This window comes from Bufo gargarizans, unplaced genomic scaffold, assembly GCF_014858855.1.
Source record: "Bufo gargarizans isolate SCDJY-AF-19 unplaced genomic scaffold, ASM1485885v1 original_scaffold_878_pilon, whole genome shotgun sequence".
In the NCBI taxonomy this organism is placed as follows: domain Eukaryota; kingdom Metazoa; phylum Chordata; class Amphibia; order Anura; family Bufonidae; genus Bufo; species Bufo gargarizans.
In genome coordinates, this window is record NW_025334738.1 from 39,419 (window position 1) to 183,597 (window position 144,179).

The 144,179-nt window shown below is 44.6% G+C and overlaps 1 protein-coding gene across 1 annotated transcript; it reads right to left on the reverse strand.

Moving 5' to 3' along the window:
- Window positions 1–12,619: 12,619 nt before the first annotated feature.
- LOC122924160 (calpain-8-like) lies at window positions 12,620–106,550 on the reverse strand. Its single transcript, XM_044275097.1, has 22 exons — window positions 106,426–106,550; window positions 104,442–104,703; window positions 100,084–100,153; window positions 99,076–99,194; window positions 95,007–95,140; window positions 90,562–90,727; window positions 81,084–81,164; window positions 80,905–80,990; window positions 80,562–80,636; window positions 70,369–70,526; window positions 70,066–70,241; window positions 69,508–69,519; window positions 63,713–63,918; window positions 33,280–33,316; window positions 32,149–32,211; window positions 30,044–30,101; window positions 20,436–20,500; window positions 19,593–19,661; window positions 19,132–19,210; window positions 15,494–15,610; window positions 14,271–14,329; window positions 12,620–13,118 (listed from the first exon to the last, which is right to left on the reverse strand). The coding sequence occupies exons 2-22, from the start codon at window positions 104,676–104,678 to the stop codon at window positions 13,095–13,097; spliced, it is 2,091 nt and encodes a 696-aa protein (XP_044131032.1). The 5' UTR covers window positions 104,679–104,703; window positions 106,426–106,550; the 3' UTR covers window positions 12,620–13,094.
- Between the last annotated feature and the right edge of the window lie 37,629 nt (window positions 106,551–144,179).

The window sequence follows — 144,179 nt, forward strand, 5'->3', positions numbered from 1 at the left end:
GATGAAAAAGTAGTTGTCATACTCTGCAGAGACAAGAGATGGCTGAAAGAAATCATCATGGCGGTCTGGTCTGAATGGAGAAGATAAAGAAAGAGAATGTCTACATCAGAGGACACGTCACTGGATGTAGGAGGCATGTGCGCCATATTACCCTGTATGTTCGGTAGCTCTGTATGTAATGTTTTCCAAGTATGTCTTTAACAGTAGGGCTGGAGGGAAGGGATTAGGTTAAGAAATTGGAATTGAGGGGGGGCACCATTTCAATTTTCGACTCAGGCAGCAGAAAGGCTAGGTGCACCCCTGGGTTCCACTATTCTCAGAATTGCAGCTCTCTGTACATCAGCCCCACTCCTACCACACATTGGCTCCTGGCTGCTTCCCACACACCAGGATAACTCAGATATCTCTCAGCCTAAGTTTAGGAGTTCCTTAAGTCTCTCTCTACCAGGTCCAAGACTCTTTTACTAATTATGACTATGATTCTATAGTCAAATTAACCATTGAACCCAAACTTCTTACACCATTCTTTTCTAAATATTGTATTTTATCAGATCCTAATGATTCATATATTTAGCCTCTCCGGTTACTTGTCATTCAAGTTCTTTCTGACAACATACATCCACATCCTGACAACTAACCTGCAGAATTCCGCATACCCGGTTAGTCTTATATTATCCTAGAAGAGGGGTGTCCTTTTCTGATATTCCAAACAACTTTAACCCCTTAGCGACCAGCCTGTTTTAAGCCTTAATGACCAAGCGTTTTTCTTCCTTTTTTCATCTTCCCCTTCCAAGAGCTATAACTTTTTTATTTTTCCATCTATATAGCTGTATAAGGGCTTGTTTTTTACTGGACAAGTTGTAGTTTTAATGGTGTCATTCTGGAGAACTCATAACTTTCTCATTAACTTTTATTAACTCTTTCTGGTAGGAAGATGGGAAAAACTGCAATACTGCCACTGAGTTTTTATGTTATAAATTTTATGGCATTCATTTTTCAGTATAAATAACATATAACATAACATAACAATATCTTTATTCTCTGGGTCAGTACAATTACAGTGATACCAAATACATATATTTATTTTCTGTTTTACTACTTTTGTTTAATAAAACCTAATTTTTTAAAAGGCAGAAAATCTTTTTGCATTCCCGCTTCCCCAGAAGCATAACTTTTTTATATTTCTTTTTATGGAGTTGTGTGGGGGGGGGGCTTGATTTTTGCGGAATGACTTGTAGTTTTCATTGGTATCATATTGGAGTAAATCAATCACTTGTTATTAAGTTTTTTCAGTGGCAAATAAGTATAAATTAACAATTCTGCCATAAAAAAAAAAAAATGTTTACAGTGTTCACCGTAGGGGATAATTTACATGATACTTATGTAGTGAGAGTTATTACAGATACGGCGATACCAAACATATGGGGGGATTTTTATTGCAATTTTTTTTCCATTGAAAAGTGTATTTTCTATGAAAAAAAGTGTATTTTTTTTACTGGAATTTTTTTACTTAATAAATGTGTTTGTTTGTTTTTTACTTTTTTTTACCACTTAATAGTCCCACAAGGAGGCTATAATAGACAACATATAGATTGATTTTAAAATACAATGCACTATCCCTATAGTGCATTGCATTTTAATGTCAGTGCTTTACTGACATTGACCAGCAGGCTGCACTAGAGAGGTGCAGCCTGCTGGAAAATACTCAAGGCTGGTTTGGGGTCTATATCAGACCCCAGCCAGCCTTCATACACATCGGCACCCCATGATTGCATTTGCGGGGTGCTGATGGGAGACAGAGGGAGTTCGCTCCCTCTATCAGCGCTTTACATGCGGTTAAACAGCCCGGATCAGCACTCCTGCCTGTCCGGGCGGTGAGAGCAAGAGCACGGCTCTCATGTGAGAGCCGGGCCCCCGCTCCCTGATGCATAGGGGACCCATGCAGCGCTTACACTGGGACGCCGTAAAAAAGCGGCAGCCCAGCCTAAGGCCCCTTAGTGACAACCATAAAAGGGCATAGGGGTGTTCACTAAGGGGTTGAAACATATAGGAAACAATGTGATGAGACACAAGACTGAGACAAAGCCTTCAGCACAGTGGATGTCAGAAAAATAAATAAAGTAAAGTCTCTGTTAGATATACTTGTCTTCTCTAGCGCTGCAAATCCGGAGACAATGTGGGAAAAGTCAAATAAGTAAATTTTTGGAAAAGGATTGCGCTGCAGGAGAAAATTCTTTTGTATAAAAATAAAAATATATAATAAAAAGTTCCTTTGGTAGATCTTCAATCAACGTGGTCACAAGCCAACCTCACAACTTAACACTGGTATGGAAATCTGTTCTGAAATGAAAAAGCGCACTATGGTGTAGCAAGTTCCACAAACTTAGCGCCCCTGCGAATAGATTATACTCACAGGGTATCTTGCGAGTAAATGCGTATATGAATGGATGGTGTCTTCAATAGTACTCTGTTGAAAAGAGAGGACTATAGTGTAGCATGTAATTACACTTAAAACGCTTGCTGTAAGGTTATACTCACAGGATGTCCCTTATGAGAGGCTGGAAGGAATCTGTGCAATATTCACAGGCAGCTGGGCGGATGGAGCAGGCAAGGATCAAGATACTCAAGTAGGAATTTCCAAATATCGATCCGACGGATGGAATGCTTCTGCACCTAGATGGTACTAGACCTCAGCTTCTCAGAAGGACTGGTTAGTGGAACGGATGCGCACCAAAGAGTCGGATAAAAATTATTTAATGAGAAATAAAATTACAGCTAAAACCACAAGACTAAAGTCTCTGAAATGCCCGACCCGGGTTTCGCCGTGATGCTTCGTCTGGGACAGTGGATGTCAATAGAGTCACAGACACCAGGGAGGGTGCAGCTCACGTGGACATGTGCCTGTTTTTGTGTTTTACTTTTTCTTGCCTCATGGATTTTGTCTTCTGTCCATCCGACAGAAACCCTCACCTACTGGGATCTCTTATACACTCAGGATTTTATAGATGTAATCCTCATACATTCACACAGTGAATGGAGCCATTTAGAGATCCTCATATGCTTACAAAGAACAGATATTTTGTGGGTCCGTTCGTGAGTAACCATGCTCGCTGCACCGTGCTTTTGGACTGAACCAAGGCCACGCAACAAAACGTTACTCTCCCAGGACTGTAATGCTGACTGCACCCTGGACGCCCAGAGCCGGGTACCAAAACACAGCCCTCAGACAGTTGTGTTGTTCACCCGAGGTGACAATGATTGGGTGTGTAAGAGACTTTTTAATTCTTACTTTTACAACATTAAAAAGAAAGGAAAGACATACACAAAGAGACAAGACAACAATGACAACCAAGTATCAACCGATAGACGTCTCTATCAACCAGTACTATTTTTAACGTGTAGCACGGAGCTATTTATTCCAGTAGTCTTCTCACACAGACTATGGACTGCAATTCCCAGAGTCCCTGACTCTGCTCACAATATTCACTAACATTACAAAACTTATCCAATAATCCTTATCTTTTACCTCAATTCAGATGAAACTTATCCCGTTTTCCAATGACTATATCTACGAATCCGTCACCTCGTCTCAGTCCAGGTGGACCGGCCTCTGTTTAACGGGAATTCAGCCGATGGTCTTTTGACTTTAGAAGTCCGAGACTTCCCCGTGCACGGTTTTCAGCCCATATCTGGATGAAGACAGAAGATGTTGGATTCCGGCTTGAAGGACCAAGTTGTTACAGAAGTTTTTTTTTTTATCAAGTCATCTGAATTTGGAAGCAAACAAACTTGTTTATTTTGCTTGCCGGCAAGGAGACAGCTCAGACAACAGTGTTATCAAAAAGGTGTCTGACATGTAGATAAAATATATACTTTTTATACCTTCTAGTTGGCAGTGACAGTTATTACCACATTACCATATCAGGCATAAAGCATCGGTTACAAATAGAGAGTTGAGCAAATCGAAGTTGACGAAGTGGAATTCGATCCGAATTTCAGGACAAATTAGATTTCCTCGCGCTTCATGGTAATGAATTGTATTTTTTTTTTAAATAGCTGCTGCACATGTTAGAAAGAGGAAGTAAGCCTGGGAATCAGGGAGCAACGACAATGCCATGCAGATAGCTAATCAGCAGATCAGCCAGCCCTTGTGATGTCACAGCCCTAAAAAAGTCTCCTCCTGCCCGGTCTCTGCCATTTTACAGTGAACTTAGTGCAGGGAGAAACGTTACAGGGAATAGGGACAGTGACTAGGAAAGACTATATTCACAAAAGATTACTATTGAGCAGAGGAAGGCCGTAAACTATTTATTGATGATGCAGGTGGACAGGAGCACTCCCCTGTGTAACTGCGACATTAGCCAGTGGCAGCTCATGCGTGACACCTGCCATTTGCTTAGGCCATTTGAGGAGGCCACTTTATTTGTCAGTCGCCAGGACTACAGGGTGAACAACGTAATTCCATTCCTTCACTTCCTGGAGCAGATGCTGATAATCTGTCTGGCCAGGTGCCTGCATCTCACTGCCACCTGAGCCTTGTGGGGACTGAACTGGAGGAGGACATTCACGCACAAGCAATGTATACAGAAATGGGTGGTTTTTCTGCACAAGTGACAGGAGAGGAGCAAGAGGAACTAGAGGGCGATAAGGATGACCAGGCAGATGACACCAACACACCGTGGAAGTAAGCAGTGGAGCTGCTTGCGCAATTGGCCAGATGCATGCTGAGTTGCTTGCGTAGTGACAGCCGTATTATCACCATTTAGCAGAGGGATGACAACTGGCTCTCCACCATGTTAGGCCCCAGCTACCGCTTCAAAATGTGGGACTCTTTTCCACCCGCTGAGAAGGAGGATAAACTCAACTACTATCGAGACATCCTATGTAGTCAGTTGGCCGCTGCCTGTGCACGCCATCACCCATCATCACAAAGATCTGACTGGCGAGCCCTCTGAGCTCACATTCCACTGCCATGGCTACTGAAGGGGGGTGGGGGGCAGGAGCAGCACCAGCTCCATCAGAAGCAACTTAAGTCTGGAGTCTCTAATGAGCACTTTTCTTCACCCGCATACTGAAGAAACCACCCACCGGCAGCAGCAGCAAGACATGGAGCAGAATCTGAACACAGATCCATTGAAATGAATGGGTCAGGATTAAGTGCGGGTGCTATGTGTTCACATCACGCATTGCACCCGCGCGGAAAACTCGCTCGTGTGAAAGGGGCTTTACTGTAACTGGGACACTGTGTTGACTCCTCATGCAGTTGCCACTTCACCACTATGTAACTGGACCACTATGTTGACTCCTCATGCGGTTGCACCCTCCCCACTCTATGACGGGGCCACTATTGTCCCTGTTTGGCCTCGTTGACATCACCATTTAATTTACCCTTCTTCTGATCTCTCAGAAGGACAGAAACATGAGAAACAGAACGGATCCTGTCTTGAAGCATCTTGGAGCATCCGTAAGGCCTGTGTCACACTGTCCCTATTTTGCATCAGGATTAGTGTTGAGCTTGAATATTCGAATTGCGAATTTTTTTCTCGAATATCATAACTTCGAGATTTCGCGAATATTTCGAATATAGTTTTATATATTCGCGAAATCGAATATTCGTTTGTTTTTTTTCATCTGAAAATATGATTTCTCCCTGCTTCTTGCTTGTGGGTCAATAAGCCATTGACCCACAAACAACTTAAGCAGGGGGGAATCATGTTTTCATATGGAAAATAAAATGACCAATATTCTAAAAAACGAATACATAGCAATATAGTTAATATATTCGTTATTTAGAATTTTGGCATTATTTTTTTCCTATCTGTACAGTTGTTCGTATACTTCTCCCCGACAAGCGTCCCCGTCACCATGGGAAACGCTTGTGGGTTAGAAAATACCATCGGATCTGAGTTTTCCCTGAGATCGTGAAAGCTCAGATCCGATGGTATATTCTAACGCACAGGCGTTCCCATGGTTACGGGGACGCTTGTCGGGGAGCAGTATGCCAAAGTGGAATAACATTACACATAAATTAGTCTATATGTGTATTTTACGAATATTCGTAATATTGCTCTAATTTCGTCTTTTAGAATATTCGTAATATTCTAAAAGATGAAGTTAAAGCAATATTACGAAAATTCGTAAAATACACATATTAGCTTAGCCGTAGTCATAGGAACGTTGCCTTATACAGAAAAAAATAAAAAAATTTAAAATTGCACGATTAATTTAATCGCATATTATTCGCGATAAATGAAATAATTACAAATATTCGATTTCGACGAATATAATCCGAATATTCAATCGAATATTCACGAAATATCGCAAAATCGAATATGGCACCTCCCGCTCATCACTAATCAGGATATGCTGATGATCTGGAAGCCAAAATCAAGAGTGGGTACAAAACGCAGAATACATGTGTCATCTCTGTTTTGGCTCCACTGCTGTTTTTTTTGCCTCAGCAATATTGATGGAATACTGCCCAAATGCTGACCATGTGAAGGCAGATGCTCAAAAGACAGGATCCGTTTTTTTGGGGTTGTTCTTATGATGGATCTGAAGAAGAGCAAAATAAACAGTGACGTCAACACACACTTACTGCTGACACCCTTTCCACTCTCTCATGGGGGCACTACTTGTATCAGCGCGTAATAGAACAGGTTCTGTAGAAGTCTATGTGGTATCAGCTGACGACGGTGTTAAAGGAGTGCGCTCCTGCAGGGTTCTTTAGACCTGATGCTAACCTTGACCTAAGTCACACTTAAACGTAACTGACCAAATAAGTGAAGTGTGAAGTGATTCTAAGGTTGACGCCTGTCAACTGCCTTTCATACAGACACAAAGTAACTGTTTCACTACCACAGTGGACTACCTATGCATGTTTCTGCAATGCACAGTGTTCTGGACCAATATACAGGCTCTCTGCATATAAATTCGGATCAAAACTAATCTTTTTGGAAAATTTGACGAACTGTCCGAATCGAATTTTTTAAAGATTTGCTCATCTCTAGTTACAATATCACAGTAATTACAATAACAAACAGTTTGCAGTCAGGCTATCTAAGGGTCACTGAGGAACCATCTGGGGGACTTCCTTTATTTGCTAACTTCAGTGCCTGCACGCAAAAGAAAATGTAACTCTTTATAACACAATTTAAACATAATTTTTCCAACAGATCCTGATCATTTGATCTCGTCTGACTACCAGCCCATGGATGCAAGGGGTTTGTTCTCTGATGTTTCTCATCTGAGACGCCAACGTCCATCCGTTTGATGAAGCAGAAAACGTGACTCATTGAAGAAGACAACTCTTTGCAAATCAACAAAGGTTCAATTCCGATACTGCCACGGAAATTGAAGTCTTTTCTGGCGATGCAACTTCTTTAACTGACGTGTAGTGACCACTTGTCTGCTTTGAAGCCCCATATGCAGTATGGTTCTCTGAACACACGTCTGGTAGCCCCCTGGTTAATTTTGGCAGTGAGTTTCTCACTGTAGTGTGTTGGTCCACCAAAAGGCATAACGTTGAAGGGAACCTGTCACCAGGATTTTGTCCATAGAGCTGGGGACATGGGCTGCTAGATGGCCGCTAGCACATCTGCAATACCCAGTCCCATAGCTCTGTGCGCTTTTATTGTGTTAAAAAACCGTTTTTAACCATATGCAAATGAACCTCATATGTGTCCTGTATCCGGAGATGAGTCCAGCAGAAAGGAGCCCAGCACCGCCCCGCGTCCTTCGAATCTCCTCCTTGCTGGCTGACGTCACAGAGCTGGAGCGCCGAAATCTCGCGATACGCGAGCTAGTGTCGGCATCATGTTCATTCCCTGTGCTGGCATCAGCACAGGGAACGAACTACGCATGCGCTAGCTCGCGCATCGCGAGATTTCGGCGCTCCAGCTCTGTGACGTCAGCCAGCAAGGAGGAGTTTCGGAGGACGCGGGGCGGTGCTGGGCTCCTTTCTGCTGGACTCATCTCCGGATACAGGACACATATGAGGTTCATTTGCATATGGATCAAAACGTTTTTTTAACACAATAAAAGCACAGAGAGCTATGGGGATTGGGTATTGCAGATGTGCTAGCGGCCATCTAGCAGCCCATGTCCCCAGCTCTATGGACAAAATTCTGGTGGCAGGTTCCCTTTAAAGATGACACATTCCCTTTTAATTTTAAGCAAAAACTTTTTTTTTTTTCCTCTTTTACATTTTCAAAATAACAAAAAAGGACAAGGGTCCAAAACAAAATTTTGGGAACCCTGCATGGTTAGTACCTAGTAGTACCCTTTTTGGCAAGTATCACAGCTTGTAAAAGCTTTTTGTAGCCAGGCAAGAGTCTTTCAATTCTTGTTTGATGGATTTTCATCCATTCTCCCTTGTAGACATCTTTCAGTTCTGTGAGATTCTTGGGCCATCTTGCATACACTCCTCTTTTGAGGTCTATCCACAAATTTTCAATGATGTTCAGATTAGGGGCCTGTGAGGGCCATGGTAAAACATTGATTGCACCTTTTTAAGTAGTCTATTGTGGATTTTGACGTGTGTTTAAAATTATTATCCATTTGTAGAAGCCATCCACTTTTCAACTTAAGCTTTTTTACAGGTTGTTTTATGTTTGCTTCCTGAATATGCTGGAATTTCATTGAATCCTTTCATCCCTCTAGAGCCTTTGGCTGTAACATAATCCTGCATGATTGATCCACCCTATGCTAAATGGTTGGAGAGGTGTTCTTATCAAGAAATTCTGTGTCATTTTTTCTCCAAACATACTGTACCTTTGCTCATTGTGGCCAAAGAGTTCTATTTTAACCTCAGGACTTATTTCCAAAATGCATCAGGCTTGTTTAGATGTTCTTTTGTAGACTTGTGATGCAGAATTTTGTGGTGAGGACACAGGTGAAGGTTTTCTTCTGATGACTCTTCAATGAAGACCATATTTGTGCAGGTGTCAGTAGAGCAATGTACCACAACTCCAGAGCCTGCTAAATCTTCCTGAAGGTCTTTTGCAGTCAAGCAGGAGTTCTTATTTGACTTTCTAGCTATCCTACGAGCAGCTATCTCTGACCTTATCTTGAGTTCTGGTGTACTTATAATATATTGTATCAATTTTAATATTTTTTGGGGGGGGCTGGTAAAAACAGCACATCGTCTTGTTTTTTTTTTTTTTTGCTTTGTTTTTTGCTTTCAGCACACATAATAAAGAGCACTGGAAAATAGAGTCTCTAAGCCAATATCATTGTGGTGATAGCAAATTTATACAGGTGTCTTGTTTTACTACTTTTGCACAATAAAAATCCATTTTGTCGCCACATTCCAAGAGCCGTAAAATTTTTACTTTACAGTCATGAGGGCTTATTATCCATGGGTCAAGTTTTAATTTTTTTGTTGACAGCATTTTAGGATACATAACCTTTTTTGACAGCTTCGTTTTCCATTTTTTGAAAGGCGAAAGAATAAAGAAAGCGATTTTAGCGTTGTTGTTTTTTAATGCCATTTAACAACTGGGATAAATAATGTGATAATTTCATCATTCACAGTGGTGATACCAATTATGGCAGATTTTTATTTATTTAGTGGAAAATGTTAATTTATTTTTTGGGGGGACTTTTTTGTTTTTGTTTTTTTTATAAAAATGTTATTGAAATTTTATTTTGTCCTAGAAGAAGATTTGAACATGCGATAATTTGATTGCTAACATGATATACTGCACTGCTTCTGTAGTGCAGTATATTATAGCTGTCACTTTACGGCCTAATAGGCTACTACATTTGGCAGATGCAGGGACCATTATTAGGACTCCACCTGCCATGCAAACCATCAGAACCCCGTGATCGTGTTGTGGGGGGTGAAAGAGAGCCCTCTGCCTCTGAAACCATTTAGATGCAGCAGTTGTTATTGACCGCAGCATCTAAATGGTTCAATTGCTGGGAATGAATGTTTCCCTTGATCCCATCCATTAGAGTAGGAGCCTGGCACCAAGCACAGAACACCATTGACAGACTAAAACAAGAAGTCAGTAAAAGGTTAGAACGGTGATCACTAAGGGGTTTTAAAGAGCCAGCATGCTAATCGAAAGCCATGAAGTGTTACTGATCATGTGGTGGAAAGAGCTGATTATTTCCTGGCAATGCAATGTTTCTTTTAAGAATTAACCTTTTTATTTTCACAGTGGCTAGAGGATGAAGCCACAGATATAATCATAAGAAAACAGGGAAGACGCTTGGGCTCACCCTCCAATCAGCACTCTCAGCAGATTCCTAATACATCTGTTACAGGCATAAATGTTGACTATTTCAATAAGCTGAATTTGATGTGAAATGCAGAATCTTATCTTGCGTGAATTGATCCTATTGTCATAATTTGGGGACCTACATGTTTTACGCACTCATATAATGACCATCTTAAAAACCTAATTTCATACACCCTATTAGGAAATTCTGAGGGGTTGGCACATAATGGGCTCCTCCATTAAAATCAATAATGTTATAATATGTAAGATTGAGATGGAAGAGGGAAACGCTAATTGTTGGGCAAAGTACTTCGTGAAATACCAAGGCTCTGTGAAACTGTAGTGTAACCATAAAGACTTGGGGCCTTTGTTCTGCAGATGTGTAACCACTAAACACTTGTTAAATTGCCCCAGGATTTATTGGACTGCCACAGTAATTACTATACCAAGAAGGCAGTATTACTGCACCGTGTTAAATAGTGTGACATGAGCAGGAAGCCCAGAACAACATCTGACTACAACAAAGTAATCAGTCCTAACTGGTAAAACGAAATTCCGTTAGTCTAGGATTGAAAAGGTCTCAGCAATCAGCAAGTGATGGAGTATCCTAGTGATATACCTTTTCAAATTAGAAAATTCTTGCACCAGATGGAGCTACCTACTTTTCATAGAGAAATGTTCAGCACCTAGACCACTGTAGATCGATAGAACAAAAGAGCAGAATTACTCAGCTTAGTGCTGTGTCCCTTTTGCGCATATAAGTTTAGAACAGTGGTGGCGGACCTATGGCATGGCTGCCAGAGGCGGCACTTAGAGCCCTCTCTATGGGCATCCGCCACCTGGAAATAGTCTATGGTGTACCAATATGCCTTAGACTTTTCCTGTCATTTATCAGTGCAGGGCGCACTATGAACAGCACGGGCAGCTCACTGAATGCAGGCAGGCTATAATAGCTTTATGATAAAGTACATGGAAGATATACTATATTGGACTGTAGTATTATACAGGGTGGGCTATTTATATGGATACACCTTAATAAAATGGGAATGGTTGGTGATATTAACTTCCTGTTTGTGGCACATTAGTATATGTGAGGGGGGAAACTTTTCAAGATGGGTGGTGACCATAGCGGCCATTTTGAAGTCGGCCATTTTGAATCCAACTTTTGTTTTTTCAATAGGAAGAGGGTCATGTGACACATCAAACTTATTGGGAATTTCACAAGAAAAACAATGGTGTGCTTGGTTTTAACGTAACTTTATTATTTCATGAGTTATTTATGAGTTTCTGACCACTTATAAAATGTGTTCAATGTGCTGCCCATTGTGTTGGATTGTCAATGCAACCCTCTTCTCCCACTCTTCACACACTGATAGCAACACCGCAGGAGAAATGCTAGCACAGGCTTCCAGTATCCGTAGTTTCAGGTGCTGCACATCTGGTCATCTGAAGGCAATTGTCTATGCTGTGAAGATACGAGATGTGCAGCACCTGAAACTACAGATACTGGAACCCTGTGCTAGCATTTCTCCTGCGGTGTTGCTATCAGTGTGTGAAGAGTGGGAGAAGAGGGTTGCATTGACAATCCAACACAATGGGCAGCACATTGAACACATTTTATAACTGGTCAGAAACTTGTAAATAACTCATGAAATAATAAAGTTACGTTACAACCAAGCACACCATTGTTTTTCTTGTGAAATTCCCAATAAGTTTGATGTGTCACATGACCCTCTTTCTATTGAAAAAACAAAAGTTGGATTCAAAATGGCCGACTTCAAAATGGCCGCCATGGTCACCACCCATCTTGAAAAGTTTCACATATACTAATGTGCCACAAACAGGAAGTTAATATCACCAACCATTCCCATTTTATTAAGGTGTATCCATATAAATGGCCCACCCTGTAGTATGTAGTATTGCCATGTTGGCACTTTGCAATAAATAAGTGGGTTTTGGGTAGCAGTTTGGACACTCGGTCTCTAAAAGCCATCACTGGTTTAGAAGCTGTCAACTGTTTTTTGGAGAACCGAAATATGTTGGTGACAATCATTCTCTTGATTGGTAGGTATCTTAGCACCCAAGCCCTCACTCTAAATGAATATGTCTCTATGACACATTTACAGTATTTAAGCAATAGGTACCACTTCCAATCCAAAATAAGAAATAAATCAACTTAAAAAGAAAAAAAATCTACCAGTTAGTGTCTACAGCAGTCCTACATGTCTCCATAGTAACAGACTACACACAAACACTCAGTAGTCGGCTTCCGCGGTCGTACTCTCTTTCGTCTGTTTCTCATTACATTCACAGCTTCCCTTTAAGAAATGTCAAAAATGATATTTGCTTGTTGCAAAAATTAATTCATCTTTATTACAGATGTAGTTACATAGAATCATATTTTTATTAAAATGTGTTAATTGAAATATTAGGACTGCTTTATAAGATACCATGGTAGTCCACTGAATGACCACTTGGAGAATGCGAATCACTTAGCCCCTGCCCTGGGGTGTAGGTATAGAGGGTGCAGAGGAAACAGTGGTGCACCCTGGTCCTGGTGCCTGAGGAGACCCTAAGGCCATGTCTGCCACAGAAGAAGACACCAGGATATAAATGGCACATGGTAGGTGGGGGGCTTATAAATTTTACATTGGGTGTCAGAAGCTTCATGTTTTGCCTTTGGATAAAGGATAAAATCTGCAGCTAAATCTGCATATAATATGTATATACAGCAATATTCCACCACATGTGAATTCTTCTTAAGGGCATTATATATATATATGTGTGTTTGAGACTGAATTTGTCCTCTGCTGTCACAGGGGCCCCCATTCCAGCTATGGTTTCCAATTACTTGTTCTTTCTTCTTCTTTAAATCAATCCGGTACAGATCCACTATGAAGAGAGCAGAGATGATCAGGTTAAATGGTTGGGGAAAGACCAGCAGTGATTTCTTCAGAAAGGGCATTATCTATACTATATACATATATATATATATATATATATATATATGTACCGTATTTTTCACATCATAAGACTCACCTAATGATAAGACAAAGCCCAGGTTTTAGAGGAGGAAAATAAGAAAAAAACATTTTTTTCATCAGACCTCATATGAGATCCTCAGATCAGACCTCAAATCAGACCTCCATGTCAGACCTCAGAGCAGACCCCCATCAGACCTCCATGTCAGACCCACATCAGACCTCAGATCCGACCCCCATCAGACCTCCATGTCAGACCTCAGAGCAGACCCCCATCAGACCTCCATGTCAGACCCACATCAGACCTCAGATCCGACCCCCATCAGACCTCCATGTCAGACCTCAGAGCAGACCCCCATCAGACCTCCATGTCAGACCCACATCAGACCTCAGATCCGACCCCCATCAGACCTCCATGTCAGACCCCCATCAGACCTCAGATCAGACCCCCGACAGACCTCCATGCCACACCCCCCATTAAATAAATTCACTTACTTCCCCTGCTCCGCTGCTACTCTTCAGATCCGGCGGTCTCCCCTGCAGCCGCGCTCCATTGTCTTCCACGCCCCGTGCTGCACTGTCACCTGATTATGTGCGTCATCGGGTCATATTCCGCACACTATGTTCTGACGCTGTACGCAGTCAGGACATTGCAGCGCGGCCCCAGGGAGGTAGACCAGGGAGGGTAAGTACTGGCAACACCCGCTCCCCGCACCCACTACATACTACTGAGCGCTTTCTTAATGGAAGTGCTCACTAGTATTCGCTTTATAAGATGTACTGTCATTTTCCCCCACTTTTTGCGTCTTATAAAGTGAAAAATTCGGTATATCTCAAGTTAAGTGTAAACAGTGCCACCCTTGTCCATAGACCATGTCCATTATTGCAGATCAGCCCCATTCACTTGAATGTCAGACTGTACAAGGACAACAATGGCTCTGTTTCTGGAAGAAAAAAAAAAGTTTAGAAAACCAGTTCACTACAATAGAATAAATAACTGCAGAGGTCAATACATGGGGGAAAAAACGGCATTTGTGAAAATGCCCTAAAGGTAGAAGATTACCTCAGATAATGATAGATTGATCATTCCATCTTTATCTGTATCCAGAATGTGAAACATTTCTGAACAAAAACAAAAAGAAAATTATTACAGCAAAGCAAAGAAGTCATTTGATATACCGTATACTCAATGTCAGTCTGCATTACATTGATGTAAAGGAGTCATAAACATTCGATACAAATTTTTTACTTTCTTGTGAAATCTGGATTTAAATAAATAAATAAAAATCTACCGGGAGTTCTGAAGTGACTACCAACGTGTGCTGCAAAAAAAAATGTTTAATACTGACCTCAGCAAATGGTAAGCAAGAAGTCAGCATAAAGTTGAAGGGGGTTTCCGGTAATAATGATGGTTTATCAAGGTCCCACAGCCTGGGCCCTGAGACAGAAAATGCACACTTACCCACAAAACGCTGTTCATGTCCTCAATGCTGCCTCTACTGTCTCCATCTTCCAGTCCCCACATTGCTTACATCTGGCTGGTCAATAAAATGGTCACATGCACCACTCCAGCCAATCACTCACTTCAACGGCAATATGCTGCTTGTGGCTACGTCACAGCTGAAGCCAGTCATTGGCTGCAGCGGTGCACGTGACCATGCCCATGGCCAGCCAAATGTAAACATTGCTGGGACCAGAAGATGAAGACAGCAGAGGCAGTGCAGAGGACCAGAGCAGTGTGGATCAGGTCAGTGTGAATCTTCTGTTTCAGGGAGCAGGCTGTGGGTACTTGACAAGCCATCATTATTGCTGAAAGTCCTCTTTAAAGGCTATGGATACCTTTGGGTGTATTTTTTCACTATTGCATTGTACTCATTTTAAGCTAAAAATCATTTTTTTGATTGTTTTTTTTTAAAATGTTTAGCTCCTTTCTCTGTACAGCCTTGAGATTCTCTAGTAGCAGGATCTGTATTTTTACTGTTTCCCATTAGGCAGCTCAATGAATGTGGCTTAAGAAAATGTTTATGACCTTTTAGTAATTTAGAGATAAGGTTTATTAGATGACCAGCGCAAAGTGAAAGTAAAATTCACACTTCTAGACGGTTAACCCTTTGTGACAGAACTCAATATTTTTAATAAAGGAGATTGAAAAAACAATTTTATCCCAAAATTACTAAAATACAATCACAAAAAAAAAATTGTTCCTGTAGGTGTACATAGCCTTTAAGGTTAGAAAATATAAAGCGTCTAGTGCAGAATGATACATGACATGGTCTCACTACTTACTAAACAGGGTCTCTAAACGTATCATACATGCAATGAAGTCTTCAAATTTAATAGACAGTTCAGCGGAGACGTAGCGCTGGACGATGACTTCTTGAATCCTGTTATTGAGGCTAAAACCTGACAAGAAAAGAAGGTTTACATCATCAATGTATCTGGAACATTTCTCCTTTTTGACAATTCAAATTTATCTTCCAGAATATATGGACCTCATCTATGTGGTGGCTAAGACCATTAATGATGTCCTGAGCTGATGGCTTCTGGTTCTACTTTCAAATTAGATATTTGCATAACTCCCATAGTATTAGTGGAGCTTTGTCACCTCGTCTACAAGAACAGGAACAAGGAACTGCTTATTCACATCATATCATATCTAGATGGAGTTCCCAGGTCATGCATCCAAACACATGGGATCTTCTGTCATGTTTGAAGATCAGATTGTGTGCCTGCCCCTTTAAGAGATCCCCTTTTCTACATACAGTACAGACCAAAAGTTTGGACACACCTTCTCATTCGAAGAGTTTTCTTTATTTTTATGACTATGAAAATTGTAGATTCACACTGAAGGCATCAAAACTATGAATTAACACATGTGGAATTATATACATAACAAAAAAGTGTGAAACAACTGAAAATATGTCATATTCTAGGTTCTTTAAAGTAACCACCTTTTGCTTTTATTACTGCTTTGCACACTCTTGGCATTCTCTTGATGAGCTTCAAGAGGTAGTCACATGAAATGGTCTTCCAACAGTCTTGAAGGAGTTCCCAGATGCTTAGCACTTGTTGGCCCTTTTGCCTTCACTCTGCGGTCCAGCTCACCCCAAACCATCTCGATTGGGTTCAGGTCCGGTGACTGTGGAGGCCAGGTCATCTGGCGCAGCACCCCATCACTCTCCTTCATGGTCAAATAGCCCTTACACAGCCTGGAGGTGTGTTTGGTGTCATTGTCCTGTTGAAAAATAAATGATGGTCCAACTAAATGCAAACCGGATGGAATAGCATGTTGCTGCAAGTGGTAGCCATGCTGGTTCAGTATGCCTTCAATTGTGAATAAATCCCCAACAGTGTCATCAGCAAAGCACCCCCACACCATCACACCTCCTCCTCCATGCTTCACGGTGGGAACCAGGCATGTAGAGTCCATCCGTTCACCTTTTCTGCCTCGCACAAAGAAACGGTGGTTGGAACCAAAGATCTCAAATTTGGACTCATCAGACCAAAGCACAGATTTCCACTGGTCTAATGTCCATTCCTTGTGTTCTTTAGCCCAAACAAGTCTCTTCTGCTTGTTGCCTGTCCTTAGCAGTGGTTTCCTAGCAGATATTCTACCATGAAGGCCTGATTCACACAGTCTCCTCTTAACAGTTGTTCTAGAGATGTGTCTGCTGCTAGAACTCTGTGTGGCATTGACCTGGTCTCTAATCTGAGCTGCTGTTAACCTGCGATTTCTGAGGCTGGTGACTCGGATGAACTTATCCTCCGCAGCAGAGGTGACTCTTTGTCTTCCTTTCCTGGGGCGGTCCGCAAGTGAGCCAGTTTCTTTGTAGCGCTTGATGGTTTTTGTGACTGCACTTGGGGACACTTTCAAAGTTTTCCCAATTTTTCGGACTGACTGACCTTCATTTCTTAAAGTAATGATGGCCACTCGTTTTTCTTTACTTAGCTGCTTTTTTCTTGCCATAATACAAATTCTAACAGTCTATTCAGTAGGACTATCAGCTGTGTATCCACCTGACTTCTCCTCAACGCAACTGATGGTCCCAACCCCATTTATAAGGCAAGAAATCCCACTTATTAAACCTGACAGGGCACACCTGTGAAGTGAAAACCATTTCAGGTGACTACCTCTTGAAGCTCATCAAGAGAATGCCAAGAGTGTGCAAAGCAGTAATCAAAGCAAAAGGTGGCTACTTTGAAGAACCTAGAATATGACATATTTTCAGTTGTTTCACACTTTTTTGTTATGTATATAATTCCACATGTGTTAATTCATAGTTTTGATGCCTTCAGTGTGAATCTACAATTTTCAAAGTCATGAAAATAAAGAATACTCTTTGAATGAGAAGGTGTGTCCAAACTTTTGGTCTGTACTGTATATTAGAGCAAAATTATATTTAAACACATCTGTGTTGGTCCCATTTTCATATGTGCCTGCATTGCTAAGAATGCGAATGAAAAAATGATGTTTTAATAAATGCAAACGAGCCTCTAGGAGCAATGGGGGAGATGCCATTACAGCTAGAAGATCAGCTCTCTCTGCAACTGCCGAGCCCTCTGTACATTGATTGACAGGACCAGACAGTGAAAACATTAACACACCTAGCCCTGTCAATCAAAGTGCAGAGTGCTCGGCAGTTGCAGAGAGAGCTGAGCCCCTAGGTGTAATGGCAAAGTCCCTGTCACTACTAGAGGTTCGTTTGCATATATCAAAACAGGCATATTAAAACGGGCAGCTGAAGGCATATGACTAAGGCCGTGTAATCGTCTGAGTTGCTGTTTCCACACCACAATGTTTTGAATGTTATAATAAAGAATATTTGGATTTTACACCTGTTGCTGGATTCTTCTACAAAGTTTGATACCGGTTTTGATCCAGACCATCCGACCCCGGTGTGTGTCCTCATCACAGGTGAGCTGGAATTTTTCTTCAGTTTCATATTAAAACAGATGTGTTCAGCTGCCAAGCGCACATGCAACAGGCCAGACAGTTTCATAGGTACAAAGTTCTGAAACTTTCTGATATACAGTATTTTTTGGACAATAAGCCATACTTTCTCCCCCCAAAAGTGATGGGACTTGCAATGCGTCTTATAGTCTGCATGCTAATGCATTACGAAATTGGTCATCAGCATGCACGAGTTGCGGGAAGCTGTGAGGGCAGCGCTGTGCCAGCTGCACTCACCCTCCTTGGTCTTCTTTCAGGACCCCCTCTGCACTGTGTCCTTACTGCATACAGCATCAAGATGCAGTGCACATAGGCGCTCACTATGACCTGATGCTGTGTGACATCAGGTCATAGTGCAGTGTGGGCCAGAAGAAGACCAGGGTGTAGTGAGTCCTGGATCTGGTGGCAGTGCTGTCTGGGGCATGTGAGGTAATTTTTTTTTTTTTGTATGTCCTATCTGTGGCTGATGGGTGTCTGATCTGAGGCTGATGGAGCCTGGGGGGGTCTGATCCGAAGCTGATGGAGGTTAAGGATCTTGTGTGAAGCTGATCGAGCTTGGGGGTTTGATCTGATATCTGATGGCGCTTCTGGGTCTGATTTGGGGGCTGATCTGACATCTGATGAAGAATGGGGGTCTGATGAAGATTGGGGTTTTGATCTGAGGTCTGATGAGGATTGGGGGGTCTGATCTGAGGTCTAAAGGAAAATATTTTTTTCCTTATTTTCCTCCTCTAAATCCTAGGTGCATCCAATAGTCCGGAGCGTGTTATAGTCCGAAATTTATGGTACTTTGTGGCTTAATTCTTCATCATATTCAAGATCCGTGCCTGCCATCAGTGAATGGGAACATTCTTGTTTAGGCTTCCAATGATCGTATGTATCTGCAAAACGCGGATCCGCAAAATCTAGATTATGTGTTCAAATTTAAAGTTGCATGCTGTCTGTATTTTTTAACCATGATGAGTTTAGTCACCTGCTTTCTGTAGGGCGTTCCGCATTTCATGGGCATCAATAGATCCAGAGAAGTTCGTGTCGGCTTCCAAAAATATTTTCTGTGGTACAAATTACAAAGTAACCATATTTATGAAAACAATGACTAAGTAATTCAAATGTAACTAATTTTATTTATGACCCTGTCCATATGTACTGTTCAAGGACATAGTTGCCATAGAGGGGGTCTCTGGGTCAGGACCACCTTCATAAGCTAGAACGGTCAGTTTCTAAGTAGGAGATCCCACACAGGTAGACTCTGCCCACCAATGACATGTTTGCCAACATTTAATACTTTCTTGCAGGTTCTTTAGAAGCTGGATCCACACTGATCATTGCAGGGGTGGGTGTTTTGTAGTTATGGGGTTGTCAAGATGACCCAAACCCTTGCAGTTTTCAGTCAAGTCTATGATTACTCAAATTATTAAAAAGTATAGTTAATACCATGTAGTGTTTCAGCTTTTTCTGGAGAATGCTGACTTCTTCATTGCTCAGGGTCCCCGTAATGTCCACCTGTAGTTCTGTAGATAAGGTTCTTGTAGCATTATCAAGTCACCCCATAGTACATGAACAGGGGTCTCAAACTGTAGACCTTCTCATTGGCTCTGAATGATCACATCTCTACATTTTAGTTACTTTTGTACAATTCATTTAACAGAATACAGCTCTCTGTGACTTTTCCCGCTCACAATGGGTCTAAAAAAGTGGGCATGGCATGGGCGGGGAAGAGAAGGGGCCGGCAGGCCCGTCTCATTCCTTATTTTCTACGTCTGTTTTAGGCGTAGAAAATGGTCTAAATGTAAGATAGCAAGGAAGCTGGCTTACATTTAGACTGGTGCGGGATACACCAGAGTTATGTAGAGGCCTGTGCTTCTTCATAACTTCGGCAGATCCTCTGCCAGCCATAGGGGTTATTAAGACTGGCGTCTAAAACGTGCCCCTATGTCTTTAAAAAAGCTAGTGCGACTGCAACGTTCCACTCTGATTAATTTCATAACCTATCTGCATAAAGGACCTCTGTTTACTAACTTGATAAATGAAACAATTCTGGATGCCTGAAGCCACCACTAGGGGGGGCTCACTGCTTATGGATTTATACAGACAGTACTGAATTCAATGGGAGCTGTATAAATGTATATGCAGTGAGATCCCCCCAGTGCCTCTATGTTATGTGCAGCACATGTGAGCAGAGCAGCAACCAAGAGACTGTTATTCTACCCAAATCTGGAATAGAGGTTAGAAACCGAGTAGTTTACTGAACATCAAGGACATTTATGGAAAGGATACATCCAGAAGATTAATAATTTCTTTACAAGTTTTCAGACTGAATCCATCTGACTTGAATTCATCACCTGTAACAATAGACAGAAACACTAGATGATAGATATAGAAACAAAATAAGAGCAGTTCAAGTCAAAGATGATCAGATAGGGAGCAATCCCTCCAGGCTGTGGGTTCTGAGCCAATATGTACTAAAACAACAGATGAGGCAGCACTCCAAATAAGGTGAAGAAGTTGTGGACCACTTTATTCACCCCAATTGCACCTTTCAGCCCAACAAAATAAGGCCTTTCTCAAGCAATGAGACGTGAACAAGTGAATTACATATAGGGAGTATATGATCAATCAATTCATCAATCAATAAAGTGCAATACATAATTTAAGATTATATAAACATATCCAATATTCCAAAATTCATTCCTCTCCTTATTCACCATAATCCTACTTTGATAAGTGATTTGTGAATAGATCATATTAATTCATATATAATTGAGCATAAACCGGTTAACGAACCAATCAGTGTTTGTCATGAAAACAATATATAACACCTGTGAAGGTGTATGATGCACTTACAGGATCATCTAAACATGGCTGTGTGAACAATGTGGACTCCTTGCATGGCGTTGTCAGCTCCGTATAGCGCAGGCGCCGAATCGCAGGTCCACAGACTTGCACCACACCACTTCATCATTGTCCATACTGGACACGACCACCGTGGCCCAGCGTGCACACGCCGGCCTACATCACAGCACCCAGTCTGAAACATTGCGGTTGAGGTGAATAAAACGGTGCACAACGTCTTCACCTTGTTTGGAGTGCTGCCTCTTCCGTTGTTTTGATAGACAGATAGATAGATAGCAAGAGGGAAACATACATACACACATAGACACAGATAGATGCATACAGTGGCATGCAAAAGTTTGGGCACTTCTGGTCAAAATGTCTGTTACTGTGAACAGTTAAGTTGAAGAAGAAATGATCTCCAAAAGGAATAAAGTTAAAGATGAAACATTTTAAGCAAGATCAGTGTATTATTTTGGTTTTGTACAATTTTAGAGTAAAAAAAGGAAAGGAGTACCTTTCAAAACTATGGGAACTTAGAGATTTGAGCAGTAAGATTACTTTGACCGAGGTCTCAGACCTTTATTAGCCTATGAGGTTTAAGACTTGTTCACAATCATCATTATAAAGGCCAGTTGATGCAAATTTCAGAGATTTGTGAATACCCAGATTTTTCTAACGTTGTCCCAATAAACAGCAGCTGCCTAACACTCTGAAAAGTCCCACAAAGCAGGGGAAGGCTATAAGAAGATAGCAAAACATTTTCAGTTTGCCATTTTCTCAGTTCAAAATGTAATTAAGAAATGGCAGTTAACAGGAACAGTGGAGGTCAAGAGAAGGTCTGGAAGACCAAGAAAAATTTCGGAGGCAGCTGCTCATAGGATTGCTTGAAAGGCAAATAAAAACCCCTGCTTGGCTGCAAAAGACCTTCAGGAAGAATTAGTAGACTCTGGAGTTGTGGTACATTGTTCTACTGTTTGGCAACACCTGCATAAATATGGCCTTCATGTTAGAGTCATCAGAAGAAAACCTCTCTGACTTCCTCACCACTACATTCAGCATCAGAAGAAAATGGAACAGAATTTCATGAAAAGAACACCTCTCCAACTATTAAGCATGGGGGTGGATTAATCATGCTTTGTAATCATGCTTTGGGGTTGTGTTGCATCCAATTGCACAGGGAACATTTCACGGGTAGAGAGAAGAACACTAACTGTACAAAAGCTGAAGTTGAACAGAGGATGGCATCTAAATAGATAATGATCCTAAACACACCTCAAAATCCAGAACAGACTACCTGTAACGGTCGCGTACACACACACACAGGGGGGAGGGAAGTGACCACTGCGCTCCACCCTTACCCCTGGCCCTGCCTACTTGCCTCGCAAGTCCAAATGACAGGGGACAACTGGACGGCAATCCCTAGCTTAGAATAAGTGCAGGGATGACAGACAGACAAACAACAGAACGTGAACGGACCGAGTCAATACCAGGAAAGCTACAAAGTACAAATGGAGCAAGCAGAGAATAGTCAGGAGAAGCCGGGGTCGTAAATACCAGTTGAGACGTGAAGTACCAAAGGAGTCAGCAGAGGATCGTCAGGAGGAAACCAGGGTCAGAATACCAGGAGAGCAGCAAAGTACACAAGGAGCAGGCAGAGGATGGTCAGGAATTCAGCAGGAGGTAAGTACGCCAGGAAGACAAAATCACAGGTGGAACCTAAATTAACAGGCAACCTGTGGCCAGCAGGCTGCCTGTATTTATAGTGGGGAGTGAGGGTCATGTGACGTGGCCAGCGTCACATGACCGACAGACCAACCAGTCGAGCACCGAGTGATCAGCTCGGCGCTCAAGGCAGACTTAGGAGCAGGGAGCCACCCAGCTAGTAAAACCGCCCTGGGAACGAGGTCAAACACAGATCCTCGCTCCCGAAGCTAAGCAGCAGGTCTGCGGCTAATGGGGGACCGAGTGCACCTTCAGAACCCCGTTACAGTACACACAGTACGGTGGCCCCTTTTACGAGGGGCCACCGGACCCAAGACCTCAGGCGATGGTCTTTCAGGGTGTTCTAAATGAAATTTTCGAACAAGTCTAGGAGCATGAACCTCCCTGGCAGGTACCCAAGATCTCTCTTCAGGTCCATACTCCTTCCAGTGAATCAGGTACTGCAAGGAATTACGCACCTTCCTGACATCCACTATTTTAGACACCACATACTCGACAGCATCATTAACAAGAACCGGCTGGAGGCGAGGCTTTCGATGGTACTACCGGTTCAAAATATTTTTTAAGTAGAGATTTATGGAACACATTATGAATGTGGAATGACTCGGGCAGCTCCAACCTAAATGATACCGGGTTAATCACCTCCGTGATCTTATATGGTCCAATAAAACGAGGAGCAAACTTTTTAGAATCTACCTTAAGAGAGAGATTCTTGGAGGACAACCATACCTTATCCCCAACCTGAAAATTCACCCCCCTTGAACGTCTCCTATCGGCCTTGAGTTTCTGAGAACTTTGAGCCTTTTCTAAGTTCGATTGAACCCGGGCCCAAACTGTGCACAGTTCAGAGGAGAGCCTATCCGCCTCAGGGTTAGAGGAGGAGACGGATGACCCAGAATGAAAACAGGGATGGAAACCATGGTTACAAAAGAAAGGTGAAACCCCAGCAGAAGAATTGACACGGTTATTCAAAGCAAATTCAGCCAATGGAAGAAATTTCACCCATAATTGCTGGTCATCAGCAACATACGACCTCAAGAATTGTTCCACAGACTGATTAAGGCGTTCAGTCTGCCCATTACTCTCAGGGTGGTAGGCAGAGGAAAAAGACAATGAAATTTTACATTTTTGACAGAAGGCCCTCCAGAATTTGGACACAAACTGCACACCCCTGTCAGAAACAATATTTTCCGGGATACCATGCAATCGAACAATTTCTTTCACAAAAATAGACGCCAGGGTTTTGGCATTCGGGAGTTTAGACAGGGGAATGAAATGGACCATCTTGCTAAACCTATCGACCACTACCCAAACTACAGTCTTACCCTCCGCCGGCGGTAGGTCAGTTATAAAGTCCATCGAGATATGGGACCAGGGTCTACTGGGAATGGGTAGGGGTCGTAGGTTACCAGCAGGGCGAGTCCTAGGTGTCTTGGACCTGGCACAAACCTCACAGGCTGACACGTAGGACTTGACATCCCTAGTTAGAGTGGGCCACCAATAAGATCTAGAAACCAGATCCTTAGTGCCCTCAACACCCGGATGTCAACAAAAGGCAGAATCGTGACACTCACCCAACAGCTGGAGACGAAATTGTACAGGGACAAACAACTTATCTGTTGGGGTGGATACCGGTGCCAGATGTTGTTCAGACCTAATGCGAGCCGAGATATCCTGGGTAAGAGCTGCAATGAAGATTTTTGCTGGTAGGATGGATTCAGGTGGTACCTCAGTAGGTTGAAAAGCATGGAAGCTCCGAGATAATGCGTCCTGCCTTCACATTTTTACTTCCCGGCCTGAACGTAATGGAAAAATCAAAACGAGTAAAAAACAGAGCCCATCTGGCTTGACGGGGATTCAACCTCTTAGCAGACTCGAGAAACATAAGATTTTTATGGTCAGTGACAACAGTTACACAATGCCTTGCCCCCTCCAGAAAATGCCTCCACTCCTCAAATGCCCATTTAATGGCCAGCAGCTCCCTATTCCCTATGTCGTAGTTTCTCTCCGTGGGAGAGAATTTCCTGGAGAAGAAGGCACATGGTCTCAGGTTAGTGAGGCTAGCAGGACCTTGTGAAAGGACTGCTCCTGCGCCGTCCTCGGACGCATCCACCTCCACAATAAAAGGTTTCTCCTGATCAGGCTGGATCAGAATGGGAGCGCTGCTGAATGCCTTTTTTAATTTTTCAAATGAAGAAATGGCCTCAGTAGACCAATTCTCCAAATCCGCCCCTTTCTTAGTAAGGTCGGTCAACGGTTTAGCAATTACGGAAAAATTCATAATAAATTTGCGATAGTAATTGGCGAAACCTAGGAACCGTTGTAAGGCCTTTAAGGATGAAGGTCTTACCCATTCCTTAATTGCTAGTACCTTACCAGGATCCATCTTGAAGGCGTGAGGAGTCAGAACATGCCCTAGAAACAGAATCTCCTGTACTCCAAAGGCATATTTCTCTTGCTTAGCGGATAGCTGATTCTCCCTCAACACCTCTAATACCTGTTTAACATGAGACACATGGGATTCGAAGTCAGGAGAGAATATCAAAATGTCATCAAGATAGACAATAACAAATCTACCTAGGAACTCCCTAAGAATGTCATTCATGAAGTTTTGGAACACAGCTGGGGCATTGCTGAGTCCAAAAGGCATCACCAGATATTCAAAGTGTCCTACCGGAGTATTGAACGCCGTCTTCCATTCGTCTCCCTCCTTGATTCGGATAAGATTGTATGCCCCTTTCAGGTCAATTTTGGAAAACCAGGTTGCCCCCAGAACCTGGTTAAATAAATCCGGAATCAATGGGAGGGAGTATCCATTCTGGACAGTGATTTTATTTAATCTCCGGTAATCGATACATGGCCTAAGACCACCATCTTTTTTCTTAACAAAGAAAAACCCCGCCCCCATAGGAGAGACAGAAGGTCTAATATGCCCTTTACCAAGGCTCTCCTTAATATAATCTTCCATGGCCTTGCGTTCGGGCTTAGAAAGATTATAAATTCGCCCCTTAGGAAACTTGGCCCCCTCTACTAGCTCTATGATACAATCAAAAGGTCTATGGGGGGGTAGAACCTCCGGGGTTGGTGATGAGAATACATCAGAATATTCCCTAACAACAGTGAGTAAAGTATCAGACTTTACTGAGACCCCAGCCTGTACCACGGACAAACAAGAATCACACTTAGGCCCCCATCTCACCAACTCCCCATTGGACCAATCTATAGTGGGGTTATGTAGTCGGAGCCAAGGCAACCCTAGTACCACCTCAGCCGGTAGGTTCTCCAGGACTAAAAGGGAACATCTCCCTGAGTGGCATACACCCACGTTAGAGAAATCTCCGAGGTACATGAGCTCACCGTACCTGTCACGGACGGTGTACAGGAAACAAGGCAAAGCAACATGTATAAATGACTCGCTGGATCCAAAAGCTAAGGAACCAAGGGAGACCCCTGCAGAAGACCTGGCACTTTCCCTGGCTGCTCAGCCTATGCAAAGATCCTAATGGTGGAGGTTTGCATATCCAGGAACCTTGACTATAAAGCCCTGAGCACCCTACAATAGTGAGGGGACACGACCACCGGCTCCCTACACAAGATACGGAGGGAGTCAGGGTCACCTGGGATCCAGCAAACAGAAAATAACAGATAAAGGTACAACACTTAGCTTTGTAGCAAACAGGAGAACAAAGTCAGCATGCACACACACTCCAGGAAGTAGTATAAGCCGCCCAGAAAAGCATTTTGGGGAGGAATTTAAAGGGAAGCAATTAGTCCAACACATGACAGCTGAGAGAGGCTAACGAGAGGAGGAACTGAATACCACAACACAGAAACTCAAGGAGGAGGTTCTGAAAGGCCTCTGTCAGAGCTTCTCAGCTGTCTGGTTGTGACAGTACCACCAATAAGAGGAGTAGCATCTATAGCCATGACATGGATAGGAGTTGGTAAGGCAAACATAGGAATACCCAATCTTACAGCATACTCTGAGTCAATAAAGCTAGCCGCTGAGCCAGAATCAATAAAGGCCTTACCCGGCCATTTGTCTACTCCCAGAGAAATCGTAATGGGTACAAAAAGCTTACATTTAGAAAATTCAGGGTGTACCTGGTCTTTAGGTTGCCTTGCCTTAGGAGACTTGAGAGAGAGGGCCTTCTTAGGACACTGGTTAATCCAATGCTCAGGATCTCCACAGTAAAAGCATTCTCCAAGTCTGCGGCGAAGATTCCCTCGGGTCATACCAACCTGCATGGGTTCCTCGGTGGAGACCTCAGCATTGTCTCTGGGATAGGCCTCTGGCTGGACCACCATCTGAGAAGAGAACTGTTGTTCCTGTCGTCTCTCTCTAACCCGTCGGTCAAGTCGGACAACAAGGGTCATCATCTCCTCTAAGGTCTCTGGAAGTTGATAACTGACCAGAAGATCCTGTAAATTATCAGACAGACCTGACCTGAACTGTCTCTTCAGGGCTGGTTCGTTCCATCCTGAGGGGACACACCACCTTCTGAATTGGGTGCAATAATCCTCTGCAGGTAGATTGCCCTGAACTAGTGCCTTTAGAACCGTCTCGGCTACTAGAGCCCTGTCTGGTTCATCATAGAGGGTACCCAGGGCCTGAAAGAACCCCTCCACAGAAGATAAACAACTGTCGCCAGCAGGTAAAGAGAACGCCCAGTACTGGGGATCACCCTGTAGCCGGGAAATGATAATGCCCACGCTTTGACTCTCGGGGCCAGAGGACACGGGATGTAAACGGAAGTAAAGTTTGCAATTCTCCTTAAAAGAGAGAAACTTCTTCCGGTCTCCAGAAAAGGGTTCTGGGAGCTGAATCTGGGGCTCAAAATGCGGACTGGAGGCCTGAGGAGTGGAAGAACCTTGCCCTAACTCAAAAGAACTGAGTCTTTCCCCTAACTCCTGCACCATCTGCGTCAGATGAGAGACATGGTCAGTCAGGGTGACCAGAGGATTCATTATACAGTGGTTATTGGGCCTGTTAATCTGTAACGGTCGCGTACACACACACACAGGGGGAGGGAAGTGCCCACTGCGCTCCACCATTACCCCTGGCCCTGCCTACTTGCCTCGCAAGTCCTAATGACAGGGGACAACTGGACGGCAATCCCTAGCTTAGAATAAGTGCAGGGATGACCTACAGACAAACAACAGAACGTGAACGGACCGAGTCAATACCAGGAAAGCTACAAAGTACAAATGGAGCAAGCAGAGAATAGTCAGGAGAAGCCGGGGTCGTAAATACCAGGAGAGACGTGAAGTACCAAAGGAGTCAGCAGATGATCGTCAGGAGGAAGCCAAGGTCAGAATACCAGGAGAGCAGCAAAGTACAAAAGAGCAGGCAGAGGATGGTCAGGAATTCAGCAGGAGGTAAGTACGCCAGGAAGACAAAATCACATGTGGAACCTAAATTAACAGGCAACCTGTGGCCAGCAGGCTGCCTGTATTTATAGTGGGGAGTGAGGGTCATGTGACGTGGCCGACAGACCAACCAGTCGAGCACCGAGTGATCAGCTCGGCGCTCAAGGCAGACTTAGGAGCAGGGAGCCACCCAGCTAGTAAAACCGCCCTGGGAACGAGGTCAAACACAGATCCTCGCTCCCGAAGCTAAGCAGCAGGTCTGCGGCTAATGGGGGACCAAGTGCACCTTCGGAACCCCGTTACACTACCTCAAAAGGTGCAAGCTGAAGGTTTTACTATGGCCATCACACTCCCCTGATCTGAACATCAGACTGACAGATCTCCTGAGGACGCCAGGTAGATGGCGAAACATGTCGGGGGGCAGTGCATAAGATTTTAAGCATCAGGAGACCCTAACCTAGTGCAATATTAAGAAGGCACCAATGAATACCAGGCAATAACTGGAGCGAGCGCGCAGCTACCAGAATAGTGACCAAAGAAAACAATATAGTACAGCACTAAGGGAACACCTGTTGATAGTTTTAAGTCAGTAGGTTAGATAAGAATAAGGCCTCTTTCACACGGGCGTCATGTTTTTTGCCCGGATAAGAGGCGGGTGCGTTGCGGGAAAATGCGCGATTTTTCCGCGCGAGTGCAAAACATTGTCATGCGTTTTGCACTCGCGTGAGAAAAATCGCGCATGTTTGGTACCCAAACCCGAACTTCTTCACAGAAGTTCGGGCTTGGGATTGATGTTCTGAAGATTGTATTATTTTCCCTTATAACATGGTTATAAGGGAAAATAATAGCATTCTGAATACAGAATGCATAGTACAATAGCGCTGGAGGGGTTAAAAATAATAAAAAAGTTAACTCACCTTCTCCTCTTGTTCGCGTAGATGCCGGTCTGTTCTTTAGCTGTGGACTGAATGACCTGAGGTGATGTCAGATCACATGCTCCAATCACATGCTCCATCACCATGGTGATGGAGCATGTGATCTGACATCACCACAGGTCCTTCAGCCCACAGCTAAAGAACAGACCGGCATCTACGCTAACAAGAGGAGAAGGTGAGTTAACTTTTTTATTATTTTTAACCCCTCCAGCACTATTATACTATGTATTCTGTAGTCAGAATGCTATTATTTTCCCTTATAACCATGTTATAAGGGAAAATAATACAGTGAATAGACTGTCACCTAGAACCCATGCGTGAAAATCGCACCGCATCCGCACTTGCTTGCGGATGCTTGCGATTTTCACGCAACCCTATTCATTTCTATAGGGCCTGCGTTACGTGAAAAACGCACAAAGAGGAGCATGCTGCGATTTTCACGCAACGCACAAGTGATGCGTGAAAATCACCGCTCGTGTGCACTGTCCCATAGAAATGAATGGGTCAGGATTCAGTGCGGGTGCAATGCGTTCACCGCACGCATTGCACCCGCACGGAAAACTCGCCCGTGTGAAAGGGGCCTAAGATAATAAAAGGACAATAAAAGTTAAGTTTTAGTAAAAAAAAAAAAGGCAAACATACACATGTCAAGATGTAGCAATCAGTAGTCTAGGACTAAATGTAAAAAAGTGTATTTAAGCCTCTACATGTGTAGGGTACATATGTAAAGTGTTATTACAAATATTGAACCATTTTTTCTGTACAGAGCTGAGATGCTCTAGTAGCAGGATCTGAATTTTCTCTCTGCTCCGTCAGGCAGCTCAGCTGACCACTCCTTATATCTGATCTCTGACATTATAGACACTCATTATAGCTCAGTTCTCATCTTACTGTAAGAATGTGGCTTAAATAGGTGTTTATGACCTCTTGGTAAATTAGAGATAAGGGTAATTAGATGTATGAGTTACACAGCTAGACAGTTAACCCTTTGTGATGGATAGAGATACATAGTAAATAACTTACGTTTCGATAATAACTTATTTAAGATACTTTTTAGATCCTCAGCTTTGAATTCAGCTTTCTGGGAAAATGTAGAGAAAATAGCCTCAATATTGGAACCATTAAAGGGGTTGTGCAGGGGTTTTATATTGTGACCTATCCTCAGGATACGTCATCAATATCCGATCAGAGGGGATGTCGGGTGTCAGACCCTGCCGATCTGATATTGGTGACCCATCCTGAGGATAGGTCATAGATATAAAACCCATGCACAACCCTTTTAACAGTGTAATTTCTGTAGTGGATTATGCTCATAATATAAGTATATACAAAGGTAAGTTTAAGCAGTTTGACAGTCCAACATTGTGTTTTTAAGATCTATTATTCTGCATTGATTAATTTCATTATATACTGTATCTTTATAGGACATGATTTGTTTTTCTGATATGACACATGATAAAATTCTGACTGCAGAACACTACCACTAGTGGGAGCTTACTGCATATGGATTTATTCAACTAATATTGAGTTTAATGGGAGCTGTATAGATCTGTACACATGAGCTACCCCTACTGGCAGCTGCCGATCAGTATAAGGCCTCATGCACACGACCGTTGTGTGCATCCGTGGCCGTTGTGCCGTTTTCCTTTTTTTTTTTTTCGCGGACCCATTGACTTTCAATGGGTCCGTGGGAAAAACGGAAAATGCACCGTTTGGCAGCCGCATCCGTGATCCGTGTTTCCTGGCCGTGAAAAAAATATGACCTGTCCTATTTTTTTCACGGCCAACGGTTTACGGACCCATTCAAGTCAATGGGTCCGTGAAAAATCACGGATGCACACAAGATTGTCATCCGCGTCCGTGATCCGTGTCCGTTTTTTCCTATCATTTCAATGGCAAACTTGACTTAGATTTTTTTTTCTTTTTTCATGTCCGTGGATCCACCAAAAATCAAGGAAGACCCACGGACGAAAAAACGGTCACGGATCACGGACCTACGGACCCCGTTTTTGCGGACCTTAAAAAAAAACGATCGTGTGCATGAGGCCTAATACTAACAACTCAAACTGAAGTGAATTAGTTAAAAGAGCGTATTGCTATAATTGTATTATGACTGAAATTCTGGAACTCCTGCTTTTCTACTAAACTGGCCTTAGGCTCATCTGGTGATTCATAGGCTATGTACACCTTCAGGGACATTTTATTTATGATTGCATTTTGCTTATTTTGGGCTAAAAATCTTTTTTTTTAGTTAGTCTTGATAAAAAAAAATGTTCAGACATCTTTGAAATACAGAAGTTAAAAAATCAGTCTGTTTGCAAGCTGTGACTTTGTGTTTTCTTTGAATCCTGTCATCTGTCGGCTCATGTGTAGCTCTTTTCTCTGATCTCCTGACTTCATAAACACTCCTTTAAGCCATATTCTTATCGGTTGGATAAGAATTGAGCTATAATGTGTGTTTGAGCTCAGGAGATCAGAGATAAAAGCTACACATGAGCTACACATGAGCCGTCAGATTATTTTTAGCCCAAAAGGAGTAAAATTCAATTCTAAAAATAAATGCCCCTCAAGGTGTACATAGCCTTTAAAGAGCAGCTGCAGTTTTAAATAAATTTTCATCTGTACAGAAAGTTTAGTATGATATTACTTGCTCCACATCTATCTGTTTTCCCAGAGCTAGTGGATGGAGACTAGCTGCTGTGATATCTCCTATCCTCTTCACACAGAGAAGAGGAGATCCTGCTCACCCTATCTTTCTGTAGCTCACCCTCAGAAATAGTAGCAGCAAGGAGGACATTATGGAGCAGTACCAAGCAGTGTAAATGTGAATCCAGCACTGGGGTGAGATAGAAGATACTAGATTACACAGCGGAATCTCTATGTGTGTGTCTCTCTCTCACTCTCTCTCTTATTCCAACTATTCCCTCTTCTTCCCCTCTCCATAGACTTGTTCGGACGACAGCTGTTATCTGATCCCTCAGTGAGTTGATAATAGTCTCCTCTGTGCCTCACTGAAGACAACCTTTACCAGTACAACTACAGGATGCTTGAAGATTTACACAGTATTATGGATTCTACTACTACACCAATATGAAGCAGTCTATTACAGTAGATATCATCCACGTTACCTCTTCATGCTTCTTCTCTGCTCTATTCTGGTCCTCTGTAGCTGGGCTTGAGCTCACTAAATGCTTCAAGGGGCAAAAGAGAAAAAAATAGCACAAAATTAATTATTAAGATAAGATAAGATGCCTTTATTGTCACTGTACAGTACAATGTAATACAATGTACAATACAATGAAATGTTGTACAATACAATGAAATATTAGACAAATAGACTGCAATATTTAAAAGACTTGAGGGGTGTAGCTATATGGGACATGGACATGCTGTAATTAAAGGGAACCTGTCATCGGGATTTTGGGTATAGAGCTGAGGACATGGGTTGCTAGATGGCCGCTAGCACATCCGCAATACCCAGTCCCCATAGCTCTGTGTGCTTTTATTGTGTAAATAAAACTATTTGATACATATGCAAATTAACCTGAGTCGAGTCCTGTACGTGAGATGAGTCAGGGACAGGACTCATCTCAGGTTAATTTGCATATGTATCAAATAGTTTTATTTACACAAGAAAAGCACACAGAGCTATGGGGACTGGGTATTGCGGATGTGCTAGCGGCCATCTAGCAACCCATGTCCTCAGCTCTATACACAAAATCCCGGTGACAGGTTCCCTTTAAGACCTCTAGGTTAAAACGTGCAAGCTCTTTCTTATGTGCGCCAATGTATCAATAAAGGATTAAAGAATTTTATAGCCACTAAAACTGTTGGAATTTTCTCTTTCTTCTGCAACTGTTATTGTGCACTTCAGAAGCTTTGGCATCATGCTTTTACAAATTACTAGTCATCCGGGTGGTGCAATTCCATGAAACAGTCGAACAGTCTGAGCTGGGCCTACGACTCCCAGGCATGCGCAGTGAAGTGAGATGTACTCTGGCTTCCTCTCTACACTGCGCATGCAGCGGGGGAGAGAATCTGCACATAAACTGTGCACAAATGAAGCTGAGACTTTACAGCACATACCCTCAGGCAGTGCTTCTTTTTCACCCTCTTCTCCTCTGTATAGGCTTCTATGGCCTGCATCTGTAACCTGATCCCTCAGTGGGCTGACTGTCTCAAAATAATGTGGTATCGATGGCTACCGTGAAAGACAGTTATATTAACAATATAAAATAATCATGATGTTCATGTCTTACCTCATATACTTTAGCACCCACCATGTTGCCAATTTCTCTAAAGTAAAAACAACTATCATTAATGAAAAATTATGAATTAAAAAATAATTATAACAAAGCTATATAAATTCTATTTCCTAGGTATGGGTTTTGCTGGCACATTAAAAAGGTTGTACAAGATTAGTAAAAAGCCTTAATTCCAAAGCAGCACCACACCTGTTGATAGTTTGTGTGTGATATTGCAGGCCGGTCATAATCACTTACCTGTAAATGGGGCTGAGCTACAGGATCAGGCATAACCCATGCACAAGAGTGGTGCTATTTCTGCAATAATGCGTGCATGGACAGCCTAGCAAAATAATAATATCCCTGCTGGTCAAGTGGGTGAATAATTATTGGGTGCTTCAGTGGCTACTTATGTGTCTAGATAAGTCATTATGTCAGAAGTTCTATCTAGATGAATCATTATCTCAGAAGCTCTGTTTACATAAGTCAACATCTCAGAAGCTCTGCCAAGATAAGTCATTATCTCAGAAGCTCTGTCTAGATGATTAAATATCTCAGAAGCTCTGTCTAGTGTAGTAAATATCTCAGGAGCTCTGTCTAGTTCAGTAAATATCTCAGGAGCTCTGTCTAGTGTAGTAAATATCTCAGGAGCTCTGTCTAGTGTAGTAAATATCTCAGGAGCTCTGTCTAGTGTAGTAAATATCTCAGGAGCTCTGTCTAGTGTAGTAAATATCTCAGGAGCTCTGTCTAGTGTAGTAAATATCTCAGGAGCTCTGTCTAGTGTAGTAAATATCTCAGAAGCTCTGTCTAGTGTAGTAAATATCTCAGGAGCTCTGTCTAGTTCAGTAAATATCTCAGGAGCTCTGTCTAGTGTAGTAAATATCTCAGGAGCTCTGTCTAGTGTAGTAAATATCTCAGGAGCTCTGTCTAGTGTAGTAAATATCTCAGGAGCTCTGTCTAGTGTAGTAAATATCTCAGGAGCTCTGTCTAGTGTAGTAAATATCTCAGGAGCTCTGTCTAGTGTAGTAAATATCTCAGAAGCTCTGTCTAGTGTAGTAAATATCTCAGGAGCTCTGTCTAGTTCAGTAAATATCTCAGGAGCTCTGTCTAGTGTAGTAAATATCTCAGGAGCTCTGTCTAGTGTAGTAAATATCTCAGAAGCTCTGTCTAGTTCAGTAAATATCTCAGGAGCTCTGTCTAGTGTAGTAAATATCTCAGAAGCTCTGTCTAGTGTAGTAAATATCTCAGGAGCTCTGTCTAGATGATTAAATATCTCAGAAGCTCTGTCTAGATGAGTAAATATCTCAGGAGCTCTGTCTAGTGTAGTAAATATCTCAGAAGCTCTGTCTAGTGTAGTAAATATCTCAGGAGCTCTGTCTAGTGTAGTAAATATCTCAGGAGCTCTGTCTAGTGTAGTAAATATCTCAGGAGCTCTGTCTAGTGTAGTAAATATCTCAGGAGCTCTGTCTAGTGTAGTAAATATCTCAGGAGCTCTGTCTAGTGTAGTAAATATCTCAGAAGCTCTGTCTAGTGTAGTAAATATCTCAGGAGCTCTGTCTAGTTCAGTAAATATCTCAGGAGCTCTGTCTAGTGTAGTAAATATCTCAGGAGCTCTGTCTAGTGTAGTAAATATCTCAGGAGCTCTGTCTAGTGTAGTAAATATCTCAGGAGCTCTGTCTAGTGTAGTAAATATCTCAGGAGCTCTGTCTAGTGTAGTAAATATCTCAGAAGCTCTGTCTAGTGTAGTAAATATCTCAGGAGCTCTGTCTAGTTCAGTAAATATCTCAGGAGCTCTGTCTAGTGTAGTAAATATCTCAGGAGCTCTGTCTAGTGTAGTAAATATCTCAGAAGCTCTGTCTAGTGTAGTAAATATCTCAGAAGTAGAGTTGAGCGAACACCTGGATGTTCGGGTTCGAGAAGTTCGGCCGAACATCCCGGAAATGTTCGGGTTCGGGATCCGAACCCGATCCGAACTTCGTCCCGAACCCGAACCCCATTGAAGTCAATGGGGACCCGAACTTTTCGGCACTAAAAAGGCTGTAAAACAGCCCAGGAAAGAGCTAGAGGGCTGCAAAAGGCAGCAACATGTAGGTAAATCCCCTGCAAACAAATGTGGATAGGGAAATGAATTAAAATAAAAATTAAATAAATAAAAATTAACCAAAATCAATTGGAGAGAGGTTCCATAGCAGAGAATCTGGCTTCCCGTCACCCACCACTGGAACAGTCCATTCTCAGATATTTAGGCCCCGGCACCCAGGCAGAGGAGAGAGGTCCCGTAACAGAGAATCTGTCTTCATGTCAGCAGAGAATTAGTCTGCATGTCATAGCAGAGAATGAGGCTTCACGTCAGCCACCACTGCAACAGTCCATTGGCATATATTTAGGCCCAGCACCCAGGCAGAGGAGGGAGGTCCCGTAACAGAGAATCTGTCTTCATGTCAGCAGAGAATTAGTCTGCATGTCATAGCAGAGAATGAGGCTTCACGTCAGCCACCACTGCAACAGTCCATTGGCATATATTTAGGCCCAGCACACACACAGGCAGAGGAGAGAGGTCCCGTAACAGAGAATCTGGCTTCATGTCAGCAGAGAATCAGTCTGCATGTCATAGCAGAGAATGAGGCTTCACGTCAGCCACCACTGCAACAGTCCATTGGCATATATTTAGGCCCAGCACACACACAGGCAGAGGAGAGAGGTCCCGTAACAGAGAATCTGGCTTCATGTCAGCAGAGAATCAGTCTGCATGTCATAGCAGAGAATGAGGCTTCACGTCAGCCACCACTGCAACAGTCCATTGGCATATATTTAGGCCCAGCACCCAGGCAGAGGAGGGAGGTCCCGTAACAGAGAATCTGTCTTCATGTCAGCAGAGAATTAGTCTGCATGTCATAGCAGAGAATGAGGCTTCACGTCAGCCACCACTGCAACAGTCCATTGGCATATATTTAGGCCCAGCACACACACAGGCAGAGGAGAGAGGTCCCGTAACAGAGAATCTGGCTTCATGTCAGCAGAGAATCAGTCTGCATGTCATAGCAGAGAATGAGGCTTCACGTCACCCACCACTGCAACAGTCCATTGGCATATATTTAGGCCTAGCACACAGGCAGAGCAGAGAGGTCCCGTAACAGACAATCTGGCTTCATGTCAGCAGAGAATCAGTCTGCATGTCATAGCAGAGAATGAGGCTTCACGTCACCCACCACTGCAACAGTCCATTGGCATATATTTAGGCCTAGCACACAGGCAGAGCAGAGAGGTCCCGTAACAGACAATCTGGCTTCATGACAGCAGAGAATTAGTCTGCATGTCATAGCAGAGAATGAGGCTTCACGTCAGCCACCACTGCAACAGTCCATTGGCATATATTTAGGCCCAGCACACACACAGGCAGAGGAGAGAGGTCCCGTAACAGAGAATCTGGCTTCATGTCAGCAGAGAATCAGTCTGCATGTCATAGCAGAGAATGAGGCTTCACGTCAGCCACCACTGCAACAGTCCATTGGCATATATTTAGGCCCAGCACACACACAGGCAGAGGAGAGAGGTCCCGTAACAGAGAATCTGGCTTCATGTCAGCAGAGAATCAGTCTGCATGTCATAGCAGAGAATGAGGCTTCACGTCAGCCACCACTGCAACAGTCCATTGGCATATATTTAGGCCCAGCACCCAGGCAGAGGAGGGAGGTCCCGTAACAGAGAATCTGTCTTCATGTCAGCAGAGAATTAGTCTGCATGTCATAGCAGAGAATGAGGCTTCACGTCAGCCACCACTGCAACAGTCCATTGGCATATATTTAGGCCCAGCACACACACAGGCAGAGGAGAGAGGTCCCGTAACAGAGAATCTGGCTTCATGTCAGCAGAGAATCAGTCTGCATGTCATAGCAGAGAATGAGGCTTCACGTCACCCACCACTGCAACAGTCCATTGGCATATATTTAGGCCTAGCACACAGGCAGAGCAGAGAGGTCCCGTAACAGACAATCTGGCTTCATGTCAGCAGAGAATCAGTCTGCATGTCATAGCAGAGAATGAGGCTTCACGTCACCCACCACTGCAACAGTCCATTGGCATATATTTAGGCCTAGCACACAGGCAGAGCAGAGAGGTCCCGTAACAGACAATCTGGCTTCATGACAGCAGAGAATTAGTCTGCATGTCATAGCAGAGAATGAGGCTTCACGTCAGCCACCACTGCAACAGTCCATTGGCATATATTTAGGCCCAGCACCCAGGCAGAGGAGAGAGGTCCCGTAACAGACAATCTGGCTTCATGTCAGCAGAGAATTAGTCTGCATGTCATAGCAGAGAATCAGGCTTCACGTCAGCCACCACTGCAACAGTCCATTGGCATATATTTAGGCCCAGCACCCAGGCAGAGGAGAGAGGTCCCGTAACAGACAATCTGGCTTCATGTCAGCAGAGAATTAGTCTGCATGTCATAGCAGAGAATCAGGCTTCACGTCAGCCACCACTGCAACAGTCCATTGGCATATATTTAGGCCCAGCACCCAGGCAGAGGAGAGAGGTCCCGTAACAGACAATCTGGCTTCATGTCAGCAGAGAATTAGTCTGCATGTCATAGCAGAGAATGAGGCTTCACGTCAGCCACCACTGCAACAGTCCATTGGCATATATTTAGGCCTAGCACACAGGCAGAGCAGAGAGGTCCCGTAACAGACAATCTGGCTTCATGACAGCAGAGAATCAGTCTGCATGTCATAGCAGAGAATCAGGCTTCACGTCAGCCACCACTGCAACAGTCCATTGTCATAAATTTAGGCCCAGCACCCAGGCAGAGGAGAGAGGTCCCGTAACAGAGAATCTGGCTTCATGTCAGCAGAGAATCAGTCTTCATATCATAGCAGAGAATCAGGCTTCACGTCACCCACCACTGTAAGAGTCAATTTTCATAAATTTAGGCCCAGAACCCAGGCAGAGGAGAAAGGTCCCGTAACAGACAATCTGGCTTCATGTCAGCAGAGAATCAGTCTTCATATCATAGCCTAGAATCAGGCTTCACGTCACCCACCACTGTAAGAGTCAATTTTCATAAATTTAGGCCCAGAACCCAGGCAGAGGAGAAAGGTCCCGTAACAGACAATCTGGCTTCATGTCAGCAGAGAATCAGTCTTCATATCATAGCAGAGAATCAGGCTTCACGTCACCCACCACTGCAACAGTCAATTGTCATAAATTTAGGCCCAGCACCCAGGCAGAGGAGAGAGCTCCCGTAACAGAGGATCTGGCTTCATGTCAGCAGAGAATCAGTCTGCATGTCATAGCAGAGAATGAGGCTTCACGTCACCCACCACTGCAACAGTCCATTGGCATATATTTAGGCCTAGCACACAGGCAGAGCAGAGAGGTCCCGTAACAGACAATCTGGCTTCATGTCAGCAGAGAATCAGTCTGCATGTCATAGCAGAGAATGAGGCTTCACGTCACCCACCACTGCAACAGTCCATTGGCATATATTTAGGCCTAGCACACAGGCAGAGCAGAGAGGTCCCGTAACAGACAATCTGGCTTCATGACAGCAGAGAATCAGTCTGCATGTCATAGCAGAGAATGAGGCTTCACGTCACCCACCACTGCAACAGTCCATTGGCATATATTTAGGCCTAGCACACAGGCAGAGCAGAGAGGTCCCGTAACAGACAATCTGGCTTCATGTCAGCAGAGAATCAGTCTGCATGTCATAGCAGAGAATGAGGCTTCACGTCACCCACCACTGCAACAGTCCATTGGCATATATTTAGGCCTAGCACACAGGCAGAGCAGAGAGGTCCCGTAACAGACAATCTGGCTTCATGACAGCAGAGAATCAGTCTGCATGTCATAGCAGAGAATGAGGCTTCACGTCACCCACCACTGCAACAGTCCATTGGCATATATTTAGGCCTAGCACACAGGCAGAGCAGAGAGGTCCCGTAACAGACAATCTGGCTTCATGTCAGCAGAGAATCAGTCTGCATGTCATAGCAGAGAATGAGGCTTCACGTCACCCACCACTGCAACAGTCCATTGGCATATATTTAGGCCTAGCACACAGGCAGAGCAGAGAGGTCCCGTAACAGACGATCTGGCTTCATGTCAGCAGAGAATCAGTCTGCATGTCATAGCAGAGAATCAGGCTTCACGTCAGCCACCACTGCAACAGTCCATGGTCATAAATTTAGGCCCAGCACCCAGGCAGAGGAGAGAGGTCCCGTAACAGACAATCTGGCTTCATGTCAGCAGAGAATTAGTCTGCATGTCATAGCAGAGAATCAGGCTTCATGTCAGCCACCACTGCAACAGTCCATTGGCATATATTTAGGCCTAGCACACAGGCAGAGGAGAGGTTCATTCAACTTTGGGTAGCATCGCAATATAATGGTAAAATGAAAATAAAAATAGGATTGAATGAGGAAGTGCCCTGGAGTCCAATAATATATGGTTATGGGGAGGTAGTTAATGTCTAATCTGGACAAGGGACGGACAGGTCCTGTGGGATCCATGCCTGGTTCATTTTTATGAACGTCAGCTTGTCCACATTGGCTGTAGACAGGCGGCTGCGTTTGTCTGTAATGACGCCCCCTGCCGTGCTGAATACACGTTCAGACAAAACGCTGGCTGCCGGGCAGGCCAGCACCTCCAAGGCATAAAAGGCTAGCTCTGGCCACGTGGACAATTTAGAGACCCAGAAGTTGAATGGGGCCGAACCATCAGTCAGTACGTGGAGGGGTGTGCACACGTACTGTTCCACCATGTTAGTGAAATGTTGCCTCCTGCTAACACGTTGCGTATCAGGTGGTGGTGCAGTTAGCTGTGGCGTGTTGACAAAAGTTTTCCACATCTCTGCCATGCTAACCCTGCCCTCAGAGGAGCTGGCCGTGACACAGCTGCCTTGGCGACCTCTTGCTCCTCCTCTGCCTTGGCCTTGGGCTTCCACTTGTTCCCCTGTGACATTTGGGAATGCTCTCAGTAGCGCGTCTACCAACGTGCGCTTGTACTCGCGCATCTTCCTATCACGCTCCAGTGCAGGAAGTAAGGTGGGCACATTGTCTTTGTAGCGTGGATCCAGCAGGGTGGCAACCCAGTAGTCCGCACAGGTTAAAATGTGGGCAACTCTGCTGTCGTTGCGCAGGCACTGCAGCATGTAGTCGCTCATGTGTGCCAGGCTGCCCAGGGGTAAGGACAAGCTGTCCTCTGTGGGAGGCGTATCGTCATCGTCCTGCCTTTCCCCCCAGCCACGCACCAGTGATGGACCCGAGCTGCGTTGGGTGCCACCCCGCTGTGACCATGCTTCATCCTCATCCTCCTCCACCTCCTCCTCATCCTCGTCCTCCTCGTCCTCCAGTAGTGGGCCCTGGCTGGCCACATTTGTACCTGGCCTCTGCTGTTGCAAAAAACCTCCCTCTGAGTCACTTCGAAGAGACTGGCCTGAAAGTGCTAAAAATGACCCCTCTTCCTCATCCTCCTCCTCCTCCTCCTGGGCCACCTCCTGTTCCATCATCGCCCTAAGTGTTTTCTCAAGGAGACATAGAAGTGGTATTGTAACGCTGATAACGGTGTCATCGCCACTGGCCATGTTGGTGGAGTACTCGAAACAGCGCAACAGGGCACACAGGTCTCGCATGGAGGCCCAGTCATTGGTGGTGAAGTGGTGCTGTTCTGTAGTGCGACTGACCCGTGCGTGCTGCAGCTGAAACTCCACTATGGCCTGCTGCTGCTCGCACAGTCTGTCCAGCATGTGCAAGGTGGAGTTCCACCTGGTGGGCACGTCGCATATGAGGCGGTGAGCGGGAAGGCCGAAGTTACGCTGTAGCGCAGACAGGCGAGCAGCGGCAGGATGTGAACGCCGGAAGCGCGAACAGACGGCCCGCACTTTATGCAGCAGCTCTGACATGTCGGGGTAGTTGTGAATGAACTTCTGCACCACCAAATTCAGCACATGCGCCAAGCAAGGGATGTGCGTCAAATTGGCTAGTCCCAGAGCTGCAACGAGATTTCGCCCATTATCACACACCACCAGGCCGGGCTTGAGGCTCACCGGCAGCAACCACTCGTCGGTCTGTTGTTCAATACCCCGCCACAACTCCTGTGCGGTGTGGGGCCTGTCCCCCAAACATATGAGTTTCAGAATGGCCTGCTGACGTTTACCCCGGGCTGTGCTGAAGTTGGTGGTGAAGGTGTGTGGCTGACTGGATGAGCAGGTGGAAGAAGAGGAGGAGGAAGCCGAGAAGGAGGAGGTGGCAACAGGAGGCAAAGAATGTTGCCCTGCGATCCTTGGCGGCGGCAGGACGTGCGCCAAACAGCTCTCCGCCTGGGGCCCAGCTGCCACTACATTTACCCAGTGTGCAGTTAGGGAGATATAGCGTCCCTGGCCGTGCTTACTGGTCCACGTATCTGTGGTTAGGTGGACCTTGCTACAGATGGCGTTGCGCAGTGCACACTTGATTTTATCGGATACTTGGTTGTGCAGGGAAGGCACGGCTCTCTTGGAGAAGTAGTGCCGGCTGGGAACAACATACTGTGGGACAGCAAGCGACATGAGCTGTTTGAAGCTGTCTGTGTCCACCAGCCTAAATGACAGCATTTCATAGGCCAGTAGTTTAGAAATGCTGGCATTCAGGGCCAGGGATCGAGGGTGGCTAGGTGGGAATTTACGCTTTCTATCAAATGTTTGTGAGATGGAGAGCTGAACGCTGGCGTGTGACATGGTTGAGACGCTTGGTGACGGAGGTGGTGGTGGTGGTGTTGGTGGTACATCCCCTGTTTGCTGGGCGGCAGGTGCCAACGTTCCTCCAGAGGCGGAGGAAGAGGCCGAGGCGGCAGCAGCAGAATAGGCCGAGGCGGCAGCAGCAGAAGAGGTAGCAGGGGGAGCCTGAGTGACTTCCTTGGTTTTAAGGTGTTTACTCCACTGCAGTTCATGCTTTGCATGCAGGTGCCTGGTCATGCAGGTTGTGCTCAGGTTCAGAACGTTAATGCCTCGCTTCAGGCTCTGATGGCACAGCGTGCAAACCACTCGGGTCTTGTCGTCAGCACATTGTTTGAAGAAGTGCCATGCCAGGGAACTCCTTGAAGCTGCCTTTGGGGTGCTCGGTCCCAGATGGCGGCGGTCAGTAGCAGGCGGAGTCTCTTGGCGGCGGGTGTTCTGCTTTTGCCCACTGCTCCCTCTTTTGCTACGCTGTTGGCTCGGTCTCACCACTGCCTCTTCCTCCGAACTGTGAAAGTCAGTGGCACGACCTTCATTCCATGTGGGGTCTAGGACCTCATCGTCCCCTGCATCGTCTTCCACCCAGTCTTGATCCCTGACCTCCTGTTCAGTCTGCACACTGCAGAAAGACGCAGCAGTTGGCACCTGTGTTTCGTCATCATCAGAGACATGCTGAGGTGGTATTCCCATGTCCTCATCATCAGGAAACATAAGTGGTTGTGCGTCAGTGCATTCTATGTCTTTCACCGCTGGGGAAGGGCTAGGTGGATGCCCTTGGGAAACCCTGCCAGCGGAGTCTTCAAACAGCATAAGAGACTGCTGCATAACTTGAGGCTGAGACAGTTTCCCTGGTATGCATGGGGGTGATGTGACAGACTGATGGGGTTGGTTTTCAGGCGCCATCTGTGCGCTTTCTGCAGAAGACTGGGTGGGAGATAATGTGAACGTGCTGGATCCACTGTCGGCCACCCAATTGACTAATGCCTGTACCTGCTCAGGCCTTACCATCCTTAGAACGGCATTGGGCCCCACCATATATCGCTGTAAATTCTGGCGGCTACTGGGACCTGAGGTAGTTGGTACACTAGGACGTGTGGATGTGGCAGAACGGCCACGTCCTCTCCCAGCACCAGAGGGTCCACTAACACCACCACGACCATGTCCACGTCCGCGTCCCTTACTAGATGTTTTTCTCATTGTTATGGTTCACCACAACAACAAATATATTATTTGGCCCAATGTATTGTATTCAAATTCAGCGGGATATAAATTTGAGGCCTAGTATTTAGGCGCTGGGTGACCGGTATGGATTTAGTGACAGAATTAGACTTGGAAATGCACAGAAGCGTGTGTGTGAAGTTATTCTGAATGACCCTATGTGCACCTTCAATATTATATACCCTTTTAGGGATAGATTTCAAATAGCTCTGATATAGCAGAAACCACTAAATTATGAAATTGCTAAATTGGGAATTGTACTTCAACCCAGAACAAAAAATGTGCTTTGACGGACACTAAATATCTTGCCCAGCAACAACAGTACACGGTGGGTAACGAGAGATTTAGAGGGAATTAAATTTGAGGCCTAGTATTTAGGCGCTGGGTCACCGGTATGGATTTAGTGACAGAATTAGACTTGGAAATACACAGTAGCGGGTGTGTGTGAAGTTATTCTGAATGACCCTATGTGCACCTTCAATATTATATACCCTTTTAGGGATAGATTTCAAATAGCTCTGATATAGCAGAAACCACTAAATTATGAAATTGCTAAATTGGGAATTGTACTTCAACCCAGAACAAAAAATGTGCTTTGACGGACACTAAATATCTTGCCCAGCAACAACAGTACAGCGGTGGGTAACGAGAGATTTAGAGGGAATTAAATTTGAGGCCTAGTATTTAGGCGCTGGGTCACCGGTATGGATTTAGTGACAGAATTAGACTTGGAAATGCACAGAAGCGTGTGTGTGAAGTTATTCTGAATGACCCTATGTGCACCTTCAATATTATATACCCTTTTTGGGATAGATTTCAAATAGCTCTGATATAGCAGGAACCACTAAATTATGAAATTGCTAAATTGGGAATTGTACTTCAACCCAGAACAAAAAATGTGCTTTGACGGGCACTAAATAACTTTCCCAGCTACAACAGGACAACGGTAACGAGAGATTTAGAGGGATATAAATTTGAGGCCTAGTATTTAGGCGCTGGGTGACCGGTATGGATTTAGTGACAGAATTAGACTTGGAAATGCACAGAAGCGGTGTGTGTGAAGTTATTCTGAATGACCCTATGTGCACCTTCAATATTATATACCCTTTTAGGGATAGATTTCAAATAGCTCTGATATAGCAGAAACCACTAAATTATGAAATTGCTAAATTGGGAATTGTACTTCAACCCAGAACAAAAAATGTGCTTTGACGGACACTAAATATCTTGCCCAGCAACAACAGTACAGCGGTGGGTAACGAGAGATTTAGAGGGATTTAAATTTGAGGCCTAGTATTTAGGCGCTGGGTCACCGGTATGGATTTAGTGACAGAATTAGACTTGGAAATGCACAGAAGCGTGTGTGTGAAGTTATTCTGAATGACCCTATGTGCACCTTCAATATTATATACCCTTTTAGGGATAGATTTCAAATAGCTCTGATATAGCAGAAACCACTAAATTATGAAATTGCTAAATTGGGAATTGTACTTCAACCCAGAACAAAAAATGTGCTTTGACGGACACTAAATATCTTGCCCAGCAACAACAGTACAGCGGTGGGTAACGAGAGATTTAGAGGGATTTAAATTTGAGGCCTAGTATTTAGGCGCTGGGTGACAGGTATGGGTTTAGTGACAGAATTAGACTTGGAAATACACAGTAGCGGGTGTGTGTGAAGTTATTCTGAATGACCCTATGTGCACCTTCAATATTATATACCCTTTTTGGGATAGATTTCAAATAGCTCTGATATAGCAGGAACCACTAAATTATGAAATTGCTAAATTGGGAATTGTACTTCAACCCAGAACAAAAAATGTGCTTTGACGGACACTAAATATCTTGCCCAGCAACAACAGTACAGCGGTGGGTAACGAGAGATTTAGAGGGATTTAAATTTGAGGCCTAGTATTTAGGCGCTGGGTCACCGGTATGGATTTAGTGACAGAATTAGACTTGGAAATGCACAGAAGCGTGTGTGTGAAGTTATTCTGAATGACCCTATGTGCACCTTCAATATTATATACCCTTTTAGGGATAGATTTCAAATAGCTCTGATATAGCAGAAACCACTAAATTATGAAATTGCTAAATTGGGAATTGTACTTCAACCCAGAACAAAAAATGTGCTTTGACGGACACTAAATATCTTGCCCAGCAACAACAGTACAGCGGTGGGTAACGAGAGATTTAGAGGGATTTAAATTTGAGGCCTAGTATTTAGGCGCTGGGTCACCGGTATGGATTTAGTGACAGAATTAGACTTGGAAATGCACAGAAGCGTGTGTGTGAAGTTATTCTGAATGACCCTATGTGCACCTTCAATATTATATACCCTTTTAGGGATAGATTTCAAATAGCTCTGATATAGCAGAAACCACTAAATTATGAAATTGCTAAATTGGGAATTGTACTTCAACCCAGAACAAAAAATGTGCTTTGACGGACACTAAATATCTTGCCCAGCAACAACAGTACAGTGGTGGGTAACGAGAGATTTAGAGGGATTTAAATTTGAGGCCTAGTATTTAGGCGCTGGGTCACCGGTATGGATTTAGTGACAGAATTAGACTTGGAAATGCACAGAAGCGTGTGTGTGAAGTTATTCTGAATGACCCTATGTGCACCTTCAATATTATATACCCTTTTAGGGATAGATTTCAAATAGCTCTGATATAGCAGAAACCACTAAATTATGAAATTGCTAAATTGGGAATTGTACTTCAACCCAGAACAAAAAATGTGCTTTGACGGACACTAAATATCTTGCCCAGCAACAACAGTACACCGGTGGGTAACGAGAGATTTAGAGGGAATTAAATTTGAGGCCTAGTATTTAGGCGCTGGGTCACCGGTATGGATTTAGTGACAGAATTAGACTTGGAAATACACAGTAGCGGGTGTGTGTGAAGTTATTCTGAATGACCCTATGTGCACCTTCAATATTATATACCCTTTTAGGGATAGATTTCAAATAGCTCTGATATAGCAGAAACCACTAAATTATGAAATTGCTAAATTGGGAATTGTACTTCAACCCAGAACAAAAAATGTGCTTTGACGGACACTAAATATCTTGCCCAGCAACAACAGTACAGCGGTGGGTAACGAGAGATTTAGAGGGAATTAAATTTGAGGCCTAGTATTTAGGCGCTGGGTCACCGGTATGGATTTAGTGACAGAATTAGACTTGGAAATGCACAGAAGCGTGTGTGTGAAGTTATTCTGAATGACCCTATGTGCACCTTCAATATTATATACCCTTTTTGGGATAGATTTCAAATAGCTCTGATATAGCAGGAACCACTAAATTATGAAATTGCTAAATTGGGAATTGTACTTCAACCCAGAACAAAAAATGTGCTTTGACGGGCACTAAATAACTTTCCCAGCTACAACAGGACAACGGTAACGAGAGATTTAGAGGGATTTAAATTTGAGGCCTAGTATTTAGGCGCTGGGTGACAGGTATGGGTTTAGTGACAGAATTAGACTTGGAAATACACAGTAGCGGGTGTGTGTGAAGTTATTCTGAATGACCCTATGTGCACCTTCAATATTATATACCCTTTTAGGGATAGATTTCAAATAGCTCTGATATAGCAGAAACCACTAAATTATGAAATTGCTAAATTGGGAATTGTACTTCAACCCAGAACAAAAAATGTGCTTTGACGGACACTAAATATCTTGCCCAGCAACAACAGTACAGCGGTGGGTAACGAGAGATTTAGAGGGAATTAAATTTGAGGCCTAGTATTTAGGCGCTGGGTCACCGGTATGGATTTAGTGACAGAATTAGACTTGGAAATGCACAGAAGCGTGTGTGTGAAGTTATTCTGAATGACCCTATGTGCACCTTCAATATTATATACCCTTTTTGGGATAGATTTCAAATAGCTCTGATATAGCAGGAACCACTAAATTATGAAATTGCTAAATTGGGAATTGTACTTCAACCCAGAACAAAAAATGTGCTTTGACGGGCACTAAATAACTTTCCCAGCTACAACAGGACAACGGTAACGAGAGATTTAGAGGGATTTAAATTTGAGGCCTAGTATTTAGGCGCTGGGTGACAGGTATGGGTTTAGTGACAGAATTAGACTTGGAAATACACAGTAGCGGTGTGTGTGAAGTTATTCTGAATGACCCTATGTGCACCTTCAATATTATATACCCTTTTAGGGATAGATTTCAAATAGCTCTGATATAGCAGAAACCACTAAATTATGAAATTGCTAAATTGGGAATTGTACTTCAACCCAGAACAAAAAATGTGCTTTGACGGACACTAAATATCTTGCCCAGCAACAACAGTACAGCGGTGGGTAACGAGAGATTTAGAGGGAATTAAATTTGAGGCCTAGTATTTAGGCGCTGGGTCACCGGTATGGATTTAGTGACAGAATTAGACTTGGAAATACACAGTAGCGGGTGTGTGTGAAGTTATTCTGAATGACCCTATGTGCACCTTCAATATTATATACCCTTTTTGGGATAGATTTCAAATAGCTCTGATATAGCAGGAACCACTAAATTATGAAATTGCTAAATTGGGAATTGTACTTCAACCCAGAACAAAAAATGTGCTTTGACGGGCACTAAATAACTTTCCCAGCTACAACAGGACAACGGTAACGAGAGATTTAGAGGGATTTAAATTTGAGGCCTAGTATTTAGGCGCTGGGTGACAGGTATGGGTTTAGTGACAGAATTAGACTTGGAAATACACAGTAGCGGGTGTGTGTGAAGTTATTCTGAATGACCCTATGTGCACCTTCAATATTATATACCCTTTTTGGGATAGATTTCAAATAGCTCTGATATAGCAGAAACCACTAAATTATGAAATTGCTAAATTGGGAATTGTACTTCAACCCAGAACAAAAAATGTGCTTTGACGGACACTAAATATCTTGCCCAGCAACAACAGTACAGCGGTGGGTAACGAGAGATTTAGAGGGAATTAAATTTGAGGCCTAGTATTTAGGCGCTGGGTCACCGGTATGGATTTAGTGACAGAATTAGACTTGGAAATACACAGTAGCGGGTGTGTGTGAAGTTACTCTGAATGACCCTATGTGCACCTTCAATATTATATACCCTTTTTGGGATAGATTTCAAAGAGCTCTGATATAGCAGGAACCACTAAATTATGAAATTGCTAAATTGGGAATTGTATTTCAACCCAGAACAAGAAATGTGCTTGAACGGACACTAAATAACTCGCCCAGCTACAGCACTAGGGACAGATTTAGCTGGATATAAATTTGAGGCCTAGTATTTAGGCGCTGGGTGACCGGTATGGATTTAGTGACAGAATTAGACTGGGATATGGCCAAAAAATGAACAGACTATTGCTGGTTAAATGCACTTGGTGTGACAGCTTCACCCTGATGTAGGCTTTAGCCAAAAAACAACCACACCATTGAGGGTTAAATGCACTTGGTGACAGGCGCAGCTTGCCCCTGATTTTGTATATGGCCAAAAAATGAACAGACTATTGCTGGTTAAATGCACTTGGTGTGACAGCTTCACCCTGATGTAGGCTTTAGCCAAAAAACAACCACACCATTGAGGGTTAAATGCACTTGGTGACAGGCGCAGCTTGCCCCTGATTTTGTATATGGCCAAAAAATGAACAGACTATTGCTGGTTAAATGCACTTGGTGTGACAGCTTCACCCTGATGTAGGCTTTAGCCAAAAAACAACCACACCATTGAGGGTTAAATGCACTTGGTGACAGGCGCAGCTTGCCCCTGATTTTGTATATGGCCAAAAAATGAACAGACTATTGCTGGTTAAATGCACTTGGTGTGACAGCTTCACCCTGATGTAGGCTTTAGCCAAAAAACAACCACACCATTGAGGGTTAAATGCACTTGGTCGCAGCTTGTGCTGGCGCACCACAAGACACAAAATGGCCGCCGATCACCCCAGAAAAATGAGACTGACAAACGGTCTGTGCAGCCTAAAAACAGTGAGCAATTGAGGATCAGCAGCTCAATGATCCACAGCTGCAGATCGATCAGTTAATCAAGTCCTTTGGAGGAGTTAATCTGCCTAATCTCGCCCTACTGTCGCAGCCGCAACCTCTCCCTACGCTAATCAGAGCAGAGTGACGGGCGGCGCTATGTGACTCCAGCTTAAATAGAGGCTGGGTCACATGGTGCTCTGGCCAATCACAGCCATGCCAATAGTAGGCATGGCTGTGATGGCCTCTTGGGGCAAGTAGTATGACGCTTGTTGATTGGCTGCTTTGCAGCCTTTCAAAAAGCGCCAAGAAAGCGTCACAAAAGCGCGAAGAAAGCGACGAACACCGAACCCGAACCCGGACTTTTACGAAAATGTCCGGGTTCGGGTCCGTGTCACGGACACCCCAAAATTCGGTACGAACCCGAACTATACAGTTCGAGTTCGCTCATCCCTACTCAGAAGCTCTGTCTAGTGTAGTAAATATCTCAGGAGCTCTGTCTAGATGATTAAATATCTCAGAAGCTCTGTCTAGATGAGTAAATATCTCAGGAGCTCTGTCTAGTGTAGTAAATATCTCAGAAGCTCTGTCTAGTGTAGTAAATATCTCAGGAGCTCTGTCTAGTGTAGTAAATATCTCAGAAGCTCTGTCTAGTGTAGTAAATATCTCAGGAGCTCTGTCTAGTGTAGTAAATATCTCAGAAGCTCTGTCTAGATGATTAAATATCTCAGAAGCTCTGTCTAGTGTAGTAAATATCTCAGAAGCTCTGTCTAGATGAGTAAATATCTCAGGAGTTTTGTACCTGATCTTGTCAGCTTCCTTATCTTTAAGGTTAAGGTGGCCATACACATTAAGTAGAAGTTGGTTGATGAAGTGTCTGGTGAACATTTGATTCACAGACACTGACATATACATTTTAGTCCATATCGGTTGTTGTTCAGAGACCATACATATTCAATGAAACTGGGTGATGGACAAAAGATGTTTCAGGAAACATTATTTCAAAGAAAAATCTTTTGTCCATGAACGATCTTCCCTTGAATGAAAGATCTTTTGCACGTCTATAGGATGAAAATATTAAAGGGGTTCTCCGGGAATTAAGAAAATGAAAATAACAAAAAAATATTACTTTATTATAAATATATTCCCAAATATCTTTCATTAGTTATAATGGCTCGTTTTGTCTGGGGAGCAATCATTAGGAGAAATAAAATGGCCGCCTTCCTATTAGTACACACAAAATCTGTCCTAATCACATAGCAGGACACAGCCACATCCCCACCTCCTCTCTGTACTTCATGTCTCCTAATGAAGTCCATTCCTACAGAGATTCAGCTGAAAGTCATATTAAACTGTATTCAGGACCATAATCCCTGACAAGCAGAGCAGAGAGGAGGATGAGGCAGATCTTTACCTCAGTGTTGTGAAGTAACTTGTCCTGCTGTGTGATTAGGACAGGTTTTGTGTGCACTAATAGGACGGTGGCCATTTTATTTCTCCTAATTGCTCCCCAGACAAAACGAGCCATTATAACTAATGAAAGGTATTTGAGAATATATATATAATAAAGTAATATTTACATATTTTCATTTTCTTAATTCCTGGAGAACCCCTTTAAACACACTCCTCTTCATTTTAACCACTTAAGGACCACAGGTTTATACCCCCCTAGTGACCAGGCCCTTTTTTACAAATCGGCACTCCACAACTTTAGCGGTTTATTGCTCGGTCATGCAACTTACCACCCAAATGAATTTTACCTCCTTTTCTTCTCACTAATAGAGCTTTCATTTGGTGGTATTTCATTGCCGCTGACATTTTTACTTTTTTTGTTATTAATCGAAATTTATGACATTTTTCACTTTCAGCTGTAAAATTTTGCAAAAAAAACGACATCCATATATACATTTTTCGCCAAATTTATTGTTCTACATGTCTTTGATAAAAAAAAAATGTTTGGGCAAAAAAAAAATGGTTTGGGTAAAAGTTATAGCATTTGCAAACTATGGTACAAAAATGTGAATTTCCGCTTTTTGAAACAGCTCTGACTTTCTGAGCACCTGTCATGATTCCTGAGGTTCTACAATGCCCAAACAGTAGAAAACCCCCATAAATGACCCCATTTCGGAAATTCGCATGATGGGCATAGTGAGTTCATAGAACTTTTTATTTTTTGTCACAAGTTAGCGGAAAATGATGATGATTTTATTTTTTTTATTTTTTCTTACAAAGTCTCATATTCCACTAACTTGCGACAAAAAATAAAAAATTCTAAAAACTTGCCATGCCCCTCACGGAATACCTTGGGGTGTCTTCTTTCCAAAATGGGGTCACTTGTGGGGTAGTTATACTGCCCTGGCAATTTAGGGGCCCAAATGTGTGAGAAGAACTTTGCAATCAAAATGTGTAAAAAATGACCGGTGAAATCCAAAAGGTGCACTTTGGAATATGTGCCCCTTTGCCCACCTTGGCAGCAAAAAAGTGTGACACATCTGGTATCGCCGTACTCAGGAGAAGTTGGGGAATGTGTTTTGGGGTGTCATTTTACATATACCCATGCTGGGTGAGAAAAATATCTTGGTCAAATGCCAACTTTGTATAAAAAAATGGGAAAAGTTGTCTTTTGCCAAGATATTTCTCTCACCCAGCATGGGTATATGTAAAATGACACCCCAAAACACATTCCCCAACTTCTCCTGAGTACGGCGATACCAGATGTGTCACACTTTTTTGCTGCCAAGGTGGGCAAAGGGGCACATATTCCAAAGTGCACCTTTCAGATTTCACCGGCCATTTTTTACACATTTTGATTGCAAGGTACTTCTCACACATTTGGGCCCCTAAATTGCCAGGGCAGTATAACTACCCCACAAGTGACCCCATTTTGGAAAGAAGACACCCCAAGGTATTCCGTGAGGGGCATGGCGAGTTCCTAGAATTTTTTATTTTTTGTCACAAGTTAGCGGAAAATGATGATTTTTTTTTTTTTTATCTTTTTTCCTTACAAAGTCTCATATTCCACTAACTTGCGACAAAAAAAAAAAAATTCTAGGAACTCGCCATGCCCCTCACAGAATACCTTGGGGTGTCTTCTTTCCAAAATGGGGTCACTTGTGGCGTAGTTATACTGCCCTGGCAATTTAGGGGCCCAAATGTGTAAGAAGTACCTTGCAATCAAAATGTGTAAAAAATGGCCGGTAAAATCCGAAAGGTGCACTTTGGAATATGCGCCCCTTTGCCCACCTTGGCATCAAAAAAGTGTGACACATCTGGTATCGCCGTACTCAGGAGAAGTTGGGCAATGTGTTTTGGGGTGTCATTTTACATATACCCATGCTGGGTGAGAGAAATATCTTGGCAAAAGACAACTTTTCCCATTTTTTTATACAAAGTTGGCATTTGACCAAGATATTTCTCTCACCCAGCATGGGTATATGTAAAATGACACCCCAAAACACATTTCCCAACTTCTCCTGAGTACGGCGATACCACATGTGTGACACTTTTTTGCAGCCTAGATGCGCAAAGGGGCCCAAATTCCTTTTAGGAGGGCATTTTTAGACATTTGGATCCCAGACTTCTTCTCACACTTTCGGGCCCCTAAAAAGCCAGGGCAGTATAAATACCCCACATGTCACCCCACTTTGGAAAGAAGACACCCCAAGGTATTCAATGAGGGGCATGGCGAGTTCCTAGAATTTTTTTTTTTTTTGCATAAGTTAGCGGATATTGATTTTTTTTTGTTTTTTTCTCACAAAGTCTCACTTTCCGCTAACTTAGGACAAAAATTTCAATCTTTCATGGACTCAATATGCCCCTCACGGAATACCTTGGGGTGTCTTCTTTCCGAAATGGGGTCACATGTGGGGTATTTATACTGCCCTGGCTTTTTAGGGGCCCTAAAGCGTGAGAAGAAGTCTGGAATATAAATGTCTAAAAATGTTTACGCATTTGGATTCCGTGAGGGGTATGGTGGGTTCATGTGAGATTTTATTTTTTGACACAAGTTAGTGGAATATGAGACTTAGTAAGAAAAAACAAAAACAAAAACAAACAAAAAATTTCCGCTAACTTGTGCCCAAAAAAATGTCTGAATGGAGCCTTACCAAGGGGGGGGGGGGGGGTGATCAATGACAGGGGGGTGATCACCCATATAGACTCCCTGATCACCCCCCTGTCACTGATCACCCCCCCTGTAAGGCTCCATTCAGACATCCGCATGATTTTTTACGGATCCATGGATACATGTATCGGATCCACAGAACGCATGCGGACGTCTGAATGGAGCCTTACAGGGGGGTTATCAATGACAGGGGGTGATCAGGGTAATCAGGGTGATCACCCCCCTGTCACTGATCACCCCCCCTGTAAGGCTCCATTCAGACATCCGCATGATTTTTTACGGATCCATGGATACATGTATCGGATCCACAAAACGCATGCGGACGTCTGAATGGAGCCTTACAGGGGGGTTATCAATGACAGGGGGTGATCAGGGTAATCACCCCCCTGTCACTGATCACCCCCCCTGTAAGGCTTCATTGAGACGTCCGGATGATTTGTTACGGATCCATGGATACTTGGATCGGATCCACCGTACGCATGCGGACGTCTGAATGGAGCCTTACAGGGGGGTTATCAATGACAGGGGGTGATCAGGGTAATCACCCCCCTGTCACTGATCACCCCCCCTGTAAGGCTCCATTCAGACGTCCGTATGCTTTTTGCGGATCCGATCCATGTATCCGTGGATCCGTAAAAATCATACGGACGTCTGAACGGAGCCTGACAGGGGGGTGATCAATGACAGGGCGGTGATCAATGACAGGGGGGTGATCAGGGAGTTTATATGGGGTGATCAGGGGTTTATAAGTGACGGGGGGGGGGGTGTAGTGTAGTGTAGTGTGGTGTTTGGTGCGACTGTACTGACCTACCTGAGTCCTCTGGTGGTCGATCCTAACAAAAGGGACCACCAGAGGACCAGGTAGGAGGTATATTAGACGCTGTTATGAAAACAGCGTCTAATATACCTGTTAGGGGTTAAAAAATTCGGATCTCCAGCCTGCCAGCGAGCGATCGCCGCTGGCAGGCTGGAGATCCACTCGCTTACCTTCCGTTCCTGTGAGCGCGCGCGCCTGTGTGCGCGCGTTCACAGGAAATCTCGCGTCTCGCGAGATGACGCCTATTGGCGTTAGTGTGACCTGGGAGCGCCGCAGCATTGACGCCTTTCGGCGTTAGTGTGACGGGAGGAGGTTAAACTATAACAGTCTCTCATTGGTCAGCTAGAACAATTGTTCATTGTTAAATTTCAGCCAACAAATGTTCGTTTTGGTTCAAATTGTTCATTTTGATCAACTTTAATGTGTACGGCCACCTTTAATCTATGCAGGGAGTTTAGTCTATACACCTTTGTCCTGACAGGGAACTCAGCTGGCTTTTACTTTTCGCTGCTCTTTTGACCTCATAATCACTCATTATAGCTCAATTCTTATCTTACAAGAATGGAGGGGAGGGGGTTAACAATATATACGTGTATGTGAAGGGAATAGTTGCACCCCACAAGGTTCAGCAGAGTCATCTGTGTGTTCTGATCTCATATGTAACTCTGTAATATGTAATATTACATATTATGTAATATCATATGTAAAACTTAGTCAGGGCACTATACATAAATTATGTGAGATGTAAACCTAATCTTCTCTATTGCATACCTCCCAACCATCTTGGATCCAACAGGACAGTCCCAGAATTAACTAGGTGAGTATGTACAACTTGTTTTTTCCCTTCCTGTAAAGGGGGCACATATCAGGGCATAGCTACTGTGAGGGGGCACATATCAGGGCATACTTACTGTGAGGGGGCACATATCAGGGCATAACTACTCTGAGGGGGCAAATATCTGGGCAAAACTACTGTGAGGGGGCAGATATCTGGGCAAAACTACTGTGAGGGGGCACATACCTGGAATAGCTACTGTGAGGTGGCACATATATGGGCAAAACTACTGTGAGGGGACACATATCAGGGCAAAACTGCTGTGAGGGGGCACATATCAGGGCATAACTACTATGAGGGGCACATATCTGAGCATAACTACTGTGAGGGGGCACATACCTGGGCATAACTACTGTGAGGGGGAACATATCTGGCATACAGTGAGGAACAGAAGTATTTGAACACCCTGCGATTTTGCAAGTTCTCCCACTTAGAAATCATGGAGGGGTCTGAAATTCACATTGTAGATGCATTCCCACTCTGAGAGACAAAAAAAAAAAAAAAAAAAATCAGGAAATCACATTGTATGATTTTTAAAGAATGTATTTGTCTTGCCCTGCTGAACATAAGTATTTCAACACCGGAGAAAATCGGTGTTAATATTTGGTACAGAAGCTTTTGTTTGCAATTACAGAGGTCAAACGTTTCCTGTAGTTCTTGACCAGGTTTGCACACACTGCAACAGGGATTTTGGCCCACTCTTCCAAATACGATCTGTCAGGTTTCGGGGCTGTCGCTGAGCAACATGGAGTTTCAGCTCCCTCCAAAGATGTTCTATTGGATTTAGGTCTGGAGACTGGCTAGGCCACTCCAGAACCTTGATATGCTTCTTACGGAGCCACTCCTTGGTTATCCTGGCTGTGTGCTTGGAGTCGTTGTCATGTTGGAAGACCCAGCCACGACCCATCTTCAATGCTCTGACTGAGGGAAGGAGGTTGTTGCTTAAAATCTCACAATAAATGGCCCCATTCATCCTCTCCTTAATACAATGCAGTTGTCTTGTCCCCTTTGCAGAAAAACACCCCCAAAGCATGATGTTACCACCCCCATGCTTCACAGTAGGAATGGTGTTCTTGGGATGCAACTCATCCTTCTTTTTCCTCCAAACACGATGAGTGAAGTTTAGACCAAAAAGTTCTACTTTGGTCTCATCTGACCACATGACTTTCTCCCATGCCTCCTCTGGATCATCCAGATGGTCATTGGCAAACTTCAGACGGGCCTGGACATGTGATGACTTGAGCAGGGGAACCTTCTGTGCAATGCATGATTTGAAACCATGACGGCGTAGTGTTCTACCGACAGTGACCTTTGAAACTGTGGTCCCAGCTCTCTTCATGTCATTGACCAGCTCCTCCCTTGTAGTTCTGGGCTGATTCCTCACCTTTCTTATCAGTCCAGGGACGGCACTGCTGCAGCCGGACACTTCCTCTGCCAGTCAGGGGAATGTCAGTTCCAGTAAGCAGGGGACCAGGAGAGCAGGGCAGGCCAGACAGGTGCTGGTAGTGGGAGACTCCATTATTAGGGGAACAGATAGGGCAATCTGTCACAAAGACCGTGATCGCCGAACAGTGTGCTGTCTTCCTGGCTCTAGAGTTCGGCACATCGCGGATCGGGTTGACAGATTACTGGGAGGGGCTGGAGAAGATCCAGCGGTCATGGTCCATATCAGAACCAATGACAAAGTTAGGGGTAGGCGGCGAGTCCTTAAAAATGATTTCAGGGATTTAGGTCAAAAGCTTAGGGCAAGGACCTCAAAGGTAGTATTTTCCAAAATACTACCTGTACCACGGGCCACACAAGAAAGGCAGCGGGAGATTAGGGAGATTAACAAGTGGCTCAAGAACTGGTGTAGGAAGGAGGGGTTTGGGTTCCTGGAGAACTGGGCCGACTTCTCTATCGGCTACAGGCTCTATCGTAGGGATGGGCTGCACCTCAATGGGGAAGGGGCAACTGTGCTGGGGAAGAAGATGGCTAGAAGGTTGGAGGAGTGTTTAAACTAGGGACTGGGGGGGAGGGAAATTACATTATAGGAGGGGAAGATAGTGCAGATAGAGACCGGGGGCAAGGTAGTGGGACTGGAGGAGGAATGGAAGGAGGGACTAGAATAGTTCAGAAGGAAAGGTGTAGGGTAACAAATATACATAAACCTCTCAAATGTATGTATACTAATGCCAGAAGCCAGTGATGTGTGAGGAGGACTATGATATAGTGGGAATAACTGAGACATGGCTGGATGATAGCTATGACTGGGCAGTTAATGTACAAGGTTACAGTCTGTTTAGAAAGGATCGTCAAAACCGGAGAGGAGGAGGGGTCTGCCTTTATGTAAAGTCCTGTCTAAAGCCCACATTCCGTGAAGATATAAGTGAGGGACATGAACATGTGGAGTCACTGTGGGTAGAGATACATGGAGCTAAAAACAATAATAAATTACTAATAGGAGTTTACTATAAACCACCTAATATACCAGAGTCCACAGAAAATCTACTACTAAATGAGATAGACGAGGCGGCAAATCATAATGAGGTGGTTATTATGGGGGACTTCAACTACCCAGATATAGACTGGGAAACTGAAACTTGTATATCTCATAAAGGAAACAGGTTCTTGGCAATAACCAAAGACAATTACCTCTCCCAACTGGTTCAGGACCCGACTAGAGGGACGGCCATACTGGACTTAGTATTAACCAATAGGCCTGACAGAACAACAGATGTGCAGGTTGGGGGACACCTGGGAAATAGTGACCATAAAGTAATAACCTTCCAATTATCATTCAAAAGAGCGTTTCTACAGGGAGGAACAAAAATACCAAACTTCAAAAAAACTAAATTTAGCCAACTAAGAGAGGCCATAGGCCTAACTAACTGGGATAAAGTCCTCACAAATAAAAATACAGCCACAAAATGGGATATCTTTAAAAGCATCCTAAAATCTCATTTTGAGAGGTACATACCGTATGGGAATAAAAGGTTAAGGGACAAAAAGAAACCAATGTGGATAAATAGAACTGTAAAGAAAGCAATAAACGACAAAAAGAAAGCATGTAAATCACTAAAACAGGAGTGTAGCACGGAAGCACTGAAAAACTATAAGGAAAAAAATAGAACATGTAAAAAACAAATAAAAGCGGCCAAACTAGAGACCGAGAGATTAATTGCCAAAGAGAGTAAAACTAACCCTAAAATGTTCTTCAATTATATAAATGTTAAAAAGTATAAATCTGAAGGTGTCGGCCCTTTAAAGAGTAATGAGGGGGGAGTCGCAGAGAGCGACGAGGAGAAAGCAAAGCTGTTAAATATTTTTTTCTCCAATGTATTCACTGAGGAAAATAAACTGTCAGATGAAATGCTGAATGTAAAAATAAATTCCCCATTAAAAGTGTCCTGTCTGACCCAGGAAGAAGTGCATCAGCGACTTAAAAAGATTAAAATAGACAAATCGCCAGGATCGGATGACATACACCCCCGTATCCTAAGGGAATTAAGTAATGTCATAGCCAGACCCTTATTTCTGATATTTGCAGACGCTATACTGACAGGGAATGTCCCACAGGATTGGCGCATAGCAAATGTGGTGCCAATATTCAAAAAGGGTCCAAAAACAGATCCTGGAAACTATAGGCCGGTAAGTTTAACATCTGTTGTGGGTAAACTGTTTGAAGGTTTTCTGAGAGATGTTATGTTAGAGCATCTGAACAGAAATAAGCAAATAACGCCATATCAGCATGGCTTCGTGAGGGATCGGTCATGTCAAACTAATTTAATCAGTTTCTATGAGGAGGTAAGTTCTAGACTTGACAGCGGCGAATCAATGGATGTTGTATATCTGGACTTCTCCAAAGCATTTGACACTGTACCACATAAAAGGTTAGTATATAAAATGAGAATGCTCGGACTGGGAGAAAACGTCTGTAAGTGGATAAGTAACTGGCTGAGTGATAGAAAACAGAGGGTGGTTATTAATGGTACACACTCCGATTGGGTCACTGTCACTAGTGGGGTACCTCAGGGGTCAGTATTGGGCCCTATTCTCTTCAATATATTTATTAATGATCTTGTAGAAGGCTTGCATAGTAAAATATTGATTTTCGCAGATGACACTAAACTGTGTAAAGTAATTAACACTGAAGAGGACAGTATACTACTACAGAGGGATCTGGATAGATTGGAGGCTTGGGCAGATAAGTGGCAGATGAGGTTTAACACTGACAAATGTAAAGTTATGCACATGGGAAGGAATAATGCAAGTCACCCGTACATACTAAATGGTAAAACACTCGGTAACACTGACATGGAAAAATAATCTAGGAATTTTAATAAACAGCAAACTAAGCTGCAAAAACCAGTGTCAGGCAGCTGCTGCCAAGGCCAATAATATAATGGGTTGCATCAAAAGGGGCATAGATGCCCGTGATGAGAACATAGTCCTACCACTTTACAAATCGCTAGTCAGACCACACATGGAGTACTGTGTACAGTTCTGGGCTCCTGTGAACAAGGCAGACATAGCAGAGCTGGAGAGGGTCCAGAGGAGGGCAACTAAAGTAATAACTGGAATGGGGTAACTACAGTACCCTGAAAGATTATCAAAATAAGGGTTATTCACTTTAGAAAAAAGACGACTGAGGGGAGATCTAATTACTATGTATAAATATATCAGGGGTCAGTACAGAGATCTCTCCCATCATCTATTTATCCCCAGGACTGTGACTGTGACGAGGGGACATCCTCTGCGTCTGGAGGAAAGAAGGTTTGTACACAAACATAGAAGAGGATTCTTTACGGTAAGAGCAGTGAGACTATGGAGCTCTCTGCCTGAGGAGGTGGTGATGGTGAGTACAATAAAGGAATTCAGGAGGGGCCTGGATGTATTTCTGGGGTGTAATAATATCACAGGCTATAGCTACTAGAGAGGGGTCGCTGATCCAGGGAGTTATTCTGATGCCTGATTGGAGTCGGGAAGGAATTTTTTATTCCCCTAAAGTGAGGAAAATTGGCTTCTACCTCACAGGGGTTTTGTTTTTTTGCCTTCCTCTGGATCAACTTGCAGGATGACAGGCTGAACTGGATGGACAATTTATTTTTTTCTGCCTTATTTACTATGTTACTATGTTACTATGTTATCATCAGTGATACCCCACGAGGTGAGATCTTGCATGGAGCCCCAGTCCGAGGGAGACTGACAATCATCTTTAGCCTCTTCCATTTTCTAACAATTGCTCCAACAGTTGATCTATTTTCACCAAGCTGCTTGGCAATTGCCCCGTAGCCCTTTCCAGCCTTGTGGAGGTCTACAATTGTGTCTCTGGTGTCTTTTGGCAGCTCTTTGGTCTTGACCATGGTAGTAGTTGGCGTCTGACTGAATGTGGGGTGGACAGGGGTCTTTAAAGAGCTCAGACAGGTGCTACTAAGTTATATTAATGAGTGGCATAGAGGTGGACTTTTTAAAGGCACAGTAACAGGTCTTTGAGAGCCAGAATTCTTGCTGTTTCTCAGGTGTTCAAATACTTATGTTCAGCAGTGCAAGACATATAAATTCTTTAAAAATCATAAAATCTGATTTCCTGAATTTTTTTTTTTATTCTGTCTCTCAGAGTGGGAATGCACCTACAATGTAAATTACAGATCCTTCCATGATTTATAAGTGGGAGAACATGCAAAATCACAGGGTTTTCAAATAATTCTGTTCCTCACTGTAATTACTATGAGTGGGTACATGTCTGGCATAACTACTCTGAGGGGGCATATATCTGGGCATAACTACTGTGAGGGGGCACATATCTGGCATAATTACTATGAGGGAGCACATATCTAGCAAAAGTACTATGAGGGGGTACATGTCTGGCATAACTACTGTGAGGAGGCACATATCTGGGCATAACTACTGCGAGGAGGCACATATCTGGGCATAACTACTGTGAGGAGGCACATATCTGGGCATAACTACTGTGAGGGGGCACATATCTGGGCATAACTACTGTGAGGAGGCACATATCTGGGCATAACTACTGCGAGGGGGCACATATCTGGGCATAACTACTGTGAGGGGGCACATATCTGGGCATAACTACTGTGAGGGGGCACATATCTGGGCATGGATGATCTGCAGACACAGCAGAGTTGGCTACGTTTCAAAGGCAGCTATAAGTGCGGACATCGTATCTGAACTTGTTGCAAGCACCTTTCTATTGGCCAAACTGTTGTGTCTGTATCCAACCATAAAACTTTTACTGTGAACCAGTATATCAACTGCAATACCAGCTTTGTGGAATACTGTATCACCTGCATGACATGCCGCCTACAGTATATAGGCTGTACTTCCAACAGCCTTAAAACTAGAATTCGCCGACATATTTCTGACATTCCACATGCGCTGACCCGAAATGTTTCTGCGGTCATTTCACACTATGCGGCTTGTCATGCAGGTGATATCAGTAGCCTTGTGGTGCAAGGAGTGGAAAGGGTCAAATTTCCTAAACGTGGAGGTGATCATAGAAGAGTTCTTTTAAGCAGAGAATCATATTGGATCTTCACTATGGGTGCTTGTGTACCAACAGGTCTTAATCGCAGACATGATCTTATATTGCATTATTGACCGTGGTACACCTTTTTTGTATCCTTTGAAGTTTTTCCTCTTTTTTTTTTTTTTCACTTTTAGCATATGTTTTTATGTGTTAGAGGTGGAGCTATGTGTTGATTGTGTCCACCTGATATGCTTGACCTGCCCCTTATTTAAGGCCAGTGTCTTACACTATCATGTTGTCATGAGTAAGGATCTGAATTTGTTGATCTGAAACGCGTAGACCTGGTGTACATGTCCGGATTTTAGCACGTTTTTTCATTAAAGCATTTATATGGTCGACTGGAAGCTGGATTTCCTTTTTTCTTATATTTCCGTTATCACGAGTTCCTGGCGATTATCCGTGCCTCCATTTCAGACCGTGACCAGGTGAGCCTCGACTGCTGCCTTTTTCTTGATATCTGGGGATAACTACTGTGAGGGGGCACATATCTGGGCATAACTACTGTAAGGAGGCACATATCTGGGCATAACTACTGTGAAGAGGCACATATCTGGGCATAACTACTGTGAGGAGGCACATATTTGGGCATAACTACTGTGAGGAGGCACATATCTGGGCATAACTACTGTGAGGAGGCACATATCCGGGCATAACTACTGTGAGGAGGCACATATCTGGGCATAACTACTGTGAGGGGGCACATATCTGGGCATAACTACTGTGAGGGGGCACATATCTGGGCATAACTACTGTGAGGGGGCACATATCTGGGCATAACTACTGTGAGGAGGCACATATCTGGGCATAACTACTGTGAGGGGGCACATATCTGGGCATAACTACTGTGAGGAGGCACATATCTGGGCATAACTACTGCGAGGAGGCACATATCTGGGCATAACTACTGTGAGGAGGCACATATCTGGGCATAACTACTGTGAGGAGGCACATATCTGGGCATAACTACTGTGAGGAGGCACATATCTGGGCATAACTACTGTGAGGGGCACATATCTGGGCATAACTACTGTGAGGAGGCACATATCTGGGCATAACTACTGTGAGGAGGCACATATCTGGGATTAACTACTGTGAGGAGGCACATATCTGGGCTTAACTACTGTGAGGAGGCACATATCTGGGCATAACTACTGTGAGGGGGCACATATCTGGGCATAACTACTGTGAGGGGGCACATATCTGGGCATAACTACTGTGAGGAGGCACATATCTAGGCATAACTACTGCGAGGAGGCACATATCTGGGCATAACTACTGTGAGGAGGCACATATCTGGGCATAACTACTGTGAGGAGGCACATATCTGGGCATAACTACTGTGAGGAGGCACATATCTGGGCATAACTACTATGAGGGGGCACATATCTGGGCATAACTACTGTGAGGAGGCACATATCTAAGCATAACTACTGCGAGGAGGCACATATCTGGGCATAACTACTGCGAGGAGGCACATATCTGGGCATAACTACTGCGAGGAGGCACATATCTGGGCATAACTACTGCGAGGAGGCACATATCTGGGCATAACTACTGCGAGGAGGCACATATCTGGGCATAACTACTGTGAGGAGGCACATATCTGGGCATAACTACTGTGAGGAGGCACATATCTGGGCATAACTACTGTGAGGAGGCACATATCTGGGCATAACTACTGTGAGGGGGCACATATCTGGGCATAACTACTGTGAGGAGGCACATATCTGGGCATAACTACTGTGAGGAGGCACATATCTGGGCATAACTTGTGAAGGGGACACAATGTTGAAATAAATACTGTGTGGTGGCATAAAGGGGAAATAATTACTATGTGGGGGCATTTAGGGGACTGGGTGGGATTAGGTGTGTATAGTTACATTTTGGGCAGAGTTAGAGGCGTGGCCTAGTATGAAAAAAAATTGCTGCACATTTCCTGCTTCGCGCACCGCACATAGTGTCCCTTTTTCCTTCTCTTTAAAAGTTGTCAGGTATGTTATTGGGTACCTGGCTCTCACTGACACCTGGCTCCTGCAGCTGCGCAACCTCAATGCTGTGGCAAACTCTGCAAGGACATATAGAAACATCCTTGCATCGGAAATGGCTCAACTGTGGATATTGAATTCCATGGGACCTGTGATGTGTGAGCTCCCCCTAGTGACAACTGCAGGAAAATGCTATAACTTTCTGACAGGAAGTAGCTGCCCCAAACCACACACCCGTCTTACTTACAAAGGTTCAGCTCTTGTCTTCGTGAAGATGCGTAGAAAGAAATCGGCCTCTTCAGAGGGATAATACGTTGCCGGCACAATCATGTAGTTTCCGACCGGGAGCTGGAAACGTTTGGACACCTCGCGGTGGTTTTTGAAGATATCGGCTCGAGCAACGTCTTTGTTTTTCTTGAAGAAATCTTTCCCCATTTGAACATTGGATGGCGCCTGAAAGAGATACGTGATAATACACATCATTGTGGACACACTGGTAATTTAATGACGAAGGCCCCACCTGCTTGCCTGTGAGATCCCGGGGGCTGGATCTCACAGGCTCTCCCGGAAGGCATCGGGCTGGCTTCTCTGCCATCGGGTCCCCTTAACAGCAGCACGGGAACCCGATGGCTGCTCCCTCCCTCCCCATATATCGCACGTGCCGCGGTCAGCACGGACGGCAGCACATCAAAGGTGAAAACACCGATGCCGGCGCATACAGCAGAGTTTCGGCTATCAGTCACTGCCAGACCCCTGCCACTGATCGGGCGGGCGCCCGATCAGCCCGCGGTAATAGTATGGCACTGAGCGGCAAGTCACATCCCACTGCACCGTACAATTACGGCGCTGGTCGGGAAGGGGTTAATATATCTTTACAGCTTTTTTTCTCCTGCAGAGATCCAGAGACCGCGACGGTACATCCGTCATGTTACATTGCCTTTTCTTATAGTGTGCAACACTACCACCACTGCTGGATTGCTGGTGGTCATAACTAGAGATGAGCGAATCGATTCCCACAAAGTGGAATTCGATCCGAATTTCAGGAAAAATTTGATTCGCCTTGAAGCCGAATTTCCTCGTGCTTCGTGTCAGCGAATCGATTTAACCTGAAATTGTAAAAAAAAAATAATCATACCTCCTTCCCTTGCTCGCGACGGACCGCCAGCCGCCATCTTGATTAAAGATCTCGGCCGAAATCCTGTGCATGGTGACGTATGACATCACAACGCCGGCCGGCGTGATGACATAATCTCGCACCGCGCAAAATTTTGCTCCAGATCTTTAAGCAAAATGGCGGCAGCCTGCCCGACTCGAGCAAATGTAGGCAGTAAGTTTTATTTTTTTTTAGGTTGTTTTCACACTGTTTTTACACTCAGAAGCCGTTATCATGTATGAACGCGGCATCTGAGGGGTACAATGATGGGGGGGCGGCGCTATCGCAGCTCCCTTTCAAGTAATTCGTCACAAAGTGAATTTTTTTGTAAAATTCAGCGATTTAGCCGAATCAAACTTTTTATAAATTCGCTCATCTCTAGTCGTAACTCCTGGATACGAGCAGTGTATAATGTGATGGAATTATGAATCAAGCCAGCAAAGGAGGCAATATGGACGATCACAGTACAATAGTAAGTGTCTTATATTAACGTTGTCTACATAGTACATGTAAATGCCATTTGATGAAGTGAGACAACCACTTTAATATCCCAGATAACCCCTTTAAATGACAAAATTCTAGCTACCAACAGCGACCACTAGAGCGACAGATATATACAACCAGTACTAGAGGGAGTTCAAGAGCTTACTGAATATAGATTATACGGTCACTACTAGGGGAGCTCAGAAGCTTACTGTATACAGATATATATACAGCCACTACTAGATGGAGCATGGGAGCTTACTGCACACAGATATATACAGCCACCACTAGAGGGAGCTCAGGAGCATACTGCATACAGGTATATACAGCCAGCACAAGAGGGAGCTCAGGAGATTACTGCATATAGATATGTACAGCCAGCACAAGAGGGAGCTCAGGAGATTACTGCATACAGATATATACAGCCACCACTAGAGGGAGCTCAGGAGATTACTGCATATAGATATATACAGCCAGCACAAGAGGGAGCTCATGAGCTTACTGAATACAAATATATACAGCCACCACTAGAGAAGCTCAGGAGATTATTGCATACAGATATATACAGCCACTGCTAGAGGGAGCTGAGGAGATTACTACATACAGATAAATACAGCCAGTACTAGAAGGAGCTCAGGAGATTGCTGCATACAGATATATACAGCCACCACTAGAGGGAGCTCAGGAGATTACTGCATAGAAATATATACAGCCAATACTATGGTGATCTCAGGAGCTTACTGTATACACATATAAACAGCCACTACTAAAGGGAGCTCAGGAACTTACTGCATACAGATATATACAGCCACTACTACTGCATACAGATATATACAGCCACCACTAGAGGGAGCTCGGGAGCTTACTGCATACAGATATATACAGCCACCACTAGAGGGAGCTCAGGAGATTACTGCATATAGATATATACAGCCACCACTAGAGGGAGCTCAGGAGATTACTGCATATAGATATATACAGCCAGCACAAGAGGGAGCTCAGGAGCTTACTGAATACAAATATATACAGCCACCACTAGAGAAGCTCAGGAGATTATTGCATACAGATATATACAGCCACTGCTAGAGGGAGCTGAGGAGATTACTGCATACAGAAATATACAGCCACTGCTAGAGGGAGCTGAGGAGATTACTACATACAGCCACTACTAGAAGGAGCTCAGGAGATTGCTGCATACAGATATTCACAGCCACCACTAGAGGGAGCTCAGGAGATTACTGCATAGAAATATATACAGCGACCACTAGAGGAAGCTCAGGAGATTACTGCATATAAATATATACAGCCAATACTATGGTGATCTCAGGAGCTTACTGTATACACATATAAACAGCCACCACTAGAGGGAGCTCAGGAACTTACTGCATACAGATATACAGCCACTACTACTGCATACAGATATATACAGCCACCACTTAAGGGAGCTTGGGAGCTTACTGCATACAGATATATACAGCCACCACTAGAGGGAGCTCAGGAGCATACTGCATACAGGTATATACAGCCACCACTACAGGGAGCTCAGGAGATTATTGCATATAGATATATACAGCCACCACTAGAGGGAGCTCAGGAGATTACTGCATACAGGTATATACAGCCACCACTAGAGGGAGCTCAGGAGATTATTGCATATAGATATATACAGCCAGCACTAGAGGGAGCTCAGAAGCTTACTGCATACAAATATATACAGCCACCACTAGAGAAGCTCAGTAACTTACTGCATACAGATATATACAGCCATTACTACTGCATACAGATATATACAGCCACCACTAGAGGGAGCTTACTGCATACATATATACACAGCCACCAGTGAAGGGAGCTCAGGAACTTACTGCAGACAAATATATACAGCCACCACTAGAGGGAGCTCAGGAGATTACTGCATATAAATATATACAGCCAATACTATGGTGAGCTCAGGAGCTTACTGTATACACATATAAACAGCCACCACTAGAGGGAGCTCAGGAACTTACTGCATACAGATATATACAGCCACTACTACTGCATACAGATATATACAGCCACCACTTGAGGGAGCTCGGGAGCTTACTGCATACAGATATATACAGCCGCCACTAGAGGGAGCTCAGGAGCATACTGAATACAGGTATATACAGCCACCACTAGAGGGAGCTCAGGAGATTATTGCATATAGATATATACAGCCAGCACTACTGCATACAGATATATACAGCCACCACTAGAGGGAGCTTACTGCATACAGAAATACACAGCCACCAGTGAAGGGAGCTCAGGAGCATACTGCATACAGGTATATACAGCCACCACTAGAGAAGCTCAGGAACTTACTGCATACAGATTTATACAGCCACTACTACTGCATACAGATATATACAGCCACCACTTGAGGGAGCTCAGAAGCTTACTGCATACAAATATATACAGCCACCAGTGAAGGGAGCTCAGAAGCATACTGCATACAAATATATACAGCCACCACTAGAGAAGCTCAGGAACTTACTGCATACAGATATATACATCCATCACTAGAGGGAGCTCAGGAGATTACTGCATACAGATATATACAGCCACCACTAGAGGGAGCTCAGGAGATTATTGCATACAGATATATACAGCCATCACTAGGGGGAGCTCAGGAGATTACTGCATACAGATATATACAGCCACCACTAGAGGGAGCTCAGGAGATTACTGCATACAGATATATACAGCCACCACTAGAGGGAGCTCAGGAGATTACTGCATACAGATATATACAGCCACCACTAGAGAAGCTCAGGAGATTACTGCATACAGATATATACAGCCACCATTAGAGGGAGCTCTGGGATTTCCGCATACTGTTTATATCTAGAACTCCATCTAGTTGTGGCTGTAGGAAGCCAAAATAATATATTTCTAACCCTAAGGTAAATACACTACAAATTATTTGGAGCTCTGTATCACAAATAACAAGCCCTAGCCTCTTTAAAAATATATCACGTAATTAGCACCAAATTTTGGACCTGCTTGAATTAAAAGAAAAGAAAAAGGTGTTCAAGGATGGACATTTACTTTAAAGGTCCCTTTACACTGGCCGAATTTTGGCCAGATAATCGCTAACAAGTGTTCGTATGAATGCTTGTTAGTGATTATCTGTCCATGTAAAGGTGCCGCCAATTACATTTAGGTAAAGTATGTGCTCCCATTGTCTACTATATATAGACATATATTTACTGTATAACAAAGACGATAAGAGATTTTTGAATAAAGTGCGAAGTTGCTTCATTTTACATTCATCTGAGAAATAGATTAAAAGGGACCTTTCATGGGTTTGTAGTAAGTGAGATAAATATCTGTACCTGCGGGGTACCCCCTGCTAATGCTGCCACCCTGCCTGTTTTTTTTTAAATAGCGCTCCTGCGCCCCATTCTGGCCCCCCGCAAATTTTGCGCTCAGTATACTAATACTGAGCATCGGAGCAATGGGGAGGAGACTCAGTCTTTCTTTGTGGGCGTCTCCTTCTCCCTGGCTGTAGCGTTGTCCAATCGCAGCGCAGAGCATGACAGGAGCGCTATTTTTAAAAAAAAACAGGCAGGGTGGCAGCATTAGTGGGGGGTACCCAGCAGGTAAAGATATTTATCTCACTTACTACAAACCCATGTAAGGTCCTCTTTAATAATTCTCTACACGACCCTTTACCCCAAATTAATTTTAAATGTAGTGATTATAGAATGATGCAATAATATACCTCATTCATCTCTCTCAGGATAGTGTGTAATAGGCTATATACTGGTCATAAAGTAAAAAAAAAATGATTTTATATATATATATATATATATATATATATACACGGTGAGTCAAAAGTCACAGGACACCCTTTTATTTCAGAAATTAAAGGGAAAATGTAATATCTGAATACCAAAGCAAATAACAGGTAAGGGGGCCTACCTTTTAGGCTATGCCCGGAACATGAATATCAAACCAGAAATTTCTCAGAAATCGGTTGCAGCAATCAGATTTGCAATACCTCCTGTGGTTCAAAAGTTATCAACACAGAAAGTGCAAAACTTCAAAGTTCTGTGTTCAGCACCAGGAACAAGACATTGAACACGTCAAATAGCTGTACATCACAGGAAACCTGGCAATCGATTTCTGAGAAAATTCTAGTTTTCGTTGATATGCTACCCTCTTCCCATTGGAAATATTTGCACTTGATCCAATATGGCAGCTTTCAAGATATCGGCCATCACCTATTACTTGCTGGGGTATTTAGATATTTCCTTTTTTTTTTTTGTTTCTGAAATAATAGGGTGTCCTGAGACTTTTGACTCACTGTGTATATAGAGTAAGAAAGACGAAAAGATTGGGTGAACAATGAGTCCAGTGCACCGGGTGTTCCTTTATCATACCTTGCTGGGGATCTGCAAAAGAGAAGGTAGAAGAAATTATAATAAATCATGAGATCAGTGTCCAAATAAAATCATGTCTAATAAGTTTGCGCATAGGCTAATAGCCTAATACACCCATTCATTAATCTGTTTTTCCCTAAACTTGTCAGCTCCCCCTAGTGGTGGCTGCAGACAACCAGAATTTTATTGCCTCATACATCTCTGTTGCAGAGTAAAAAGAAGAAAAGGATTTTAAGCTCTTTATCAGGTTAGGGCATCAATTTTTAAAACCTGGATAATCCTTTTAACCTGTTAATGACCCTCAGCACACCTTTTTATGGCATACTAGAATAAGCTCTGCAAGGCTGTCCTGTTCAGCCTTGGAGTGGGAGCATGGATCGATTGACAGGTTTAAAACCTTTGGTCATGGCGATCAATGACTAGAAGATTGGGCACTAGGGTACCCCACCTAGGAAGCCCTGAGGACTTAGAGGGAACTACTTACACACAGCCAGTTTTTAGCACACATTTAACACAACCCCCTAAGTCCCTAATGATGCAGATCATCATCATTCTAACCTTGTAAATATAGTATGCAATGCAATGAAAACCCCCTGCTTCAGGTTCCTTCCGTCTTCGATCCTTCTGCATTAGGCTAACAATGACGGTACACAATGATTTATCTGTAACTCCTGTGTCATCCATATCAGGTTCCGCCAGTGTGATCCGGAATTGGGGGTTGGTCCAAAAGTTTGCTATTTGTGAAAGAAAGGGCAGAAAAGTGAAGGTTGTCTGAAAAATCTTAAAATTTCATCAGTATTGCTTTAATCTGGCACTTTGTAATACAGATTTCCTAGCAAATACGAATAATATTTCTCTTACGGCTGCCCTTCCACCCTCCAGCAGAGAATCCAGGGGTCCAGGAGCCTGAGAATTCTGTTAGGCACCACTTATGGTTTTCATTGCAGCATATGTTGTCCAGAGTTAGATGACATATTTCCACTCGATAAAATTCAACAACAAAGGAAGAAAATGGCATCCTAAAGAAAATGCAAAAGAAATAATGAACTACTTTACTTATAGCTTTTTTAATGGTAACATAGGCCCCACTCCTAGTAGATACATCAGGGTCTCCCATCCCCAAGTATATATAGCCGGACTCCTCAGTCTCCCATTCATCACAGAAAAGCTTCTCACCTCTTTCTTCAGTGGTCAAAACAGGGCTTACTCCAGTATGTACAGCAGGGTTCCCTCCTTCCCCAGTACTCACAGCAGGGCTTTCTCCTCCCCCAGTACTCAAAGCAGGGCTTTCTCCACCCCCAGTACTCACAGCAGGGCTTTCTCCTCCCCCAGTACTCACAGTCGGGCTCCTCCTTCTCCAGTAATCACAGCAGGGCTTCCGCTTACTAACAGCTGGAATTTCTGCTCCCCGATACTGATAGCAGTGCTTCCTCCTCTCCCCAATGTTAACGGCACATCTCTCTCTGTTTCCCATTGGTCACAGTGTAAGAGGCAGCCCTGATCATCCAGCAACATTTCCAACACATATATATATATAGCAGACTGTCATGTTTCCCTCCAGCCACCAGAGGCCACTGTGGCTGAGTAGGACAGTGAGAGGAGTTGTTTCCAGAGGACAAGGAGTTAAGTGTTTTTCCCGGGCTGAGCAGAGAGCCTGGGCTGAAGGTGTCTGAGTACACAGGAAGAAGGACGCTGTGCACTGAGAGGGAGATCCACAGGGAAGATTATAGTGATTGCTCCCTGCCTGCTGACACAGTATCTGGGACATTAGAGTGTGTTTGCTCTCTGACTGAGCTGATGTGTCCTGGTGTAGAAGAGAGACTGCTGTAGTGTGAGGCACTTACCAGAGGAACTGTGAGTGAATTCCAGGCCCTGCCTGATTACACGTCCAGAGCTGCTGATTATCTCTAACCAGAGTTACAGAGACTACAAAGAGAGGCCAGAGCTGAGCCACGCTGAAGCAAGCAAGCAAGCAAGCCAAGCAACCAGATCGGGACCCAGACTGTACCTGCCTGCATGTGCGGACACCGAACTGTGAGTGCACTGATGCTAACCTGAGCTAGGGCATAGTGGAATAGGATTTAGTTTAGTGCACCGTAGAGGTGCACCCCGGGTAGCGGGGACAGATAGGACTACCTAGAAGAGAGTAGCCTGCTATTGTCTGTACTTGTGTTTGTGATTCATTTGTGTTCTTTATGCAAGTTTCCATTATCTTTATTGTGAATGCTCAAGCTGTTCATATTGTAAATCTGCTTCTCCGGCAGTTAGAGTTCTCCTTTAATAAAGCCGGTTTCTACTTCAGCCTCCTTGTCTGCTGCACTGTACTTGAGTCCTGCTCTACGGTCTCTTCCTCTGCTGACCGTTACAAGTGGCGCTGCGAACAGGATACAGTCACAGAGATGGAGGCGGCTGAAGGCAATGTGCATGATGTTAATGTGAGTACCTCAGGCAATGGTGGAACCCTTGCAAGGGCCCTTCCTATTGGCACGTTGTTCAACTTGCTACCCAAATTTGATGGCCAGAACATGACACTGTCAGACTGGGTGACAAGGTTACAGAGTGCTGTTAGGATTTACAATGTCAGCCCAGAACTACAAGTAGAAATTGCTTTGGCCGCTCTCGAGGGTGAGGCCCGAAGAAATGTTCTCCTACAACCAGAAGCCACGCGCAATACATTGCAAGAGATGGTGAGATTCCTGGAAGAAATATATGGGGAAACAGCCAGTGCAGGGCACCTCCGGGCGAAGTTTTTTTACCGGATTCAACGGGAAGACGAAGGTGTCTCTCAGTACGCTACAGCCCTACAGGAAGTGTTGGCCGAGGTACAAAAAAAAGAGGCAGATGGGGTTACTGGCATGGGACCCATAGACCGGATACTGCGGGAACAATTTATTCTGGGGCTCTACAGCAATCCCCTGAAACAGGCTCTGCGGGAACGAGTCAGAGTAGACCCTACCCTAACCTTTCGACAAATTTTGGCAGAGGCCGTGACGCGAAACAAAGAAGACGGCTATGCTTCTGGAGTAATACGGACCCAGACCGTTACACCCCCCGGGGTTACAAGAAATGAGGAAGCCCTGGTCAGAGTGGTACAAGACTTGCAGAGCTCCCTGAGTGTCATGCACGAAAAGTTGACACACCTGGAGAAACGGATAGAGTCGCGCCATACTACTGAGGCTGCCTATCCAGCCCGACAACAAACCTATCAGGCGACTCCGTGGGTTCCTACACCCGAATGCCCTTATGCTAGTTTACCATACCATCAAGCCCCTCATTACCCTTCAGTGGGGCCATCCAGCCAAGCTCTGAGGGCACCTCCCACTCGCAGGCTAAAAGTGGGCCGTCAAGGGGCACAGTGTTGGCGGTGTGGAGATCTAGGACATTTCGCCAGAGAGTGTCGGAATAATCCAGCTGGACGCCAAGAGCCGCCGTTAAACTACCGACCCCTGCAGTAGTGGGGCGTACTGCAGGGGAGGTGGAGAGCCAAGTTACCCAGCAAAGCTCCGAACACCTGGTCGCAGGGTGCCCCACTATACGAGCTGAGTTCGAAGGTGTTCCTGTCGACTGCTTAGTGGATACTGGGTCTCAGGTGACAACTATGCCCGAGTCATTCTTCTACCGTTACTTTCAAGCGCTGGCCAAGCCAGAACGAGAGACACTGGTCCGGGTTACAGCGGCTAACCAACAACAGATTCCTGTCACAGGGGTCGTGTGGATGAATGTACGGCTGTGTGGACAGGAAGTGGGGCGGAAAGGTATCTTGTTGGTCCCCGAAACGTTCAAAGAAGATGTGCCGGTGATAATGGGCATGAATATCCTGCGAGAATTGGATCAGATCATGTTCACCAAACGGGGGCCGGGTTACTGGAAACAAGCCACCCCGCACAAACCTACCCAGAAAGCATTTCAACGGCTAATCCGTTTTTGTGGAACACAGAAAAGTGTACCAGCACACCAGGCGGTGGGAACGATCCGAGCGCCAGGAAAGGCTACCTTCACCCTTCCCCCTGGTCGGGAGACCGTGCTGACGTTACCCGTGGGAACTTTCCGTAATCTTGAAGGCATGGAGGTGTTCGTTGAACCAACAGGCCTAGGAGAGCTGGGTCAGGACGTCCTGGTGGCCCGGACACTGGGAGTGGTCCAGAATGGACGAGTACCCATAAGAGCTGTGAATGTGGGATATCTAGAAGTTCCCTTGACGCCAGGGGTGGAACTGGCTCGTGTGTACCTACATCAGGGAGAAATCCTGAGTCAGAGAGAAGTGACTCTAGCTCCGGTAGGGGATGCTGGTTGGACCCTGGCAGTTACTGCCAGTGCAGAAGAGGCGCCGACCCCAGAATGGAATGGGGGAACCATCTTGGATCAAATGGAGATAGATGTTAAGGCTCTCAGTTTAGACCAACAGCGAGCAGTTGAAACCATGCTGTGGGAGAATCAGGCTGCGTTTGCCCGCCACGCCGATGACTTTGGCTGCACGAATGCTATCACACATGATATACCGACGGGGGACACTCCACCAATTCGGGAGAGATATCGACAGATTCCGCCCAAGTTGTACCAGGAAGTGAAGACGCTATTGAAACAGATGATAGATTCCGGAGTGGTGCGGGGAAGCCAGAGCCCTTGGGCAGCCCCAGTGGTGCTTGTCAAGAAGAAGGACGGCACTATTCGATTTTGTGTGGATTACCGGCGGTTGAATGCTTGCACTGCGCGAGACTCATATCCTCTGCCACGCATCGAGGAGTCTCTGACGGCTCTAGGACGAGCCAAATACTTCTCCACCCTGGATCTAGCAAGTGGGTACTGGCAAGTACCAGTGGCTGAGCAGGACAAGGCAAAGACAGCATTCATACTCCCCATGGGGTTATTTGAATTCAACAGGATGCCATTCGGACTGACTAATGCCCCTGGAACCTTCCAGCGGCTGATGGAGAGATGCCTGGGAGACCTGAATTTTGAAGCCACTCTGATATACCTAGACGATATCATCGTATACTCTGCTACTTTTCAAGAACACTTGAATCGGCTAGGGCAGGTACTCGAGCGACTGCGATCCCATGGCCTGAAGGTAAAGCCAAAGAAGTGTCATCTCTTCAAGAGGGAGATCGAGTACCTGGGCCATAGGGTGTCCCAAGACGGAGTGCTACCGTCCCAAGACAAAGTGGCTGCAATACGACAATGGCTAGTGCCGAGAACACTGCGTGAGTTGAAGGCCTTCCTGGGACTGACTGGGTACTACCGGCGGTTCATCAAAGACTACGCAAAAATAGCGGGCCCTCTGAATGAGTTGTTGAGAGGAACGGCTGGGCAACCCAAGGGCCAAAGTATCCCCTGGGGACAGAAACAGGAAGAGGCCTTCCAGGCCCTGAAAGAAGCCCTGACATCGGCCCCCATCTTGGCTTATGCCGATTTTGATAAACCATTCATCTTAGCTACTGATGGCAGCCTCTACGGACTGGGGGCAGTCCTGTCGCAGGTACAAGATGGACATGAGAGAGTGATCGCTTATGCCAGTAGATCCTTGCGAGATACGGAGCGAAACCCCCATAACTACAGTTCCTTCCGGCTGGAACTCCTTGCCCTGGTGTGGGCTATGACGGAGAAATTTGCAGGATATCTGACAGGAGCTAAGATCTTCGTACGGACGGATAACAATCCCCTGGCCCATCTGGGTACTGCCAAGTTGGGAGCCCTGGAGCAACGCTGGGCGGCTCGCCTCGCAAAGTATGACTTCTCAATTCGCTACCGCTCCGCTACAGAGAACACTAATGCTGATGGTCTCTCGAGGGTTACTTTTGAAACTCCAGTAGGGGATATGGATGAACAAAAGGAAGAAGATGAAACTCCTGACTTCCGCAAGTTCGCTCCCCCAACAGTCGCGGCCCAGACAAGTGGGGAGGCCCGTAAGCTACCCAAAGCATTGGGGAGAACTAATGAAGAATGGGGCAGATTGCAAGATGAAGACATTGGACTGCAGCAAATGAAAAGCTGGGTAACCCAGTGCAGGAAACCCAACAAAGAAGAAAGGACTGATCTGGATGCCGAGATGAAGTCCGTTCTACATCAATGGGACAGACTGGAAGTGCATGGAGCTGTTTTGTTCCGCAAGTGGCAACAGCCTGCCGACCTAGAGGCGAGGTGGCAGGTAGTGATACCCAGAAGAATGGCACGGGAGATAGCCAAAGAGGCTCATGAGTTTGGAGCTCACTTCGGGCCAGTCAAGACATACCAGTGGCTGCAGCGTTATGTGTATTGTCCGCGACTGGAGGCCACAGTTGAAGAAGTTTGCCGACAGTGTCGAGTGTGTGAACTCACGAAGAGTACAGAACAGAGAGCACCCCTACAGTCCATCCAGACCACAGAACCGCTGGAAGTGTTGATGATAGACTATCTTCTTGTGGGACAATCGTCAAGAGGTCCACAGTATTGCCTGGTCATGATCGACCACTTCTCCAAGTTTGCAGTAGTCACCCCAACTCGGGACCAGACGGCCGAGTCCGCTGCACAAGCCATTTGTCAAGACTTCATTCGGGTCTATGGGTGTCCAAAGCGGATCCATTCAGATCAAGGGGCGTGCTTTCAAGGAAAAGTGATGGAAGAGCTACATCGACTGTACGGCATTGAAAAATCCAGGACAACTCCTTATCATCCCCAAGGAAACGGAGCCTGTGAGCGCTTTAACCGCACATTGCTGCAAATGCTGAGGACGCTAGAGGAAGACAAGAGGGCACACTGGCCTGACTACCTGCCAGAATTAGTCTGGGCTTACAATAATCGTGTCCACACCACCACCGGTTACACCCCATACATGTTACTGTTCGGTAGGGCTGGTCGAGAGATCGTGGAATTAAACCTAGAACAGCCAGAAGACCTAATAGAGCGATCAACCACCTCATGGGTGAAAGAACACCGTCGGCGTCTCCAGACCATTCGCCGGTTGGCAGGTCAGCGGTTACAGGAGAGAGCTCATACAGACCGTCCTCCAGTTCAGGAGGTTCCATTGCAGCCTGGGGATCGGGTACTGGTACGAGAGAAACGTCCCAGAGGCAAGTTGAGTGAGCGTTGGGAAGTACAGCCGTATAAAGTGATCAAGAGAGTGTACCCTAATGGTCCGGTCTACGAAGTGCAGGTTGAGAATGAGGAATTTGCTTCACGGACTCTACATAGGAATATGTTACGGCCATGCCGGTCCAAAGATCCCGCACCTGTTCAGAGGACACCTCCTCCTGCCCCATACTCAGAACTTGTTATCTCTGATGGAGATTATGGTGAAGACTGGTGGACTGCTCCCAACACTGAAGAAGCCTCCCAGGTTACAGGTGATGAAGGCACTGTCACAGAACCATTGCCAGCCCGTAATGGAGAGGGGCCCTCGGACACACCCGAACCTCCTATTGTGGTGGATGAATCCAGACTGGCAGTTCCTAGTGGAGAGAGTCAGGTCGTAACAGATAGCCAGGACCTCCGGAGATCCAGTAGGCTTACTGCAGGGGATTCCACCAAACAGGTACGCTGCTGATGAGTTCATTTGGTCCACCTGTATGTATTGTGGACAATGTTGTACTGCTGTATAAAAAGTTACATTAACCATTATTTCTATGGACTATATAGCAAGGCCGAGGACGGCCACCTTTAAGTGGGGAGGCATGTAAGAGGCAGCCCTGATCATCCAGCAACATTTCCAACACATATATATATATAGCAGACTGTCATGTTTCCCTCCAGCCACCAGAGGCCACTGTGGCTGAGTAGGACAGTGAGAGGAGTTGTTTCCAGAGGACAAGGAGTTAAGTGTTTTTCCCGGGCTGAGCAGAGAGCCTGGGCTGAAGGTGTCTGAGTACACAGGAAGAAGGACGCTGTGCACTGAGAGGGAGATCCACAGGGAAGATTAGAGTGATTGCTCCCTGCCTGCTGACACAGTATCTGGGACATTAGAGTGTGTTTGCTCTCTGACTGAGCTGATGTGTCCTGGTGTAGAAGAGAGACTGCTGTAGTGTGAGGCACTTACCAGAGGAACTGTGAGTGAATTCCAGGCCCTGCCTGATTACACGTCCAGAGCTGCTGATTATCTCTAACCAGAGTTACAGAGACTACAAAGAGAGGCCAGAGCTGAGCCACGCTGAAGCAAGCAAGCAAGCAAGCAACCAGATCGGGACCCAGACTGTATCTGCCTGCATGCGCCGGACACCGAACTGTGAGTGCACTGATGCTAACCTGAGCTAGGGCATAGTGGAATAGGATTTAGTTTAGTGCACCGTAGAGGTGCACCCCGGGTAGCGGGGACAGATAGGACTACCTAGAAGAGAGTAGCCTGCTATTGTCTGTACTTGTGTTTGTGATTCATTTGTGTTCTTTATGCAAGTTTCCATTATCTTTATTGTGAATTCTCAAGCTGTTCATATTGTAAATCTGCTTCTCCGGCAGTTAGAGTTCTCCTTTAATAAAGCCGGTTTCTACTTCAGCCTCCTTGTCTGCTGCACTGTACTTGAGTCCTGCTCTATGGTCTCTTCCTCTGCTGACCGTTACAACAGCAGGACCTCCACCCTACCCCTTCCATACTCACTTCCCAAACACTATGGTAAGGACAAGAGCTCTCTACTGGCAATAATCTGCATGTGGACAGCCTAATCTGAGCTGTTTCATGAAACGTGCTGCCCCTTACATTATGTGACAGCTGCAGTGTGCTACCTCTGCCTGGCTTCAGCAGTCTGTGACCAACTGTCACAGACGTTCCTGCGACAGGTGGCAGAAGATCGGTGAGACTGGCAACACATGGTTTGATCTGACATGTTTTCCGTTTTGGATCAAATGACGTCTGTGTTGTTTCTGGTGCTTGCCACACCTTCTTTCCCCAGGTGTGGCTATTAGGGTCATTTAACCTTCTCTATTTATAGTTGCTTCTCCCACAATGCTGTGCGGTTTATAGCTTCTGTTTATACCTTTGGATAGATTGTGGTTGATCTCGACTGAGTTCCTGGTGCTTCCATTGCGCCTTTGAAGTTAAGTCTTTCCTTTCCCTTTCATATTTTGTTTGGGTTCTGTGTGTTGCATTTCCCTATTGTTTGTATTAGGCCTGAAGGAGACTCCTGTCCGTCCTTCCTTTTGGAGGAACAGGTAGTCTCGTCCCTGCCATTAGTACCAGGGTCCTATACGGCTAGATAGGACTCTAGGTATTCCTGCGTATGAACTCACCTACCTTTGGGGTCTTTTCATACTGGTAGTCAGTCAAGATTTTGGTTAGGGTTTTCACTAGGTGTCCATTTTCCTTCCTTGGTTCTCAGGCCTGATTCCCTTTTCCCCCCTTCCCTCCTATGCTCGGTGTAGTGTTTCCCTCCCACACCGAAGCGTGACACCACCTCTGCAAGGTGCAACAGTATGGGCAATATATGCCGATGTACACGTTGTGCACAAAATGTATTATGTATTTTAGACAATTTTTTAGGCTGTCTCGACAGCTAAAAAAGAGATCTAAAAATGTGTAAACTTTTAAAAAAATGTATCTTTTTGGTCATACAATGTTAGTGTATATATGTATGCCAGTTATTAGGAAATGTGTTAAACGTGCTACACCTAGTTTATCATGCAGCCTGCACCAGAGGGACGTTTGGCGCAATTGCATCATTTTTGACAAATTCTAAATAAACTATTGATGAATGGCAGACTGATTGCTCGATGTGTCTTCATTGGACTAATTATCCGTCTTTTAACACCCATAATCTGACACTGAGATTACTGAGGTGCGTCATACTAGTGGGCGTGAATATTCAAGCATTCCATCATTTTGTGTTCTTCTAGACTTAATAATTATGAATAATCACCTTGTAGATCAGTGTAAATTCTATTGTCATTCATTAACTCCTTCAGAACCAGGCCACTCTGACCTTCAAGACCAAGCAGTATTTTTGGATTTTTCTTTCAGTCACTCCAGAACTAAGAACTTTTTCATTCTTGCATCAATGTAGCAATCAGTAGTCTTTATTTATTTATTTTATTTGCAAACCCCACACCATTCCACCCTCTTTTTTTTCTTTCAAACTTTTTGGTGTATATTTATAGTACATGTGATGGTTATGAAGATACCAAATATGTGTGATTGGGTTACTATATATTGGTTTTATTAAATTTTTATTTAAAAAAATCTTTGTTATGTTTGTAAACGTTTTTGTAAAACACTTAAATTTTTTGCCTTAGTTTTTAATTTTTTTATATTTTACATTGATTTTTTACGCATGCATGTCAAAATGTTATGCCGATTCCTAGAAATATGTTGAAAGTGGCAGCCCTGGGGACCTTTTGTTTGGCTCAGGCTGACGACACCGATCACATTAACGGAGCTGACAGTACAGGGGTTTGATTGCAGCACTGAACAGGTGAACTGTCATCACCTTCTTAAACATATTTTATAAAATGTAAAATGTCAGGTTTTCTGTATTTTTATTTTTAAAGGGATTTTCCGGCTGTTTAAAATACCTGATTGTGGGGGGCTGACACCCAGCACCCCTGCCGATCAACTGTTTGAAGAGAAGGAGATGGAACATGACATGATATTGCTTTTGGGTGACAATAGACCTAAACGGGTTTTCCAAGATTCTGATAGGTCATCAATATCAGATCACGTTCATTGGTCATGTGGCCTAGGCGCAGCTCAGTCCTATTCAAGTGAAAGGGGATTAGCTGCAATACAATGTATGGCGCTGTGCGAGAAGTATGTGGCACTCTCCGGAGTTCTGTGGCCTCCTCAAACATCTAATCAGCGGGGGTCTTAGGTTTTGGAGGCATGTGCTTGGTATTGAAGCTCAGCCCTTTTCACTTGAACGGGACTAAGCTGCCCCTAGGCCATGTGACCAATGAACATGACGTCACTGGTATAGGAAGGGGCCTTAGTGCTCATTGGGTCACCGCAGCCTCTTCAAAGCGCTGATCAGCGAGGGTCCCGGGAGTCGGGCCACCATGATCAGATACTGATGAACTATCCTGAGGATGGGTTATCAACACCTTTAAGTTTGGTATATGAGATTCAGTGCAGTGGACACAACCGATAGGAATTTACTCACCAGGCCTCACCATCATCGCACTCGATTTTCCAGTTGGCTTTCACCTTTGAGTCAATTTCATCCCATTGTGGTGCTCTGCAAGATGGAAAAAAAATCAGTACAAGTTGATACATCATTGATAGTGCATCCATTACATTTTAGGTTGCACAATATGATGAAAGAGCAAGACGTGCGGAGTCCATAGGATGGTAATGGGTTAACATTTGATATCCCTGGAGACCCATGGTACATTACATATAGGGTCATATAAAACATCACTGGAGGTCTGGTTAATTTAGGAAACCCTGTCTCTCTGGTTTTGGGAGCGTGCGAAGCATGCCCATAAATGAAGTAAAGTACTTACTTATCACTCCAGGCTCCGTTCCATTCTTTAAAACCCCAGGGATTCCTCACCCTCACAATCTGGACCGTTCCACCACGATAGAAGACCTGTTCATGACAATGGACAGTCCATTGGCCATTGTTGCCAGGGTCAATCATGACAAGTTCTTTGTGTATACATATATACCGTACGTATCTTACCTCTTCTGCTCCAGTCAGTGAATACGTGTGATTCTTGACTATATTAGTGCTGACAACGGTCTCTGTTCCAGAGTCAGATTTCTGTGATAAATAATAAATATCTCTTCATGAGTTATATCCAATATTGATGTCATCCAATACTGGGCACATAAGGGATATTAAAAAGGGAGCTTTCGAGGGTGTTGGTGCCCAAGTCAGAGATGGAAGTATTCCCCTCATTTCCCCTCTACCCCTGATTATACTCACTATACTACATCACTCATTTTTACACGGGATGGATTAAGGGGTTATAGATGGTATTCCTGTAATATCTCTGATGGTCTAGAGTGGTTTAGCAGTTAATTCCTGGTATCTGTGGTGGTCACGGATAATGAAGTGGCTAATATTCATATCCATGGTGGTCTAGGTCATGGGTTAATAATATGTGACATAATTGGATATCTATGGCGGTTATGGCTTAATATAAAACACATCTGGAGGCCTAGGGTGATATGGTGGATAATACTTAATGGTGTTATCCCATGAAAAACATTTATCATCTATCCACAAGATGATCTTTGGGACCCCCATCTATTACCAGGAGAGGGGTCCAGAGCAGTTCTGAAAAAGCAGTGATCACACATGAGCACTACCACTCCACTCAAGGTCTATGGGACTGATGGGGATAGCAGAGTACAGCTCTCAGCTACCTCTGTGACTCCTATAAAGATGGCCACCTTTGTCTTCAAACTCTTCCTTCTGTGGATAAGCGATGCATGCTTTTAATGGGACTGCTCCCTTTAATTCTACAAACCCGATTCCAAAAAAGTTGGGACACTAAACAAATTGTGAATAAAAACTGAATGCAATGATGTGGAGATGGCAAATGTCAATATTTTATTTGTAATAGAACTTGGTGACAGATCAAACGTTTAATCCGAGTAAATGTATCATTTTAAAGGAAAAATACGTTGATTAAAATTTTCACGGTGTCAACAAATCCCAAAAAAGTTGGGACAAGTAGCAATAAGAGGCTGGAAAAAGTAAATTTGAGCATAACGAAGAGCTGGAAGACCAATTAACACTAATTAGGTCAATTGGCAACATGATTGGGTATAAAAAGAGCTTCTCAGAGTGGCAGTGTCTCTCAGAAGCCAAGATGGGTAGAGGATCACCAATTCCCACAATGTTGCGCAGAAAGATAGTGGAGCAATATCAGAAAGGTGTTACCCAGCGGAAAATTGCAAAGACTTTGCATCTATCATCATCAACTGTGCATAACATCATCCGAAGATTCAGAGAATCTGGAACAATCTCTGTGCGTAAGGGTCAAGGCCGTAAAACCATACTGGATGCCCGTGATCTCCGGGCCCTTAAACGACACTGCACCACAAACAGGAATGCTACTGTCACGACCGCTATCCCAGCAGCAGTCGTGTCGCACCAGACGGAGGGGAAGGGGGACCCTTATCTACGGATGGGAAATAGAATGGTCACCCCTGACTAACCCTAAGCTGGCATCTGTCTGCCCTGATACCCTAGACGGGATGTGAACCCGTGCGGCGAGCAGGATGCCTAAACCCTTAGTCACCCTAACAAGACTAGCCTGGGGAAAGGCAGATGGGAGCACTAGTCACCATCACTCACGTCTAGGAGAACAGGGGAAGACAGCAACAAACAATCTATAACATAGACTTATCCAGTGACGAGCAGAGAAGGTGATCCCAGCAACGACAGTCCACGCCAGACCAGAGCTCCACGGCAATACCGTCAAACGATCTCCTCCAAAGGTCAGAATAGCACTGGAACTAAGGACTATATCTGGCAATGACTGCAAGTGAAACTGAAACTAATATAGTAGCTGGGAGTGGCAGACAGGACTCACCTGAGAAGGATGCCTACAAACTCCCAGTCAGGACAAAAAGGTTCACAAGGCAAAACCCGGATGACATACCCTGAACCACGGAGCAAACTCACAAGCTATCGCGAGTAGCAAGTCGCTGCGACCTTCTCCTCCCAGACCTGTCTGGATCAGTCACAGTCGTGACAGTACCCCCCTTTCTACGAGGGGCCACCGGACCCTCAAGACCCGGCCTCTCCGGATGGGACCTATGAAAAGCCCGAATAAGTCTGTCCGCCTTTATCTCTGATGCTGGCACCCACATTCTCTCTTCGGGACCATAACCTCTCCAGTGCACCAGGTACTGAAGGGAGCGGCGAACATATCGTGAATCAACAATCTTTTCTACCTGAAACTCAAGACTGCCATCAACAACCACCGGTGGAGGCGGTAGTGGCAATGGTTCAGGAGGTTCTACATATCTCTTAAGCAGAGATCTGTGGAAGACATTATGGATCCTTATAGTCTGAGGTAGCTCCAGGCGAAAAGCCACCGGGTTAATGACCTTAATTACCCTATAAGGACCAATAAATCTCGGACCTAATTTCCACGAGGGAACCTTCAACTTGATATTTCTGGTAGACAACCACACCAAGTCATTCACCCCAAGGTCCGGACCTTCAGAGCGCTTCTTATCAGCCGCACGTTTGTATCTACCACCAATTCTCTTCAAACTTTATTGCACACTCTGCCACACTGATGAAAGTGAAGACGCAAATCGTTCCTCCTCGGGAATCCCAGACGGCCCCCCCTCACTAAACGTACAAAACTGAGGATGGAAACCATACGCACCAAAAAATGGTGACTTATCTGTGGATTCTTGACGACGATTATTAATGGCAAACTCGGCTAACGGTAAATAAGATGACCATTCCTCCTGATTTTCGGAAACAAAGCATCTCAAATATGTCTCTAGGTTTTGATTGGTACGTTCAGTCTGACCGTTGGACTGTGGATGGAAAGATGAAGAAAACGACAGATGAACCCCTAAACGAGAACAAAAAGCTTTCCAAAATTTAGAAACAAATTGGGTACCACGATCCGAAACAATATCGGAAGGGACCCCGTGAAGCTTCACGATGTGGTCAATAAAAACCTGAGCCAGTGTATTAGCATTAGGCAATGCGGTAAGAGCAATAAAGTGCACCATTTTACTGAATCTGTCAACAACTACAAGAATAACAGTCTTCCCAGCTGATACTGGTAGATCCGTAATGAAATCCATTGATAGGTGCGTCCAAGGCCTGTTGGGGATGGCCAGAGGTAAAAGACGCCCTGCTGGACGAGTATGATCTACCTTAGAACGAGCACAGGTAGCACATGCAGACACAAAATTAAACACCTCCTGGCGCCACTTAGGCCACCAGAACCGACGAGACACTAATTCAGAGGTTGCCTTACTACCTGGGTGTCCTGCCAGTGTGGAGTTATGGTGTTCTTTAGTATCTCCAGGCGTAAATTTTCTGGCACAAACAGTTTACCCGAGGGGCAGGAGGCCGGGGCGTCCCCCTGAGCTTCCAACACCCTCCCCTCTAAACCTGAGTGTAATGCAGAGACCACCACCCCCTTTTGCAAAATAGGCTCTGGTACCTCAACATCACCCCCTCCAGGAAAACTTCGAGACAATGCATCCGCCTTAGTATTTTTTGCCCCCGGGCGATAGGTTATTACAAAATTAAACCTAGTAAAAAATAACGACCACCGAGCCTGTCTAGGGTTGAGACGTTTAGCAGACTCCAGATATAATAAGTTTTTGTGATCAGTAATCACTGTGACGGGATGAACCGCCCCCTCCAAAAAATGACGCCACTCCTCAAAGGCCAACTTAATAGCTAAAAGTTCCCTGTTGCCAATATCATAGTTCCTTTCTGCCGTAGACAATTTCTTTGAAAAGAAAGCACACGGACGCCATTCACCAGGGGACGGGCCCTGAGAAAGTACCGCTCCCACCCCCACCTCTGATGCATCAACCTCTACAATAAAAGGAAGCGAGACATCTGGCTGTACGAGAATAGGGGCCGAGGTGAATCTCTCCTTCAGAGATGTAAAGGCAGTTTTGGCTGCATGTGACCATTTGGAAAAATCGGATCCCTTTCGGGTCATGTCAGTCAGTGGTTTGACCACCAAGGAATAGTTCTTTATAAACTTTCTATAAAAATTGGCAAACCCCAGGAAACGTTGCAATGCCTTCAGGTTCTCAGGCAGATCCCAGTCCATAATCGCCCGGACTTTCTCTGGATCCATGCGGAAACCTGAATCTGACAACACATACCCCAGAAATTGCAGTTCTTTTACGGCGAACACACATTTCTCTAATTTAGCAAACAATTTGTTGGCCCTTAATATCTGCAGCACTTGTCTCACATGGATCTTATGTGTCTCCAAATCCGGAGAATAGACCAGGATGTCATCAAGATATATCACAACAAATCTCCCGATAAGGTGACTAAAAATATCGTTGACAAAATGTTGGAACACCGCAGGCGCATTAGTAAGACCAAATGGCATGACCAGATTTTCATAATGCCCTTCTGGAGTATTAAAAGCCGTCTTCCACTCATCCCCCTCTTTGATGCGAACCAGGTTATAGGCTCCTCTGAGATCCATTTTAGAGAACCATTTAGCACCAGCAACCTGATTAAAGAGGTCGGGAATGAGAGGAAGAGGATAGGGATCTCGGATAGTTATCCGGTTTAATTCCCGGAAATCCAGGCAAGGACGCAGGCCCCCATCTTTCTTTTTAACAAAAAAGAAACCTGCAGCCACGGGTGAAGAAGAGGGTCTGATGTGTCCCTTAGCCAAACTCTCCGAAATATAATCTTTCATAGCCTTCCTCTCCGGGCCGGAAAGATTGTATAACCGGGTTTTAGGTAGTTTTGCCCCAGGTACAAGATTAATCGGGCAATCATATGGACGATGAGGTGGTAACCCCTGACAACCCTTCTCAGAAAACACATCCATAAAATCTGACAGAAAGGCAGGTAGAGATGTTACAGAGAGTGTGGAGAACCTACTACTCAAGCAGTTGTCCTTACAATGTTCACTCCACTCCACAATCTCCCCGGCCTGCCAATCCACCACTGGATTGTGGGTCACCAGCCAGGGAAGCCCCAATACCATAGGAGCCGGGAGACCGTCCAGGACATAACAAGAGATAATTTCTTTATGGAGGTCCCCTACCTGCAGATGGATATTATGGATGATCTGAGTTAACTCTCTCTGAGTAAGAGGGGAGGAGTCAATGGCAAAAACAGGAATAGTTCTGCGTACCGGTTCCGGAGTAAAACCCAGAGCCTGAGCAAACCGTGAATCCACCAAGTTGACCCCTGCCCCACTGTCCAAAAAGACGGAACAGATCTCAGTCTTATTGCCCGCCTCAACTGGTAGCGGACAACAAAAACTGAGACATGCGTATGGAGGAAACAAATACGCCCAGACTGTTATCCTCCGCACAATCTGGGGACTCTAGTTTTTCCGGCGGCTCCTTTGTTTGTGGTCTCTTGGGTTCTGAGGTACATACCTTTACAAAATGACCCCTCCCCCCACAACGAAAACAAACCTCTGACCTACGGCGGACCTTAGGAGGATTCACCCGTCTAGTGGCGCCCCTTATTTGCATTGGTTTGACTGGATCATAACAAACTGATCCCTGCCCTATAGAGGCCTCTGTAGAATTTAATAGTCTCTCCCTGAGTCGTCTGTCGATTCTTATGGACAGAGACATAGCAGCCTCAAGAGACCCAGGGACCTCGTATACCGCCAGCGCGTCTTTTAATTTTTCAGACAACCCCTGGCAGAACTGACTCCTAAGGGCCGAGTCGTTCCATAATGTATCAGTAGCCCACCTACGGAATTCGGAACAATATAGTTCAGCAGACCGGTTCTCTTGCCGAAGTCTACGTAGCTTAGACTCAGCCAGTGAGACCCTGTCCGGGTCATCATATACGAGACCCAGGGCTTCAAAAAACTCCTCCACTGATCGTAAGGCCGGAGAGTCTGATGGTAGGGAGAAAGCCCAAGCCTGCGGATCTCCTTGCAAGAGCGAAATTACAATGCCCACCCGTTGTTCCTCACCGCCGGAGGACCTAGGGCGTAACCTGAAGAACAATTTACAAGCTTCTCTGAAGGTTACAAATTGGTCTCTTCCTCCTGAGAACCTATCAGGTAAAGCCACTTTTGGCTCAGGAGTACCCTGGTTTCCCGTAGCAACGGTGGAACCCAAGGATTGCTGCTGCTGCTGCTGCAGAACAGTTGCTTTTAATCCTGCCACTTCAAGGGATAACCCCTGGAATTGTTTCGCCAAAACCGTAACCGGATCCATAGTGGAACAGAAAAATACAAAGCAAAACAGCAAGCAAAAAAAAAAAAAAAAAAAAAAAGTCACTTTTTTTTTTTTTTTTTTTTAAAAGGCCAGATATACTGTCACGACCGCTATCCCAGCAGCAGTCGTGTCGCACCAGACGGAGGGGAAGGGGGACCCTTATCTACGGATGGGAAATAGAATGGTCACCCCTGACTAACCCTAAGCTGGCACCTGTCTGCCCTGATACCCTAGACGGGATGTGAACCCGTGCGGCGAGCAGGATGCCTAAACCCTTAGTCACCCTAACAAGACTAGCCTGGGGAAAGGCAGATGGGAGCACTAGTCACCATCACTCACGTCTAGGAGAACAACAGGGGAAGACAGCAACAAACAAACAAACAATCTATAACATAGACTTATCCAGTCACGAGCAGAGAAGGTGATCCCAGCAACGACAGTCCACGCCAGACCAGAGCTCCACGGCAATACCGTCAAACGATCTCCTCCAAAGGTCAGAATAGCACTGGAAGTAAGGACTATATCTGGCAATGACTGCAAGTGAAACTGAAACTAATATAGTAGCTGGGAGTGGCAGACAGGACTCACCTGAGAAGGATGCCTACAAACTCCCAGTCAGGACAAAAAGGTTCACAAGGCAAAACCCGGATGACATACCCTGAACCACGGAGCAAACTCACAAGCTATCGCGAGTAGCAAGTCGCTGCGACCTTCTCCTCCCAGACCTGTCTGGATCAGTCACAGTCGTGACAGCTACTGTAAAGGAAATCACAGAATGGGCTCAGGAATACTTCCAGAAACCATTGTCAGTGAACACAATCCACCGTGCCATCCGCCGTTGCCAGCTGAAACTCTACAGTGCAAAGAAGAAGCCATTTCTAAGCAAGATCCACAAGCTCAGGCGTTTTCACTGGGCCGGGGATCATTTACAATGGAGTGTGGCAAAATGGAAGACTGTTCTGTGGTCAGACGAGTCACTATTTAAAGTTCTTTTTGGAAATCTGGGACGCCATGTCATCCGGACCAAAGAGGACAAGGACAACCCAAGTTGTTATCAACGCTCAGTTCAGAAGCCTGCATCTCTGATGGTATGGGGTTGCATGAGTGCGTGTGGCATGGGCAGCTTGCATGTCTGGAAAGGCACCATCAATGCAGAAAAATATATTCAGGTTCTAGAACAACATCTGCTCCCATCCAGACGTCATCTCTTTCAGGGAAGACCCTGCATTTTTCAACAAGATAATGCCAGACCACATTCTGCATCAATCACAACATCATGGCTGCGTAGGAGAAGGATCCGGGGACTGAAATGGCCGGTCTGCAGTCCAGATCTTTCACCTATAGAGAACATTTGGCGCATCATAAAGAGGAAGGTGCAACAAAGAAGGCCCAAGACGATTGAACAGTCAGAGGCCTGTATTGGACAAGAATGGGAGAGCATTCCTATTTCTAAACTTGAGAAACTGGTCTCCTCGGTCCCCAGACGTCTGAGTGTTGTAAGAAGAAGGGGAGATGCCACACAGTGGTGAAAATGGCCTTGTCCCAACTTTTTGGGGATTTGTTGACACCATGAAATTCTGATTCAACATATTTTTCCCTTAAAATGGTACATTTTCTCAGTTTAAACTTTTGTTCCGTGATTTATGTTCTATTCTGAATAAAATATTAGAAGTTGGCACCTCCACATCATTGCATTCAGTTTTTATTCACGATTTGTATAGTGTCCCAACTTTTTTGGAATCCGGTTTGTATATAACTATATCATTTATGATTATTATGGTAATGGATGAGGTGAAAGGGTTAATGGTGGTCTAGGGCAGGAAAGTATAGCTATAAATTATAATGATATCATTGAAATTGTTCCAGAATTCTTTTGAAGGTAGATGCCATGTTTATTTTTTTTTAACTGTGCTCCAAATTCTCTTTTTCCGGACAACGAGGCCATTAAATTAAAAAAATGATGCATATCTACAGCTTCCACTAAAGGGAGCTCACTGCATAGGGATTTATACAGCTCCCATTCAAAAGCCTTATAAATCAGTATGCAGTGAGCTCCCCCTAGTGGCACTGGAAATAGATATTTTCTCCTAAACTATCCAGAGTGGTGGTGATGGGGGGCTGTAAATGCCATCATTGTTGGACTAGATGATAGATGGTTTTTAAAAACTTAATTCATCCATTTTGAGTGATGTTTTGGCTTGGAGTTTTCCAAAGCGTTACTGTATGTGGGTGACGATAGGATTGAGACTTGGAATTGAACATTTGCGTGCTGCTGTCTTTTCTTCTTGGATCTTTTGGGTCTGGCCTCTGGACTCATATGGCGCGTATGAAGATTGCAAAATAATAGTGCCACCAATTTATTGGTGACTTTGACTTGATGGGCAAAATAGAAGTGCCAGGAATATAGTGGTGCCTAAGCAGCGCATGAATTCACACAGTACAGCCAGTTGTGGGGAATGAGCAGTAGCCACATAGTAGTGCCCATCTGCATAGTAATCAGAGGAAATGGGAAGGTCTTGTAAAGCATGGATAGCCAATAGTGTGTGCTAGAATCAGGGCCAGCCTTACATCGGATAATGCCTTGTGTGGTACTTTCTGTTGCCCCAGCTGTTGCTGTACATTAATACAGTGTCTAATTATCAGCATGTAGTATAGTGCTTACATAGCAGTGCCATATCATTATTATTATTATTTATTTTAAGGCGCCATTAATTCCATGGAGCTGTACATGCATCTGGTGTTACACAGAAATACACAGTAAACAAGAAACTATTAAAAGACTGGTACAGAGGGGTAGAGGACCCTGCCCGCAAGAGCTTACAATCTATAAAGGATATATGTTGACCAAATAACAATGTTATACTGTTGTCTAAATTACAGTACCCTACAATACCGCCATACACTACTAGATTACCATACTGTATAGTAGCACTGCTTTACAATGTAAATACAATCATACCATGCAGAAATATTACTACCATGCCGTGCTGAAATAATACCTCTATACAGTGCTCAAGTATCTCCATCCATTAGACACCACATAACACTAACAGTGCTATGTGATGTCTAAATATAACTGCTATACAATTAACATCTGTGGTGGTCATAAGCTTTGGGTACCAGAGCTTTTGTGGCACCCCCTTCAGCGGGGATAGGTAATTTGCCCTGTATGAGCACACAAATTGCACACCCTAAAGGTCAACCCTGTCTTAGAAGTCATTGAGTATTTAGTTTGAATGAGCCGGTGTGGAACCCCCACCATATCCCACCGCACTCACCGTGCTACATGTGACCAGCGACTTCCGTCTTAAGGCTTTTTGGATTATCTGAAACAGATTCTGTGGAGCATTATCGAAAGAATACAGTTCACCGATCCCACCGGTGAAGTCCTGTAGAGCTTCTAATGGTAAACCTCCAATGAGTGCTTGATATGAGCCGTTCAACCTGTGAAAATATACAAATTAAAGAGAAGCTGGAAAAGAAAAGTTTCTCATACTACACTTATTTCCCCAGTGTTACATTACGATTATTATGGCGAAGTATAGCAACAGCCTACATGAGACCAAAATGACCACCATCTGTGAAATTCAGTATGTGGTGGGCACCCCTATAGGAAAAGCAATTAGTCCTATTAGATCTACTCCATGTCCCTCCATATAACGATGTAGGCACATATAGTGTTACCTTCCAATCCTTCCCTGTAAATGATGTGCAGAACTGTTTGTCTATTCCTTCCTATAATAACATAGTTACAGATAGTACTTCCTCCCTTTCTATTCCTGTAAATGTTGTAGGTACAGTTAGTACTGCCTCACAGTTTCTACCTCTAAATTATGTAGCCGCATATGTAGCCACAATGTAGGTACAGATAGTACTTCCTCCCTGTCTCTCCCTGTAAATGATGTAGGTACAGATAGTACTACCTCCCTGTCTCCTCCTGTAAATGATGTACGTACAGATAGTACTGCCTCCCTGTCTCTCCCTGTAAATGATGTAGGTACAGATAGTACTGCCTCCCTGTCTCTCCCTGTAAATGATGTAGGTACAGATAGCACTGCCTCCCTGTCTCTACCTGGTAACTTTATTTGATGTAGGTACAGTTAGTACTGCCTCCCAGTTTTTACCTTTAAATTATATAGACAGATATAGTACTTCCTCATTGTCTATACCTGGTATTTGATGTAGGTACTACCTCCCTGTCCCCCCTTGTAAATTATGTCTCCATGTCTCTCCCTGTAAATTATGTAGATACAGATAGTACTGCCTCCCTGTCCCTGTAGTAAGCGCCAGACCCAGGTGGTCATGCTTACGGAAACTGATGACCCGCACTCCACTGTTTCCATAACTCCTATTGTAGTGAATAAGAGCTATGTAAACAGCAGAAAAAAACATGCTGCTTTAGGCTACTTTCACACTAGCGTTCGGCTGTCCGCTCGTGAGCTCCGTTTGAAGGGGCTCACGAGCGGACCCGAACGCTTCCGTCCAGCCCTGATGCAGTCTGAATGGATGCGGATCCGCTCAGACTGCATCAGTCTGGCACCGTTCAGCCTCCGCTCCGCTCGCCTCCGCACGGACAGGCGGACAGCTGAACGCTGCTTGCAGCGTTCGGGTGTCCGCCTGGCCGTGCGGAGGCGAGCGGATCCGTCCAGACTTACAATGTAAGTCAATGGGGACGGATCCGTTTGAAGATGCCACAATATGGCTCAATCTTCAAGCGGATCCGTCCCCCATTGACTTTACATTGAAAGTCTGAACGGATCCGCTCAGGCTGCTTTCACACTTAGAAAATTTTCTAAGTTATTAATGCAGACGGATCCGTACTGAACGGAGCCTCCGTCTGCATTAATATGATCGGATCCGTTCAGAACGGATCCGATCGAACGCTAGTGTGAAAGTAGCCTAACTCATGAATTATGGAAACAGCCAAGCTTGCTGTGCTATACTATGTGAATAGCTCTATTCACTGCAATGAGAGCTATGGAAACAGAAAAGTGCTGGCCCGATTGGCATTTTTCATAAGTGTGACCACCTGAGGTCAGCACTTAGTACCATCTCACCATGTAAATGGCCAGATGGGACAATTATTTGACTATGCTCTACAGCCCTCCTTATAACCGTTATGCAGCTATCAATAGCAAGCAGTAATGTTGAGTGATGAAAGCAGGTTCTGCCTTGGTACTAATGATGGTCTCATCAGAGTTTTCAAGAGGGCTGGAGATCACCTACTGCCATCATGCATTGTGTGGAGACACACTGTACCAACATCAGGAGTCATGGTGTGGGAGATCATTAGCCACCATGGCCACATTGACCAGCCTTCGTTATATCCTGGACACTGTGGAATCAATCCTACCCCCTTTTTGGACCCAGAAGACTGGAGTCAACAAGATAACAGACATCCACACACACTACCCGCTCTACCGAACGTGCTCTTCAGTAACTCCCCTAGCCAGCCCGATCACCAGATCTCTCCCCCATTGAGAATGTCTGGGACCAGATGGGATAATGGATCTCCAATGCACAACAATCACCTTGTCTGAAGTACAGGTCCAAGTTGAAAGTGCTTGGAATGACCTACTGTGTCACAGGAGGACATCCTACATCTGTATGACTGCTATTGTGCCAGAGTGGCAGGTTGTATCTTGGCAAGAGGAGAGGCCACCCAGTATAATTGTGACCTAGCTACCTCGCACATTACATAGAAACATAGAAACATAGAATGTGTCGGCAGATAAGAACCATTTGGCCCATCTAGTCTGCCCAATATACTGAATACTATGAATAGCCGCTGGCCCTATCTTATATGAAGGATGGCCTTATGCCTATCCCATGCATGCTTAAACTCCTTCACTGTATTTGCAGCTACCACTTCTGCAGGAAGGCTATTCCATGCATCCACTACTCTCTCAGTAAAGTAATACTTCCTGATATTACTTTTAAACCTTTGCCCCTCTAATTTAAAACTATGTCCTCTTGTAGCAGTTTTTCTTCTTTTAAATATTTTCTCCTCTTTTACCTTGTTGATTTCCTTTATGTATTTAGCAGTTTCTATCATATCCCCTCTGTCTCGTCTTTCTTCCAAGCTATACATGCTAAGGTCCTTTAATCTTTCCTGGTAAGTTTTATCCTGCAATCCATGTACTAGTTTAGTAGCTCTTCTCTGAACTCTCTCCAAAGTATCAATATCCTTCTGGAGATATGGTCTCCAGTACTGAGCACAATACTCCAAATGAGGTCTCACTAGTGCTCTGTAGAGCGGCATGAGCGCCTCCCTCTTTCTACTGGTAATGCCACTCCCTATACACCCAAGCATTCTGCTAGCATTTCCTGCTGCTCTGTGACATTGTCTGCCTACCTTTAAGTCTTCTGAAATAATGACCCCTAAATCTCTTTCCTCAGATACTGAGGTTAGGACTGTATCACTGATTTTATATTCTGCTCTTGGGTTTTTACATCCCAGGTGCATTATCTTGCACTTATCAACATTAAATTTTAGTTGCCAGATTTTTGACCATTCCTCTAGTTTTTCTAAATCCTTTTCCATTTGGTGTATCCCTCCAGGAACATCAACCCTGTTACAAATCTTTGTGTCATTAGCAAAAAGACACACCTTACCATTGAGGCCTTCTGCAATTTCGCTGATAAAGATATTAACCAATATGGGTCCCAGAACAGATCCCTGAGGTACCCCACTGGTAACAAGACCATGGTCTAAATATACTCCATTGACTACAAACCTCTGTTGTCTGTCCCTCAGCCACTGCCTAATCCATTCAACAATATGGGAGTCCAAGCCCAAAGACTGCAATTTATTGATAAGCCTTCTATGGGGGACAGTATAAAAAGCCTTACTAAAGTCTAGATAAGCGATGTCTACTGGACCTCCTCCATCTATTATTTTAGTCACCCAATCAAAAAAAATCTATAAGATTAGTTTGACATGATCTCCCTGAAGTAAACTCATGCTGTTTTTCATCTTTCAATCCATGGGATTTTAGATGCTCCACAATCCTCTACTTAAGTATGGTTTCCATTAATTTCCCCACTATTGATGTCAGGCTTACTGGCCTATAGTTGCCCGATTCCTCCCTACTACCTTTCTTGTGTATGGGCACAACATTTGCCAATTTCCAATCTTCTGGGACGACTCCTGTTGCCAGTGATTGGTTAAATAAATCTGTTAACGGTTTTGCTAGTTCACCGCTAAGCTCTTTTAATAGCTTTGGGTGTATCCCATCAGACCCCTGTGACATTCTACTGCAGAACCCAAAATAAAGTGGGCACCACCTTGGTTGTGTGATCAATGACCAAAAAGCACTAGCAGTTTACACTTTGTTAATCTCAGCTGTATCTCGTTAAGTTATCCAGGTGTATTTTTAGTATATGAACCACACATTCAGTGAATTGTATTAGTTTGGATGTTTCTGCATACACAATCGCCCAGACATTTGTTTCTGCTGACTCCACCATTGTCAAGCACACTCAGTTTGGTCAAGCATGCATGTCTACTTCTATGGGGGCACAGGGATAAGCAGTAGCTTCCCCAGCCTTCTGGTATCTTATCTCCTAAGGATCAGATACAGTATGTTTTAATCCAGAAATGCCCAATTCTTGTTTTCCCTGACATCTACCATGGGGTAAACAGTCGTCCAGGCCCCATACCCTTTGATCCTTTTGATCGTGGTGTGTACATCCAGCTTTAGATGTTATATTAGGTTCTTACTTGGCATAGGCCTTCTCTAGGAGGGCGCTCCAGAACTCGTTAGCCGCGGTGGACTTGACAAACAGTAGATTGTTTTTCTTAGTAGGAAGCCGATCATCCACAACAACATCAACCCACTCGCCGTACTGCCAGAACTGGGGGGAACAGGTTATAGGTTAGTGCACAGGTGAATGTGGTCTTGTTACACCCGACCTTTGAGTCACGGATCTTATCGTAGAGGCAGAGCTGTTAATATCTTATATTTTGTCATGTTGTGGTAACAGGAATACACAGTTTGTGTTCTTGCTATGACAACAATTCATCTGCTTTCTGAATTTCCCGTTTGTGTCATCCTTTTCTGTGCTGATAATTTCCTAATAAATCTTTATAGAGGTCTGAGCTTCTATATCCCATCCATAGAAGAAGAGCAAAATGTACTTAAGGTTGACTTATGACCTACAGAGTTAAAGAGCACCTGTCAGATGGGTCAACCCTATTAAACCAGGCATATAGCCTGGTAACGTTGATTCTGATGATTAAGCTTAGATGCTGACTGCATGTTGTTTATACATTGTAATTCATTACAATGTATAAACAACATGCAGTCAGCATCTAAGCTTAGGGCTCTTTCACACCTGCGTTCTTTTCTTCCGGCATAGAGTTCCGTCGTCGGGGCTCTATGCCGGAAGAATACTGATCAGGATTATCCTAATGCATCCTGAATGGAGAGTCCGTCCTTCAGGATGCATCAGGATGTCTTCAGTTCCGGAACGGAACGTTTTTTGGCCGGAGAAAATACCGCGGCATGCTGCCCTTTTTGCTCCGGCCAAAAATCCTGAACACTTGCCGCAAGGCCGGATCCAGAATGAATGCCCTTTGAAAGGCATTGATCCGGATCCGGCCTTAAGCTAAACGTCGTTTCGGCGCATTGCCGGATCCGACGTTTAGCTTTTTCTCAATGGTTACCATGGCTGCCGGGACGCTAAAATCCTGTTTGCCATGGTAAAGTGTAGCGGGGAAGCAGCATACTTACCATCTGTGCGGCTCCCGGGGCGCTCCAGAGTGACGTCAGGGCGCCCCAACGTCATCCATGCGCATGGGGCGCCCTGACATCATTCTGGAGCGCCCAGGAGCCGCACAGACTGTAAGTATACTGCTCCCCACTACTACTATGGCAACCAGGACTTTAATAGCGTCCTGGCTGCCATAGTAACACTGAACGCATTTTGAAAACGGATCCGTCTTCAAATGCTTTCAGTACACTTGCGTTTTTTCTGGATCCGGCGTGTAATTCCGGCAAGTGGAGTACACGCCCGATCCGGACAACGCAAGTGTGAAAGAGGCCTTAATCAGCAGAATCAACGTTACCAGGCTAAATGCCTGGTTTAATAGGGTTGACCCATCTGACAGGTGCTCTTTAACTCTGTAGGTCATAAGTCAACCTTAAGTACATTTTGCTCTTCGTCAATGCAGTATGCAGTAAGCTCATGAGCTCCCTCTAGTGGTGAATGCTTGCAGAATTTTTGTAATTTACCTCTATGACTATACAGGGCATTAGGAGCTGTGTATGTCAATTAAGAAATGGTCTTCAAAGGGTTGACATTCATTGGCTTCATCTCCATTTATGATGGTATGATGTACGTAAGAGCTGTGCTGTGTGTTCTGGTTTACTCAGAAGCCCCTACTAAATTATATTTTTTGATGATTAAGGAGGTTCCTAAATGTTTCTGCAGCAAGCCCCTGAGGAGCCAGAGAAGTGGATGAAGTAGTGGCCCTGATGATAATGTGTCACAGTGTACTCCCTCAGGTTGTTGACCCCTGGGGTCTGTGCAGTGAAGGAGGGGAACTCTATATTCCCTTGGGGCACTCCCTGTAGCTGTTGCCTCCACACCTGATGGTAGTTTTGAGGTGCCCTTGATGTTAAATGTCCGTGTGGGTGCTAGGCAGGGCACGTGATGAAAACGCAATGGCCAGCAAGTGGTGTTAGGAGAGTCAGTAACAAGGACTAATATTGAACATAACAAAAGTCTCTCTTTACCATTTACACAATAGGAATTGTAGTACATCCAGCAGTTATCTGTACACAGTGCAAATTCTTCCCAGATGTCCAAGCATAAGCTAGACAGATTGTTGCAGCAATGGCCTTCTTGTTACTCATTCTCTTGCTGGGATCTCTGGCTATCAACTACAATCTGACAACAGCGGCTACACTATTCTGGGGTGCATATGGTGTCTTAACCTGTTATCCCTCTGCAGCAGCAAGGTCTGGATCATCTTAGGCTGGGTCACCTTATTTTTTTTCTCTTTCACTGTAGCCATGCAAATCCTTCTCCTTTAGTTCTTGTTTGCTTACATCTGGAGCTCGTTGAGGTGACTATGGCTCCAGGCTTGAAGTTAAAGTATATGAGAGAGGAGCACATGCTCCTTCTTTATTCCTCTCTACACAGACTCTGACTGAAAACTTCTGGAGCCAGCCCACACCCTGAGCTCCAGAGAGGTCTGGGTCAGGATTGTTAACTTTTGGCCTTGCCTGGTCACGCTGGAACAACTGAGTGTGCAGCACAAAGCATTAACATTACAAACATTATATAACAAACAAAACAGAGTAGATACTCCCACATCTGGGGTACTGCATTTTCAGGGATTCTGGACAGAAAAAGGGGAACTACAGAATACTGGAAAGTGAGGAAGATACCACTTTCTGCTAATAAGATTTATTACAACATTTCGTATAGTCACATGTACTACTGATTTAGGCAATAAAAATAGCCATGAGATAAATATGGAGTAGTTCTATTATAGCCCATTCGGCATGTACAGTACTGTAATCACAGCTAGACCGCCCCTCAGTCTCTAAGACTGTTGATATCCCTCAGGCCATTGTGATTTTTTAGAACTCTCCCATCAGATGACATCACACTCCTGACATTTAGACAATACACAGTTTTACCCGCTTGTCGCGGCTTGCTCTCCTACATTGACCACTTGTGACATCATCACTGTCATGCAAAGAGATGTGCTCTGTGACAGGTCTGAATGAGACTGCATGAACCAACCCAGCCCTGCTACATCTACATGTATAGGGGAAATTGATTGTCGGAGGCTGACTTCAGAGGACAATAGAATGTGATATGTTCTCCAGGATGAGAAGTAAGCTGAATGTCCTTTTCTATTACTGAGCTATAAATCAGCTTCATAAACATCAGGGCGTTTCAGGCTCTAGACTTTGCCTGTCTGTGTTCCAGAACTTCAAATTCACGCTAGCTTAGTTTCTGGTACAAATTATCTGCCAGGCCATGGGAGGCCATGCCCCCTTACTCTAAGCCCTGCTCACTTTTCAGAAAAGTACAGAGGGCAGTGTAAAATGGATAAAAGTTGCAAATCTTGTGCCAAAATTTGGAAAAGTCATTCATAAATTTCCCCCATGGTGTTAAACTAATTTTAGCTGCCTGCAGCCACCACTAGAGGGAGCTTAGACATTTACTGTATACAGTGTATACACTGCACTAATAATGAGACTGTATGCTGTAAGCTCCCCCTAGTGATGGCTGCAGACAGACAGACATTTATCAATTAAAGGGAACCTGTTCACTGTTACACCAGGCACAATGGCTTATAGGGCTAGCTCAGCTGAATGTAACGATACCTTTCACTTAGCGATCCTTTCCTTCATTCTAGAGAAAAAGTACTTTAAATCCATAAGCAAACAAGCAGTTAAGTGCACCAAGCGCAGGACCAAGCCACTCTGTGCACCCTTGCACCTCCTGCTTTCTCTGACAGCCCCTCCCTCTTCTTGATTGACAGGGCCAGACAAGATTAATAAACAGGAAACTGACCCTGTTAATGAAGAAGGAGGGGGAGGGTCTGACAGAGGAAGCAGGAGGTGCAAGGGTGCACAGGTTGGTAGTTCACTTAACTACTCACTTGCATATGGATTCAAGGTACTGTTTTTCTAGAATAAACAGTCATAAACAGACAGTATGCCTGGTTGAATAGGGTTGATCCTGCTGACACAAGAGCCAATATAATGCACAAGAAAACTCTTAGTCTTAATTTTGGAAAAAATCATCTGGTCCTAAGTGTATGTTACCTTAAAGTGAAAGATTCCTGCATAGTTGGTGTCAAAGCTCTGGTCCATGGGGACAACACGGCGAAGACAGTCTTCATTCAGAGTCAGGGATGCAACAGAACTTAGAAACCAGCAGTCACCTGTGGAGAAATATATCTCTTGTTATTGGGCAGTTACTATATATGACCAGAACTTCACAGAAATATGGGAGATTATGAGAATTAGAGACTCTAGGTAGAGCTGATGACCAATTTGACCACTATCTTCTGGAGAGTTAATCTCTCAATCAATGTGTTTGAGATGGTCCCAATGAGATAACTTCTCAGAATAAAGCCACCCTAGCTATCCACCTAAAAAAAAACTAGAAATAATATCTGTAATCTGTAGCTCAATTGTCAGCTTTGCTGTATAGACTGTGACATTATGAACAGAGTCATCTCATTTTATGTTTAGGGTAGGGGAGTTCATGACATCACTATTATACTGGTGGAGGGCTAGATAAAGTGCACTAGTAAAAATATACTCAGATCTAAGACACTATATGCAGCTCCCCTGTCAATCTATTGGAAAGGCTGGACCCCATCACTTATCTGAGACCATAATATAATAAAAATTAAAAAAAAATCCCATTCATTTCAGCTTCCACGAAGCAACACATCCTGTGGTACTGTGTATACAGACAATACCAGGTCGAAATGTGTGCCTCCAATATGGCCACCTGAGGGAAATTTTTAAAACTAAAAAAAGACTATAAAAGCTCTATAAAAAAAAGAACAAAAACCTTATTTCTCTTCTACAGTCTACGATATAAGGAAACCAAAATTAGATACAGTACACGAGACATTCCCTTTAAATGTCAACCACTTGTGAGGGAGATTGGTTGGTTAATTAGTTGCATCGTTAGTTAATGTAATGTTTACAGTAAAATGTTAACACATACAAAGGGAATTGTAATCCAGCCGCCCTTCATATATGTTGGGCTGGGTGTAGAAGTCAGCTCGTCTTCAACGTCAATGCAAAACTAATTACCTAACGATCCTTGCCAGACATCTGCACGAGTCGCCCCTTCATTAATGAACTGGGGATTGGGTTTTATTTCCTGTAAATAACATTGTAACATTATTACATTTGGAGTTGTTGATGTATCTTCAGACAATGAAAGTTGTGGTCCACCACAAGAACTTATCACCTATCCACAGGATCTAAATAGTGATGGTCCGACCACTGGGACCCTTACAGATCACTAGAACAGGGGTCCCTGAGTCTCCTGAGCCTCTCCTCGTTGCCACGCCATTCATCTGTATGAGACAGCCGAGATCTTAGCTTCTCTTCAGCCTCATATCTCCTATACTTGAATGGACCACAGGGACCCTGTTTTTGCTAATTTTGGGGGTCCCAGAGGTCAGACCTTCAACGACAAGATACTTATCACCTGGTGGTAAGTTGCTATGGTGGAAATTCACAATCCCTGTTCCTTAACCCCAATGATTTTTCTTATCTGTCATCCATTCTGATATAGGAGGTTCTTCCTGTGAAATTCCATCAGATCATGATGCCAACATGGAGACATTTCTAATAAGCCCCCCTCCCACATAGATGATACATTACTGATTAATAATAATTTTCGTCATTTTTGTCCATAGAAAAGAATAAATATGTCCCATCTGAACAACCCATTTTCATAAACCTATTAGGACATGTGGATGTTATAGAGGAGCAATACTAATATACAGATGTAGCTAATGTTGACATTAAATGCACAGTTGCAGCGAACGGTAACTTGACTTTCAGCGACTGTTCTTGTATTGTCAATCTAAAGTTTGGCACAATTGTGTTGTGTCGTTTGCTACATCTGTATGTATCTAATGTAGTGGATGTAAAGTAATGGCATACAAAGGAGGTTAGTATCTTAATCCCTTATGGACAGGGCGATTTTCTGGGTTTGCATTTCCATTTTGTACTCCTTGCCTTCCAGGACCTATAACTTTTTTATTTTTCAGTTCACAAAAATGACTGTGCGTCCTATAGTGTGAATATAGTACATGACTGGCATATTACATGTGTACATTGCAGGCCATACTGTGCAGCATACGCTGGATGTACCCCAGAGCACGCAGGAAAAGCTGGTGGGCAATTGCGCTGCTGCTGGAGGGAGGCGAGGGGCAGGCTTTCCTTCCACATAATGTGACTGCCCTTCCAGGAGGGCTCAGATACCAGCTTAAGGTACCCTATGCATGTGTAAGCCTAATAAAGTGTCCCTCATAAGTGTGTAAGCCTAATAAAGTATCCTCTAATCAGGGGTGTAACTACCATAGCGGCAGACCATGCAACTGCTATGGGCCCCAGGGCAAGAGTGGGCCCAGTCTTAGCTGGAATTTTCTCCTCTTCTACTAGAGGTAAAAACTTGGTTAGGACTCTACCATCTAAAGGAACAATTTTTAGCAAATGAAGCAGAGGAAAAATGGCCCAAGGGTCATTCAAATGGGTTTAGGCAGAAACCCTTCTGTCCTGTGTGGGGGGGCCTGGTTTGATCCTTGCTATGGGGCCCGGAGAGGAGTAGGGGTTTGCCTTTATGTAAAGTTCTGTCTGAAGCCCACACTTCAGGAAGATATAAGTGAGGGACATGAATATGTGAAGTGACTGAGGGTAGAAATACATGGAGAAAAAAACAATAATAAAATACTAATAGGAGTTTATTATAAGCCACCTAATATACCAGAGTCTACAGAAAATCTACTTCTAAACGAAATAGCCAAAGCAGCATATCATAATGAGGTTGTTATTATGGGGGACGTCAACCCAGATATAGACTGGGAAGCTGAAACCTGTAGATCTCATAAAGGAGGGGGAGTTGCAGACAGCGATGAGATATTTTTTTTCTCTGTATTCACTGAAGAAAATAAACTGTCAGATGAAATGCAGAATGTAAAAGTAAATTCCCCATTAAAAGTGCCCTGTCTGACCCAGGAGAAGTACAGCTGCAACTTAAAAAAGATTAAAATAGACAAATCGCCGGGACCAGATAGCGCACACCCTTGTATCCTAAGAGAATTAAGTCAGACCCTTATTTCTGATATTTAAGTACTCTATACTGAAAGGGAGTGTTCCACAGGATTGGCGCATAGCAAATGTGGTGCCAATATTCAAAAAGGGTCCAAAAACAGAGCCCGGAAACTATAGGCCGGTAAGTTTAACAACTGTCGTGGGTAAACTGTTTGAAGGTTTTCTAAGAGATGCTATCCTGGAGTACCTAAATGAAAATAAGCAGATAACGCCATATCAGCATGGCTTTATGAGGGATTGGTCATGTCAAACTAATTTGATCAGTTTCTATGAGGAGGTAAGTTCTAGACTTGACAGCGGCAAATCAATGGATGTCGTATATCTGGACTTCTCCAAAACATTTGACACTGTGAGAAAAGTGAGAATAAAGTGAGAATGCTCGGACTGGGAGAAAACGTCTGTATGTGTGTAAGTAACTGGCTCAATGATAGAAAACAGAGGGTGGTTATATAATGGTAAACACTCAGATTGGATCACTGTCACTAGTGGGGTACCTCAGGGGGTCAGTATTGGGCCATATCCTCTTAAATATATTTATTAATGATCTTGTAGAAGGCTCGCACAGTAAAAATATAAATTTTTGCAGATGACACTAAACTGTGTAAAGAAATTGACACGGAAGAGGACAGTATACTGCTACAGAGGGATCTGGGTAGACTGGATGCTTGGGCAGATAAGTGGCAGATGAGGTTTAACACTGACAAATGTAAAGTTATGCACATGGAAAGGAATAATGCAAGTCACCAGTACATACTAAATGGTAAAACACTTGGTAACACTGATATGGAAAATTCTAGGCTCCTGTGAACAAGGCAGACATAGCAGAGCTATGGAGAGGGTTCAGAGGAGGGCAACTAAAGTAATAACTGGAATGGGGTAACTACAGTACCCTGAAAGATTATGAACATTAGGGTTATTCACTTTAGAAAGAAGACAACTGAGGGGAGATATAATAACTATGTATAAATATTTCAGGGGTCAGTACGGAGATCACTCCCATCATCTATTTATCCCCAGGACGGTGACTGTGACGAGGGGACATCCTCTGCGTCTAGAGGAAAGAAGGTTTCTACACAAACATAGAAGAGGATTCTTTACGGTAAGAGCAGTGAGACTATGGAGCTCTCTGCCTGAGGAGGTGGTGATGGTGAGTACAATAAAGGAATTCAAGAGGGGCCTGGATGTATTTCTGGAGCGTAATAATATTACAGGCTATAGCTACTAGAGAGGGGCTGTTGTGCCAGGGAGTTATTCTGATTGCCTGATTGGAATCAGGAAGGAATTTTTTTCCCCTAAAGTGGGGAAAATTGGCTTCTACCTCACAGTTTTTTTGCCTTCCTCTGGATCAACTTGCGGGATAACAGGCCGAACTGGATGGATAGATGTCTTTTTTGAGCTTTATAAACTATGTTACTATGTTACTTCTCTATGTACGCCACTCCCTCTAATAAAGTGTCCCCCATAATAATGTGTCAGCAGCAGATCCCTCCATAACAGTGTTTCAGCATCGGATGCCCCCCATACCAGTGTGTCAGGATCAGATCCCCCCACAACAGATGAGACCCCACAGTCTGCTTAACCTGTGTTACCCACACACAACTAAAACACAGAGTCTGTCCCACCTCTACACTAGAGCCATCAAGGAAGGTTTAATAAGTACAATGGATTATTTGAGGTCTATGGGGCAATCAATATGTTCCTATGAAGCCCTGCCACAGAACTATTAGAGCTATTGCTGTGGTAGCCTCATATCCTTTAGAGGGAAAGAGACTACCACAAGAAACGAACCGCTCCGCCGATCGCCGCTTGGTGGAGCCATTTGGGCCCCAGGAGCTCCAATCCTGGGGAAAGCCACCAAAGATGCTGTGGTCACAAATTACCATGGCATCTGAGGAGTTAAATGTCTGTGATTGCCGTTATCGCTGGTCATAGACATTAGTTGTGGGTGTTTGCTGTTTAAAACAGCAGATGCCTGGCGGCTATGGTGCCCATTGCAGAAGCCATTTTTAAAGAACAGATGGAAGATGTCCTCAAAGGATTAAGATATCTATAGTACATAGTAGATGGCAGCAGGGTCATTAGGGAACCCAGAGAACTAACTCCTCTTGGATTGTTGTCTTGTATTGGCTGAGGATGTGCATTTCATTCAAACTCTATGTAAAAGCAGTCTTGAAAAATATTCCGATTCAGCCAATTGCTTTTCCTCAGACATAAGGCTAGAAAAACTTTGGCCATTACAATATATAAAATATACCCAATAAAATAAGACAAACCATAGTAATAGCATCAAAAATACATAGACTAGTTATTCTGCATATCCTCACCAAGGGTCTTTTCCAGACAATATCTTGAACTTTCTGAGATTTGGGATCCAGGTCTTTGAACCCAAGAGATGATTGAACAGCAGGAAATGTAGGGTCTTCAAATAAAGTCTTTGATGCCAAGCATTGTGCCCTTAGTTCCTCCAAGTCTTGGTTTAAGTATTTTCTTGGATTCTTGTTGGCCCCAACCCCTGAGGCTGTGGCCCTATCTTTGGCCAGTTTAGCAGCTAGACTTGCCATAGTATTGTGCTTCTGTGTGTGGAGGCTGAAGACAAAAGAGTAGTAGTGAGTATTATATATAGTGTGTAAACCAGATGGGAAGAAACTCTTGAAGACCTAGAGGAGGAGACAACAGATGGAGGAATTCCTGACTAGTAGAGTGCAGGGTGTGAAATTGTGGTCATCACTAGTAAACATCCCTTATCACATTCTTACATGAGAGGTTAGGTCATTATGATAAAGAATAATAGAAAGAAAACTACTGCACTTGGGTTCTTCTTTTTTTCTTGACATCCGTAAGAGAAGCCTTCAGAATTTAATGTTAGATCTGCATTAACATTCTGTCTACAACAAGTTATTCTTTAGCTATTGTGTAACTACAACTCCCATCAAACTCAACAGTCTGTGTGTACTAAACCATATCCTGGGGGGTGGATATTGTGGTCTCACGGCGTTGGTTCATACCACCATACCATCTCAAGGACAGAAGTGTCTGGTTCTTGAGCTTGGGCCAACCCACTATGGGTCACATAGCTGCCACATGGACTATGCCTATGGTATGTAAGTGCTTGTCCACATTTACGGAGTACTGTGCTCAATTCATAAACAAAATGGGATGTACATTAAAAATGAAGTCTAATCTATGATGAGCATGTTATAGAGGAGGGGCAGCTGGGCAGATTGATATATAGTTTTCTGGGGAAAGATTCAGTATAACTTGCAATTTATTAATCTAAATCTCAGCTTTTTGCAGTCCAGTGGGAAGTCTTACTCAAGGTATCACAGTTAAATGACCAGAATGAGTCCAGAATGAGCAGAGGTTTAGGGCTCTTTCACACTTGCGTTGTCCGGATCCGGCGTGTACTCCACTTGTCGGAATTACACGCCGGATCCGGAAAAACGCAAGTGAACTAAAAGCATTTGAAGACGGATCCGTCTTCAAAATGCGTTCAGTGTTACTATGGCAGCCAGGACGCTATTAAAGTCCTGGTTGCCATAGTAGTAGTGGGGAGCGGGGGAGCAGTATACTTACCATCCGCGCGGCTCCCGGGGCGCTCCAGAATGGCGTCAGAGCGCCCCATGCGCATGGATGACGTGCCATGCGATCACGTCATCCATGCACGTGGGGCGCCCTGACGTCACTCTGGAGCGCCCCGGGAGCCGCACGGACGGTAAGTATACTGCTCCCCCGCTCCCCACTACACTTTACCATGGCTGCCAGGACTTTAGCGTCCCGGCAGCCATGGTAACCATTCAGAAAAAGCTAAACGTCGGATCCGGCAATGCGCCGAAACGACGTTTAGCTTAAGGCCGGATCCGGATCAATGCCTTTCAATGGGCATTCATTCCGGATCCGGCCTTGCGGCAAGTCTTCAGGATTTTGGGCCGGAGCAAAAAGCGCAGCATGCTGCAGTATTTTCTCCGGCCAAAAACGTTCCGGTCCGGAACTGAAGACATCCTGATGCATCCTGAACGGATTTCACTCTATTCAGAGTGCATTAGGATAAAACTGATCAGGATTCTTCCGGCATAGAGCCCCGACGACGGAACTCTATGCCGGAAGACCATAACGCAGGTGTGAAAGAGCCCTTAGATCTATAAATTACAAGTTTTATATTAGTAATTTAAAAATAGATACAAATTACAAACACTGGTTACATCCTGGCATTGAGAAGACAGTCTTAAATAAGAAGGAAAAAGTTATAGCCATTAGACCAGTACTTCCAAATATCTGGTAAAATGTACTGGTCTTTATGGTCTGGAATACCTTCAGGGTGATGGAGATGAATAAGAATATCCAAGCTGATTTCGGGAAGTTTGAGTCTTTGAAGATTTTATAGCTATCAACCTTCTGTGTCCGGTGGAGCAGTTACAGCACAAACAAGAGTGTAGAATGTCTATGGAGTGCAGTCTGGAGGGGAAGACCTGATGTGAGTGATTATATACCCTTTTATGGAGCCTGTGGTCACTTCAAAGGAGGTCGTGAAGTATAAGGGGTGGTGGACGGCGAGTTGCTCTTGCATTGCAGCATTAGGGGCAGATGTTTTAACATCTTTCTTATCCCCCACCCAGGCAATAACAGGAAATTGAGGAGGAGGGGGGGTCTCAGTAAGCAGATCCTCATGGAATGTTATCTAAAAAATACAGATGTCAGACATTTGAGCTGAGCATTGCTATGACATGGGTAACATGATGATGATAGATGGGTGACTGAGCAAAATAATTATAAGGGTGGAAAAAACAGAGCAGAATATCCAAAGGTTGCCTGTGACAGCATATCGTAAGAAGAAAGCTGACATCTCAAAGGGACAGTCCAATCATGGGAAGAAACATTTATGAAACAAATGAGTGAATGAATAAAGAAAGAAATAAATAAATGATTGAATGGATGGATGAATGAATGTGTGAATAAATAATTAAATTATTTAATGAATGAATAAATGAATTAATACATGACTGTGAATTAATAACTAAATAAATAAGCAAATGAATAAATAACTAGATAAATGAGGGAATTAATTAATTAACTAATAAGGGAATGAATAAATGAATGAATAACTAAATAAATTAGTGAACGAATGAATAGAAAAGTGAATGAATGAACGATTAACCAAATGAGTGAATGAATAATTACATAGTGAATAAATGAATGACTAAATGTGTTAAAAGTTAATTTATGAATGACTAAATGAATGAGAGAATGAATAAATGAAAATAATGAATGAAAGAATAACTTGAATTATTATTATTATTTATTATTAAAACGCCATTCATTCCATAGCGCTGTACATATGATAAGCGGTGCACATACATAACACAGACAATTGCACTAATCATAAACAAGATGAGTTACAAACTGGTACAGAAGGAGAGAGGGCCCTGCCCGTGAGGGCTTACAATCTACATGGTATGGGAGAAGGACACAGTAGGTGCGGGTGAAGCTGGTCATGGCGGTATAGAGGCAGCAGGGTCACTGGTTGTAGGTTTGTCTGAAGAGGTGGGTTTTCAGGTTTCTTTTGAAGGATTCCACTGTAGGTGAGAGTCTGATATGTTGGGGAAGCGAGTTCCAGAGTGTGGGGTCTGCACGGGAGAAATCCTGGAGGCGGTTGTGGGAAGAGGCGATAAGAGAAGAGAAGGAGAGAAGGAGGTCTTGTGAGGATCGGAGAGTGCGTGTGGGGATGTATCAGGAAAGTAGCTCAGAGATGTAGGGAGGGGACAGGTTATGGACGGCCTTGTATGTATTTGTTAGTACTTTTAAGTGACTTTGTTGGGCAATGGGGAGCCAGTGAAGGGATTGGCAGAGGGGAGAGGCAGAGGAGTAATAGGGTGAGAGGTGGATTAGTCGGGCAGCAGAGTTGAGGATAGATTGGAGGGGTGCGAGAGTGCTAGATGGAAGGCTACAGTTGCAGTAGTCTAGGCGGGAGATAATGAGGGCATGTACAAGCATTTTTGCAGATTCAAAGTTAAGGAAAGCGTGGATGCTGGAGATATTTTTGAGTTGGAGGCGGCAGGTGGTGGAAAGGGCTTTGATGTGCTGTCAGAAAGAAATGGCAGAATCCAAGGTCACTCCAAGGCAGCGGGCTTTGTTGACTGGGGAGAGTGTGCAGCCATTGATCGTGATAGATATGTCTGTTGGGGGGGTTGAACAAGATGGGGGAAAGATTATGAATTCTGTCTTATCCATGTTAAGTTTTAGAAAGCGAGAGGCGAAGAAGGATGATAAAGAAGATAGACATTGTGGGATTCTTGATAGTAAGGTGGTAGATTTGTGTGTCGTCAGCGTAGGAGTGATACTGAAAGCTATGGGACTCTATGAGCTGTCCCAGGCCAAAATTGTAGATAGAGAAGTGCAGGGGTCCTAGGACAGAGCCTTGCGGGACACCAACAGAGAGGGAATGAGACGAGGAGGTGGTGCGGGAGTGGGAGATGCTAAACATCCGGTCTGTGAGGTATGATGTGATCCAGGAGAGGGCCAGGTCAGTGATGCCAAGAGATGAGAGAGTTTGCAACAGAAGGGAGTGGTCAACAGTGTCGAAGGCAGAGGACAGGTCAATGAGAAGGAGGACAGAGTACTTGAATAAATGTGGATGAATTAATAAATAAGTAAACTAATGAATAACTAAATAAGGTTACAGCATGCCGGATTTGTGCTACCGCAAGTCCATCGTGTCGCCAGAAGTCCGCTCCGGCCCTAATCACTATAATGGGGGGCGGGCCGGAGGTCCGGCCACAGCACAGCAAACATGCCAAGAGGAGGCCGGAATAAAACTACAGCACTCTGTGGTTTTTGTCCGGCCGCCTCTCGGCATAGTGAATGGGGCCGGAGCAGGGTGTACTTGCGGAAGCACGGATCCGGCAGGGTCCCGCAAGTCTAAAAGTAGCCTAAATGGGTGAAGAAATGAATTAATATCTAGATAAATGAGTGATTAAATGAAAAACTAAGTAAATAAGTGAATGAATTAATGAATTAATGAATCAGTGAATGAATAACCAAATCAATGAGTGAATCATTGAATGAATAAATAAATTAAATAAAAATTTGAGTGACTGAATTAATAAATTCATAAATACGTGCCTGAATGAATGAATGAATCACTTTCGCCCTCTTCACTCTACAGAAACTGCCCTTACTAAAGTGTCTAACGATCTCCTAACAGCAAAAAGTAATGGTGACTATTCGCTTCTGGTTCTGCTAGATCTCTCTGCAGCGTTTGATACCGTAGACCATAAACTCCTCCACTCCATACTTCACTTAATTGGCCTTAAGGACACTGCTCTCTCTTGGTTCTCTTCCTATCTCTCTGGCCGCTCCTTTAGTGTATCATTCGCTGGCTCTTCTTCTTCTCCTCTTCCTCTTGATGTCGGCGTTCCTCAGGGCTCAGTACTAGGTCCTCTACTCTTATCCCTCTATACAGCCCTATCAGACAGACTATCAGTAGATTTGGCTTTCGATACCATCTCTATGCTGATGACACCCAACTATACACTTCCTCCCCTGACATCACCCCTGCTTTACTCCAAAACACCAGTAATTGTCTGGCAGCTGTCTCTAACATCATGTCCTCTCTGTATCTAAAACTGAACTACCCTGTGGATATGCTTGAAGATGTCCGACTACTAGATAGTCTATCCGATACTAACATCCAGGATGAAGGCAAAGGACCGTTTACCTCCCTAAGGGCAAAAAGCAAAAAAATGCCCCCGGTAGGAGACATCTCGTGTCTGGATGTATTCCTGCAACTAGTCACCACAGATTTGGGTGAACTAGCAGCATCAGGACCATCCAGCAATCTCTCAAGTAGAGAACAAAAAATCATGTCAAATCTAAAAAAAGAGGAGACAGTCACGATTAAACCTTCAGATAAAGGGGGTAACATCGTCATTATGGATACGGGGGACTATTGTAAGATGTGTCTACAGTTGTTGAAAGACAAAAAAAACTATGGTATCCTTACCTGCAACCCAACAAAGACCTATCTGACAGAACTACGTACCATTCTAATAGAAGCCAAATTGAATAAAATCATCTCAGAGGCCGAATTTGATTTCCTGCTCCCTAATTTCCCAGTGACAGCAACGTTTTATAGTCTCCCTAAAATACATAAAGGGACAAACCCCCTGAAAGGACGACCCATAGTCTCAGGGATAGGGAGCATATGCCAAAATTTAGGCAAATATATCGATCAGATACTCCTTCCCTTTGTTACAGCACTACCCTCCTACACACGGGATAGTATGGACCTCCTCAAAAGAATAGAGGGGGTTACACTTGAACAACAATCAATCCTAGCCAGTATAGATGTGGAGGCTCTGTACTCATCGATACCCCATGAGGCAGGACTTAGAGCAGTGGAATACTATCTCAGCATGAGGGGTCAACAATTTGGTGAGCATAATCGTTTCGTCCTGAGAATCCTTGAATTCATCTTGACACATAACGTTTTTTTGTTTGACGGTCGGTGGTACCACCAGCTCAGGGGCACCGCGATGGGATGCTCTTGTGCACCATCGTATGCAAATCTGCTCCTGGGCTGGTGGGAGACCAATACGTCTTCAGTGAAGGGATGTCGTCATGGACCGGGCCCATTGCATTATGGGCCAGGTACATCGACGACATATTCATTATTTGGAATGCATCCGTACCAACCTTCACTAAGTTTGTGGACAAACTTAATCAAAACACGCTGGGTCTACATTTCACCTCTGAGACAAATAAAAATTAATTACCATTTCTGGATATATTAATCCAGAGAAGTGCCTCTGACGAAGTAGTAACAACTATATTCAGGAAACCCACGGCAACAAATTCAGTCCTACATTGGAGCAGCAGTCACCCTCTACCCCTCAAGAGGGGTATACCACGAGGGCAATACCTACGCCTAAGACGCAACTGCTCCGAAAAAACTGAATTTGTCAAACAGGCGAAGATCCTGAGGGATAGATTCCTCTCTAGGGGTTATCCCGACTCAGTATTGAGGTCAGCATACCAACAGGCACTAGCGGCATCTCGCACTGAATTACTGGTCCCCAAAAACAAACCTCCAGACACTAGACAGAAGATCAGAGTAATTGGTACTTTTGATGAGGCAGCCAGCGATGTCAGAAACATCTTTCAAAAACACTGGCCCATCCTAATGATGGATCCAGACATCAAGGAGAGGATTTTCGACTATCCCCAGATCACTTTTAGGAGGGGTAACAGCCTCAAAGATTTCTTGGTACATAGCCATCACAATCCAACTGTCAAGGGTACTTGGCTGGATCGCAGACCATTAGGGTGTTTCAGGTGTAGTGGCTGCATAGCGTGCAATACGGTACAAACAGGCAAAGAGTTTGTTAGCATCAATCTACAGAGGTCTTTTAAGATCAATGACTTCATAAATTGCCGCACTAAGGGAGTCATCTATAGAATTACCTGCGAATGTCCCTTGGAATACATCGGCAAAACAAAGAGCGAACTACGCCGACGCATTGGCGAACATCTAGGGGATATTAACAACAAAAGAGATACAGCGGTATCACGTCATGTACATGAATATCATCAGGGAGACCCCCGGAGTATTAAAGCTATGGGCATCGAGGTCGTCGCCCCCCCACTGAGGGGAGGAGACTGGGATCGCGTGCTTCTACAACATGAAGCACGATGGATCCATACCCTACGCACCGCAGCCCCGAAAGGGCTAAATGAGCAACTATGCTTCGGATGCTTTATTTGACAACCACTGTATAGGGAAGTGGATGGCACCCCCACACAGTAACCTGAGAAGCTCACCTAAAACCCTAATTACAGGCCACCAAAAATAAACATATTATATGCATGTCAATTTGAACCTCAAAAACATGCTACCAAAAAGTATTAGATCATCCGTAGGACAAAAAACAAAAAGGTTATTAATAACTGTTGCGGACCCCCTAAAGGATCATCTTTCCATATAGAGGAATTGCTAAATTGGGTGCTGCGGCCCCTGCAGGCGTGTCTGAACCAAACCGACCAGAAACCTTTATCTTTATTATATTGCATCAAATGCCACTTTTAAACACACCGTATTTGCTATAGACGGTGTTATTACAATGGCTGCCTCATAATGTCCCGGTTACCAGGCAACCCACAAAACACTGGCCATAGGAATGGATATGTCTCGGGCCGATGACGTAATTCCAGGCCAGTAGGAATGACGTATCTCTTCCTGAACATGCTGGTATGTGTGTTCTTCACCTACAGCATGGACAGCGCATGCGCGGCGGCGTCGGCAGGTCCGCTGACGTCACCACGCTGCGCATCAAGCCTCTATCTGAGAGGACACCAGTTGTACTATGTACATTGTCTGCGCATGCGTGAATGCGTCGAATGTACCACGACGTCATCACGCTGCGCTCCAAGCCTCCCTCTGAGGCGATACGATGTTCAAATAGAAGCGCCCGGCGTCCAGCAAGCAGGCTACATCACGGCCTCAGGACACCCCGTGGCGCTTCAGGAGAAGGACGCGACCATCACCAGGCCATCCTTTCATCATTGCCCCAATACCATGAGGCGAACAAGGCGCCCAGATACATAAGTGGAGTCTGGACAAGAGACCACCACTCTAAGGTATCAATTGTGTCAACCATTGCCAAGCACAACTGTGTTGATCATTATATCAAGACGGACACCATATGCTTGTATACTTTATTGCCCCTTTACGTGTGCCTATATGCCCCTGATGAGTGTTTTTACGAAACATGCATGTAGGGATTAGCTACACTAGGGCACAATAGGGCCAAGTAGCAATAAGGGCAAGGTTCCGGACGGGGTCGTTCTTATTAGAACGGGTGCTCCGTGGTTAGGACGTAAGGGCCGTGATAGTACCCATTATCTAGGGCTGTCTAGGTACCTCCTATGCACCTAACACCACCGCCCAGCCCTAATTGCGTTAATTTATAGCTTATCAAGTGCTATTCGAACATCAACAGTAGCCAGAGGACCCTAAAACCCACTAACGGTGGGACCACTGGTCACCTTAGGTGCTGCCGAACATCAACTACTCCGTAGGTAAGGCTGTGCACCTTTTTATTCATTTTTGTGTATCCTGTGTTATCATCACCTTCTTTATATCAAAATTAAAACACATAGGGACTCTATTCTATTTATAACCAATAAAAGTTAAATTTTAAATAAATCACCATTTCCACTACATATACCTTAACTAAAAATTTGGTGATTCAAATCATCAATTAAATATATAGCTCCTCTTTACTCCACCTAAAACTGAACTTCTCAAAAACTGAACTTCTTGTCTTTCCCCCATCTACTAACTCACCTAAACTTGATATTTCAATTTCGGTCTGCGGCATTATCATAACTCCTGTGCAAAATGCCCGCTGTCTTGGGGCCACATTTGACTCCAATCTCTCCTTTGTTCCCCATATTCAATTACTTACACGCTCTTGTCATCTGCACCTCAAGAATATTGCCAGAATCCGCCCTTTTCTTACGGTGGAAATGGCAAAAACTCTTGTTGCCTTGATTCATTCTCGTCTTGACTACTGCAACACATTACTAATCGGTCTCCCTCTCACTAAACTCTCCCCCCTTCAGTCTGTTCTAAATGCTGCAGCCAGGCTCATCTATCCATCCAACCGCTATACTGATGCTACTAGCCTGTGCCAGTCACTTCACTAGTTGCCCATCCACCACAGAATACAGTTCAAACTTCTCACCCTCACCCACAAAGCTCTCCACAGTGCTGCACCTCCATATATCTCCTCCCTCATCTCCATCTACCACCCTACTCGTGCTCTCCGTTCTCTTAGCGACCTAAGATTAATAACCTCCATAATTCGTACCTCTCACTCCAGTCTTCAAGACTTTCTCGAGCTGCACCTACTGGAATACTCTGCCCTGGAATACTCAATAGTCAATTCACAACTTCTCCACCTTCAAACATGCCTTAAAAACACATCTTTTCAGGCAGGCTTATCAAGTGTGGGGATTTGCTCTAGTAGACAGGCTTGCGGACGCAGTATCGAGACTGCGACTTTAACTTAAACAGTTCAGTGTTTTATTCACACATAAGGAAAGTGACAACAAAAAGTCAGTTTCAAGGAAAAAACAGTCACCTTGAGTCTGGTGTTTGTTCACACCAGGCAGCAACACATAAGTCCTTGGGTGAAATAGAAGTCCACGTTCTTTCATCCAAACAAGATAGCAGGCCTTAATCCCGGCCCAAACTCTCAGGCCCCAACACAGACACTGGCAAAGCTTCACTGTCAGATGGAGGATAATCCACACCAGCTGAGACTGCTGGCTGGGTTTTATATCCCTAACCAAAAACTGGCCTGGAACATAGGGAACATGGGGAACAGCCACCCACCCTGCACTTTGGCTGCTCCCAGTAAGAGCCAGCCCAGATCAGCTTTACAGCCACACTAAATAACTAATAGTGTCAGTCAGCACTAGATGCCGCTGACACTTAAAATTACCGGCTCTTACCTCACCGAGGCCAGGAACCTCGGTGACACATATCTTCCGTCAATGATGGCCAGGAACGACCTTACTTGCCGAGTAGTGACCGGTCGTGGCCAATTCCGAATTGCCTCAATTTTGTTTACCTGAGGTTTAATAATTCCGCACCCAATTACATACCCCAGGTACTTTTTTGGGTTAGCGGTTAAGCCAGCCTTCCTAAGAGAGTCCACTACAGCCTGTACTTTAGGTAGGTGACTTTCCCAGTCGGTGCTGTGGATAACGATATCGTCCAGGTACGCCGAAGCGTACCGACGATGTGGACGGAGTACAATGTCCATTAGCCTTTGAAACGTGGCAGCAGTGCCATGTAGACCAAAGGGTAGTACCTTGTACCGATACAGCCCCTCTGGCGTGATAAAAGCAGTTTTTTTTTCCTTGGCAGCCTCCGTCAAGGGGACCTGCCAGTACCCTTTGGTGAGGTCCAACACAGAAAAATCCCGGGCTTGGCCTAATTTCTCAATAAGCTCATCTATTCGGGCATGGGATATGCATCAAACTTGGACACCTCATTCAGTTTGCGGAAGTCATTACAGAAGCGCAATGTCACGTCTGGCTTGGGTATTAAGACTATCGGACTAGCCCATTTACTTTTTGACTCTTTGATGACACCTAGCTGTAGCATTAGCTGCACTTCCTCCACGATGGCTTGTCGGGGAGCCTCGGTTACCCGGTATGGTTTTAACCTGACTTTTGCTTGAGGCTCAGTGAAATGTCATGTCGGATTATGGAAGTGCGTCCAGGAAGGTCCGAGAACACATCCATTGTTCCGACTAACGAACTCCCTGAGCCTGTTTAGAGGAGAGGCTGTCAGCAATTTTTGCAATCGGTGCAGCGGATCATAATATTGTGGTCTGGCAGGTTCAGCTGGGTTAAATTCCCACTAATGCACCTGCCAGGCCCAGACTAATACAGTCACCCCGAGTCTCGCCAGGATCTCACCTTTTAATTTCGGGTAGATCATCGGGGAGATCAAAAAATACTTGCTGGGGACCAGACGCCATGAACGGAGAGACGACCTCAGCCCACTGGTCTCGGGGGAAACTTTTCCCTCATGGCCACCTTTTCGAAGACTGCCAGATAGGTCTTGACGTCATCCGAGGGGGTCATCTTAGGAATCGACACGCGGACAGCTTTACGGCATCGTTGATATTCTAGGACACTCCTGCTGCTTGCAATGCCACTACATGTTGTAATAGCAGCTGGTTAGTTTCTTGTTGCTGCTTGTTAGTCTCCCGCTGCTGCAAGTTAGCCTCCACGAGGGCTTTTACGACCGCCTCCATTTTGTCAGGGGACACGGGTCGTTACCTTGCCGGCTTAATGTAGGACATGCACTTCTGCCGGGGAAAACCCCCAAATTTTCACTGCGTTTGCCAGAATCCGACATCAATTGTGGGGATTTGCTCTGGTAGACAGGCTTGCGGATGCAGTATAGAGGCAAAGACAACGTCTTTAACTTAAACACTTCAGTGTTTTATTCACACATAAGGAAAATGACAACAAAAAGTCAGTTTCAAGGAAATAAAAGTCACCTTAAGTCTGGTGTTTGTTCATACCAGGCAGCAACACATAAGTCCTTGGGTGAAACAGAAGTCTACGTGCTTTCATCCAAACAAGATAGCAGGCCTTAATCCTGTCCCAAACTCTCAGGCCCCAACACAGAGACTGGCAAAGCTCCACTGTCAGATGGAGGATAATCCACACCAGCTGAGACTGCTGGTTGGGTTTTATATCCCTAACCAAAACCCGGCCTGGAACGTGGGGAACAGCCACCCACCCTGCACTTTGGCTGCTCCCAGTAAGAGCCGACCCGGATCGGCTTTACAGCCACACTAAATAACCAATAGTGTCAGTCAGCACTAGCTGCCGCTGACACTTAAAATTACCGGCTCTTACCTCACCGAGGCCAGGAACCTCGGTGACACATATCTTACGTCAATGATGGCCCCTTGCGCTTTCCTACACAAGCTACCTAAACTGATTTTTTCCAGACTAAACCTCTCCCCCACCGACTCCTCTGGCCTAAACTCGATCCTCTAGTAGTCCCAAACCCAAAGGAGATTGGCCGGCACCACTCCTGTCAGTTCAATAATGGCTCAAATCCTACTTATCACAATCAACTACCTTATGTGTCACCCCCAATTCCTCATAGATTGTAAGCTAGTGCGAGCAGGGCCCTGACTCCTAGTGTTTCGGTTACATATTAGCCAGTTACTTTTGCTTTTTACATGAACCCTATGAATTTGTAAAGTGCTGCGGAATATGGTGGCGCTATAGACATACATTTTATTATTATTTATTATGAATGAATAATCAAATCAATTACTAAATTAATGGATAACTAAATTAATGAGTGAATGAATAACTAAGTAAATTAATGAATAAGGGCTCATGCGCACGACAGTATTTTGCGTTCAGTATACTGGACGTTTTTTTAGTTCAGTATGCGGAACATATACTGAACCATTCATTTCAATGGTTCAGCAAAAAATACTGAAGTGTCTCCGTGTGTCATTCCGTCGCAGTATTTCAGTGCCGTGAAAAGATAGAACATGTCCTAATCTTGTCCGCAAATCACGGTGCTTGGCTCAAGTCAAGTCAATGGGTCCGCTAAAAAACGGAACATATACGGAAATGCATCCGTATGTCTTCCGTATCCGTTCTGTTTTTGCTGAACCCTCTATTGAAAATGTTATGCCCAGCCCAATTTTTTCTATCTATATACTGTATACTGTATATGGCATACGGAAAAACGGAACGGAAAAACCGAAAGGAAACGGAAACACAACGGAAACAAAAAATGGAACAAAGTATCCGTAAAAAACGGACCGCAAAACACTGAAAAAGCCATATGTTCGTGTGCAGGAGCCCTAAGAGAATGAATGCATGAATAACCAAATAAATGAATGAATAACCAAGTTAATGAGTGAGTGAATGAATGAATGAATAAATTACTAAATAAACGAGTGAAAGAATCCTTGAATAAACAATAAACTAAATGTGTGAGTGAATAAATAAAAATATATAAATAAATCAAAGGGGTATTCCGGTTCCTATAAGTTCTCCCCTATCCACAGGATGAGGGATAACTATTAGATCAGTGGGAGTCCTACCGCTGAGACCTCCTCCAATCACGAGAACAGGGCCCTGTGCCCCCCGCAGTCCCCCTGAAATGACCAGAGTGGCCGGTTGCACATGTTCGCAGCTGCTCCATTCATTTCCATGGGAGTTTCGGAGTCAGTTGAGCGATGTACTCGACTATCTCCAGAACTCCCATAGAAATAAATGGAGCAGCCACACGCATGCCTGACCAGCTGCTCCGTTCACTTCAGGGGGCTGCCGGAGGTACGGGGATGTGAAACGTGGGGGTCCCAGCAGTAGGACCTCCACCGATCTAATAGTTATACCCCGTCCTGTGGATAGCGGATAACTTAAAGTAATCGGAAAACCCCATTAATGAATAAGTAAATGAACGAATGAACAAATTACTGATCATATATAAATTCATGTATGAAAGAATAAATGAATGAAAATATATAAATGTTTTTTTTTTATATATATATATCTATATATATATTATTTCAAAAAAATAACACAAAATAAGCCATGCATGTTTGGTAATCTAATACCAGTACAGGGGCGTAGCTGTAGGGAGTGCAGAGGTAGCAAAGAGACCAACGACCCGTGTGCCGTATGAGAAGACACCGGTATTATAGAAAGTGCTTGATGGTCAAGTTACACCTCTGACTGGGGGGAAGGGATTAGGTCAAGAATTTGCTATGAGGGGGGATGCAGTTTGAATTTTGCCTTATTCAGCATGAAGGCTATGTGCTTCCTTGCCCCTGGCCACAAAGCACTGAGGGAAGGGGGGCCCAAGCTGAACTCTTGCACCGGGGCCCATGAGCCTTCAGCTACATCCCTGTACCAGCATATGCTATAGAAATATATGCAGTAAACAAACAGGGTTACAAAAATTAGTAAATGTTAAGCATTAACATATCTGAGCATAAAATGTCTTACATAGAAAGGCCACCTGTTCTATAACAACCTCAACTCAGAATCAAGACAAGGTCCACAACCTGTGAAGCTGTGCCCTTCGCAGGGAGATTTCAGGGAGAGTGTCGCCCTGTGCATTACGTTTCAGTGCACCCACATTCATAGTTAATCCATTCTGTAGGTACTGCGCCGTCAGTATTCAGCCTCTTTCACACATCCGTGTCTGTGCTCAAATCTGTCAGAAGGTGGTGAGTGATGGATCCGTGTGTGGTCCGTGTGTCTTTTTTTTTGCTGTCCGTGTGCCATCCGTGTTTCCCTGACCCTGCACAGCTGAAAAAAATAATTCTAAGCATCCATGGATTTTTTACGGACCCATAGACTGTAATGGGCGTGATAGATCCATGAACACAGACAAAATAGAGCATGCATCCGTGCTACAAAACAGGGACCCACGGACCGTGGTAAAACACTGATGTCTGAATAGCAGTGGCGTCTCTAGCTTTCAAATTTTGGGGGGGCACACTGGGGGCCAGGACAAAAGTAGGGGGGGCAGCGATAACAACGATACTTTTACACAAGTATGCTTAGAAATGCTGCGATACTTTACCCAATACCTAAAACCGCAACAGGGAAGAAAAGTCCTGCTGTCTGTGGTTTAAAAAAATAAATAAAAATCACTCAGATTTCAACTTGTCCTAGTTGCCTGTGGATGACACTTTTATAGGGAGGGGGATCTGTGGATGACACTGCTATGGGGGGAATCTGTGGGTGACACATACCGTTTATAGCATCTTATGCTATATGTGTCATCCACAGATCCACCCCATATCAGTGTCATACCAGGATCCCCCTCCCTATAAGGCCCCATTCACACGTCCGCAATTTGCGTAACGGAATTGAGTCCAGCGGAAAGGGGCCCAGCACCGCCCCGCGTCCTCCGAATCTCCTCCTTGCTGGCTGACGTCACAGAGCTGGAGCGCCGAAATCTCGCGATGCGCGAGCTAGTGCATGCGTAGTTCGTTCCCCGTGCTGATGCCAGTACAGGGAATGAACATGATGCCGACACTGCGCATGCGCTAGCTCGCGCATCACGAGATTTCGGCTCTCCAGCTCTGTGACGTCAGCCAGCAAGGAAGAGATTCGGAGGACGTGGGGCGGTGCTGGGCTCCTTTCCGCTTGACTCATCTCCGGATACAGGACTCATATCAGGTCATTTGCATATCAATCAAAACTGTTTTTTAACACAGTAAAAGCGCAGAGAGCTATGGGGACTGGGTATTGCAGATGTGCTAGTGGCCATCTAGCAGCGCATGTCCCCAGCTCTATGTGCAAAATCCCGGTGACAGGTTCCCTTTAAAATCAGGAAGATTCAGGGGCAGCCAGCTCTCCTCTCAGAGTCAGATCTAATCTCTAGTTAGAAAGAGACTTAGTCAGACTCAGACAGTCAGTCATTAGTCACTACTTGTACCTTATTATTAAGTTATTAAACTGCTACACCGTCAGTGTCACCACTAGGTCAGGCTCAGTCTCAGTCCAGTCTGTTTGGTATCGGTAGGGTAGGGCCACGCCACACTGTATGTCTCACACAGTCGCTCTAGTCTCTGGCCTGGGCCTGGCTGGCTTAGGCAAGTTAACTACTTACTTCAAGTTCAACTCGAGGCAGTGGGCGGGCTGCTCACGGTGACGTCACGCAGCTGCGCCGCCTAGGAGGAGGAGCAGGAGCGCCGCCCGCACTGCCAGTAGTTAAATCATGTTAGCTAGTCTCGACTAGCGGCGCGCCGATTTATGCACAGCAGCGCTGCAGCGTGAGCGGCCGCACAGCACTGTCACTGACCGAGTCTGACTCAGGTGGGGAGACCGCAGATGTAAAGATGTCCGCAGTGCGCAGCACAGACCAACTAGTGTCACACACAATGACACACTTCACACCAAAATGAATAGGGGACATTTTAGTTGGGGGGGCACATGGGGGGGCACAGCTTGATGTAGGGGGGGCCGTGGCCCCCTCTGGCCCCCCCCTGGCGACGCCACTGCTGAATAGACACATTAAAATAAATGGTGACGTGTGCTGTCCGTGGAGAACATGTAGAGCACACGCCCGTGGAACACTGACATGTGAATGAGGCTTTACAGATGTAATTTATCTCCTTCTACATCTAAACAAAAAGAAAAGCATACAGCACCCTTCAGTAAAGCAAAAAAAAAACTGTGCAGTGGCTTCTTTACGGTTTCAAAAAATGTTCTTTTAATGCATGTTGTAGCAGTACAAACGCACACTTTTTAATCCCTTCTGTTAGCTGCAGATTTACTGTGCTTGGCCCCATGACAGAGTGGGGCGGGCGGCTGCAGCAGCAGTGGCAGTAAGGCTGTGTTCACATTACTGTTTATTTTTCCCTGCCTCCATCTCCACTGCATACTGCCATGGTCTGCGTCATCAACGTCCTCCAGCTACTGGAGGTGCCACGTCTCCTGTCCCCACGCCAATTAGATTTGTCAGCATTCCCTCCAGGATGAGTGGAATGACATCAATCATCCCATAGTTCTGCCGACTGACAAGTAAAGTGGCCTCCTCAAAGGGCCTGAGCAAGTGGCATGTATCACTCATGATCTGCCAAGTAGAAGTTACACCAGGGAGTAGACCTGTCACCTGCAGCATTAAGAAATTATTGATGGAAACATAGAAACCTAGAATGTGTCGGCAGATAAGACCCATTTGGCCCATCTAGTCTGCCCAATATACTGAATACTATGGATAGCCCCTGGCCCTATCTTATATGAAGGATAGCCTTATGCCTATCCCATGCATGCTTAAACTCCTTCATTGTATTTGCAGCTGCCACTTCTGCAGGAAGGCTATTCCATGCATCCACTACTCTCTCAGTAAAGTAATACTTCCTGATATTACTTTTAAACCTTTGCCCCTCTAATTTAAAACTATGTCCTCTTGTAGCAGTTTTTCTTCTTTTAAATCTTCTCTCCTCTTTTACCTTGTTGATTCCCTTTATGTATTTAGCAGTTTCTATCATATCCCCTCTGTCTCGTCTTTCTTCCAAGCTATACATGCTAAGGTCCTTTAATCTTTCCTGGTAAGTTTTATCCTGCAATCCATGTACCAGTTTAGTGATTGCGTTCCTCTGCTTGTACAGGCGGTCTAGCATATGGAGCGTGGAGTTCCAACGGGTGGAAACATCACATATCATACGATGTTGAGGAAAAGCATTTTGCCTTTGTAGCTCAAGGAGGCCGTGTTTTGCACGGTAAGAGTGGCTGAAGTGCATCCACAGTTTTCTGGACATTTTTAAAAGCTTTTGCGGTTCAGTAGAAGACGTGAGGAACCAGGTGACAACGAAATTGAAGACGTGCACCACGCATAATGCATGGGTCAGCTATTCCTGAAGCAGTGCAGACAAAATGTTCTTACCGTTATTAGTAACCATGATTCCTATCTCCAGTAGGCAAAGAGACAGAAAGTGTTTCTCCCTGGTGTGGCTGAGTTCACCAAGGCTGGTGAGGTGTAGAACCGCGTGACAACACCTAGCTTTGCTGGAGGACCACTGTGAACTGTGCCTAGAGGGGAGGGTGAGGACAAGGTGGAGGATGAGGAGGCATGGGAGGACATTGGCGCATAAATTCCAGCATTACAACGCGGAGGTGGCATTACCATCACCTGGCCAAGTTGTTGGTGTGCCTGGGCCGGAGCCTCATTTACCCAGTGGGCTATGAACGACATATATTGTCCTTGACCATAGTTATAGCTCTATATGTCAACGCTGGCGTGAACTCTACCAGACACAGAGAGGCCCAAGGACTGGCCCATCTTCTGCTCAACGTACATGTGCAGGGATGGTACAGCTTTTTGGGAAAAGTAATGTCGGCTTGGAACTCTCCACCTCGGATGGGCACAAGGCATCTGTTCTCTGAAATGTGCACAGTGAAGTAAATGGAAAGGGAGGGACTGTAGTAGGGACTGCATCAGGATGTAACACTAAACGAGTGCCATGGTTTTCCCGTACCACATTATGGTGATTCTCCATGTGTTGACGCAGGGCCATCATGCCAACATTAGCACCGTGGGTGGGCCTCACCTTCTGCCCAAATGTCCTGCATGCCGCCTTGCTAACATCCTCGAGCAACTTGGTGAAAAATTCCCACACTGGCGAGTATGGCATTTTCCCTCCACCACTGCGTGATGCCTGCCTGTCGCTGCTTTATGAACCCGTGCACTGCTAGTGTGTTCCTCACAGGTAGTCTCTCGAGTAGTAGTGTACCCCTCCCTTGTTTGGCTGCAGATCTCCCACTGTTTTCACCCTACTGTTTCACAGACATGCTTTCACCTTGCTGTCTCACCAGCCATAACCCCTTGCTCACAGTTCTCTGCTCTGTAAACAGTTCATGAACCCATGCCAGTGAGTTCTGTGAGGTGCAGCATTTTGCCCTATCTTGTTGAAAAAAGCAGGATATTTTTTCTACTGGTGTTAATTAGTTGTAAAACTGTTCAAAGAAAACAGTTAGATTGTGGTATTCACAGTTTATTTGAAGAAAATTGGGCCCACTGTTCGTGTTCCTGACACTGAGCCCCAAACACCAATTTTCTGGTTGTGAAGTGCTGTTTCGTCAATGGGGGAATTTCAGCAGACCAGTACCTCGTATTCTGGGAATTTACATGACCTAATAAATGAAACCAAGCTTCATCCATCATGAAGTACAGCACGTCGTTCGTCTCAGTTGCTGAGACGGTCTTAAAGTTGACTTTTGGGGGCTACTTGCAATCCGCTGCTGAATTTCATGCACAACTTCAGCCATCCTGATCAATGGAGGCCTCTGTTGCTTCATGTTTGCAACAGAGTTAGTTTGATACCCTTTCTGTACCAGATTCTGAATACAATGTTTGGCTGGTAGTTTTGTTCTTGGGTACATGTCGGCAAAGGTCTCTTGCATTTCCTTAATCGATCTACTTCGCACATAGCCTTTGTAGGAAGGCGCAAGGGTCCGTCATTGACGGAAGGTATGTGTCACCGAGATTCCTGGCCTCAGTGAGGTAAGAGCCAGTATTTTTAAGTGTCAGCGGCAGTTAGTGCTGACTGACACTATTTGTTAGTTAGTATGGATTTAGAGCCGATCCGGGCCGGCTCTTATTGGGAGCAGCCAAAGTGCAGGTTGGGTGGCTTCTCCCCACGCTCCAGGCGGGGTTTTGGCTGGGTATAAAAACCCAGCCAGCAGTCTCAGCTGAATGGATTATCTTCCACTTCACAGTGAAGCTGTGGAGATGCAGTGGTTTTGGGACCTCTCTGAGCTGAGGTCTGAAGGCTGTGTGTCAGGCGAGCAGGCCGCCTTACAGCCTGCAAGTCAGTGGGGATTTAACCCGGCTGAACCCGCCAGACCGCAGTATTATGATCTGCTACACAGGCTGCAAAAATGGCTGCAGCCTGATGTACTGAGTCCCACTGCTATGCTGGACCGCCTTTTGGCGGATGTATTCTGGAGGGCTTTGCCGTACCCTCTCCAGCACTGGATCAGCCAGGTGTCTCCTGGTAATGCCCTAGAGATGGTCGACCTGTCAGAGCGCTACGAGGCCACCAGAAATCTCCAGGGGGGTTCTTTTGGGAGGGGGCCAGTCAAACCCCGGAAATCTCCACCCCAAGCCCGGCGGCGGGGGCCAGCCAACCCCGCCCGGGACGTACCCCCTGCAAACCCAGCCCCGGTGGTCTGCTGGCGATGTCACAAGCCTGGACACATAAGGGCCGACTGTCCCCATCAGGGTGAATCCATGGACACTAACTTTGGCTACTGCCCCTCAATGTATGCCAGGAGGTTGTGTGCATCCGGTAACCCCGAGACAATAGACCTGTGCCAGGTACAAGTGGGAGGTACCCTGGCAGTGGCACTGCTGGACTCAGGGAGCCTGGTGTCCCTGGTAAGAGCTGCCCTGGTGCGGCCCGCCGAGTATACTGGCCGAAAAAAGTATGCGTAGTGTGCATTCATGGAGACTAAAAGGACTATCCCACCGCCCTGGTGTCACTATCCACGGTGGCCGTCACGTGGACTCATGAGGTGGCCGTCGCCACAAAGTTGAACTATGAACTAATAATTGGGAGAGACTTCCTCGGTTTCCCGACACTATTGCCGGATACGAAAGTTACCGATACCCGGGAGACAGATGTGACCCTAGCAGAGTGGCCCAGCTCAGGGGGGAGACCAGAACCCTGGGAACCTGAGTTCGAAGGGCCAGCAGTAGGGGTGACCGCCACTTTGGTGGAAGAGGGGGAGACAACCCCACTAAGTGTGATGTGGGAGACGTGAAGGATTTGCCGCCGGGTCCGGAATTGGCAGACCTCAATGTCTCCGGGGATAATTTTGGTACCGCCCAACACCTTGACCCAACCCTCTCCCGAGCCTGGGAAAATGTATTAATAGTAGATGGTGAACCACAACAACATCAGGAGATGTTGTACCTGGTAAACCAGATGCAAGGTGAATCCATTGAACAGTTGGTGGTGCCCCAGGCTTATCGCAAACTCGTGTTACAGTTAGCCCACCAACATGTTCTCGGGGGTCATCTGGGAATGCAGAAGACACAGGACTGAATACTACAATGGTTTTATTGGCACAGTGTGTATAGGGAGGTGGAAGAATTCTGTAAATCTTGCCCAACCTGCCAGGCAACTAGCCCCCAGCACCTTTTTCGCAGTCCCTTTGTACCTCTCGCGATCATTGAGGTGCCGTTTGAGCGAATCGCCATGGACCTCGTAGGCCCAGTACCGAAGTCCACTAGAGGACACCAACACATCTTGGTCTTCCTGGACTACGCCACTCGGTACCCGGAGGCAGTGCCACTGCGACATATGTGAGATTGTGAAACAGCTATTTCTGCATAATGTTTGTACTTAAACTGTCATTTGGCATTCCGGGCACTAGAGGCCACTGTTTTGCAGCTTAAACCAGCACACTCTGGGATTTGCATATGTAAAGTAGTTGATGACTCATGCTGCTGCTAGTGAGTGAACCAGGAAGTGTTGATTTGACATGGTGGAAGGATTGTGCTGTGAGGGACTAAATCCGATTCCATCCCGGCTTGCAGGTGTCCGGCAGTTAATGGACACTCAAAGGAAGGAGAGTAGCTGTTATACCCTTACTGAATCCAGCTCTTTTGAAAGAGAGGTTGTCCCAGGAAGACCAGTTTAGTGTGTGGACAGAAGGCCTCATCATCAAGCAAGACCGCACGGTTGCTGAGAGGTTGGTGGCTATCTCGGGTAAGCTGCATCCTCGGGCCCAGAATGGACGCAGGTCAGTACACCTGGTTACTGATTGTAATATATTGTGTGGCGCCTGAAGTAATAGAGACTAACCTAGGCCTCGCATTAGTTAGTTAGGATTATATAGTTTGATAGGCTTTACTGTACTGGACTGCAGCGCAGTTATTGACTTGCAGGCTCTGCTGCATCTGCCACCGGCTAGGGGTGTCCTCTGTAGCGGGACAGCACAACTCTGCTGTGTCCGCCATCGGCTAGGCCTGTCCAGTGGGCAGGGACAGTGACTGTGGGTCCGGGATATAGTTTTTTCTATGCATGTTTGTATTGTTTTGGTTATACTTGTGTTAATACTTTTTGCCTAAGTAAAGTTTCTGTTCTTGCATATTAAGCTGGTGTCAGTGTCGCTTTCCTTGTCTGTGACTTCGCTGTATCCTGGGGAGCCCACCCCGGTACACAGCTTAGGGTACTTTCACACTTGCGGCAGGACGGATCCGACATGCTGTTCACCATGTCGGATCCGTCCTGCGGCTATTTCGCCGTGCCCGCGGACCGCCGCTCCGTCCCCATTGACTATAATGGGGACGGGGGCGGAGCTCCGGCGCAGCACGGCGGTGCACGGAGAAAGCCGCCGGACTAAAAATTACTGCATGTCAGGCTTTTTAGTCTGGCGGCTTTCTCCGTGCACCGCCGTGCTGCGCTGGAGCTCTGCCCCCGTCCCCATTATAGTCAATGGGGACGGAGCGGCGGTCCGCGGGCACGGCGAAATAGCCGCAGGACGGATCCGACATGGTGAACAGCATGTCGGATCCGTCCTGCCGCAAGTGTGAAACTAGCCTTACAACTTGGCGTAGTCGGCAGGATTCAGCGACCGTTATGGACGGGAACGCGGCGGGAGACCGTCCCCCGGCGCCAGTGGTGCCGGATCAGGACCCAGCCCAGGGTGTACAGGCGCAAGTCCAGCTTTCCCCCAACAATATGGCTACCCCAGTAGGATACATCCCTGTAGGGGCACTGCTGCGTCATCTGCCAAAGTATGACGGTAGAAACATGACATTGCAGGACTGGACTGAAAGGGTGCGAAGTGCGGTTAAAATGTGTAACCTGACCCCCGAACTGCGGGCCGAGGTTGCGTTGGGAGCCCTAGAGGGTGACGTCAGGCGGACGATGGTAAGGCATGACTCCGAGAGAGATACCCTAGAGAAGATATTCTCCCTTTTAGAGAGAGCCCAAGGGGGACGGGCCAAAGTGGTACAGTTACGGAGTCACTTCTTTAACCGACCCCAGTGAGAGGGCGAGACCCTGATGCAATATTCCAATGCTCTACAGGAAATAAAATTGAAAACTCCAGCACTGTGCGTTTGCGTCAAAGAATTTTTCGTTTATTAGAAAATGCGGCGTCGTGATGTGACGTTTCGGCCACTTTGGCCTTTATCAAACTATGTGACAAAACAATACAAAGGGAGGGTGATAATTACAATCATGTCAGGTATCCAACACATGGTGTACAAAATATCTATAGTAAATACAGGATAATAGGGAACACATATGTCCCACAAATCAATTCAACATATTGCAATCCAGAACATGTTAATTAGGAAAATTGTACAAGAAAGAGAGAAAAGCACATTAGAGGGAAAAGAAAAAAGGAGAAAAATTCAAGTCGGTATTCCCAGTGATCAGGGTCTATATGAGTCTTGAGTCAAGGAAGCCTGGGAGGACGACCATGATGTGTAACAGTTAAGGACAACTATTATATATAGAAATCCAATACTATCTACTTGCTATGTCGCATCAGGGACAGTGGGAAAAAGCTGTTAACAAAATACATGAGGCACAAGGTGGTCTGTTGTATCGGTACTCATAGAGCTATGGGCCATGGTGGACAAATATATTAGCACTACTTCAATAAATCGCAATGTAATTGGCAAAAGCGCTCTAGCTGTATCTGTCTGTCCAAAGAATCCCTCGTGGTCTAAGAATTCGCACCAGACTTCTTTAACCCCTTAGCGCAGAACGCCGTACATGTACGGCGGGGGATGCATTGCCAGAATGCATTCCGCCTTACATGTACGGCAGGATGATCGGGCGGGCACCGGAGCGGTGCGCACCCGATCACTGCAGGGGTCCGGCAGTCCCTGGTAGCCGGGCCCTGCTGTATCCGCCGGCATCGCTGTTTACAGCGATGCCGGCGGATTAACCCTTTCTATGCCGCGGTCCGCGCGGACCGCGACATAGAAGTTGTTTGCGGCAGGTGAGTGATCGCATCGAGTCCCCGCGCTGCTGTGGCGGGGACCCGATGCGTGACAAGGCAGCCCGATGCCGTGCAGAGGCTGCCCAATGCCCTGCACGGCATCGGGAACTGCCTTCTACGGGAGCCGAGGAGATCCAGCCTCAGGCTGGGTCTCCTAGGCAACCAGTTAGTGTATGACTCAGTGTCATACACTAACAGGCAATGCATTACAATACAGATGTATTGTAATGCATTGCAGAGGGGATCAGAGTGGGATAGAAATAAAGTTAAAAAAAAGTTAAAAAAAAAAAGTGTTTGGAATAAAAAAAAAAAGTTTCAAGTAAAAAAAAAAAAAAAAGCCCCATTCCCCTGATTTTCTAATAAAAAATTGAAAAAAAATGAAAAAACACACATATTAGGTATCGCTGCGTCCGTAACGAACGGCTCTATAAATATATTACATGATCCACCCCATCCGATAGGCACCATAAAAAATAAAAAATAAAAACTGTGTATAAAAAAGCCATTTTTGTCAACTTACATCACTAAACGTGCAACACCAAGCGATCAAAACGGCGTATGCCCCCCAAAATAGTACCAATCTAACCATCACCTCATCCCACAAAAAATGAGCCCCTACATAGTACAATCGCCCAAAAACTGAAAAAACTATGGCTCTCAGACTATGAAGACACTAAAACATTTTTTTTTTTTTTTTTAATGAAATCATTGTGTAAAACTTAAATAAATAAAAAAAATATTTATATATTGGGTATTGACGCGTCCGTATTAACCTTCTCTATAAAAATATCACATGACCTAATCCCTCAGGTGAATACCGTAAAAAAAAAAATAAAAAAACGGTGTAAAAAAAGCCATTTTTTGTCATCTTACATCACAAAAAGTGTAGTAGCAAGCGATCAAAAAGTCATACGCACCCCCAAAATAGTGCCAATCAAACCGCCATCTCATCCCGCAAAAATCATACCCTACCCAAGATAATCGCCCAAAAACTGAAAAAACTATGGCTCTCAGACTATGGAGACACTAAAACATGATTTTTTTTGTTTCAAAAATGAAATCATTGTGTAAAACTGACAAATAAAAAAAAGTATATATATTAGGTATCACTGCGTCCGTAATAACCTGCTCTATAACAATATCACATGATCTAACCCCTCAGGTGAATACCGTAAAAAATAAAAAATAAAAACTGTGTAAAAAAAGCCATTTTTTGTCACCTTAGATCACAAAAAGTGTAATAGCAAGCGATCAAAAAGTCATACGCACCCCAAAATAGTGCCAATCAAACCGTAATCTTATCCCGCAAAAAATGAGACCCTACCTAAGATAATCGCCCAAAAACTGAAAAAACAATGGCTCTCAGTCTATGGAGACACTAAAACATGATTTTTTTTGTTTCAAAAATGAAATCATTGTGTAAAACTGACATAAATAAAAAAAAAGTATATATATTAGGTATCACTGCGTCCGTAATAACCTGCTCTATAAAAATATCACATGATCTAACCCCTCAGGTGAATACCGTAAAATATAAAAAATAAAAACGGTGTAAAAAAAGCTATTTTTTTGTCACCTTAGATCACAAAAAGTGTAATAGCAAGCGATCAAAAAGTCATATGCACCCCAAAATAGTGCCAATCAAACAGTCATCTCATCCCGAAAAAAATGAGCCCCTACACAAGACAGTCGCCCAAAAAATAAATAAAACTATGGCTTTCAGAATGTGGAGACACTAAAGAATCATTTTTTTTTTCAAATGCTTTGTTATGTAAAACTGAAACAAACAACCAAAAAAAGTTGTCATATTTGGTATTGTCGCGTCCGTGACAACCTGCTCTATAAAAGTACCACATGATCCAACCTGTCAGATGAATGTTGTAAATAACAAAAAATAAAAATGGTGCCAACACAGCAATTTTTTGTTACTTTGCCTCACAAAAAGTGTAATATAGAGCAACCAAAAATCATATGTACCCTAAAATAGTACCAACAAAACTGCCACCCTATCCCGTAGTTTCTAAAATGGGGTCACTTTTTTGGAGTCAAAAATGGGACATAGTGTAAATAAACCAGTCCAGCAAAATGTGCCTTCTAAAAGCCACACGCCGCACCTTTCCCTCTACGCCCTACTGTGTGCCCGTACAGTAGTTTACGGCCACATATGGGGTGTTTCTGCAAACGACAGAATCTGGGCAATAAATATAGACTTTTGTTTGGCTGTTAACCCTTGCTTTGTTACTGGAAAAAATGGAGTAAATAAAAAATTTGGCAAAAAATTTAAATTCTCGAATTTCATCTCCATTTGCCAATAACTCTTGTGGAACACCTAAAGGGTTAACAAAGTTTGTAAAACCAGTTTTGAATGCCTTGAGGGGTGTAGTTTCTTAGATGGGGTCACTTTTATGGAGTTTCTACTCTACGGGGGCTTCAAATGGGACATGGTGTAAATAAACCAGTCCAGCAAAATCTGCCTTCTAAAAGCCACACGCCGCACCTTTCCCTCTACGCCCTACCGTGTGCCCGTACAGTAGTTTACGGCCACATATGGGGGGTTTTTCTGCAAACTACAGAATCTGGGCAATAAATATAGACTTTTGTTTGGCTGTTAACCCTTGCTTTGTTACTGGAAAAAATGGAGCAAATAATAAATTTGGCAAAAAATGTAAATTCTCGAATTTCATCTCCATTTGCCAATAACTCTTGTGGAACACCTAAAGGGTTAACAAAGTTTGTAAAACCAGTTTTGAATGCCTTGAGGGGTGTAGTTTCTTAGATGGGGTCACTTTTATGGAGTTTCTACTCTAGGGGTGCATCAGGGGGGCTTCAAATGGGACATGGTGTAAATAAATTAGTCCAGCAAAATCTGCTTTCCAAAAACCACACGCCGCACCTTTCCCTCTACGCCCTACCGTGTGTCCGTACAGTAGTTTACGGCCACATGTGGGGTGTTTCTGCAAACTACAGAATCAGGGCAACCCATATTGAGTTTTGTTTGGCTGTTAACCCTTACTTTATTGCTGTAAAAAATGGGTTAAAATTGAAAATTTTCCAAAAAATAGAAATTTCTAAATTGTTTCTCCATCTGCCATTAACTCTTGTTTCTCCATCTGTCTTGTTTCTCCATCTTGTTTCTCCATCTGCCATTAACACCTACAGGGTTAACAAAGTTTGTAAACCCAGTTTTGAATACCTTGAGGGGTGTACTTTCTTAGATGGAGTCACTTTTTTGCAATTTCTATTCTAGGGGTACAAGGGGGGGCTTGAAATGGAACATGGTATAAACAAAACCAGTCCTGCAAAATCTGCCTTGCAAAACCCATATGGTGTTCCCCTCCTTCTATGTCCTCCCGTTTGGCCAAACAGTAGTTTACGACCACATATGGGGTATTTCTGCAAACTACAGAAGCAGGGCAACCCATTTTGAGTTTTGTTTGGCTGTTAACCCTTACTTTATTGCTGTAAAAAATGGGTTAAAATTGAAAATTTTCCAAAAAATAGAAATTTCTAAATTGTTTCTCCATCTGCCATTAACTCTTGTGGAACACCTACAGGGTTAACAAAGTTTGTAAACCCAGTTTTGAATACCTTGAGGGGTGTACTTTCTTAGATGGAGTCACTTTTTTGCAATTTCTATTCTAGGGGTACAAGGGGGGGCTTGAAATGGAACATGGTATAAACAAAACCAGTCCTGCAAAATCTGCCTTGCAAAACCCATATGGTGTTCCCCTCCTTCTATGTCCTCCCGTTTGGCCAAACAGTAGTTTACGACCACATATGGGGTATTTCTGCAAACTACAGAAGCAGGGCAACCCATTTTGAGTTTTGTTTGGCAGTTAACCCTTGTTTTTTTCCAGGAAAAAATTGATTATATTGGAAAATTTTCCCAAAAATCAAAATTCTTAAAATGTATGTCTTTTTGCCATGAAGTCTTGTGGAAGACCTAAAGGGTTAAAAAAGTTTGTAAAAACAGTTTTGAATACCTTGAGGGGTGTAGTTTCTAGAATGGGGTCATTTTTGGGAGGTTTCTATTATCTAAGCCTCACAAAGTGACTTCAAACCTGAACTGGTCCATAAAAAGTGGGATTTTGAAGATTTCTGAAAAATTTCAAAATTTGCTTCTAAACTTCTAACCCTTGTAACATCCCCAAAAAATAAAATATCATTCCCAAAATGCTATAAACATGAAGTAGACATATGGGGAATGTAAAGTCATCACAATTTTTGGGGGTATTACTATGTATTACAGAAGTAGAGAAACTGAAACTTTGATATTTGCTAATTTTTCCAAATTTTTGGTAAATTAGGTATTTTATTATGCAAAAAAATTAATTTTTTTGACTTTATTTTACCAGTGTCATGAAGTACAATATGTGACGAAAAAATAATCTCAGAATGGCCTGTATAAGTAAAAGCGTTTTAAAGTTATCAGCACTTAAAGTGACACTGGTCAGATTTGCAAAAAATGGCCTGGTCCTTAAGGTGAAAATGAGCCTGGTCCTTAAGGGGTTAAGGACAACTCTGAATTTTGTAACAAATTCGAACACATTTTGAATAAATGTTCTTTTGATCTTATAGCTTTAACGTTATCATACCTTCAAGAAGCCATCGCCAAGACAAAAGGAGAGGTCAAGACCATCGAGGATCAACTCACTGCGGATGAATTTCAGCAATTACGGACCAAGATCGAATCTACTCTACAAAACCATAAGAAAGAAATCGAATCTACAAAACGTAACACATTTTTACGTGATACAGAGGACTACAGACTCAACAGGGTCTACAAGTGGCCAGATCCCACCGCCTCCAGGAACAGTCGATACAGATACCGCTCACAGTCAAGGGATTCATCACATTCAGGCTCCGAAGGCGATCCCTACACCCAACCGGATACCTACGCCCAACATTTCTTCAGAGGTCGACGCAGAAGTAGGGGAAGATCCGCAACAACGTCACGTGTACCAGCCAACATGACAACTAGATCTCAGGTACCGTCTTTAGTCGTTAACATTTCATCACATACACTAGGACCCGCGGAGATATCCCTCCTACAGATGGGATTGTCATTCTGTCCGTCTAACCAAGTGGACACCTTCCAATTGGATTTAGACTTGAACAGACTTTACAGGAACATTCGCCTGAAAGCACATTTTGCTGAAAAGCAGGAGCCCAACAAGACTATCTCTTGTAATCCTAGCCCACAAGTTTCCATTGGGGACTTGGGACTAAGAAACAAAAGTCACTATATGGCACCCAAGAACAAACCGGCCATAGAGACATTCATTTCCCTGGTTCAAAAAGACATGACCCAATTCAGGGTAAATACAAATATCAAAATAATCTCAATAACGTCCAAACACAAGCACTCTTCTCCCTACTTAAAAGAAAATACCTTATCATTAAACCTGCAGATAAAGGGGGAGCATTAGTGCTAATGCTCCAAAGGCCAGTATAAGACAGAAATTTACCTCCAACTACATGATGTCACCATTTATCGTAAACTTACTGCAGATTCACAAGGTCGTACAACAATATCATAGGCTCAACATCATTGACAATGCCACGGTCACTTTTTTGTCAAATAATAATCCAGTGATTCCAGTTCTGTACACATTACCGAAAATCCACAAAGACCTCAACAATCCCCCAGGACTACCAATCGTGGCCTCAACCAATTCCATCCTGTCACCACTCTCCATTCTATTGGAAAAATCACTGACCCCATTGATCAAACAGACCAAATCATTCATACTCGGCACATCAGATTTCCTACACATAATTCGCAACCTCCCACCACTACCACAGGACACACTACTGGTTACTTGGGACGTCTCCAGCCTATATACCTCGATCCAACACCCTAAGGGATTACAGGCCGTCTCCAAATGTCTCACAGCCCATCTGCACAATCCAGACACTATATCCTTCTATATGGACATTCTAGAACTCGTCCTCACCAATAACTTTTTTCTTTTCGAAGATTCTTTTTACTTACAATGCCAGGGGACCACGATGGGGTCTAATGTGGCCCCTCCATATGCAAATTGCTATATGGCCGGTTTTGAGGAATCCTTTATTTACCCTGATAGTCGTTTTTCTGAACACGTCCTCACCTGGAAACGCTACATCGATGATATTTTTTGCATATGGAGGGGCTCCATGGAATCCTTGACCGATTTCCATAACTATCTCAACAGCATATACCGTGAATTACAATTCACCATTCACTCCAATACTACTTCAATTAGTTTCCTAGACACGACCGTTACAAAAACCTCATCCGGTACCCTTTGCACGGATCTATATCGCAAACCTACTGATCGCAACAATTTATTACACTATACAAGCTTACACTCACTGAACACCAAAAAATCTCTTCCAACCTCCCAATATACGCGGATCAAACGCATTGTCACATCCAGTGACCAATTACAAACCCGTCTTACCGAAATGGCAGATAGATTCAAGGAGAGAGGGTATCCAGAGCACCTCCTTAGAGATAAAACCACTACTGCCCCCAGGAAACCTAAAACTGCCCTTAACCGTATACCATTTGTTCATACTTATCACCCCACCACCAAAAAAATATTGAACAGTATTAGAAACCATTGGTCCATCTTACAGAAAACCTTTCCCCTGGTACAAGAATTTAAAAACCCCATTCTAGCATGCAACCGCAGACCTAAGAACATAAGAGACTTTTTAGTCAAAGCAGATATCGGCCCATTGCACAATATCCCTAAACAGAGACAGGGACTTTTCCGTGTATTCATTGCCAACAATGCAGTAATGTCCTCAAGGGCACCCATTTCCACCATCCCCAGTCCGGAAAAAGTTTTCCCATAAGGGGCTTCTTCACATGCGAGTCATCATTTGTGGTCTATCTGTTAAAATTCCCATGCAGCAAAATTTATATAGGAGAAACAACCCAAAAAATCCGTGATTGCATATGCCAGCATAAATCCTCAATTAGGCGCAAAAATCTTCTTTTTCCTGTACCTGCCCACTTTGAAACAGCTGGTCATAATTTAGCACAACTCAAATACCAGGTTATCGAATAAATCCTACCCCACAGAAGGGGATACGATCGGATTACACAATTAAAAAAACATGAAGCCTTCTGGATCCACAAAATGGACTGCTTGGAACCAAAGGGGCTCAATAGGGACTATGACATGTGGCTGTTTTGATTACGAGTTGATATCCTTTTATTAATGTAGATACCCTCCTATAGCTGTAGAGTCTTCCTAAGAGAATTAAGAATGTCCTATATTATAACATACCCCCGCCATATGGTCATTCTGCATATCCGGACATAGTCACCAGCTTGATTCTTGGGCCATTATTAATACACATTTCCAATGTAGACTTCACAACATATAGGCTATTAGTTATTCCATTATACAGGGAGTGCAGAATTATTAGGCAAGTTGTATTTTTGAGGATTAATTTTATTATTGAACAACAACCATGTTCTCAATGAACCCAAAAAACTCATTAATATCAAAGCTGAATATTTTTGGAAGTAGTTTTTAGTTTGTTTTTAGTTTTAGCTATTTTAGGGGGATATCTGTGTGTGCAGGTGACTATTACTGTGCATAATTATTAGGCAACTTAACAAAAAACAAATATATACCCATTTCAATTATTCATTTTTACCAGTGAAACCAATATAACATCTCAACATTCACAAATATACATTTCTGACATTCAAAAACAAAACAAAAACAAATCAGTGACCAATATAGCCACCTTTCTTTGCAAGGACACTCAAAAGCCTGCCATCCATGGATTCTGTCAGTGTTTTGATCTGTTCACCATCAACATTGCGTGCAGCAGCAACCACAGCCTCCCAGACACTGTTCAGAGAGGTGTACTGTTTTCCCTCCTTGTAAATCTCACATTTGATGATGGACCACAGGTTCTCAATGGGGTTCAGATCAGGTGAACAAGGAGGCCATGTCATTAGATTTTCTTCTTTTATACCCTTTCTTGCCAGCCACGCTGTGGAGTACTTGGACGCGTGTGATGGAGCATTGTCCTGCATGAAAATCATGTTTTTCTTGAAGGATGCAGACTTCTTCCTGTACCACTGCTTGAAGAAGGTGTCTTCCAGAAACTGGCAGTAGGACTGGGAGTTGAGCTTGACTCCATCCTCAACCCGAAAAGGCCCCACAAGCTCATCTTTGATGATACCAGCCCAAACCAGTACTCCACCTCCACCTTGCTGGCGTCTGAGTCGGACTGGAGCTCTCTGCCCTTTACCAATCCAGCCACGGGCCCATCCATCTGGCCCATCGAGACTCACTCTCATTTCATCAGTCCATAAAACCTTAGAAAAATCAGTCTTGAGATATTTCTTGGCCCAGTCTTGACGTTTCAGCTTGTGTGTCTTGTTCAGTGGTGGTCGTCTTTCAGCCTTTCTTACCTTGGCCATGTCTCTGAGTATTGCACACCTTGTGCTTTTGGGCACTCCAGTGATGTTGCAGCTCTGAAATATGGCCAAACTGGTGGCAAGTGGCATCTTGGCAGCTGCACGCTTGACTTTTCTCAGTTCATGGGCAGTTATTTTGCGCCTTGGTTTTTCCACACGCTTCTTGCGACCCTGTTGACTATTTTGAATGAAACGCTTGATTGTTCGATGATCACGCTTCAGAAGCTTTGCAATTTTAAGAGTGCTGCATCCCTCTGCAAGATATCTCACTATTTTTGACTTTTCTGAGCCTGTCAAGTCCTTCTTTTGACCCATTTTGCCAAAGGAAAGTTGCCTAATAATTATACACACCTGATATAGGGTGTTGATGTCATTAGACCACACCCCTTCTCATTACAGAGATGCACATCACCTAATATGCTTAATTGGTAGTAGGCTTTCGAGCCTATACAGCTTGGAGTAAGACAACATGCATAAAGAGGATGATGTGGTCAAAATACTCATTTGCCTAATAATTCTGCACTCCCTGTATTCACACTAACACTATTCACAGTGGCTCAGTTTTGGACCGCAAGCGGTGGAACGCACCGCTTCTGGTTTAGAATGGAACGCATTGTACTTCCGATTGTGCACCACGTCACATCCGCCCCAGCCTGGTGATGCGTGACACACAACAAGTGGAACGCATCACCTCCCGACCGGAAAACAGTTTCTGGCCTTCCGCTTGGGGACGTACACGCCCCCCCTTGCTACATATAGGCGGGCATTTCAAAGACAGCGCAGCGCACCTCCATTCTAGTGTGTGGATACACACTATCAGTATCTTATAGCGCAATTACAACTGACATACTTCCCGACAGCGGCAGATACAGCTAGAGCGCTTTTGTCAATTACATTGCGATTTATTGAAGTAATGCTAATATATTTGTCCACCATGGCCCATAGCTCTATGAGTACCGATACAACAGACCACCCTGTGCCTCATGTATTTTGTTAACAGCTTTTTCCCACTGTCCCTGATGCGACATAGCAAGTAGATAGTATTGGATTTCTATATACAATAGTTGTCCTTAACTGTTACACATCATGGTCGTCCTCCCAGGCTTCCTTGACTCAAGACTCATATAGACCCTGATCACTGGGAATACCGACTTGAATTTTTTTCCTTTTTTCTTTTCCCTCTAATGTGCTTTTCTCTCTTTCTTGTACAATTTTCCTAATTAACATGTTCTGGATTGCAATATGTTGAATTGATTTGTGGGACATATGTGTTCCCTATTATCCTGTATTTACTATAGATATTTTGTACACCATGTGTTGGATACCTGACATGATTGTTGTTTTGTCACACAGTTCGATAAAGGCCAAAGTGGCCGAAACGTCACATCACGACGCCGCATTTTCTAATAAGCGAAAAATTCTTTGACGCAAACGCACAGTGCTGGAGTTTTCAATTTTATTTTCTACGTGGGGCGGGAACCCGACTCCAAGCAGCAACCCTCCAGAGTGCCAGGAGGTTTACATCTCTAATGCTCTACAGGAGACGTTGAATGAGATACAACGACGAGACCCTGAGGCCATGGGCTCCTTCCGGGAGGTGGACCGGCTTCTACGAGATCAGTTCATAGTGGGGCTCTCCAATACATTCTTACAAGATAAATTACAAGAGATGAACCGAACAATGGCTGATATAACATTCTACAGCGTCTACTTAGCCGCCGTAGAGAGAGAGGAAGAGCCCATACCTGCGGCAGTGATAGTGGTGAATAGCACGCATGTTACAAGGGACCGGCCGGGGTCTGAAGAATCGGAGTCCTTAAAGGATGTGGTCCAGACCCTGTGGGCGAAATTGAAAGAGCTTCGGCTGGAAGTGTCCCAGATGAAGGCAGAACCGTCCCGGCCACTGGAAACGGTCCCTGCACCTCGTGGCACCCCACCCAGAACAACCCCGGTGAGAGGGCCGGTCAGAAGAGGGCCCCTCTGTTGGGCTAGCCGAAAGTACGGCCATATGGCCAGAGAGTTCCCAGAACAGGAAGCGTCTGAGCCGACATTAAACTTCTGACCGCTGCAGTAGCTGGGCGTCCTGCGGCAGTGCACCACAAGTTAAGCCCTCTGCGTGAAGAACGTGATCTGTATGCCAGCAGCCCCGTATTAGAGGCCAAGTTGGAAGGCCGAAAGGTCTGCTGCCTAGTTAATACAGGGTCAGAATGTACCCTGATGTCTCTGGGGTTCTTCGAGAGGCACTTCGGGCATATGATGGAGCCTGAAGATGGGAGCGTCATCAGGCTGACGGCTGCCGATAATAGAGAGATGGATGTTCGAGGGATAGTCTGAATGCGGGTCCGACTGTTTGGGCAAGACATTGGCAAGAAAGGGGTCGTGCTGGTGGACCATTCGTCCCGGAAAGGAATGGACGTGACCCTGGGCATGAATACACAGAGAGACCTAGACTATCAACTCTATGCCAAGGAAGGGCCGAAGTACTGGCAACGGGCCACCGCACACAGGCCTACCCAGAAGGTCTTACAACAAATGGTGAGGAGCTGTAGCCTGCAAAAGAGTAACCTGTCCGGACAGGTCATTGGAGACGTGAGGTGCTACGGAGGACTCCGTTGAAGATCCCACCTCGACAGGAGCGAATATTGATGCTGCCAGCGACTACTGAATGGACTGGAGGTCCTGATCGAGCCCGCTTATCAAGAAGAAACGCAGATTCGCCCACTGGTAGCCCGGGCCTTTGCTGTTGTGAAAGACGGATGTGTGCCTATACGCTGCTGTAATGTTGAGGACTGCGAGTTAACCGTCCCCGCAAACACCCTGCTGGCCAAAGTTTATGTGTCCGAAGGGGGTATCGCTCGACGAAGGGGCTTTACGCTGCAGCCGGATAGGAGATCAGCCTGGACCTATGCTGTGGAGATCCATTCAAGGGAAACCCCGACAGCGGAGTGGAACGGTCGAGTGATCATGGGGGTGGACTGCAGAACCCTGACCCCGGGGGAACAAAAGCTGCTGAAAGACACCCTTTGGGAATTTCAGGAGGTCTTCTCAAGACATGATGAGGACTTTGGGTGTGCTACTGCCATCGAACATGAAATCCCAACCGGCGATACTGCGCCGATCAGGGAACGCTACCGGCAGATCCCACCTAAGATGTATCAGGAGGTGAAAGATATGGTGGCCAGCATTTTGTAGAACCGGGTGATCCAGGAGAGTCAAAGTCCGTGGGCTGCTCCAGTAGTCTTGGTGTGGAAGAAAGACGGGAGTCTCTGGTTCTGCGTGGATTATCGGAAGCTAAATGCTCAGACCGTCCGGGATGCCTACCCCCTTCCGTGGATTGAGGAGTCATTATCAGCCCTAAGCCAAGCAAAGTTCTTCTCAACTCTTGACCTGGCTAGTGGGTACTGGCAGGTGCCGGTGACCAAGAAGGACAAAGCCAAGACGGCCTTCATTCTACCTATGGGACTCTACGAGTTCAACCGGATGCCCATCGGCCTCTCCAATGCTCCGGGGACATTCCAGTGATTTATGGAACACTGTCTGGGGGACCTTAACTTCGAATCAGTATTGATCTACCTGGATGACATAGTAGTGTTCGGGGATTCCTTTGAAGATCACAACCAGAAGCTGCAACAAGTCTTGGGATGGCTACGAGACCATGGGCTCAAGATCAAGCCAAAAAAATGCTAGCTGGTCCGACAGCAGATAGAGTACTTAGGACATGTATTCACTCAGGAGGGGGTAAAACCGGCCCCCAGCAAGGTGGAGGTCGTTCAGAAGTGGCCCTGGCCAAGTATTCTACGGGAGGTACGGGCGTTCAAGGGACTGGCCGGCTACTACAGGAGGTTTATACCCAAATTCGCTCATCTGGTGGGCTCGTTAAACAAGTTGCTAAGAGGCACGGCTGGGGGCCCGAAGAAACGCCCCATCAATTGGGGGCCCCGGCAACAAGAGGCCTTTGAAGAGGTGAAAGAGGCGCTGACCAATGCCCCGATCCTGGCTTACGCGCAGTTTGATACCCCATTCCTGCTGTATACTGATGGAAGCCTACATGGTCTGGGGGCCATCTTGTCCCAAGTCCAGGATGGACGGGAGAGAGTCATCGCCTATGGGAGCCGGTCCCTAAGAGAGTCAGAACGCAACCCTGATAACTATAGCTTCTTTAAACTGGAACTATAGGCACTGGTGTGGGCCATGACCGAAAGGTTTGTAGAATACCTGACTGGTGCAGAAGTGACCGTGATGATGGACAACAACCCATTGGCACACCTGGAGAATGCCAAGCTCAGTGCACTCGAGCAAAGATGGTTGGCCCGCCTTTCTAAGTACAAATACTGCATCAAGTTCCGGTCCGGTAGGGAGAACGGCAACGCCGATGCACTCTCTCGAGTTCCAGTAGGACAGTCAACTCAAAGAGCTGAAGAGGAGTTAGAGGATACTGAAACTCCTGACCTTGGTCGCTTACCTCTGTTCCTTAGGGATGAGCGAACTCGAACTGTATAGTTCGGGTTCGTACCGAATTTTGGGGTGTCCGTGACACGGACCCAAACCCGGACATTTTCGTAAAAGTCCCGGTTCGGGTTCGGTGTTCGACGCTTTCTTGGCGCTTTTGTGACGCTTTCTTGGCGCTTTTTGAAAGGCTGCAAAGCAGCCAATAAACAAGCGTCATACTACTTGCCCCAAGAGGCCGTCACAGCCATGCCTACTATTGGCATGGCTGTGATTGGCCAGAGCACCATGTGACCCAGCCTCTATTTAAGCTGGAGTCACATAGCGCCGCCCGTCACTCTGCTCTGATTAGCGTAGGGAGAGGTTGCGGCTGCGACAGTAGGGCGAGATTAGGCAGATTAACTCCTCCAAAGGACTTGATTAATCGATCGATCTGCAGCTGTGCATCATTGAGCTGCTGAAATTCAATTGCTCACTGTTTTTAGGCTGCCCTGACCGTTTGTCAGTCACTTATTTCTGGGGTGATCGGCGGCCACTTTGTGTCTTGTGGTGCGCCAGCACAAGCTGCGACCAAGTGCATTTAACCCTCAATGGTGTGGTTGTTTTTTTGGCTAAAGCCTACATCAGGGTGAAGCTGTCACACCAAGTGCATTTAACCATCAATAGTCTGGTTATTTTTTGGCCATATACTACATCAGGGCAAGCTGTCACCAAGTGCATTTAACCCTCAATGGTGTGGTTGTTTTTTTGGCTAAAGCCTACATCAGGGTGAAGCTGTCACACCAAGTGCATTTAACCAGCAATAGTCTGTTTATTTTTTGGCCATATACTACATCAGGGGCAAGCTGCGCCCGTCACCAAGTGCATTTAACCCTCAGTAGTGTGGTTGGTCAAGCTGTCACACCAAGTGCATTTAACCAGAAATAGTCTGTTCATTTTTTGGCCATATACTACATCAGAGGCAAGCTGCGCCCGTCACCAAGTGCATTTAACCCTCAGTAGTGTGGTTGGTCAAGCTGTCACACCAAGTGCATTTAACCAGCAATAGTCTGTTCATTTTTTGGCCATATACTACATCAGGGGCAAGCTGCGCCTGTCACCAAGTGCATTTAACCCTCAATGGTGTGGTTGTTTTTTGGCTAAAGCCTACATCAGGGTGAAGCTGTCACACCAAGTGCATTTAACCAGCAATAGTCTGTTTATTTTTTGGCCATATACTACATCAGGGGCAAGCTGCGCCCGACACCAAGTGCATTTAACCCTCAGTAGTGTGGTTGGTCAAGCTGTCACACCAAGTGCATTTAACCAGCAATAGTCTGTTAATTTTTTGGCCATATACTACATCAGGGGCAAGCTGCGCCCGTCACCAAGTGCATTTAACCCTCAGTAGTGTGGTTGGTCAAGCTGTCACACCAAGTGCATTTAACCAGCAATAGTCTGTTCATTTTTTGGCCATATACTACATCAGGGGCAAGCTGCGCCCGTCACCAAGTGCATTTAACCCTCAGTAGTGTGGTTGGTCAAGCTGTGACACCAAGTGCATTTAACCAGCAATAGTCTGTTTATTTTTTGGCCATATACTACATCAGGGGCAAGCTGCACCCGTCACCAAGTGCATTTAACCCTCAGTAGTGTGGTTGGTCAAGCTGTCACACCAAGTGCATTTAACCAGCAATAGTCTGTTCATTTTTTGGCCATATACTAAATCAGGGGCAAGCTGCGCCCGTCACCAAGTGCATTTAACCCTCAGTAGTGTGGTTGGTCAAGCTGTCACACCAAGTGCATTTAACCAGCAATAGTCTGTTCATTTTTTGGCCATATACTACATCAGGGGCAAGCTGCGCCCGTCACCAAGTGCATTTAACCCTCAGTAGTGTGGTTGGTCAAGCTGTCACACCAAGTGCATTTAACCAGCAATAGTCTGTTCATTTTTTGGCCATATACTACATCAGGGGCAAGCTGCGCCCGTCACCAAGTGCATTTAACCCTCAATAGTGTGGTTGTTTTTTGGCTATATCCTACATCAGGGTCAAGCTGTCACACCAAGTGCATTTAACCATCAATAGTGTGGTTATTTTTTGGCCATACACTACATCAGGGGCAAGCTGAGCCTGTCACCAAGTGCATTTAACCATTAATAGTGTGGTTGTTCTTTGGCTATATCCTACATCAGGGTCAAGCTGTCACCAAGTGCATTTAACCCTCAATAGTGTGGTTATTTTTTGGCTATATCCTACATCAGGGGCAAGCTGTCACCAAGTGCATTTAACCATCAATAGTGTGGTTATTTTTTGGCTATATCCTACATCAGGGGCTTGGCTGTGCTTGCTATTTTATTGAGGGGTGAAATACAATTGCCAAAATAGCAGTACCCTAAATCTGGTGTTTCAGCTGTGGCCAGCCAATTGTAATACTGTCTGCTGTCTGGCAAAGGATATATTTTTGTTCAGGGTTGAAATACAATTCCCAACTTAGCAATTTCCTAAATTAGTGGATTCTGCTGTATCAGGGCTATTTTAAATCTATTCAGTAAAAGGGTATATAAGATTCAAGGTGCAGAAAGGGTCATTCTCAATAACTTCACACACACGCTACTGTGCAATTCCAAGTCTAATTCTGTCTGTAAACGTATACCTGTCACCCAGCGCCTAAATAATAGGCCTCAAGTTTACATTCATCTAAATCTGTGGTTATTGCTGTGGCTGGTCAAGTTATTTAGTGTCCGTCAAAGCACAGTTTTTGTTCTGGGTTGAAATACAATTCCCAATTTAGCAATTTCCTAATTTAGTGGTTTCTGCTGTATCAGACCTACTTTAAATCTATCCCTAAAAGGATATATAAGATTCACGGTGCAGATAGGGTTATTCTCAATAACTTCACACGCTATTGTGCAATTCCAAGTCTAATTCTGTCCGTAAACGTATACCTGTCATCCAGCGCCTAAATACTAGGCCTCAAATTTATATTCAGCTAAATCTGTCGTTACTGCTGTGCCTTTATTAGTGTAATACGGTACCTAAATAGATAGCCAGATAGTGTTAGGTGTCTGTAAAAAAAGGCCTGAATTTGAATTCAATACATTGGGCCAAATAATTTTTTTCTTATTGTGGTGAACGGTAACAATGAGGAAAACATCTAGTAA

Excerpts from the sequence above, each read along its gene's own strand:
- LOC122924160 (XM_044275097.1), bottom strand. The coding sequence starts at position 104,678 with ATGGCAAGTCTAGCTGCTAAACTGGCCAAAGATAGGGCCACAGCCTCA. Across the intron at positions 81,165-90,561 it reads CGCTGGTCACATGTAGCACG|AAATCTGACTCTGGAACAGA; the intron begins GTGAGTGCGGTG and ends TATTTATCACAG. Across the intron at positions 70,242-70,368 it reads TGGAGGGTGGAAGGGCAGCC|CAAACTTTTGGACCAACCCC; the intron begins GTAAGAGAAATA and ends TTTCACAAATAG.